Source organism: Peromyscus eremicus, chromosome 2, assembly GCF_949786415.1.
Source record: "Peromyscus eremicus chromosome 2, PerEre_H2_v1, whole genome shotgun sequence".
Lineage (NCBI taxonomy): Eukaryota > Metazoa > Chordata > Mammalia > Rodentia > Cricetidae > Peromyscus > Peromyscus eremicus.
The window spans coordinates 40,157,909-40,302,087 of record NC_081417.1 but is presented as its reverse complement, the minus strand read 5'-3'; the positions used below and the strand labels follow the sequence as shown (position 1 = coordinate 40,302,087).

Below are 144,179 nucleotides of genomic sequence, written 5' to 3'. Positions count from 1 at the left end.
GCACACACATGGTGGACAGACATACACCCAGACACACAAACATTCACGGGAAAAAAATATTTTTTAAAACTATGCTCAGCATAAGTGATATCTGCTAAAGCCATGGGTTAGGTGAGATTGGTAAAGAAGAAAGAAAGAGAATGCTAATCTCTAGAACACACAGTCATGCTGTGTGGCACATTCATAATTCTAGAAGGCTGAGCAATAGTGGCTGGAATTTCGGGTGACGAGAGCGACGAAGGCTGGAGTGAAGAGAGACAGCTCAGCTGAGGAAGTTCTTCTACTCTCAGAAAAGTTGACGCACTAATTAAAACCAATCAAATTCGGTAGCGAATGCACTGAGATAGGAAATAGCTGCTTTTGCTAAAATTACTGAAGGAAACAGGGATGGGCAAAGGTACAAACGTCCACTTCTCGTGCTAAGTCCCTAGACTTCCGGTGATACACGTCCCTGATCCTTAGGGTCAAAAGAGACAGCGTGTATTAAGTTTGAACTCTGAGTGAGTGAAGTTGTCCCTAAGGCCGTCCTCAGACTTTCCCAGGAGGACTGACGAGCAGTAGCCTGCCCAGGTTTAGGCTACTCTCTACACGGATTCCTAACTGGCTGCAGCTGCATCGCTACTCCACAGAAGCTTTTCCCTTCCCAGCTTTTGGGGTTGTAGGGCAGGGAAACACTTCTCTTGATTCATGTCCCTAGAACCTAGCCCATAGACTGGAAAAGAAGTTATTCTGCAGTCACATAACAAAAACTACGAAATATGTATCGATTCAGCATTTACTAAATTCTATAGGATTTCCTTAGAGTTCAAGTAAGTAAGAGTTTATCTCTCTTACATATTTTATATGAAAAGAATTGGAACAACATTTTCTTGAGAAATAACTTCTTTGCTTTGGGGGATGGGTTTTAAAACCATAATGAAGAAAAATGGGAGGGAAATATGCTGACTGGGCATTATATATCTTACCAGGTATTTCTTTACAGATTACCAGTGTGTTACAAAGGCCAGTCAGCTAACGCCACAAAGCTCCCAACTCCATCACCTGACTTCCAAAGCAAATGCACAGAAAAAGGTGGGTGCTGAATTCTGAGCCCCCATTGAAAAGCTGATGATTTCAACCGAGAAAGCCTTCTACTTCAAAGGAGTATTGCACAAATGCAATTATTCTCAAAGCGCCCCATCTGAAGTCATCACACTTCACAGAATGCCAGCCACCCACTGTGGCTGAGACTCTTCTGAAGACAATGGCTGGCTATCAAGCATAATAGGACCAGACGCAACAAACAAATTAAAATGTGTGTCTTTGTCCAGTGATACTGTTCCAAGGACGGTAACTGACGTGGCAATTAATGTCTGGGAGCAGCCACTTCAAAGATTAAAGAAAGTGATTATTTCACCCTGTCAATGGGCAGACCTACCTTAATGTGCTGAGATGTTCGCATTTTAAGTTACATTTCTATGAAATACTACAGATGAAAGCAGGCTGTTAAGAAAAATTTACCCAATCATAAAACACAGGACTACTTTGAAGTATTTAAGAGAATTTCAACCTGCCATTCAAAGCAGTTTATTGCTGCTTATGTGACTTGGAGCCAGACCACAGCCTTGTCAAAGCCTAATTTGACTCTTAAACCATTTGATTACAAAGAATGATACTGATACTTACTTGTCTGGAGAAAGAAAGAGGGAATACAAACTGTTTTCTTATATTTATGGATGTGTCATCAGTTTCAATGGGAATGAGTTTCTAAATGTCGCTATGTGAAAAGGAAGCCCATTGCCCAAAAGTCCACATCTATTTAAAACCAAGTGTCCCCACTAGACAAACCACATGATGAGCTCTGGTGACTAAACTGACAACATCCCAAAAGGATTCACCTGTGAAATTTCAAAATTTCAAATCTTTTTTCTTCTTTTACCATTTCTCACGTAAGTGGACACATATAGGCAGAGGCCCCCACCAAAACCTGCGTGCTTGTGGGGGCCAAAGGTTAATGTCAGGAACTATCCCAAATCAGTCTTCCACCTTATTCAATGAGGTAGGTTCTCTTGATCAAACAATCAAACCCAGGGCTGCTTGCTGTCATGGCTACCTTCGTGACCTAGACTGGGGATTCTGCCTTCAATCTGAGGCTATAATTACAGGTGGGCTGCCACACCCATCCGGCATGAACTACAGGTGGGCTGCCGCTCCCACCTGCATGGATTACAGGTGAACTGCCATTCCCATCGGGCACAAACTACAGGTGGGCTGCCACTCCCACCTGCATGGATTACAGGTGGGCTGCCGCTCACACCTGCATGGACTACAGGTGGACTGCCATTCCCATCGGGCACAAACTACAGGTGGGCTGCCACTCCCACCTGCATGGACTACAGGTGGGCTGCCACCCCCACCTGGCATTCATGTGGATTCTGAGAATCCCAGCTCCAGCCCTGATGCTTGCAAGTGCTTTAACCACTGAGATATCACCCTAGCCCAGATCTTAAGGACATTTTAGACCTTGTCTTGAAAGCTAATTCTCACAATGAAAGAATATCCTATTACCCCAAGAGATTTACTCCCTGAAACATGAAGCCAATTCCTTTGTACGTTATATGAGGCATATGACCCAGAACCACCTTTGCTTCACTTCTAAGATACTCATGTCCAAATTACAGTTTTATATCGACCTCAGCTTGACATTTCAGCAAGCCGGGAAATTAGCATGTTGCTTCCCACACAGTCAATTGCAAATGTTCAATCTCCTAGAGCCTTTATTATACTTTAATACATACAAACATTTACGGAATAATTTTTCAAGTGATGAGACAGAGATGGGTTTCTTAGGATCTCGGGAGGGAAGAGTGAGGATCACCGAGGTGCTGGAATCACTCCTGAGAGTCCACTGAAGGAGTAGCAGTATGTTTCCATAGGCACTGGCAATAAGGAGTATTGTCCATGGTCACAAAGAGAAATCTGAAGCCCCAGAACTCAGTACAAAGAAGGAGAACTATGCCAGCAGCTGCATGAGGAGGTCATCTCCCCACCATGAAGAGGTGATTGCACATTTGAAACGTTTGTGACATTTGTCCCTTATTTGGAAGAATATGACAGATGGGTTGCCCTATAATCAATCAAGACCTAGTTTCAGACAGCACACCTGTCACATAAATACATAATACAGAGTGGTCCATGCACGGTTAGGGTTTGTATTAGTTTGCCGTCTGTTATTATGATAAATATGACTGTGGTAATATTTTATTTGTGCTTTAATAAATGAAGTTTGCCTGGAGATCAGAGGAAATAGCAAACCATATTAAGTAAACAAAGAAGTCAGGCAGTGGTAGCACAAGCCTTTAATCCTATCACATAGCAGGCAGGATCTCTGTGTGTTCAAGGCCACACTAGGGAACAGAGCCAAATGTGGTGACACCCGCCTTTAATCCCAGTACCAACCATAGAGTTCTGGAGGCCTGTACAGACAAGAAGTGACAGAGCTGGCCAGGAAGGAAATGATGTAGCTAGACAGAGAGCAAATCAGATGGCAGAACAGCAAGGCATATAAACCTGGGTAGACAGGAAGTCGCTCTCTTTGGAAGCTGCGGAGTTGGTGAGGTGAGGTTAGCTTGTGGTTTGTCCTATTCCTCTGATCTTTCTCTCAGGCTTTAACCCAAATTTCCTGGCTCCGTGTTTTTTATTTAAGACCATTTAGAAATTTGTCTACATATGACCAAAGCACCTTGGGGAGGAACGAATTTATTACATTTTAGAACTCTCAGGTACAGTCTATCATTGAGGGAAGTTGAGGCAGGAACTCAAGCAAGCAGCTAGAGGCAGGAACTGAAACAGAAGCCAGGGAGGGGTGCTGTTCACGGCTTGCTCCTCATGGCTTGCTCAGCTTGCTTTCTTTTACTGCCCAGGACCACCAGCCAAGAGGTGGTGCCATCCACAATGAGCTAGGCCCTCCAAGTCAAACATTAGTCAATAAAATGTCTCCATGGACTTGCGACAGGCCAATCTAATGGAGGCATTTGTCAGTTAAGGTTCCTCAATGACAAGGCAATTTCAGAAATTGTTGGAAATTCTGTCTTAATCCCAAGCCAAAATTCAATGAATGTTTTTATGGAGTTAGTGACTCAAAAAACAATTATTAAAATGAAACTTTCTAACACAAAACAATCCGAAGACATCCTAATTTTATACATGGCACTAAGAAAGGATAATAGGGTAACATTACAAGTGTATGTTTTCCATAATTAAGCCCTTATGTTCACATAAGCACAGAAAACTTCATATGTACAGTGAAAACACTGGAACTCACCACATTCAATAGGGTTGGATCTGAGCTGAGGTGTTTCAGGCAGCATTGCTGGCTCTGGCTGCCAAGGTGGCATGCTCAGTGAAAACAAACACATCACATGTTCACATGTTCCAGTATGATACAAGGAAGCACCACCACAAACACCTGTGATTCACTACATTTTTGATCTTGAACTAGTCGTTGGTTGTTGTATGTTTAGAAAATATTTTGCTGTTGCCAATTATTTTCAACTCCCACATTCAGTTATGTGACTTCATATGAAATCAAAACCTACAATCTGAGAAACGGGCCTTTGGACAAAGGCTTTATTGTGTGGCTTGCTTAGAATGGACAGGCTATGGGTGAGCAATGACAATATACAGTGGGTTATGCCCCGTGTTTTAAGCAAAGAAACTCAAATTGATGCGGGAAATAAACTCCAGTGTGGGAGTAAGGGGTCGGGGGTGACTCGAGGAGGTCAATTCTTAAGCTGAGAAATAACAAACTATAAAATATAAGAGAGCACTAACCCTCCTAACAAGAACTGCAGGAAAGAACCAAGGAGATGGTTCAGTGGATAAAGGCACTGGCTGCCGTCTCCTCACCTAAGTTCAATTCCCAGATCCCACATGGTGAAAAAGGTGTGTCGCTGTAGGCTTTTCCACTTCCCGCCCAGTCCCATGGCACTTATAAAATAATCATTCACAGGCTTAATGTTAATTATAATTGTTTGGCCGATGGCTGAGGCTTATTACTATCTAGCTCTTACTTTTAAATTAACCCATTTCTATTAATCTGTGTATCACCATGTGGCCCGTGGCTTACCGGTAATGCTCTGGCATCTAGCTCCTCCGGCAGCTGCTGGTGTCTCTCTCAACTCTGCTCTTCTTTCTCCCTGTATTCAGTTTGGCTTTCCTGCCTAGCTACATTCTGCCCCACCATAGGCCAAAGCAGCTTTATTCATCAACCAATAAAAGCAACACATATTTATAGCAAACAGAAGGGTATCCCACATCAAAAGAGAACCCATTCCTATAATTTGTCCATGTACACACCACACATACACAGGCAAAAATGAAATAAAATGTAAAAACATGATTTTTAAGCTACACTATTGTCCAATAATTTGAACCCTGAGTGAGGAAGAATGGAATGAGATATACAGTTGTAGAAACAATGAGGATGAACCCAATTCAGAAGATACTGCCACCTGTTAGTGGTAGGACTGATCAGAGAGACACTGAAATAAGCACTATCATCAAAACAACCCCAAACTTTAAAGGAAGAAACATGCTGGAGCATTAAACACAAAAGGTGACTGAATCAGATAATCTCTAAGGGTCATCTTAATAGTGATGTGATTCCAAAAGATCCATGAATATCTCTCCTAAGGAGTGTGTGTGTGTGGGTGTGTGTGTGTGTGAGAGAGAGAGGGGGGGGGCATGGGAAATAGAAGGGCAAATGGATAGACAGACAGACAGACAGATGCATACATACATACATACATGGATGACAGATACATACATAGACTGATGGTTGATAGATACATAGATAGATGGGAATAGAGAGGTAGAGAACTGGATAGATGGATGGAGAGAGAGAGCTTCAAACTTTCTTAATTCTATAAAAGTATCTACTGAACAATAACTGTGTACCAGGCGCTGTTCAAAGCCCTGAAAGTACAACAATGAACGAGGCAGATGCTCAGTTTATGGGACCTGTGTTCTAAAAGGTAATGTACACACACACTCACATATCACTGAAGTGCTCAACCCAAAATGAAACCAGTCTAATTTTATGTTTAAGAAGGTTGTGTTTGAGGCCCTGGAGAAATGACTCACAAGCGAGAATGCTTGCTGCTTATTCAGAAGACCAGAGTTCAGTTCCCAGAATCCCTGTCAGGAAGCTCCTCACTTCCTGTAATTCTAGCTCCAGAGGATCCAACTTCCTCTTCTGACGGGCAACCTCCATGTGTAAATACACAGACAGAGACACACACACAGAGAAGCACATAAAGAAAATAATAAAAAAAAAAATCTGTTTTTAAAGGTTGTGGTTTTTGTCCCATGTAGAATAGTTTCAAGGAACCAAAGGCTAAGACAGTTAGTGGGGGTGTAGGTGTTTATATTAGAGAATTAAGCAAAGAGTAAATTCATAGGTAAGATTTTTATTGCATTGGATGTAGTCAGGGAAGATGGTAAATAATTGCTAGGCTTCTATCTTGAGTAATAAGAAGCATGCAATGCTTTTTGTTATGATATGTGAATTTAAAGGCCAGGGAGAAAGAAACATGAAAGTTTATGGAGAGAATAAATATACCAAGGAAACCTTCCTGTTAAAGAGGCATTATTAAGTAGTAATATGAATGAAAATACATGTATCACTATGATGTCAGCATTCAGAAGGCTGAAACAAGAGGATTGTGAGTTGAAACCAGCCTGAGTTAAATATTTAGATAATGTCTTATAAAAAAAAAAAAAAAAAAGGAGGCTGGAAAGGTGGCCCACTGGTCAAGCACACTGACTATTCTTCCAGAGGACCCACATGGCAGCTCACAACTGTAACTCCAGTTCCAGGGGATTCAACACCCTCACACAGATATATATGCAGGGGAAAAAAATACCAATGCACAGAAAATAAAAATAAATAAATTAGAAAGAAAGATAAGCAAAAAGAAGACATGTCAAATTATTTCTCAATGGGCATGTATCCATTTCCATATATTGACTATTGTGGCCGTGTTCTGATTTCAATTATTTAGGGTAAAAACCTAGAAGTAATGATGGTGGATCATACTTGAATTTCATTGCTAACTTTGGTGTATACATAGAGTGGAATATTATTCAGCCAAATGAAGGAGGGAACCTGCCTCATATATCATGGGTAAATGTAGATGATATACTAATGAAACATGCTACTTAATGGACAGATACCATGTAGTTCTGTTTATATGGGGTATCTAAAGTGGTCACAATAGGGCCTGGAGAGATGGCTCAGGGTTTAGGACCACTTGCTGCTCTTCCAGGGGACCCAGATTTGGTTCCCAGCACTACATGGTCGCTAGCAACTGTCTATAACTCCGATTCCAGGAAATCAACACTCTGTTCTGGCTTCCCCGACCACTTTACATACGTAGTGCACAAGCAAAAAACTAAAAAATACTTTTTAAGTAGTCAAAGTGATAGAGGCCAGAATCAGGTATTTGGGGAAGTGGAAAATGAGAAGCTGGTGTTCATTCATGCTATTTGGGAAGAGAAAGGGGACCAGAGGAAGAGGGAAGTGGGAACAAGAGAGAGAATTTGGGGCAAGTATGATAACAGTATATTATTCACATGTGTGAGACCACCGTACTGAATCCTTTCAATTCAGATGACTAATATATGCTAATAAACATGGGAAAATGTTACAGCTCTAAAGGTCTGCTATTCAGTATTGTACTTACAATGAACAATATTGTATTGTGTGATGGAAAACTTGAGGAAAGCTGAGGCATGAGTTCAAGGCCAGCCTAGAGTGCATAACAGAACCCATCTCAAAACGAAAGCTGAAAAAGAAAAACAAATGGTATGCTACTAGAGTAGAAATCTTGGTCTGTGAAAAAGACAGGACATGGCAGGTGACAGAGGATCAGCAGGGACTGCGGAGACGTTTCACCCAGGGGCTGCAGAAAGCAGCTCAGCGTGGTAGAGTTGCCAGCATACCTGGAGTCCTGAGTTTGATTCCTAGCTCTTCCTCAAACAAGGCATAGTGTGCATGCCTAGAACCCTAGAACTTAGGAAGTAGAGGCTGGAGGATCAGGAGTTTGAGGCCAGCTCCAACAATTAGCAAGTCTAAGGCCTGCCTATCAAAAAAAGAAAAAAGGTTGAGAGGGTCTTCCTCCCTGGGAGTTTCTTCTCACCATTCCTTAACAAATCAGAGTTCATTCCGAAAAGAAGGGAATGTTTTAACTGATCAGCTGAATTTACATTTTACTGAAAAAAGTAAATAAAAGTTCCAAATGCTTACATCTATGTAAACATTTAAAACAGAATAGGAAATGTATATCAAGGGTCAGTAGCTGCTGTACCCCAGTTATATGGGTGTCATCCCCCTAGGAGGGTTGTGACATTTGGGGCTTGATCTACTTAGTGCCTTTGGGTGTATTCAAATGCAAAACGTGGGATTTCCTCGAGGGGATGGAAAGAGAGTATTCAGATAAAAGCTGAGTAGAAAATAAGCTACAAAACGTTTACCCATCATGAAGCAGCTCATTATCACTGAGAATGAAGCGTCTAGACAGAGATGCTCTTTCCCCACCTCAGTGCTGTGGGCAGGACTCAGGCAAACAGAAATGATTAGAGGCCAATGAAATGACTTCATCGCGAGAGGTAAGGCTAACTGGCAAAGTCAACATCTTCTCCCATAAGTTTGTGTGATAGAAAATCTTTATTTACGATATTGGTTTCAGTGATCATTGCATTAATTAGAACCTAAAAGTCACATTTGACATTAATCTTTACTTAAAAACACGGCATCCTGAAGCACAGCCATGGTAGGCGGAAGCAGCCAATCAATACTGTAGGGATTCTTCTAACATAGAAAATAAGAACTTGGCAAATAAATGGATTTTCTGTCTTGTCCTCTAAATCAATAGGTCAATTGGTTCTGACTCCAAGTATTCAATATATATTAGACTTAAAAATAATAGACTGTTCTGGCCTAGTTGTAAGATACTTTCTAAATAAGTAAGCTATATGTGTTACTGAAGACCAAAAAAAAAAAAAAAAAAAAAATCTAAAAATAATTGACAGGGCAATTCAATAATGAAAAGACAGAATCATTTCCACACAATATCATACAGATGTTTCTGGTCTGTTTGTTTCTAATTCTCCCAGATGCTGCTGTAGCTCTTGAATCTTTTCTCTATTCTTTGTCCAGTATGCCTTTCATTAGCTCACATGTCAATATAATCTCCAAATTCCCCAATACTATTCAAATAATTAATTAAACATATATTAATTGAGCAGCAATTTGTGCAGCAGACGCCACTGTAAGTATTCAGGAACCAGACTGGAAACATCCTGCCCTCAAGAGTTTACATCCTACTAAGGGAGACTCACCAGCAAGAAACAGTAGCAAATGCATTCAACAGTAGGTTAGGTGGTAAATGCTGTGTGGGGATAAAAGTAAATAGATCAGGAAGGTCAATACTGTGGTGTGAGAAGGTTACTGTGTCGCAATGCTAAACCATCTGCCCTGACTGAAGAGGTTTTAGTGGTTTAAACCCCCTACTGCTCTTGCATAGGACCAGAGGTCAGTTCCCAGCCTCTTCTGCCCTCTTCTGGCCTCTTTAGGTATCTGCATTCATGTGCACACACACACACACACACATACACACACACACACACACACACACACACACACACACACACTTTGAAAAAAATCTTTTTAAAAAAATAATTATTAACTCAAAAACTAAAAGAATTATTTTTAAAGATGATTCGACTGGGAAATCTTCAGAGAGATCAAACCTGAGCAAATGTAGAAAAGAGAAAGAAGTTGACCAAGTAGATGCCCTTGGGGAAAACATTCAAGGAAGAAGAAATAACCAGAGGGGGAAAAAGCCCACAGCCGGGAGTGTGTTTGGGCTTTCAGCTGTTTGTGGTTATTGCTGTTGTTACTATAACAATCTTCCCTTGGCTGATTTATCGAGAACTGAAGTTTGTTTGGGGTTTAGATTCTAAGAGTGGGGAAGGACAAGAGCATGATGCCATGCTTCTAGCAGCTGCTTTGGGTTATGTCACCGGTGGAGGAGACAAAACACAGAGATGGCCTTGTGAACAGCAAAAACACCTGTGAGAAGTTTACTCATCCCTCTCAATGGACTAAATAGCTCTCCAGGCTTCTCTTCTCAACAGTGTTACTCTGGAGACCAACTTAGAGTGACTTTCCGAGTAGATGAGACAAATTACATGCAGACACAGCCCTTCTACATCCCAGTACAAGAAGAGTTTGCCCACGACGTGAGCCATCAAGTCCAGCTCCTCTGTTTGCCACAGTGGGACTCAAGTCAGAAATGCAAGCAGGTCAGACCTTCCCTGCCTCCACCATCGTCTGTCCATGGGTACATCGGTCAGTTTTACCTCACTCGTTCTCTCTAACACTTTCGGACTTGCTTTCTACCCTTAATTCTGGTAGAATTCAAGAACTACTAGCATTGTAGGGTTGGGGAAAAACACTGGTCACCCTGGTGTGAAAGATGTATCAGAGACTGTTTCCCAAATTGATGGGTATTATTTCTAGGTGATAAGACTTCAGGTGGAGTTTTTTTTTTCCATTTTCTTAAATGCCTTTTTAAACTATTTGTTTAAAAAAACATATTATATTTGTAACAAATAAAATCAGTGTCTATAGTGTAACTGTTAATAATAATCTCCTTTATGGGGACCTTGACCACCTGTTTGCTGATATGAGAACTGTGGTGATTGGAATGAGAATGGCCCCCACAGGCTCATAAGTTTGAATGCTTTGAGGTTTCAAAAGCCCACATCAGCCCCCTACTCCTTCTGCCTGAAGATCAGTATGTAAAGCTCTCAGCTCCTTCTCCAGCACCATGCCTGCCTATCACCATGATGATAATGGACTAACCCTCGGAAGCTGCAAGCCAGCCCCAATTAAATGTTTTCTTATATAAGTTGCATTGGTCATGGTTTATCTTCATAGCAATAGACCAGTGACTAAGACTGGGACATACATTACATTAGAGAGAGAGAGAGAGAGAGAGAGAGAGAGAGAGAGAGAGAGAGAAAGGATGATCTATAAAATGATACTTTTTTAGAGAGTATCTAAAGTGTATCTAAAGAGTACCTAAGACACACATCAGCATTTTGATGATGCCTTTCTCTGGGCAGTATGATGATGATGATGATGATGATGATGATGATGATGATGTTGATGATGATGATGTGTGTGTGTGTTTTGTGTTATTTTCATGTATGCACATGTATACATGGATGCACACTTCTATGAATGTATGTGTAGAGGTCAGAAGCATCAGGATATCAGGCATCTTCCTCGATCAATCTCCACCTTAGTCTCTGAAGTGAGTTGCTCACTGCACCTGGTGCTCATTGATTGCTAAGCTAGCTGGCCCACAAGCTCCCTGGGTCACAGGTGCACACTGTCATGCCTAGATATTTACATGAGTGCTGGAGCTCAGAACTCGGGTCCTCACACTTGCGAAGCCAGCATGTTACCTGCTAAGCCATCTCCCTCACCACCTGTGATCTTCTATATTGTTACATATTTTATACATTCAATGCTTACTACTTCTCTAATTTGTTTAAAAATGAGCAATGCTTTTCATATCTCACATATTTGTTAAAAATTAGTCTAAACAGGCTGAGTAATATCAGCTATTTGGATTGAAGCTAGATTTCCTCACCTGATGAAATCTACCCACCCTTACCTCTTCTTATTGAATTTATTTATTTATTTATTTATTTATTTATTTATTTATTTATTTGGGGAAGCACAGATGCAAAGGTCACCAAGCTTGGCAGCAGGTGCCTTTACCTGTTGAGCCCTATCTCCAGCCCGGACTCGTACCTGTTGACGTACACTACTGCCCTGCGTCCTGCTGCATCTCTAGAGCCAGGGAAAGAAGAAAGCACCCACCATGCAACTGCTCTTCATGTGTCCCCAGCATAAGGGGAAATTTGGGGGTGGAGAATGACATTAGAAAAGGCTATCTAACAACTCCGTCACTCTTCCAAACAGCACAGTAGGTGAGGACCAGAGCCATGAACACCAACTTGAGAATGCCCCCATTTTTTATTAAGTTCCTCACCTACCGTGACATTGTTTATTTGTGTCAGCTATTGGATACCTATACTTTAAATATCTCCATCCTCAAAGCTCACCTTTTCCTCTATTAACGGCATGTTCCATCATTTCAACCTCTTCTCTGGGATAGGGTTCACTTGCTCCTATCTTCTTCATAAAGGGTTAACTTATGGACCTTATCTTATGCTTGTTCTTAGAAATTCTGGCCAGAAAAGCGCTCCTCAATGAGCCCTTGGTGTCTTTATTTTATATGTAAGCCATCTTCCTAGTCAATGAGCCTCCCTAAAAGATTAATGTAGTTTGAACTTTTATAGAGGAATATCATTTGTGCGCTGTCATATTGAGCACAAATGGTGCTTCAGTCACAGCTCAGTAATACTCCAGCATATTACTTCCAAGGCATTTGAGAGTTTAAAGAATTATTGAAGGGCATTCTATAATCATTTGATAATAAGGCAGAGAGCGCTGCTGTCTACATATGATTTCAGCAAATGGAATCTCTGATAATTTCATTGCACAGAGCAAAATAGTTGTGATACTAACCCTGATGAGCCACCCTCCTGGAGGAAAAAGGTGAGATACATTTTGATATGACTTCCGAAAAGTATTGAATAGGAAGCCCAAAGAACTGATAAGGAAGTGTTGAAAAACTGTCTTCTCACATTGATCCTGTGGTATGAGGTCACAGTCCTTTCTTGCCCACTATGTGCTTGTAGAAGTTGTCAAGCTGCATAGGATCCCTGTAGCCTAATGAGGACATTGGTCATGGTGAAAAAGAATGAAAGAGTTAATGCTATTTATGGGAAAACATAACCACAGCAAAGTCCATATATTTGGTGAGAATATACCCTGGCTTCTGAAGCTTTCTAAAGAGTGTAGATGAAACTGCTTTGATTTTTTTTTTTTTAACATTTGAATTGACAGACATGTTTTAAAGGATAAAGCGGCCTTTTTGGTCCCAACAGCAGTTAAAGGTTTCTGGATGTGCGCTAATCAGAGATGGAGGAGACAGAGAGAAGAGGGAGGGAAGGAGAGAGGGAGGGAGGGAGGGAGGGAGGGAGGGAGGGAGACGAGAGACCGAGACAGAGTCCTGCTGTCACAAATGCTCCCACTCCATCTCAAGCTCTGGCCAAACTTCTTTATGGAATTCCCCACTCCAAGTAGCTGTAGCATTTCTGTCTCTGGGTTATGAGAACCCTGGGAGAAGAGATGGATCTTATCTTCTATTTCTAGAGCATGGAAGGTATATGCTGCCATTTTGGGAACTAGCTTATTCACAGCACAGTGCTGTTTCTTCTGCCTATTAGACGAGATGCTCTGGAATTACAATTACATTATGGAGACATTCTGAGAATACTCCGTTATCTATCGTAGTGGCTGCTCTCCCACACTCTGACACTGTTTGCTAGTGACTACTGTTCTGCCTTAGAGCATTCTGGTGTGTGCTCTTTATCTCCAGTGACTAAAGCAATGGCAGCCTGGCAGCAGACGCCCCCGGGCTATTTTGTGGGCGCCATCTCTTAGTTTATTTTCCGTTGCTATGACAAAACAGACTGACAAAAACAAAATGGCGACTTAAGGAAGGGAAGGTTTATTTCAGCTCACAGATCAAGGTGTAGTCCAGCACAGCAGGAAGTCCACATGGCAGGGTCCTAAAGCATGTGGTCACACCACACCCACTATCAGGAAGCAGAGAGGAAGAAAAGCACTTTGACTCCTAGTTCTCCGTCTTTACAAGATCCCAGCCAAGGGACAGGTATCACTCACCGTGGACGGGTCTTCCACACCAATTGATGTAATCATCCATTACAGACATTCCCAGAGCCCATCTCTCAGGTGAGTCTAGATTCCGTCAAACTGACAACTAACAAAACCATCACAATCTTTATGTTATTTATTAGGGAAATGAGAAATGATTCCAGCAAAAATGTTGGTATCTCCCAGCATTTGGGAAAGCAGTAAAAAGTACATGCTGATCACAAAGCTTTTTAAACTTTAGTCTAGGTACAAACCAGGTGTAACTAAAAGGCACACAAATGCCCAGGTAGTTCATATGGCAACTGCTGATACGATGACATGCCAAAGCCCCTTTTTAGATTTCCAAAAGGGGCCAGGAAACAGCTCAGCAAGTCGAGTGCTGGCCACCAAATCTGAAGACCTGAGTTCAATCTTCAGAACTCAAGTGCTGGAAAGAGAAAACTAACTCCCAAAAGTAGTTGTTTGGCTTCCACCTGCATGCACACAAATAAATAAATTTTAAAATTATTAAATGATGCATCTTACAGATGCTCCAAAAGCAAAGAAATTGCATTGTATTTAGTATCTTGTATATAATACCCTGTTTTTTCTCAGGTATCTTACTCCTCTCCAGGTTAACTTTCTATGTTGATTTCAAACAAGCCACACATTCTGTTTCCCTGCCTGTGTCACTGTTCAGATAGACCAGTGGCCTGGGTTCAATTCCTAGCACCAGCGTGGTGGTTCACAGCCACTTGTAACTCCAGTTCCAGGGTATCTGAAATTCTCTTCTGATCTCCATCATCATTCATACATGTGGTACACAGAAATATAAGTAAGCAAACACCAATACAAGTAAGAAATAGAAATGAATAAGTCTTCTTAAAAAGAAGTAGAAAAAAGGAAAAAGAAACCTAGTCCTGATAATACCCACATCTTCGCCAACATCATCATCATCATCAACCATCACCAACATTATTATTCTGGGTTTATTTAAGACAGGGTCTCACTCTATAGCTGTCCTGAAACTCATGATATAGCCCAGGCTGGGCCTAGAACCAACTGTGATTCTTCTGCCTCTGCCTCTCCAGTGCTGGGATTAAAAGTATAAACTATCGTACATACCCAGCTTTTGACATCATTAAACCTCTAAACAAAGCCCTAAGCCTGACTCAGACTCACTTCTTAGCAACATAAAATGATCAATCTGTGTCATTAGATGGGATAAGGCAGGTTTTCAACTATCTGTAACAATGAAATGTACTATCAGCTCCACAGATGCAGAAAAGAAAACACTAATTCTGTCTATGAAAATACAAAGCAAGAAATACACTGTCAGGAATATGGCGACCAAAACTAGGGATGAATGAAGAAGCTCCACAGAACCTCACTCGTTTGTAAGCTAGAAGAGCGGGCACAGAGACTGTAAGGATGGGAGAATGAGAGGAATGCTGTGAAATCCTGTGCGCTTGTCAGAACATGACTGTTTCACTCATCAACTCCCAGCAGCTGTGCTTACCCTCACAAGACCTACTCAACCCAACAAGATCAGCCAGCAGGAAGCACTGACTGGTCTCAGTGGGTTAAAGTTGGGAGAAACATGAAGTGTGAAGAGGACTTGGAGGGAGCTTGAAAAGAGTGTCAGTGGGGAGTTGGAGGTAGATATGATCAAAATACATTGTATATGTGTATGAAATTGTCGAAGAATAGGTAAAAATATATTCTAAAAAAGTAAAATAAATAATTAAGTACACTGTCAGAGATCAAATAAAAGCATTTGTGGGTGTGGCTATAATTATATAGTATTTTTCACCAGGACACACAGGTTCTAGTACAAATGAGCAAGCAGATAATTTAGAGCAAAATACAGTGCCATCCCTCAGGCTCTGCCTGCAAGACCCCTTGATTATTTAATATTTTCTGTCCCTGAACAAAACTGGAACTGAGAACTAGGTATGATTTTCTCTCTCATTCAGGGCCCAAACAACAGACTGCGAGAAGTGAATTTCTAGTCTCTTGACAAATAGTTGAGGGCGTCAGTGCTCAAGATTCTAAGCATTTCAGTCAAGTGATGGCAGGCGCCATGGACTTGGGAATTGTGCTGTCTTTGGGTTTGTTGTTGTTTTGTGTTAATAACTGTAAGATGTCTTAACGTTCATAGGCTGTCCTCAGAGAAAGTCTACAGGTGCTCCCTAGCTGTGACAGCCAGGTGTGGCTGCAGGCCAAGAATCTCCAAGGGCCTCCCTTGGAGCGGCTGTAATTCCTGGGGACTGGTATGAAGAGCTCAGTGAGGACCAAGGAGCACTTGGGAACTGTGCCATGAGATGCTGCCTTGAGGGAGATGTGACAAGAGAAAAGGGTTGGCATGTGACAAAGGCAGCTTGGGACAAAAAGGCATCAAGGCTGTCCATGGTGCTCCGGGGAGGACTTTGCAATTCATCACAGGGCTTGAAGGAAGGGGAGGAGTGCGGTGGTGGCGAGCGACATTCTAAGATGGCTCCCTCCTCCCTCCACCTCTACGCACACCTAGTATAACCCTGAGGGTTATCAGTTGAGTGGATTTTTCTGCCCTAATTCAATTGTGTTAGAGGGCTCAAATGACTCTCTACAAAAGGAAGGAAATATCCCATGACCAGAGAACTTTCAAGCTGGAAGCTCCACTGTCTGGTAACACAAGAGGAAATTTAAAATGTGGAACATGGAAAGACTTAGTTCACCCCTGCAACCCTGAGGATGATGGGAACCACAGGCCAGGGAGTTTGTATAGATTCTCGGTGCTGAGAACAGGCCCTACTTGACAAGTAAGGACATGAAGTCTTAGGCTTGTAACTGTGAACATTCAAATCCACTAGGTACCACAATGAGCTTAGAGGCTGATTTTCCCACAAGTCTCCAGACAAAAGCTTGGGTAGCTACACCTTGATTTCTACTGTGGGTCCGTCTGAGCAGAGAACCCAGTTATGACTCACTAGACTTCTGGCCTACTTCTGACCTGACGGACTAGGGACATCTAAAGAACTGTGACTAATTAAGTGCAACTCTTGCAAGCCTCTAACCTTATAGTAATAAGCTACCCAGAAATCCACAATGCATATGTCTGTCAAATCTGTTAGGATAATGGGCATGCACCACCACACCTGGCAATAGGTTATTTTTATAGCAATTTTATATTCCTATCAAAACTGAGTGAAAAATACACAAGTGTGGCCTAAAACCCTGCCCCACATGCATAGTCACATCCAAGTCACCGGCATGGTATATTGGCACATTGTTATTACCTGAAGTCTACAGTTTAGACTAAGGGTCAGGTTGACATTGTGCATGATATGGGTTTAAACAAATATTGTATATCTGCCATTATAGATTCAACCTGAATAACTGCCCTAAACATGTGCTGTGTTCTGCCTACTCCTCTGTCCCTGGAAACTACTGAGTGTTACTGTTGTTGTTATTTACTTACTTACTTACTTACTTACTTACTTACTTACTTACTTCTTTCTCCTTCCCTCTCTCTCTCTCTCTCTTTCTCTTTGTTTCTTTCTTTCTTTTTATATGTCTCCATAGTTTTGTCTTTTCTGAAATATCATCTTCTTGGAATCACATAGTATCTGGCCTTTTCAAATTGATCTTCCACTTACTAATAAGCAGTAAATGCTCCTCACATCTTCTGGGGTTGATAACATATTTATTTTAAAAGATGAATAAAGCTTTATTGTCTAGTTGTACTTATGGAAAGACGTCTCAATTGCTTTCAAGTCTGGACACTTAAGAATGAGGTTGTTCCTGTCAGGCGGTTGGTTGGTGGCGCACACCTTTAATTCCAGAACTTGGGAGGCAGAGGCAGGTAGATTTCTGAGTTTGAAGCCAGCCTGGTCTACAGAGTGAGTTCCAGGACAGTTGGGACTACATAGAGAAACCATGTATTGAAATAAAATAATAAAATTTTTAAAAAAAGATTTCAACTCCAGCAGCCCAACTGCTCAAGGGAAAGCGTGAATGGAGCAGCTAGCTTCCACTAAGCCTGTCAATGGCAAGGCTGGCACCACCCTGAGATCACCCAGAACTTATGTCAGTTCTCCCCAGCATTAAAAAATAAAAGTAAACAACACCATGAAAAAAAAAGAATGAGGCTGTTATGAAAATCTATGTACAGATTTGTATGTGGATGTTCTTAGTTCCTTTGGGTCTAGGGCAAAGGGCACTGTCTGTGACCTTGTGCTGATCTGTAGGAGAAGTTGCCCAACTGTCTCCAAAATAGTTGTGGCAAGTGTAGTGGGGTACATCTTTCACCCCAGCACTCGGGAGGCAGAAGCAGGTTGGATCTCTGTGAGTTCAAGGCCAGCCTGGTCTACAGAGTGAGTTCCAGAACAGCCAGGGCTATATAGTGAGACCTTGTCTCGAATAAACAAAAACAAGTACAGAGAAAAATGGTTGTAACGGTGTTCACTCCCAGCAGCAGGAATTCCCGATACACTGCACCTTCGCCAGCCTTTGGTGCTGTCCGCTGGGTCATTCTAGTAGGAGTCTAGTAGCCTCCCATGGCTACCGTCACTTCCGACATGATGTTGAATGTGAGGCATGGCTCATATACTTCTGGACCATCGATGGGAACTATTGAGCTTCTTGTGTTCAACCATTTGCCTGCTTATTGCTTGGGTTCTTAATGGGCTACCAAGTCTTGTTAGATCTTCATGTGTTTTGGATAACTGTCCTTGGCTACATCTGTGTGTCTGTTGCAAATATATTCTCCTCGTCTGTAGCTTGTCTTCTCGTTTTCCAGACCCCACCTTTCGTGGGAACAGAAGCTTTGCATTTTAATGAAGCCTGGCTCCTCGACGTCCTGTTCCACGTGCTGTAGGTCAGTTGTCCAGAAAGTCATCACCAAACGAAGGTTAGCAAGGATTCTCTCATCTCTTATTTTCCAGGAGTTTGGTAGTTTTGTGTTTTATATCTAGGCCTATGAGCCATTTTGAGTTCATTTTCATGGTGATATAAATTCTGTGTCTAGATTTATTTTTGTATGTGGTGTCCAGTGATGCTGGCACCATCGTTGAAACACAATTTTTTTTTCATTCCCGTACCAACTTTTATTGGAAGCTGACTGCCAATATGTTAATGTACAATTGTTTCTAACAATAATAATAAATCTCCCTAGGACCTATGATGTGGTCGTTTCATATAAAGACTAAGCGATAGTGTTGTTTTTATTCATTCCTCTCAGAACTGCTCTGTGAGCTGAATTGGCCTCATTTACAAATAAAAGGCTGAAATGATACAGAGGAAGGAAGCTGCCTTGCTCACCCACAGCAGAGTGGGGATCCACATCTGCTGACTTGAACCACATCTGCTGAGTGCCTACTGTGTGAATGTCACCTGTTCTCACTGGTATTCGGAAAGCAATAAACAGACTGCACACTGAGTCATTTGGTCTTGCATTAAGGAAATAGCCAAGGAGTCTAATTTTCAAAAGCAATCTTCCTTAGGACTGCAGAGATGGCTCAGTAGTTAAGAGTGCTTACTGTCTTATGAGAAGAGCAGAGTTCAGACCCCGGCAACCATTTCAGGAAGCTCGTAACCATCAGTAACTGCAACTCTAAGAGATCTAACACTCTCTTCTGACCTCCATAAACACCTACACAAAAAGAATATAATAAATATAATACTTAATAATGGTTAATAATAATATGGAGCTGGACAGATAGTTCAACTGTTAAAAGAGCTTGCCATCCTTCCAGAGGACTCAAGTTCAGATCCCAGCACCCACAACCGGCAGGTCAGAATCACCACCTATAATTCCAGCTCCAGGGGATCCAATGCCCTCTTCTGGCTCTGCCCACGCACAGGGCATACACTCATACAAATAAATACACACATACACATAAATAAAAACTTTGAAATAAAATAAAAAGTCTTTTAAATTAATAATGATGGTGATCTTCCATAAAACAAACTGAGAAGGAATCTTAAGTTAATCACAGGAGTGTAAAAACAATAATAATTTTTTAAAAAGAAAGCAATCACTCCTTATCAGAAATGGAGACCTCTCATAGCATCAAGTTTTGTACCACAAAAAAATAATAATGAATATTTACTTTCTGGCCTCTCATATTCTAAGTCGTGAGCCTGGGTTACAGGTGAAAGGAATGCATTTCGCCAGGCGGTGGTGGCACACACCTTTAATCCCAGCACTCGGGAGGCAGAGGCAGGCGGATCTCTGTGAGTTCGAGGCCAGCCTGTTCTCCAAAGCAAGTTCTAGGAAAGGCGCAAAGCTACACAGAGAAACCCTGTCTCGAGAAAAAAAAAAAAAAAAAAAAAAAAGAAAGGAATGCATTTCTTCATATACTATTCTCATTCCCCTGCAAAAAAAATCTTCAAAAAAAAGTTTAAAAAACAATTTAAAAAAAATAATTCTGAGTTGTGGAGAATTTGTCAGGTATTTGGACTAAAACAAATACATGGGAATTCCAGAATCAAAGACGACTCATAGCCACTTCAGTGCCACAAATTTAAGTACCAGTTAAGCATCTTAAATGCAGGTAGAGGGTCTCTTCCCAAAATGCTTGAGAATCAGAATGGTTTGGAATTTTAGACTTTTTAAGGCTTACATGTGCAGAATGAGATCTCTTGAGTCTCAAGTCCAAACATGAAATGCAGCTTTGTTTCATATGTGCCTTCTGTGCTTAGCCTGAAGGTAATCTTTGTCTTAATGTGTATAAATGTCTTGCCTGTACACATGTATACACACCTCAAATGTGTAGTGCCTGTAAAAGCCAGAAGAGGGCAGTGAATCCCCTGGAACTGGAGCTATCAAAGGTTGTGAGCCACTGTATGGGTGCTGAAAATTGAACCTGAAGTCTTCTAGCTCCTAATTGCTGAGCCATCGTGTCTAGCCCCCTGAAGGCAAGCTTACACAATAATCCAAGTGTCAATTACAAAGTTTTAAGGGTGTATATAAGCAGTGGGCATTCAGTCCATGCCTGCTTCCTCACCTGCAGTCAATACAGAGACCAGCATCAAAAATAAAGTCTATAGATCTGTCGTTCTTAGAAGTTCGCCTTTATGATGAGCTTCTTAGGTTGGAAAACACTGTGACCTTTGCTATTCCTGTAAACTGTTACATCACAAATGAGGGTACAGCTGCAAGGCTCCTCACATTCTGGTACCTTCTAAATTAAGGCAAATGTCATAGATACCTTTGGATGTTTGGGGGGATAGAAAACAGAGAGAGGTTTTCTATATATCCCAAGTTCATCTTGAACTCACTATTATCCCAAACTGGCCTTAGTCTCACAGAAATCCTCCTGCCTCAGCCTTGCAAGGATTAACCATGTACCACCATGCCTGGCTGCTACCTCCGTTTGTTTTATATAAGTATTTTCTTCAGTGTGCCCTAGAGAAAGCTACTAGACACCTGTGTAGCACATCTGCCATCTAGTAGTGAGATGTATGGGAGGCTATGGATAAGCAGCATTCAACAGATGCTTCTGATTTAGGACGTTGTACAACTTTTAATGTTGAAATGTCCATCACAAACTGCTCCAAAGACAATGTACCATGAGCTATTAACAAAGCTCATGAAGTTTTGGTGTGCTACTCTGGGTGGCACATATCCTTAAGAACAATTCCAAAGGTATGTTAAACGTAGATGGGTACCTCAGGGTCAGTTGCTCTCTGTGTTTGGGCCAGTTGTGGATTCCTGGAATGGTCACTGTCTGCTACAAAAAGAAGCTTCTTGGATAAGGGGTGAAAGCTACACCAATCTGTTGTAATGAGCATAGCAATAATAATAATAATAATATAATGCCTTTTAGACATGTAAAAACAGCTTAGTCAGGATTCCCACTGTGCCCAACGTTGCCCCTGATAACCAGAACTCAGTGACATCACTCACTCAAGATAGCCAGACAGTTCTAGACCCCATGACAGCCACTAGACAGTATATTAGCAGAGATCAAGAGCAATGCTCTGCTCTGCACATCAAGAGAGATGCCACTTTGCCCTACGGCTGGAGAGTCTCCCCTAGGATCTTAACCCTCGACTCAGAGACTTCTGTTAGAGACTGGACCTGACTGACCTTCAGCTAAGATATGTTGCACAGGTGAGCAGCCTTGGGGAGATAAGGTTAGGACAGTAGTTAGGAATTTGGAGTGTGAACCTTGTGTGATGACCATCCGCATAATAAAATAAAACTTTTGTTATACTAACTACATGCATCTACCCTCTTGTTCATGACGTCAGTGGATGTAGGCATTTAGAATGCAGTTGGATATTATATTGGTTTAGGAAAGGCTCGAGGAATGTCACAGAAGAGGGAATGGGAAATCTGTAAGAGTCAGAGGACAACGGCACAAGCTGTGCGCTAGTGTCCTCTATATGTGAAAGACAGATGCACCCATGAGATCTCAACAATATGGCTGCCTAAACAAGACCTGCACAATGACCACCGTTTGGCATGTAAACGTGAATGGGGAAAAAAATCTCACAAGGCCTCACCCCTAGAGGTAAAGACAATTAATGACTACTGAGAAAGAATTGATCTTCTCCAGGATCCACCTTGATAGGTTGTCCAGTCCCAAGTGGTCATCTCTAAACACATATACATATGAGCAACACTAAAGGATTTCATAAACTCATAAACTCCATAAATGTGTGTGTGTGTGTGTGTGTGTGTGTGTGTATGGGTGTGTGATATAATAATAAAATAAGGCATGAATTTGAGAGTGAGATGAGAGGGCATGGGAAGAGTTGTAGGGAAGAGGTTGCAGTGGAAATTATGTAAATACAGTCCACAGATATGAATTCTAAACCAAATAAATAATAAAACCGGAGAAAGGTAGAGAGATGGCTAGCAGTTCAGAGCACTCACCTGCTGCTTGCTCTTCCAGAGGACCAGGGTTCAATTCCAGCATCCACATAGCCACTCACAACCGTATATAATTCCAGTTCCAGAAGATCTGAGGCAATCTTCTGGCCTCTGTGGGCACTGCACACATGTGGTACACAGACATGCATGCAGGTAAAACACCCATACACATAAAATAAAGATAAATTTTTAAAAGAACAATACCCGAAAGATGTTGTCCCAGTACGACCTTAGAAGGCTACACTTCATAAGCCATAGTTTCTGGGTACACTGCAGACACGAGACTCTTTAAACATCCATTCCCAAAGACAGAGTCAAAATGGCCAGGAGTAGGGCACTAGTGTCTTTATGGGGTTAGACTGTGTCCTCTTTATGGGGTTACACCAAAAGTCTGATATCCAGTCAGTGTGGAGAAGAACAGTTGTGTCCTGAAGATGTCATCCATTCTAGGTTTGACATAAAAATTTTCACTTCACAGTAAACGGAGTCACACCCACTCCTCTTTCAGGCCCTTACACACTCAGGAACCAATCCCTTGGCCTGGACCAGCAGGTGGTTCTTCAGTGACAGGGTCCTGAGAGAGAGGACCAAGAGATCAGAAGATTAAGAGGCTAGAAGACAGAGAAGGTAAGAAAGTTTGGGATTGAGAGATCTTACACAAGCTACATCTTATGCCAAGCCAACTTATTAAGTACAGCACTTGATATACTATTTCCCGGGGAGAAATGGAACAGAGTCAGCAGAATCCATCACACAATGGGACAAAGTCAGCAGGAGGCTGATCAAGCACAACGTTGCAAGAAAGGGAGCAAAGGGCATCTTAAGGACGTTACAGACAAGCACGTGGTGGCCTTGGGACTGATAACCACACCCCATTTTGGAGGGAAGAGTCTCAGGATCTGAAGCCCGAGCTCCCCTGAGGCCCTGGTCCCAGGCTGTTACCTGCTCTACCTATCATATTCCTGGTTTTTGAGAAAGTGGTGAGTTCCTTCTCCCTTCATCAGGGCCTCCAGGAAAAGCTTTTTATTTTAAGGCCAGATGAGTTTACTCATGTTGGAATGTCCAGGAGACTTCTATGTCCCCTTCTAGCATCATCAAAACAATCATCAACCTAAGTATGTCAGTCACAGTACCGAGTGGATGTTGAAGGACGTGAAACAGGTTAAATCTCCACAACGTGTACAACAAATCTCTGGCCAGTTTGGAGGGGAAATCTATACAACTAGAGAGGGGGAAACTGATTGTTGCTAAAGTTTTCCTGGTCCTGCCTGGCCCACAGTCAGGACAAATCTCTCTCACCTGCCACTCCTGCAGCCGCTCAGACCCAACCAAGTAAACACATAGAGATTTATATTACTTATAAACTGTATGGCCATGGCAGGCTTCTTGCTATCTGTTCTTATATCTTAAATTAACCCATTTCTATTAATCTATAAGTTGCCACATGGATCGTAGCTTACCGGTATCTTAACATCTGCTTCTCATTGTGGGGGCTGTCAGCATCTCTCTGACTCAGCCTTCTTCCTCCCAGAATTCTCCTCTCTCCTTGTCCCGCCTACACTATCCTTCCTGCCTAGCTACTGGCCAATCAGCGTTTTATTTATCAATCAATCATAGCAACATATATTCACAGCATACAGGACATCCCACAGCAATTGACATGTTCCTCAGTTTCTGGATTAGAGGGACCCCCAGTCAGTAACATTTATGGAGGGTTAACACAGGCAGTGAGTTCAAACATAAAAGAATGCCCATGTTACAATTGCTTACCTTCTCTAAACATCCCATAAATTATCACATTGTCCAGGACTGTGGATAACAGTCAAAGGTCCAGCTCAAAAAGTTTTCCTCTGGAGACATTATAACAGCCAGCAGCCAGTGAGGGGATTCTAGGGAGCTGTCTTCATCCAGGTGAGCAACTCCACAACAAGTTGACCAGCACCTCAGGTCATCCACTCAGAGGCACAGAGTTCTTTAGACAGGAAGCATGCCTCCCAAGGGAAAATTCCAGTCTGAAGCCAGGCACCAAATTCTCACTACATACTGGGAACCATCCATCCAAAGGGGGCAACCTGTAGGTGGTTAGAGACTGGAAAAGACACGTGATGAAGGAATGATGATGCTTGATAAACCGTATCATTGATCCTTCCTGGACCCCAAGGCCATATAAGCCTCATGGCTTACACAGATGAGAGGGGCCCATTCATACTGACCCATCAGTGACAAGCAAATAGGAATGCTGGATGATGTCCCAGTAGAGTTAAAGAGAGCAGTGCAGGGCACCACATGACAAACACCTAGATGACCAGTTACACCAGTCTATTACTTTTAACCATTATGTAATGTTTTAGTAGCCAAATAGTTTTAAATAAACTTTGATTTTATATATACATATATATATTTGCCAATTTTGTAACTGTTAGTCTTAGACCTTAGAAACTTTAATATTATATATCTTTAAGTTCTACCCTTTATATACCTTATATGCTTATACCATCCTCTATATGTGTTAAAAAACTTATTCAAATCTTTATAATTTATAAAAGCCTTTAGATTTTTATCCTGTAAACATAAAAGATTTTCATCTTAATGTGTAATTCTTTATTTATTAAAATATTTTTATAACATTTCTACTTTTTAATAGCTTATCTCTTTATAGTCAAATAGGTAGATTTCCCCTTTATTTTTTTTTTATAAAAATGGGCTGGGATGGTCTGTTTTGAGCAATTATCTCTTAAGACCCAGCAGACCCTACCTTAGTAGCTCTTTAGAGGCCAGAATATCTAAGACTTCTGTTACCACATCAAGACTCTGGTAGGGTCTGACCTGAGGGCTGAACAGGCCCAGGACCTAACACAATGACTACCACCCATTTGACACTCAAGTAAGTTGTTTTCTTAGGTAAATTTCATTTTCAATTTAGTGAATTAGTTACAGAGAACTATACTGACCTAATACTAACACAGACTAAATTATAACCAGAACTAAATTGTAACCTCTACACTTCCTACTGCATTCTGTTTGTGCTATAAGTACAGTGTGTGGGGTTTAGTCAAAGCCATATGTATGCTTCAGAGCTCTACCCAACTGTATTAGTGTCTGACTGCTGTTATAATAAATTTCGTAGACTCAGTGGCCTTAAACAATACAAATTTATTCTTACTCTAGCAATCAGAGTATCAGAAGGTCTACATTCCTTCTAGAGGTTTCAAGGGACAATTTATCTCTTTGACTTTTTGAGCTTCTTCAAGTACCTGCATCCTGACCCCTTTTTACATCATCCCGGCCTCTCACTTTCCTCATCACATCTCCACGGCTGACTCTTCCTCCTGCCCCTCTCTTGTGAAATTCCCAATTACCACGCTTGCCCACCTACATGATCCAAGGTAATCTTCACAAGCAAAAATTCTCAGCCATATCTGCAACATCTATGCAGGACAAAATGTGCATGGGTTTTGAAGGCTGGGATGTGATCATTTGGGGGGCTCTTTTGTTCGGCATACTAAAACCAATGGTTTCTTTATTCATCTCAAACAGATACTTATATTCTTACTCTCTGAAGTATAACAGGTACAATTTAGATGCCATCAGTAACAATAATACCGGGACCTCAACATTAATAAATGTATTTTCCAACAGGTAATAAGATAATTTCAGAAGAGTTTCAGATTCATAGGCAAGCAAAAAGGAGTGAACAATATGGTTCTCAGAGCCAAGCACAGGAAATTAAGTAGGACACTAAATTCACTAAAGTGCCAAAAGTTAAGGTTGTCATGGCAACATGAACTCAGCAACACAGCTAAACCTGTTCATCAAAAGTATACACTCAACATGGCTTTGCAAAATCGTGGTTTGCTGAAAGAGCAGCTTTCACTCAATGATACAAAACCCTTCACAAACTCCCAGTGAGCCAAAGATAGGCTGACTGACAAAATCCAATTTTTTTAATATTGGGCTAGCCTCTACTTGTGTGAAATAGGTAAGACACCGATCTAAGTTCTGGGGGAAGGGGGATGAGAAGAAAGATAAGGTGTCATTCTTGCTGCCTAGGGGGTTTCATCCAAACTAAAAGCATTCAAGCAAACAATAGCAGGGAAAATCTGCTGAGCAGAAAGATATTAATAGAGGCTTCAGGGGAGACTGTTTAGACTTTCAGGGAAGACAAAGTTTTCCTGGATCAAACAGCATTTGAGATGGACTTCTGGGTGGAATATTCGCAAGAACACAGTAAGTTGGGAGCCGCCTAGTAGAAGCTCAGAGTCTGATGAGAGCAAGGTATGTAGGGGAATCATGGTTGTTTGGTCCAAATGAAGGTTCTGGGGGAAGTCAGCTGTTTGAAACAATGCATTCCCACCCTTAATAAAGCAGGGGCCTGGGGCCGCAGGTGGTGCTGCACTCAGCACATAGGAGTGATTTCCAGTGTGGCTATTAAATAAATGTACAGAGTCCATCTTACCTCACTCTGCTGTAGTGAGTCCTCAGGGGGCTTTTCCAAGCCTCTTACTGCTCATGTCCTTTCGTGGCCACTCTCCTCATGTGCTGTTCCTCCTGAAAGGCAAGGCAGACTTCCAGAAGTTCTCAGAAAACATAACTAAGAACCAGAGGTAAACTTCCCAAAGCTACACAAGAAAGTAGTGACCCAAGGAAGTAAATGTCTCTGCAACCAAAAAGTCTAAGCTATTTCCTTTGATTTTGAACTCACCGCTGTGTATCTCAGTTGCTTCTTTGAATGTCTCCCTCATTACACTGTCTCATGCCTATAGCTCCTGTCTTGCTCAATTTCACGTCCTTAGAATGTGACCAGCAGCTCACACAAAGTGAATTCTGTTGAACACAAACAGAGTAGGGCAGCAGCTTCGGGAGGCAAGAAGGTTTTCTTTGTGTACAGTAGCATCTATTATCTGACCTGTTCGGAGAATGGTTGCTAAGTTTATTTATCACCTCGATGCATTTGCAATAATGAAAACAGACATGAACTTCATGATGTCCTTTCTTCATCTAAATGCCTGCTTTATATCTTTCCCTTTTTTTCTGTTCTGCCCAAAATTTGTTCCCAGCAAGGTTAATTTTAAAAAATTACCTCTGATCTTGCTAGGATACTCAGAGGAGAAGGTAATATTCTAGAAATCCTTGCCAACCAAATTGTGGTCACCCTTGGCCCAGAGATCTCACATAAAATGTCTACTGCATTTTATAATATCCATGACACTGCAGGACCCTGCCGGCTTTGAGTCTGGAGGTGTGGGGGCTTCTTTCAGGAGCTTACTTAATCTGTTTACCAAGATTAGAGCTGTTCTTTCTCTTTTCTTCATCAAAGGAGACTTCAACCACCCTTGGTGCTACATGAGCTAAAAACAGGCCACTTGCTGTTTCCCTTTTCTCTTCCCTTTTACTCTCTGACTTCCGAAAGCTTTGCCCAGTACTTTTTCTCCAAGCTCTGTTACATTGTCTTCCTCGTGAGACTAGCTACCTACTATTTCTGCCTGTCCTCCCCTGGTTTTCGTTTCAAAGTGTTGGAAAGATCACCAACATCTCTTCAAAACCACCAACCCCAAAGCCTTCTGATCACATGGAATTCACCCTCCGTCCACAGACAGAACACTGAATTGTTGGCCAAATTTTGCCAATGTTTGCCGTAACTATTTTTCATAACCACCTCTCCCTTCTCTCACTGGCTAGGCCTTCCTTGCGTTTTTCTGGCTCTTTAGACTGGCCCTTTTCGCTGACAAAGGCAATGTTCTGATTTAAACAGTTTCGCTCTTTAAATCATAGTGGGATCCTACAAGCCTTCAGGTCAGGTCAGGAGTCTTCAGTATGTGTTCCATCAAGAACCCAGATGGACCTGCTCATGAGATGGCTAGATGGCATGTGAACACGGAGGTCAGGCTGAAGAGAACACACAAACCACACAGAGAAGGAGAAGGGCTGGCCATAGGGCGCTGCAAGCCGGAGGTGACTCTGCTGTTACTCATTTTGCTGACAGCATGGGTGACATGGGGAGCCGCTTCTGGTTTCCAGGGGGGCAGTAGAGAGGTTTGGCCTTTCCAGAGGCTCCATGAAGGGAGAGGGTGGACAGGCAGAAGTACCATCAGCAATGGCTTCAGTACTAGAATGCATGGTGTGTAGGAACCCGGAGGGCAGAGGCAGAAATTCTGTATACATATCATCTGCCAGGTATTTTTCCTTAATGTTCTTCCTGTACTCTATCTTTTACATTCCTTCTGTTTCTCGAGTCATTTTGGGAAAGTCCCTAAGAGCTGGATGCAGTGGCGACACCTGTAGCCTCAGCCACTCTGGATGCCAGGAGCTAAAGGCTGGCCTGGGCAAATAGCAAGGTCTCATCTCTACAACAAAATGTCTTCATTCCTTGGAGCCATACAATGTACTATCAGGAAACACAGCCAAGGTAACTTTCAGTATGTATGCAGAATCTCTGCCTGTGTGTGTTCTCTCCATCTGCTCCAGCCTGACCGTGTTCAAACGCCATCCCGCCATCCCAGAAGCAGGCCCTACTTAGACTCACTAGAACACAAAACTCCTCCTGGTTCCTACTTTCCATTCATCGTTGGTGCCCAGGTTCATTTCTTTGCTGACTAGCCATCTCTCTACACGCTGAAAACTCATTGTCCTGGTGGGAGTCATAGTCCTTTTTTGCTCAGTCACAAAACCAGTTCACTCACCCGCCAGTTGGCTCACTTTGGTCGGTGTTACTGCCTTCATCCCTACTAAACCTCACCAAGACACAGAACCTCTAAAACACGGCTAGTGCAGACAGAAAGTGTAGATGTCCTTTATGTGGGTGCTCCTCACAAGCCCAGAACACCGCTGTCTGTAAAGTCACAGTGCATTCGGAACCTAAAAGGTGCCTGAGACGCCAAACACACAAGTGGGATTACAGTCTATGCTCCCACGCTTCCAGCAATTAAAGCTGGAAGCAAAGGAGATGCTTTTGTGTTAAGGAGGAGGAGGAGGAGGAGGAGGAGGAGGAGGAGGAGGAGGAGGAGGAGGAGGAGAAGGAAAAAAAAAACAAGAACCTTGGAGTAAAAGCTATTCCTTGTGGCCTCGCACTTTCATACCCCAGCATCTTATAAAGGGAGCGCTTCCTACAGTTGATGTGATAAATAACAATAAAAGACCACGCAGCTTGCAGAAGCACAGGGCCGCAGCACTCAATACAGGAATCCAGGGAGTTGAAAATGAGCTCGTAAGTTCGGAGCCTTGAGATTTTGGATCTGAATTTTCCGCCGTTTGTCGGAAGCGGTTTTTGACCCATCTTATCGAATAAATTAGAGTGTGGACCCTGCTGGAGGGCCGGGTTCTGAAGGGTTTGTCATCCGCCCCGCGTCGGGCCTCCCAAAGCGGCTGGGGTGAGCAGAGCGGCCAGGAGCACTCTGCACGGCGCCCGCCCGAGTAAACAGATGGGGCTCACAGTGCCCCAAGGCAAACAGACCGGCTCTGCTGGACCGGCGCGGGCCAGCATTCCAGAGGCCCGCTTCCCCCTGCACGAAGCGCTGCTTCCCCGACTTCAAACCTTCCGCTCCTTGATCTCCAGCACCGTGAAGGAATCAATCGGAGGGAAGAAGCGGGGTCCCTCGGGGAGCCCACATTTTCTGGCCTGCTCCGCTGTGCAGATAAAAGCCAGCACCTGAACCGGCTAGCCTGCTCAGGTTCCCACAGCCTTCCCCGTGGGGCTGTGCAAGGGGAAAGATGGAGAGCGCCTTCAAGGAGGGAGGGAGTCCTCAAATTATCCCCGCTGTGGAGAACCCTGAACCCCTGAACAGTTCTAGCACCAACTTCGCCTGATACCGTCAAAGAGAAAGTGCCATTAGGCTGTTCTTCTGTTTGATATTCGAGCGAGCATAATCTCAGGTCTGACAAAAAGTTTCGAATTTAAGTACTCGACTAAACATACAGAATTGCTTCCTTCGGCGTTTTCATCACAGCAACAAATAAATAGAAAGCAACATCCGTCGGAAGCGCCCCTTGAGAACCTTGTGTCGCCAGCAGGGCATTCTGTGCGCACGTGGAAGACGCCCCTGGCAGAGTGAAACTCCAGTGGGAGCTACAGAGCAGTATCGGGGAGATCTCTTTTTGTTTAAAGAGATGTGTGTTTGTCTTATTTTTAGAGAAATCTCTGAAAGGTTCTCTACAAGCTACCCTGCGGGCACTGTAGGAGAGTTTATTTCCTTCTTTATACACTCTTGTGTAAAATATAATCTTGCAACAAACATCTCATATTTACACAAACAAAAACCCATGCTCAGGGGTGTGTGTGTGTGTGTGTGTGTGTGTGTGTGTGTGTGTGTGTGTGTTCCCTAAGCTTGGGGCACAAAGAACTCCAATGTGACAAGTAATGGATAACAATAATTAATTTTTTATTAATTATATCTATAAAACAGATTATAGTGGGTCTTTTGTCACTTCGTAAGAGGTTCATGATCCTGAATTAGAAAATCAAAGTCATTTACAGGAAATCGGCCTCTATACTTCTGAGTAAAAAAAAAAAAAAAAACAACCACCATCTATTGTTCAAGCCAGATAGATGGCCCTGCTAGAGAAAGTGAGAGAAAGCCAACAGCATGGGATGTAAAGTGAGTCTAGGTGAGAACTGTGGAAGGGAGGAGAGCCCCTCTCCACAGCCCGGCCTCTCCACAGCCCGGCCTCTCCACAGCCCGGCCTCTCCACAGCCCCAGCCTCTCCACAGCCCAGCCCGGCCTCTCCACAGCCCCAGCCCGGCCTCTCCACAGCCCCAGCCCGGCCTCTCCACAGCCCGGCCTCTCCACAGCCCGGCCTCTCCACAGCCCGGCCTCTCCACAGCCCGGCCTCTCCACAGCCCGGCCTCTCCACAGCCCAGCCCGGCCTCTCCACAGCCCCAGCCCGGCCTCTCCACAGCCCGGCCTCTCCACAGCCCGGCCTCTCCACAGCCCGGCCTCTCCACAGCCCGGCCTCTCCACAGCCCGGCCTCTCCACAGCCCAGCCCGGCCTCTCCACAGCCCGGCCTCTCCACAGCCCGGCCTCTCCACAGCCCGGCCTCTCCACAGCCCGGCCTCTCCACAGCCCCAGCCCGGCCTCTCCACAGCCCCAGCCCGGCCTCTCCACAGCCCAGCCCGGCCTCTCCACAGCCCAGCCCGGCCTCTGCACAGCCCAGCCCGGCCTCTCCACAGCCCGGCCTCTCCACAGCCCCAGCCTCTCCACAGCCCGGCCTCTCCACAGCCCGGCCTCTCCACAGCCCGGCCTCTCCACAGCCCGGCCTCTCCACAGCCCGGCCTCTCCACAGCCCCAGCCCGGCCTCTCCACAGCCCCAGCCCGGCCTCTCCACAGCCCAGCCCGGCCTCTCCACAGCCCAGCCCGGCCTCTGCACAGCCCAGCCCGGCCTCTCCACAGCCCAGCCTCTCCACAGCCCGGCCTCTGCACAGCCCAGCCCGGCCTCTCCACAGCCCGGCCTCTCCACAGCCCCAGCCTCTCCACAGCCCAGCCTCTCCACAGCCCCAGCCTCTCCACAGCCCGGCCTCTCCACAGCCCAGCCCGGCCTCTCCACAGCCCGGCCTCTCCACAGCCCGGCCTCTCCACAGCCCGGCCTCTCCACAGCCCGGCCTCTCCACAGCCCAGCCCGGCCTCTCCACAGCCTGGCCTCTCCACAGCCCGGCCTCTCCACAGCCCGGCCTCTCCACAGCCCAGCCCGGCCTCTCCACAGCCCGGCCTCTCCACAGCCCGGCCTCTCCACAGCCCGGCCTCTCCACAGCCCAGCCCGGCCTCTCCACAGCCCGGCCTCTCCACAGCCTGGCCTCTCCACAGCCCGGCCTCTCCACAGCCCGGCCTCTCCACAGCCCAGCCCGGCCTCTCCACAGCCCGGCCTCACCACAGCCTGGCCTCTCCACAGCCCGGCCTCTCCACAGCCCAGCCTGGCCTCTCCACAGCCTGGCCTCTCCACAGCCCAGCCTCTCCACAGCCCTCTACCCTCTCTCGCCTCAATTCTGGCCTTGATACCTAACCTCTATCTTATTTGATCTTTGTGATGGAGCAGCCAGAAGTAAGGGAGGGAGGGAGGGAGGGAGAGAGGGAGGGAGGGAGGGAGGGAGAGAGGGAGGGAGGGAGGGAGGGAGGGAGGGAGATGTACAATTCCAGGGTGTATTGACCCTCTGAGATCACCTGTGAAAGTCACTGCGACACCATGTGCACACTGCTACAGCGCCACACCTGACTTTTCAAACACAGCCTTCAAGGAAAGCAACTTTAATAAAGAAAATAAAACATTCTTTTGTCCTAACAGAAGTCACTTGAGAGCTCTGACTGGCCACTCTGCTGAGGAAGGCCCAAAGCTCTGCGGTTAGCCTGTTTTTTGTTCTGGTGCACTTGCAACGCTCTCAGGAGAGGATAAATTTAAATGAACATTTCTCTGCTGCCATCTTGTGGATTGTGCAGGAAATGCAGTCAAAGCCCGGGAGAAGTCAAATGTCAAGATCTTGCCTGTAAAACAGCACCAGAAAAAGTCTTCTTAGTTATTTAAAGTCGTTTATTTGACAGAACAAAGCATAAATTAATGTATGTAGCATACTATCTATAACATATAAACCTCCTCCCCAAAACAAGGTCTAGGCCTGCCGATGAGACAAGCCTGATGGCCTGAAATGGCAGGAGATGGACACCCATGAGTTGTCCTCCGACCTCCCATGCAAGCTGTGGCATTCACACACACACACACACACACACACACACACACGCACGCACGCACGCACGCACGCATACACACACGTGCACACCCGTACACACACACACACACACACGCACACATGCATACACACACGTGCACACCCATACACACACGCACACATACACACACGTGCACACCCGTACACACACACACACACACACACACACACACACACACACACACACACACACACACGAAGTAAAGAATACATGTCCTGGAGAATTAAAGAAGGTGTCCTACTTATCTCTTTGCTTCCCTTTCACAGTAAATCTGGACACCACAGAGTTTTCCCACTCGAGAAAAATTTAGCAGACTCTTCATGGGAAGCTTCCAGTTTGTTCTTCAGAATCCCATGAGTGAGAGCTAAGGTTCATGGTCCACACAGTGCCACATGTCCATACCTCCCATTCCTCAGGCACACGGTCAAGAAAGCTGGAAGAGTGGGACCCTGCTGTGTGCTCCACATGGAGACGTCTTTGCCTCTGTTTGTAATTCAGACGGTTCAATGGAGGAAGGAGGGTCTGCTGAGGTCGTCCTGCTCCCTGAGACTACTTCTCTGTTAGGCTCCAAATGATAGATACGTAAAATATTAGCTAGACCGAGAGATCTGGGTCATCACACATGAGAAGGGGAAAGAAGACACCAAGTTAAGTTAAAAGTTCAGATAAACAACAACTGAACACATTTATATGAAAAATGTCCTTATTATTTACCTGAGATTTGAATTTCTAATGAACGTCTTATACTTTATCTGAAACCCTAGTCTTTCCTTCTCAATTGTGCTACAACTGAAGAAAATCGCTATCTCATCTAGAGGAAATAAACAAATTGCTTATTCCTTTTAACATAAACCTATTATGCTTTAATAACTGAGATAAAATAGAACAAGAATACTTGAGTAATAGACTTTCCATGTATTATGAAAAGAAGTAAGGGAAGCCATAGTAAGGCTATAATTGAAGGTCAGATGGAAGCATTCAGTATAGCATGCAGATTCCGGCTGAGCATCTCCACAGACAACACCACACTAGACTCGAGCAGAAAGAACAAGATGGAACCCTGGGCCACAGGAGGCCACTGTTTAACAGAACAAAGAAGCAGAGAGAAGATCACGCATACGGTATAAACAAACATAGGGAAGAGGGTGTCGAGCCTCTTCTCTGTTTCCCACCCTTCATGCAGTCTGCAAGCACTAGCTATAGGATGAAAAGAATTAAACAACGTATTATTCAGCTTTCTCTCTACAGTAAAGACCCGAGACAATTCCCTTATAAAGAAAAAGGGTTTGCTTTAGCTCTGGTTCTAGAAGTTCTCAACCAAGATCAAATTGCCCAAAGCAATGGCAGTACATCACGTTGGGAGCACTTGGTAAAGCAAACTGTTTATCCCACCAGCTTGGAAGCAAGGGAAGAAAGGGTTAGAAGAGAACACTTTCCCATAGCACCTCCCCAGGGCCACCTACCCGTCCCCACTCCATCCTTGGGGATCACACCTTTAACATGTAACCTTTGAGAGATCTTTTTGTATTAGTAGTGGTACTGCTGGGAATTGAACCCAGGATGTTACACATGCTAAGTACACGATTTACTGCTGATATCCACCCCAGCCTGTGTATTGGTTCTTGGTAAACATCAAAACCTATATCTGTTGCCTGCAACATAGTAAGTTGTCAAAACTGAGAGCAACCAGAGAGCGCTTGTCCAAGCATTCTTGCTTTATGAAATAGAGGTCACAGCCCCAGAGCCAGTGGCCAGCTCCTGGTCTACACTCCATCTAGAGTTTCTCCTGCATCTTGCCTTCTTAGGTGAGGGCTGGCTATGAAAACGGACTGATCGATAGCCTGGTTTACAAATGATGAATAAATTCCTGCCCCTGTGGACTCACACTATTAAAGCAGCGAGAATGTTTAAAACGAGAGACCACGGCCTCGGTTGTAACACGGATCAAAGTACACATGAGCTTAGATAAACACACTGAAAATTATTAACTTAGCAAGTGATGCTTCCAGTTTGTCAGCAAGTAAAACCTACTCATTCCACCCTTTGTCCTCATACAGCTGGTTCAAAGGCTAGTTAGTTTCTGGACTTAGTAACAAATTGATTGGGAAAGGTCACATGGGCTTGAGCAGTGGTTCACAGAAGCAAAGAGCAAGGAAACCGAAACTCCCAGGCTACTCACTCATGCCGAAGCCCTTCCTTTCGCTGCTTGTCACTGTTAGGAACTAAGCAGGGGTGGGAAAGAGGGGAGAGCAGAGATGGAGGCCAGCCTGTCAGAAGAAAAGGCCAATGACATCGAAGCAGCAGAATGAACCCAAGTCGTCATTTTCTTCTGGCCTCTCCCTTCCCTAGACTCTCAGGAGCCCTTAGTGTCGTGGTGGGAAAGTCTTGGCTCCCAGTCCCTAGTAACAGCTCATGCTCCTGTGTGTGCAGGAATAAGCTGGCCTCTTCAAACGGGAAAGCCACAGGACACTTCCTGTGAAATGTGGACCAGTAGGAGTCTCTGGCTTCCTCAGCCCTCCCAGGATCATGTAGGAATTTCTATCATTGCTTCTCTCTATTGCATTCATCTCCCTGCCCCACCCCATCTACAAGAGGATATAAGGGATTTGTAAAAAGACCACTCATATTGTACCTACTGGCTAGGCCCCAGCATACTACCTTCCATTTCAGTAAAATGTCCAACAAACGAGCACCAAAACACAAGTATGCAGAAAGCTAAGTGCTCACATTCTTCACACAGTGAGTGACTATAGTTCATTGTTTATTTTATCCAGAACTACAGGAGTTGCTGGCTGCCATGGCACATCTCTGTAATCCCAACACTAAGAAAGCTGAGACAAGAGGATTGTGACAATACATTCTTCTGAAAATTTGTCTCACCTTCAGAGAGAAACTTTTGCTAGACTGTGAAGCCAAGTTAATAACACACCTTGAGATCATTTAAGACTATGTGCTCAATCTGCTGTCCTACTGTGCACTCCAGCCTGCTTAATTTTAACCTACTGTAGCTAGAGAGTTTTCTCCCCAGGTCCCGCCAAGCCCTGGCAGTCCAACACCCCACTTATAAAATAAACACACAGACGCTTATATTATTTAAACTGTTTGGCCTAATGGCTCAGGCTTCTTGCTAACTATTCTTATATCTTAAATCAACCCATTTCTATTAATCTATAAGTTGTCACATGGCTTATGGCTTATGGCTTACAGGTATCTTTACATGTTTCTTGTCATGGCGGCGGCTGGCGGCCATGACATCTCTCTGCCTCAGCCTTCCACTTCCCAGAATTCTCCTCTCTCCTTGTCCCACCTATGCTTCCTGCCTGGATACTGGTCAATCAGTTTTATTTATTAACCAATCAGAGCAACACATTTAACATACAGAACATCCCACAGCAACCTACCTTTGAGAAAACAACATAGCTAACCTTACTATGCCTTGAATTTCCCTTACAGTCACCTGCTGTGGGATGTTCTGTATGGCAAATGTGTTGCTAATTAGTCAATAAATAAAACACTGATTGGCCATTGGCTAGGCAGGAAGTGTAGGCGGGACAAGGAGGAGAATAAAGCTGGGAAGTGGAAGGCTGAGTCAGAGAGACACTGCCAGCCGCCACAATGAGAAACAGCTTGTGAAGATGCCGGTAAGCCACGAGCCATGTGGCAAAGTATAGATTTATAGAAATGGATTAATTTAAGATATAAGAACAGTTAGCAAGAAGCCTGCCACGGCCATACAGTTTGAAAGCAATATAAGTCTCTGTGTTTACTTGGTTGGGTCTGAGTGGCTGTGGGACTGGCAGGTGAGAGAGATTTGTCCTGACTGTGGGCCAGGCAGGAAAACTCTAGCTACAGTCACCCTTTACAACCTATCCTAATTGCATAGCTTTAATGTTAACTTATATCCCTGCCCTGACTCAGAATAGTGTGTGTGTATGTGTGTGTGTGTGTGTGTGTGTGTGTGTGTGTGTGTGTGTGTGTACAAACACTGTGGTAAAGATTTGCTGAATGCTGCCACCAGGTTGAAAACAACCTTAAAGAAAGCAAATATACCATAAATATTGGAAGCAACATGTGTCCACATGTTGACACATGCTGATGATATAGTTGATACCATTTTTGCTGTTTTGAGTGCTATTCTGGGTCAGTTGGTGTCAGGGAAGTAACTTCTTCCCTCATGAAACTTTGTTAAAGAGTTTGTAAAAAGTATCCTCCATTCCTTTACCTTGTCATGTTTTCTGAGCTGTTCAATAAATACAGAACAAAACCCTTTGTTAGGGACAGGCACAGATCAGACAAGCACGCAGAGGCAGAGACGATGTCACAATACACAGATCAGACAAGTACAACTAACATTAGATACACACTGTAGACTACAAACAGGCCAGTGACCACAAACCACAGGCAGACAGAAGACACAGGAAGAGAAGTGAAGAACTGAAACTTGGGCTTGCTTTTGGCCAAACTATGCTAAGAGGAAGTTTCTGTTTTCATTCCTTAATTTGACATTGATGCATTTTTGTGTACCCTCTGAGGTTTCTTTAATGTATTAACCAATGCAGAGGATGGTTCAAAGTCACTCACAGTGACACACCGCACACACACACACACACACATACACACACACACACACACACCAGCTAAAAGGGAAGGAAGAGTTCAAATGAACCCAATACAAAGAAATAGCAAATGTGAAAACACCAATAATCTTGACTTAATCATAGTTTTGACCTAAACATTACATAGTATATACACAATCTGAATGGTCGTACTACACCCCATAAATATGTACAATTATGTGTCAATAAAAATGTCCTCTTCCTGTTCCCCCATCAGATCACTTGTACCCTGCTATTTTCTTTAGAGAGGAAGAGGGATTAATAGAGAAGGTGAGCGGAGGGTGAAGGGGAATAGAATGAAATAAGTGATCTGATAGGGAAAATGGGAGGGTGGGGGCTCCTTAGGTAGGAGAGAGAGGTAAATACAGAAGAAGGAGGGAGATGGGAAAATAACAATAAGGATGTCTGAAAAGGCCACAAGGGATCATGCTATTAACTGTTTATCTAACAAATAACTTTTAATCTATGTAATTCCATATAAAAATACACATCTATAGTTTTAATGAACTTATCTCCTCTGGGCTGAGATGAGAAAATGCCCGCTCCAAGAGTCAAATACCACCTAAAAATAAGAAAAGTACCAGATAGGAGAGGCCCTCTTTTGAGCTGTTGGGCAGGGCTGTCCAAGAGACTCCCAGAACATACAGCCTATACCCAAAACCCCACTATAGCCAAACATCACCTCCCTCTCATCATTCAACTATAAAATTCCACGAAATATGTACCCAGGCTCAATACCTGCAGTCTACCCAAAGCCTCGGGGGATTTAGGCCTCTCATCTCTGATTCTAACAAAGGAATGTGCTGTTGTCGCCCTTGGTTGCCCCCTAGAGGTGGGAGGTAAGTCCGTATTGCTGAAGACATTATGTACTTCAGAAACAGGTCCAGAGGCCCCTGAGCCAGAAGTGACCTGAATGTCTCCTCCCTGAGAACTAGCTTTCATGGTACCAGAAGGTGCTGTGGAAGCTTCCAAAGATGGAAGTAACCAACAGTCCTACCCAGCTATGGAGTCTATGAACCACAACAATGGCCAGTATGGCATGATAACCCTAAAAATGCAGTAGTGGCATGCATTCCTTGGCAGTAACCAACAGCTCTCTACTTGGATTTAAGATCTACTCAAGAGGGAAACCATGCCTGGTACTAGAAACCTAGTTAACTACCTATGCTAGTGAAGTCATGGTTAGTGGAGGAAAATCTACAACCACCAATTTACACTAAACCAGCATAATCCCTAACAACAACCTATCCACATTTGTCCTTATACCCGCAGAGAAGTGTGGTCTTCCCCTTTCATCAATAAAACTTCACCTTTCACCAAAACCACAACCAATCAAAATGCAGAATTCCCAATGCCAGTAGATACACCTACAAAACACTCCTTCACCTAAGGCTCAGGGAACATTTTGGAAAAGGGATAAAAAGGTTGTAAGAGCCAGAGTCAAGATCAGGAAATTTGCTGAGAGATTGTGTCTCCTAGTAATCTCAGAAGCTACACCCATAAATTCTCACCAACCTGACTGCTCACACACGAGCTGAACAAGGATAACACCAGTGGATATGCCAAAGTGGGAGAGGGAAATCCCACAAGGTCTCAAGCCCACACAAAGATCTACAGGTGAATGAGGAAAGCTGGGAACAGAAGAGGTGGCCTTCCCCAGGAACAGCACACCGATTGGCTGTCCAGTACCAGTCAGTCCTGAATACATACATACAAATAACATTATATGGACTGAACACGTTGTATTTAGGAATATATTTGCATATACATATTGTAATGATTTGAAAGAAAATGGTCCCCAAAGGGAGTGGCACTGTTAAGAGGTGTGGCCTTGTTGGGGGACATGTGTCACTGTGGGAGCAGGCTTTGAGGTCTTTTTCTCAAGCTTCACTCAGTGTGACAGTTAGTCGACTTCCTGTTGCCTGCAAGATGTAGCACTCTGAGCTCCAGCCCCACGTCTGCCTGCGTGCTGCCATGCTTCATGAACATGATGGACTGAACCTCTGAAACTGCAAGTGAGCCACCCTCAAATGTTTTCTTTGTAAGAGTTGCCGTGGTCATGGTGTCTCTTTGCAGCAATAGTAAACCCCAACTAAGACAGAAGCTGGCACCAGGGACTGAGTATTGCTCTGACAGGCCTGACTATGGTTTTGGGTGGAGGAATTTGGGCTTTGGTACTTTGAGTTATGAAAGCAGTGGAATGCTTTAAGCACTGCTTAAAGGGACATACTTGTAGTAGCATAGAAGACAGGGGTGGTAAGAGTTATTTGAACTGTCTGTGGCTCACTTAAGAGGTTTCAGAGAAGAATTTTAGTATGTCGCCTAGAGATCGTTCTTGTGACATTTTGGTGAAGGAAGTGGCTGCATTTTGTCCTTGTCCGAAGAGTCTGCCTGAGACTAAAGAATGGATTAATTCCATTAGCAGAGGAAATCTCAGAACAACCTAGCATAGACTCTGTCATGTGGATATTAGTGGTAATTCTAATAAAGACATATAATGAGAAGGAGCAAGCTGAGCAAGGAAAAGCATTTGAGAAAAAGAGCACCAGAAATCAGAAGGGAGCTAAGTTCTTTGTTCAAGGAGAGAAACAGATTTAAAAATGGAATAAAGGAAGTGGTGACCTCAGGGCAAGATCCCACCCAACTAAGTTTCCAACTTGTGGAAAGGAATTAAAGAAAAGTTTAGAGCCCAGTGTGGTAGTGCATGCCTTAATCCCAGCACTGGGAAGGCAGAGGTTGGCAGATCTCTGAGTTTGAGGCCAGCCTGGTCTAAAGATCAAGTTCAAGAACAGCCAAGCTTAGGCGGTAAAGGAAAACAGAAAGCCGGTAAAGATATAATTAAACAAGGAATCCATGTTCCAGCCCCAGTAAGCTGCAGACATGGCAGCTTCGGCCACATGGTTCTGGCTTTAGAGTTAAGGATAGAAAAAACAGTTTATCAGCCTCTGAGACCAGGCATTTGTCAGGCGTGTCTCTGAATGGAGACCTAGTAGAGAGGCCATTGCATGAAGCTGTGAAGGTGAAACCTGGATTACCTTGAAGAATTTAGGATTTTAGAGATGCCAGAGTCATGGCTAACAGGGAGTGGAACCAGCCCAAGAGAAAGAAGTGTGTTGCAGTCAACAAAGCGGAACAAAGTTGGAGATGTGGAGAGTGTTTTGACACCACACATGGAGATGCAGAGTTTGGAGTTTGCTCAGCTGGTGTTCGGTCTAGTATTTCCTTGCTGTATTCACTTCCCCATGTTTTGGAATGATAATATATATCCTGTGCCATTATATGTTGGAAGTATGTGATCTGCTTTTTTATTTTTATTTTTATACGTAATAACAGTTAAGAGATTGCCATGCATCTCAGGAGAGACTTTGGACTTTGAAACAAATTTGAGACTGTTACAGACTATGGGGACTTTTGAAGTTAGACTGAATGCATTTTTGCATTATGATATGGTTATAAGCCTTTGGGGGCTTGAGAGTGGACTGTAATGGTTTAAAAGAAAATGGCCCCAAAGGGAGTGGCACTATTAAGAGCTGTGGTCTTGTTGGAGGAAGGGCTTTAAAGTCTCTTTCTCAAGCTTCATGCAGTGTGCAGTCAGTCAACCTCCTGTTGCCTCTGAATCAAGATGTAGTGCTCTCAGCTCCAGCACCACATCTAGCTGCATACAACCATGCTCCTTCATGATAATAATGGACTGAACCTCTAAAACTGTAAATGAACCACCCTCAATTAAATGTTTTCTTTCCAAGAGTTGCCATGGTCATGGTGTCTCTTTGCAGCAATAGTAAACCCTAACTAAGACACACATATGCCTGCAATAACAATTGGTGAAATAAGAGGCAATGAGTTTGAAGGAGAGTAGGAGGGGTACATGAGAGGGTTTGGAGGGAGAAAAGGGAAAGGAGAAATGTAATTGTAATATCAAAAAGTAAAAATAAATAAAATATTCCTATTTTAATCTTTTTAAGTAATTTTTTAGAATTATTTATTTTTTGCGTATGAGTGTTTTGCTTGCATGTATGTAGTGTACCACAAGTGTGCCTGATGCCCACAGAGGTCAGAAGAGGGTAACAGGTAACCAGGAAGTAGAGTTACAGACAGTTGTGAGCTGCCATGTAGGTTCTAGGAACTGAACCTGGGTTCTCTGTGAGAAAAGGTGCTCTTTTCTCACCGTAGCTGAGCCACATCTCCAGCCCCAAATAAAATGTTCTAAAATCAAAAATGCTTTTATTTTTTAAATGACCCATATTTGCCTATCTTTTGCCCCCTACATGTTTGAAATTTCCCAAATTCTATTCATACAAGAAATATTTATGGTTTACACCGGGGACTCCTGCCTTGTCACTATTTGTACCCTGCTACCCTCAACCCTCCTTACTCAGCTGCAGCTGAATCCACTAACAACACGAGCCTGAATCTCTGGTCAGGCAGCCTTTTTCCTATGAAGAAACCATAGCTGTAGCCAAACTGGACCATGACCATAGGAATTCCCTTAGGAATGGGGCCATCAGAGTCAGAAAGGTGCTGAAACTCTTGATGGAGTCCAGAGAGAGGCCTCACACATGCAAGAACTTCAGCTTGTTCAGGCTGAGGCTACTGCTTGCTGTCTTTTAATGGAGCTGAGGTAAGATAAAGAAACCAGATCCTAGTGACAGTATTGAGGCTCGAAGTAGGGTGTGTCTGAAGGAAGTCCTCTGACAACACTTTTTATCTTATGAGCAAAAAGGGCCTTCTTTCCTTATTCAGTATAAATTCAATTTTCCATCACTTGTAATCAAACGAACTCGACATAATTAGTATAGACATGCCTGAGACAATTGATGAGGCAGATTGCTCTAAAAGGGAAAGAGTGTAGGATATCCCTAAAGATCAAAAGTATGCTTTTCACAGATGACATGATAGGAAAATTGAGAGCTGGAGAGAAAGCTCAATGCGAGAGCACTGGCTGATCTTACAAAGGATCCAGGTTCAATTCCCAGCACTCTCATAGCAACTCACAACTGTCTGTAACTCCAGTTCCAGAGGATTTGACTCCCTCAGGCCTTGGGGGGCACCAAACATACACACGGTACACAGACATACATGTAGGCAAAGCAATCCTACACACAAAAATAAAAATAAAATACTTTTTAAGGGAGGGGGAATGTCTCAAGAAATACATCATAAAGATGAAGTCACGGAAAATGAGGGGGACATCTGGACAAGGATCAGCCACAGAAGAGCAGTATTAGTTAAGTACAAGTTCTGGGGGTAAAAAGAGATGGTTACAGGGAAAAAATGGGAGGTTCTTAGAGCTGAAAAAGATGTGTTCAGGATAAAAGGCCATGGAAGATGAATGTCTCAGAGATTGTATACCAAATGTGTACCTGTGAAACTGCAGAACTCCAAGGAAGAAATGAAGATCCTGAAACCCATTCTGGATAAGAAATGGGTTTCCTATAAAAGAACAGAAGCCAGAGAGAAGGGTTCTCAAAAGGCCTCTGAAGACTAGCAGGCAATGTCATGAAATTTTGCAGGATAAAATGGTGCACCATACAGAATGGAAGAGTACTGGACATCCGCCAGTGCAGTGAGCTGCGAATAACAAGACCAAGAAGCTGGAAGAACCTGATGCATAAGAAACATGCTGTAAGCTTTTCTCCAGTGACTGATGGAACAGATGCAGGGATCCACAGCCAAACACCAGGCAGAGCTCCAGGAGTCCAGTCAAAGAGAGAGAAGAGGGATTCTATGAGCAAGTGCACCAAGATCATGATGGGGAAACCTACAGAGACAACCAAACCAAACTTGTTTGATGAGTGGGAACTCATGAAAGTTGGATCAATAGCTGTGGAGCCTGCATGGAACTGGGTTAGACCTCTGCATGGTGAGACAGTTGTGTAGCCTGATCTGCTTGGGGGCCCCCTGGCGGTAGGATCAGAATCCATCCCTGGTGCATGAGTGGGCTTTTTGGAGCCCACTACCTATGATGGGACACCTTACACTACCTTGGGACACCTCACACAGCCTCGAGGCAGGGGAAGGGCTTGGACTTGCCTCTGCTGGATGTGCCTTCCCATGGGAAGCCTTGTCTTCTTGTGGTAAGGAGTGGGGGGGGGGGGGGGAAAGCTGGGAGGTGGGAGGAGGGAAGAGGGGAACCTTTGGTTGGTGTGTAAAATGAATGGAAAATTTTTATTAATAAAGAAAAAGAAACATGCTGTATGTCTTTTGGTTTTTTGTTTTTGTTTTTCTCATTAGGAGAAAACGGAGAAAAGCTTTAGAAACTTAACAGAAATGTCACAGGCTGAAGAGAAAGCATTCAAGGAACATAGGATAGGTAAGGCAGGAATGCAATTCCTTCTCTGGTGCTCTATTTCTATTGGCTTTGTGTTCAATAATGTTAGATGTTTATTTATATAAACCGAGTATGGTGAAGGACACCTGCAACATCAGCACTTGGTAAGCTAAGGCAAGATGATGATGAATTTGAGGCTAGACTGAGCCCCACAGCAAGTTCCAGGCCAGTCTGAGCTACATAATTAAGTCCCTTACTCAAGTTGAAGGGGCAGTCACAGAGCCTGTACGGGTCTGAGCCTGGTCCTCTGCATATAGGTTATGGATGTGTAGCTTGGTGTTCTGAGGGACTCCTAACAGTGGAAGCAGGGGCTGTCTCTGACTCTTTTGTCTACTTGTGGGGTTCTTTTCCTCCCAGTGGGTTGCCTCACGCAGCTTTGATATGAGTGAGGGTCTGTGGCTAGTCTTATTGTATCTGGTGCCGTGTTTGTTTTATGTCCCTGGAGGCTGCCCTTTTCTGAGGGGGAAAGAAGGAGCAGCTGGTCTGGGGCAGAGTGGGGGGGGGGGGGGCGGGGGGGGGGGACTGGAAGGAGTGGAGGGAAGGGAGGTTGTGGTTGGGATGCATTTATGAGAGAGAAAAATTTTTAAAAAAAGGAACTTGACTCAAAAAACAAAAAATAAAAATAAGATAGATCGATAGATGGACAGATGGATGGATAGATAGCTGGATAGACAAAGAGACACATTTCCTAATTTAAATGATTAAATTCTAATTTAGAATCAACTTTTTAAAAAGCATATATGGTTACATTTTGCAATTATAGTTAGCAAACGGAACAAAATACAGATCACAAAGCATATGATAAAATATTGACAAAAAGGGATGCCCGTGACAGGAATCAGAAGAGACATAAAAGAATAAAAGAAACAGAAGTTAATTTTAAGAAAAAAATGATGTTACCACACCTAGCGGATACATTATCTACTGCTGTATGAAAATACCCTATAACCCTATAACACACACACACACACACACACACACACACACACACACACACACACAAATAAGCATTTTCTTTTCCTTTTTCTTTTTAAGGAGGCAGGTGTTTTGAGACAAAGTCTCATGTATCCCCAAGCTGGCTTCAAGTTTGTCTCCTACTTTCTGAGTGCTGAGATTATGCATGCCAGTTTGCACACACATGCACATGCATACGCGCATGCACACACACACACACACACACACACACACACACACACACACACATCCTCTAAACATTTCTTTTTTCATTGACTTTTTCAATTTTTTTTCATACAATATAGTTTGATCATAGTCTTTTCTCTCCCCAACTCTTCTTGGCTGTTCCCCAGCTCCCTACCCAGCCAACATCATCCTCCCTTCCTCCCTCCCTCCTTCTCACCCTCTTTCTCTCTCTCAAAAAAAAAGAAAGAGAAAATCAAACAAAAAAGACAAAAGGTACCAAAATACAAAAATCACATGCAAAAGAAGAAGAAGAAGAAGAAGAAGAAGAAGAAGAAGAAGAAGAAGAAGAAGAAGAAGGAGAAGAAGAAGAAAAACATGCAGTCCTTTTTGTGTTGGCCAACTACTCCTGGGGCATGGGGCTTGTCCTAGAGTGTGATTGATATGCCCAGTGTTAGTCTGTCTTAGGGTTTCTATTGCTGTGAAGACACACCATGACCATGGCAACTCTTACAAAGAAAAACATTTAATTAGGCCTGGCTTACAGTTCAGAGGTTTAGTCCATTATCATCATGGCGGGAAGCATGGCAGCATACAGGCAGACATGGTGCTGGAGAAGGAGCTGAGAGTCCTACATCTTGAGCCGAAGGCAGCAGAAGGAGACTATATACTGAGGGAAGCTTGAGCATATATAAGACCTCAAAGTCTGCCCCCACAGTGACATACTTTCTCCAACAAGGCCACCCCTCCATAATGCCACCCCCTATGGGCCAAACATTCAAACACGAGTCTATGGGAGCCATACCTATTCAAACCACTACACACTCCATTAAAGAAAACTGATTTTCTCTCCCCATCATTTGCAAATAGCTTCTTGGTAAAAGATGGGACTTTGTACCCACTTCCCCTTCTCTGAACTGGGAGCTTGTCTGGTTTGAACTTGTACAGGTCTTGTGTATACTATCAGTCTCTGTGAATTGATATGTGAAACAGTTTCATACCATCTAAACATTTCTTATCTCAAAGAATTTCTGTCAGTCAAAAATTCAGAAGCAAATTAGCTGAGTGTCTCTGACTCCAACTTTTGGGGTTTCTCATGAGTTTGCTGTCAAGAAATCAGCTTCGAGCCTTGCTATGGCTGAGGGAGTTCCTGCAAGTTGGCTCACTCACATGGCTGACAAATTTGTTGCTGGCTACTAGAAAGAAGCCTTAGTTGTCTGCCACACAGACCTCCCCTCAAGCTTGTTCAAGTGTACTTAAAACAAGCAGCTGTCTTCCTCCAAGAGAAAGCTAGACAGAAACACACAACATCATCTCTGACCTAACTTTAGTAATCAGAGACAATTTTGCAACCTCTTGCTGGTTTTTCAGGGCAGCTCTAGGCAATGGGTAACACTCAGGGTGAGTAGCGGGGCCGGGAGGTGGGGTGTAGGAGGAGGCTGTTCCCAGGGGGTTAATGGGAAAGAATAGATGTTTAAGTACACTATTCAACTTCCAATAGAATGAGATATTGCTGTATCCTTGCATGGCTTTGGTCCTGGAACCCTGTCTAGGGATAGTGAGAGGAAGAAAGGGCTGACACTGAATAAAAAAAATAAAAACAGAAGACAGAGAAGAAACGACAGATATTCACACAGAAAAGCTGGGGTTGGGTGACCTGAGCTCTCTGATGAAGCCCAGCCCTTTTGGAAGCTCAGTATGTTTATTAAATGCAGATGAACAAGGAGGTGAGTTCTGTGCTATACAGCTGAATCGAGGAGGCAGGGTTAGCTAATGGGTAGGAGCAGTCTCTGAGGGAACCGTCTTGAGGCCATAAATATCTGGGGGAGAAAGCTACAGTGGATGTTTTGTTCACACACTATCAGTATTGGAACTTGGATCAGAGGAAGGCTTTGCTATCTCCCTAAGCCTCACCTGACCAGAAGGCTTTGTCAAAATTTCCCATGAGTCTAGGCTTTGGCCCTTAACATAGGTGGCTCATGTCAATCACACATGTCCAATGAGGAATTCATATACTCAGGGCTTCCTCCACTCCCCACAGGACATAACAGTGTGAGGAGTGAGATCTAGGAAAGAGGCATGAAGAAGGAGGAAGCCATCTTTCATAAAGGATACTGACCAGAATAATCTAAAACAGATTCCTCCAGAAGCAGGGAAGCAAAAATACTCTTTAGTGGGTGGTGGCCACATTGAGAACTAAAAATAGACCAGTCAAGTAGTGATGTAATTTTGGAGAGTGGTACTAAGGATAGAGAAGAATGCCTTTATTTCCTGTCAAAACTATATGACATCACTTATCTTTAAGCACATGTATGATTTTGATAATAATATCTGTATGTAGAGTTTTGTCTTCAGAATGCAAGTATGCCTCTACATATTGAATATGCTGATTGTAACTCCAGAACAAAATTCTGAACTTCAAAACACTGTTAATATGGAGCTGGGGTTCAGTGGAGAAAGTGATTATTGCATAAGCAAGAGGATTTGAGTTTGAGTCCCTAACACTCACATAAAAAGCCAAGTATCTGTAACCTTTGTACTGGAAAAGCAGAGAGAAGTGAATCCCTGGAGCTCCCTGGCCATCCAGCCTACTCAATCAGTGAGTTCTACATTCAGTGAGAGACCCTGACTCAAAAGTAAGGTAGAGATGGGGACTGGAGAAATGACTAAGTAGTTAAGAGGACCATCTGCTCTTCCAGAGGACCTGTGTTCAATGCCCAGGACACACATGGCAGGTCACAACCATCCATATCTCTGGTTCCAGTGATCCAACCCCCTCTTCTGGCCTCTATGGGCACCAGACATACACATGATGCAGATAGATATGCAAATAAAACATTCACAAACACAAAATAAATTTTTTAGCCAGGTGGTAGTGGTGCATGCCTTTAATCCCGGCACTTAGAAGGCAGAGACAGGAGGATCTCTGAGTTCCGGGCCAGCCTGATCTATAGAGAGAGCTCCTGGACAGCCAGAGCTACACAGAGAAACCCTGTCTTGAAAAATATATATGGTGGAGAGTAATAGAGGAAGACACCTGTGCTGGCTACTTTTATGTCAACATGACACAAGCTAGAATTCTTGGAAAGGGGGGAACCTCAATTGAGAAGATCCCTCCATAAGATTCAGCTATAAGGCATTTTCTTATTTAGTGATTGGTGGGGGAGGGACCAGCCCATTGTGGGTGGCACCATTTCTAGGCTGGTGGTCCTGGGTTCTAAAAGAAAACAAGCTGAGCAAGCAATGGGAAACAAGCCAGAAAGCAGCACCCCTCCATGGCCTCTGCATCAGCTCCAGCCTCCAGGTCACCACCCTGCATGAGTTCCCATCCTGACTTCCTTTGGTGATGAGCATTAATGTGGAAGTATAAGCCAAATAAACTCTTGCCTCCTCAACTTGCTTTTTGGTCATGATGTTTCACTGCAGCAACAGAAACCCTAACTAAGACAACTCGTTACCAGGAATAGGGTATTGTTGTGATAGACCTGACCATGTCTTTGGTGGGAGTATTGTGGAATGACTTTGGAACTTTGGGATAGAAAAGCCATCAAGTGTGGAGAGCTCAGTGGGGTGTTTTTGAGGAGCTTGGAAGATAACAGTGTTGAGGGCAGTACAGAAGATGGAAGCCTGGCTTGTGAAGTTTCAGAGGGATATTTAAAGACTCTATCAGGGCCATTTTCTATTTTGAATTAAGGTTCTGTCATTCTGGCTAGCTGGAGCTGAAGAGTCAGTCACAATTAACAAGAGACCAGCATCATTAAAGTAAAACCTTTGTGTTACTGGGATAATTGATGCTGGTTAGCTGGAGCTAAGAAATTAGCAGTGATTAAGATGAGACCAGCGTTGTTGAGCTGAAATCTTCTGGGAAGTGTTTCCTGAGAGCACAGAGAAGCTGTGCCCCAGAAGAGGCCAAGGTTGTACCTGTATTGACAGCCAGACTTGGTAATGTGTAAGAGACACCCAGGTTTTACAGGTTTTGAAGGTATGAAGAGGACATGGAGAGCAGCTGAGGCTTGGCAATGTAAGAAGCTGGGAGAGATCATTGGTGAAGGTGCAGCCTCAGCAGCAGTGAAGATCCAGGACTTATGGGGTCATCCAGAGAAGTTGAGGCTTGGCACCATGAAGAGAGTCTGTGAGAAGCTATTGGTGAAAGTGCAGCCCAGTTGAAGCAGAAGACCCCAGCATTTTGGAGATGCCAGTACCATACATGGGATGACCACCAAGAACAGCAGCAACAGTGGAGAGGAGCCAGCCAGAGCCTAGAAGACAAGCTGATTGTGCTGAAGGGCAGAGCTGGAGAAGTAACCCAAGCCCTTTGGAGGATCCCATATCATGAGTGAATCCCAGCTAACTGGACATTGAGTTATTTATACTGTTGGAGTTTGGTTTTGCTTAGTTCAAATTGTGACTGTGCCCTGATTCTTCCATCTTCAACAAGGTACGTAATTTAATTTTTATTTTTATAGGAGCCCATCTCTGAAAGTTTTTGAACTTTTAAAAGAGATTTTGGATTTTTAGAGAGATTAGATTTTTTGTTTTGTTTTGTTTTGTTTCAAGACAGGGTTTCTCTGTGTAGCTTTGGAGCCTTTCCTGAAACTCACTCTGTAGACCAGGCTGGCCTCGAACTCAGAGAGATCCACCTGCCTCTGCCTCCCATGTGCCACCACTGTCTGGCTCAAGATTGGATATTTTAAAGAGACTGGAATTTAAATGTATTTGAATTTGTAAAGACTGTGAGGTTTTTAAAGTTATTTATGATTTTAATGAAGATCTTGGGGATAAATAAGAAAGGAAGAGTTGTGACTTAATAGTGATGTGTTTGTGTGTACCAAGTTGTACCGGTCAATCTTATCTCAACTTGACACACAAAGAGCTATCTGGAGGGAATCTCAATTGAGAAAATGCTGCCATAAGACCCAGCTGTAAGGCATTTTCTCAGTTAGTGATTAATGGGGGAGGGCCATCCCTGGGCTGCTGGTCCTGGGTTCTATAAGAAAGCAAGCTGAGCAAGCTATGAGGAGCAAGCCAGTAAGCAGTACCTTCCATGGCCTCTGCATCAGCTCTTGCCTCCAAATTCCTGCCCTGCTTGAGTTCCTGTCCTGACTTCCTTTGGTGATGAACAGTAATATGAAAATGTAAGCCAAATAAACCCTTTTTTCTCCAAAAAAAAAAAGGAAGGAAGGAAGGAAAGAAGGAAAGAAGGAAGGAAGGAAAGAAGAAAAGAAGAAAAGAAGAAGAAAGAAGAAGAAAAAAGAAGAAGAAAAAAGAAGAAGAAAGAAGAAGAAAAAAGAAGAAGAAAAAAGAAGAAGAAAAAAGAAGAAGAAAAAAGAAGAAGAAAAAAGAAGAAGAAAAAAGAAGAAGAAAAAAGAAGAAGAAAAAAGAAGAAGAAAAAAGAAGAAAAAAGATGATGGAAAAAGATGGAAAAAGATGGAAAAAGATGGAAAGATGGAAAGATGGAAAGATGGAAAGAAGGAAAGAAGGAAAGATGGAAAGATGGAAAGATGGAAAGAAGGAAAGAAGGAAGCAAGCAGGCAAGTAGTCTAAGCAAGCCATGGGAAGCAAGCCAGTAAGCAGCACCCCTTCATGGGCTCTGCATCAGCTCTGGCCTCCAGGTCATACTGCCCTGCATGAATGAGTTCCCGTCCTGACTTCCTTTGATGATGAACAGCAATGTGGAAGTGTAAGTTGAATAAACCCTTTCCTCCCTAGCTTGCTTTTTGGTTATGGTGTTTCATTACAGCAACAGGAACTGAAACTAAGACAACACCCAAACCTGAACTCTGGCCTCAATATGTGTGTTCACCCTCTCTCTCTTGCCTACATGGTCTTAAAAACCAACCACAATAAAAACTTACTAATACAGGGGCTAGAGAGATGATGGCTCAGCATTTTAAATCATGTAATGCTCTTGTCGTGGACCTGAATTCAGTTCCTGGGTGTTTCAAAAGTGTTGTGACTTCAGCTTGGGGGCAAGGGTATCTGACATGTCTGATGTCTTTGGGAACTGGCATTCACACACACATATTTAAAAATAATAAAATTATTTTTAATTTAATTTTAAAAAACAAAAACTTACTAATATGATTTCACTGTTCCATAACTAAATGGTTGTCTGGCATCGCTCACATGCTGAACACAGCTGTAGTAGTTTAAACAGATCTTTTAAACAGTAAATTTGTCTGGAGTTTTCTGTGTTCTGGCACAGTGCAGCCCTTCCAAGGATTCATTTCAGAAGTTAAGAATTTGCTTACTAAACACAAATTCATAGCCATGTCATTTAAGACGTTCTTTTTCAAAATTCATGTTATTGTAAGGGGGTACTTTAAAAATCTATGCTTCGCCGGGTGGTGGTGGTGGTGGTGGCGGCGGCGGCGGCGGCGGCGGCGGCGGCGGCGGCGGCGGCGGCGGCGGCGGCGCACGCCTTTAATCCCAGCACTCGGGAGGCAGAGGCAGGTGGATCTCTGTGAGTTCGAGACCAGCCTGGTCTACAAAGCGAGTTCCAGGAAAAGGCGCAAAGCTACACAGAGAAACCCTGTCTCAAAAAACAAAAACAAAACAAACAAAACAAAACAAAAACAAAAATCTATGCTTCATTAAGCTGGAAAATCTAAAAGAAATGGATGGATTTCTAGATTCACCCAACCCACTAAAGTTAAACAGACCCTTAACAAATGAGATTGAAACAGTAATAAAAGGCCTTCCAACTATAAAAAGCCCAGGCCCAGGTGGATCAAAAGACTTTCAAAGATTTACAAGGAACACTTCCTAAACTGAGAAAGAAAGAAAGAAAGAAAGAAAGAAAGAAAGAAAGAAAGAAAGAAAGAAAGAAAGAAAGAAAGAAAGAAAGAAAGAAAGAAAGAAAGAGAGAGAGAGAGGGAGGGAGGGAGGGAGGGAGGGAGGGAGGGAGGGAGGGAGGGAGGGAGGAAGGAAGGAAGGAAGGAAGGAAGAGAGAAGAAACTCCTTCAAACTCCTTCTATGAAACCAGTATTATTCTAATACCAAAACCACGGTAAAACACAACCAATTAAGAAAGCTATAGACCAACATTCCTGGTGAACATAGATTCAAAAATCCTCAATAAAATGCCTGCAAACCAAATACAGACCTACACATACACATACACACACACACAAAAAAAAAAGATCGTTCACCCTGATCAAGTTAACTTTATTCCAGAGATACAGGGAAGGTTCAACATATGCAAGCCAATAAGTGTAATAAACCACACAAACGGACTTAAAGACAAAAATCACATGATAATTTTAGTAGATGAAGAAAGAAACCTTTGACAAAATCCAACATGCCTTTATGAGAAACGTCCTAGAGAGTAGGACTGGCAGGAACATACCTCAACATAATAAGGGCCATATATGACACACTTGAAAAAATCACATTAAAATCAGAACTGAAACAAGGCTGTCCACCATCTCCACTCCTTTTCAATAGTAAACTCCTTTTCTATGTAGAGCTTAAATGAAATTAAGATACTTGGGATGACACTGCTCCAAGGGACATAGACCATCTAACAATAGTCCCAGAACCATACATGAGAAACCTCTTTTTTTAATGATGGTCAGGGAAGTCCAAGGGACTCCCAAAACAATACAAGCTATTTCTGTTGCACATGGTTGCCTCCCAGAGGTCAAAGTTAAGTCCCTACTGCTGAAGTTGCCATGTACTTTGGACATAGGACTCAGAAAATTCAAGCTGGATCTGCCTGAAAGCCTCCTCTGAGGACTAGCTCTCAGAACACCAGGTGCTGTGCAAGCTACCAAGGTGGGAGTCAGTCAACAGTCCTACCTAGCTGTAAAGCTGTATGAGCCACAACAAAGACCATCATGGCAAAATATTCCTAAAGGTATCTTGGCCTATCTTGGTATCAGTCAACATCTCTCTAATTGGACTTCTGCTCAACAGAAAGAAATCATGCCAGGTACTAGAAACACAGCCAATTACCTGGGGCTAGTAGGTCATGGATCTTTGAGGAGAATCTACTGGTGCCACTTTATGAAATGAATATCATTCCTAGCTGCATTCTAACTATGTTTCCTTGTACCCGTGAGTAGACGTAACTTTAACCTCTCATCGAAGAAGCTATTCTTTGTAATCACACACACACACACAAACCACAGCTGGTGACAAACACAGGGAGAAATGACTGAGGTGGTGCCCATCCCCAGTGGCCCAGTGGATATATCTACAGCACAGCTCCTGCACCTAAGACTCAAGGAGCATTGCGGAAGGTGGAGGTGGAGAGATTGTAAGAGCCAGAGTACTGGAGATGTGCTATAAGATTGTATTTCCTGAAATAGATAAGGAAGCTACACTCATGATACCTCAACAATAGGGCTCCCTAAACAAGACCTGAACAGTGACAACGCCAACAGACATGCTAATACAGAGGAGGAAATCTCGAGGGGTCCCACCCCTAAACAAAGAACTACAGCTTACTAAGGACTATTGAGAGAGGGAGAATTAGTCTTCCCCAGAGATGAGCCCACACACACACACAGTTGGTTATACCAAGCAGTCAGCCCTGAAATCATGTACACACAAATAACACTAAATAAACTCAGTAGATTGTGTTTATATATTTATGCGTTTATATGTGTGGGGGACAATAATAGAAAAAGGGCCAAGAATTTGAGAGAGTAAGAGGAGGCACATGAAGGGTTGGAGAGACAAAAGGGAAAGGGGATCTGATTTAATTCTATTTCAATAAAAAATTAAATATTATTAAAAGAAAAATAATTGCTCTCATTAATATCTCACAAAATACTCTTAAAAATGAAAGCTTTTAGAGACAGATTAAGTTCTTTAATTTGTGATGTTCAAAGACACTGGCCATTTCAGAACTCTAAAGAAACAAAAAAGCAACTAATTTATTGCAGAAAATCAGTAAAAATACAGCCTCCAACCGGCATGTCCTTCCCAAGTGTGCTTTTTGAAGTGTAACTAAAGTTTCAGGTGACTTTGAATGGGAGTCAAATGGCAGTGTAAGAGAACACCTGTTCTTCTTGTCCCAGAGAGAAGTGCCCACAATGATACGGGAAGCAGATAGCAGCTCAACAAGAAAGCCTGATCATTAGGGATACCTGACAATCAAAGACCTGCCTGCAAAGAGTGAGTCCTGCTCTTCCCTGAAGGGAGACAGAGAAGTGGGGTCTGGGAGAGAGAAGGTGGGGGCGGGGAGCAGAAGAAGGGAAAACTGCAGTTGGGATAGAATGTATGAGAGAAAAGCAAATTTTAAAAAAATTTAATTGTCAAAGTAGAATTCAATGACTACCAATCCTTTCAGCTCTGAATTTTTTACAAATAGGATATTTCACACTGAGTATGTGTTGGGCCTAAAGTGTATGCAGAGAAACTAGACACTTGGGAAACATATCTGACATAGTATTTGACCCATCATGGATGGCTGCCATGCACTGTTAGACAAAGCAGAAAAACAAACAAACAAAATGAGTTAACTTCGCAAATCTTTTAGGGCTCTAGGCTCAATCTGGCCGTAGGTCCCAAACACAGTTACCTATGTAGGGACTGGCTGCTTTCAGTGACGTGTGAATCTGTCACATTTCCCTTGTTCCATGAGCATCATCCACAAGCTACACAAAAATTAATTAGCAAAGCAGATCATCACTGCAATTGCAAGACACAGAGTCTGGAATCTGGAAGGTAGTGTCCTCCATAACACTGGCTAGGTCAGCAACACAGACGGATGAGTGTCTGATCAGAAGAGAATGTTTGATCAAAGCTACAGCTCTCCTGAGCCCAGCCAAGAGAAATGCCTTGCAAGACCTAACAACGCAGAGCACCCCACAAGTAATGTTCCAACCACAAATGTGAGGAGAGGGACTGAGACAGCCATGGGAACAAGAGCAACTGATTCTGGATTTTGGAAAATTATATGGACAACTCTCATGGTAGACACTGAAAGGGGCTTTAAAAATCCCACGTTACTCCCAACTAAAGACATTTGTGGCAGACACAAAGCATGCAGCAGCCAGTGGTTTCCAGGGTCCTTGATTGCCTCATTGTTCTCTGGACAAATTTTTTTTTTTTTTTTTTAAGAAAGAAAACTTGGCTGGAGATAGCTCAGAGCAATGGTTAAGAGCACTGGCTGCTCTCGCACAGGATCAAGGTTTGGTTCTCAGCACCCATATGGCAGCTCACAACTGTTAGTAACTCTCGTTCCGAGGGATCTGATACCCTCTTCTGGGCTTCCATAGGCACCGAGCATACATAAAAACATGCAGATGAAACATAAAATAAATATAAAGAAGAAGCAGGAGGAGGAAGAAGAAGAGGAGAAGGAAGAGGAGGAGGAAGCCATTTGTGGTCAATTCTCTCTACCCATTTCTATGTGAGCTCTGGGGATCAAATTCAGATCTAATGAAGCGTGTGCAGTCAGTACCTTTACCTACTGGGCCATCTCACCAGCCTGGTCTTCATATTTTGACGGCACCCTTACACCTGTAGTGTTCAGAGGCAGAAAAGAAGGCAGAATGTCCACAAGTTCCAATGGCACTAAGCTCTCAGGCCCAGCCTACCTGGGCAGGTTCCATGTCTACCCTTTCTGCTGGATCTACATGAACCATCACATTCCTCATGGCTAGAAAGCTGAGTGGAAGAGACCTAATGTCATAGAACAATGTTAGTAAACATACACACCTCTTTAGAGAAATATGTGCAAATAAACCTTCTTCTAGTTCCTTAAATTCTGTCTTGGCCTGGATTAGAGCTACAGACACCTTTCCCTTCCCATTTTAAAAGAAGATAACCAAATTAAATGCTTTTTAGTTATTACAGAGATCAGAGAACTTTTTCTGTAAGGTCCTACACAGTAAGTATTTCAATCTTTGTGGGTTACAAATTCCCTTATTTGATTTACAATCCTTAACAGTGTCAACACCTTGAGCTGGCCCTGGATCTGGCCAATGAGTTATAACAGTTGTTTGGGGTTTTGATCTCCTGCTGGGTGCTTCATGAAGACGGCCAGGTTGCCATGTCTTCTGATATTGAGCAGTTCTGCAGCTAGTTACAGAGTCAGCTATGGAGTCAAGGAGACCATCAGATGCTCGCCCCCAGGCACCAAAGCTGTATTTTTGCAAACCTAAGCTTGGGTACTTCTCTGTTCTGTATTCTGCACCACAGCCCTGGCCCCCGCCTCATCTTCACCCCCACCCTCTACACCAGTCTCTAACGGCTGTTCCTTCAGGAAGGAAGGAACTGGCCTGCTCGCTGTTTGCCACAGTGTTTGCTGCTTGCTCAGAAAGCGCTGGGCTCTTGGCCCTGGCTTCTTCTCCTGGAAAAGAACCCGCTGCATGTGTTTGTGTTATCTCAGCCCATGAAATCAACCCCCCCCCCCCCCGTGGGATGTGGGATAAGAGAACCAGCACAAATGTGCCAAGGCTCACGGTTTTATGGCCCCATGAGTAATCAAAGCCACTTGTCCCTAACCCTAGAGTCTGACATCTTCTGTCAGCAGATATGAAGTGATCACAGAGTGCAAGCAGGGTAAAATCAGACTCTTCGCTCTCCTTGATCCACTCATCTATGGGAACACCCACCACAACGATCCAGGCACCACTCCAGACCTATAGCAGGGATGTGCTGTTTGGAACATGGTATTTGGGGCCATTTGAATCTGTTCCCAGGCTATAGTCACTCATAGCTGGCTCAAGAACACAGTGTCTCTTATTCCCTTTGAGTGAGTTCCCAGGAGATGAAGTAAATCAATAAGAATTAAAACCAGGTGATGCGGACAGTTAAAAAGAATCGTCAGAAGCTGAGGATGTGGCTCAGTGAGGAAGGTGTCTGCTGTGCAAATGCAAGGGCCTGAGTTCAGATCACTAGGACCCACATCAAAGCCAAACGTGGTGGCACGTGTGTGTAACCCTCATGTTGGGGAGGAAGGGTGGGCAGAGACAAGCAGATCTGTAGAGCTTGCTGGTCAGCCAGAACAGCCAATGGCTGTGTGACTGTCAAGTGATTGAGGAAGGCATCCAACATGCATGCCTACACACATGTGTACACACACACAGACACAGAGAGACAGACAGACAGACAGACAGACACACACACACACACACACACACACACACACACACACACCCTTTGGCCTGGATGGAAAAGTCTATAAGACTTCCCTCCTGCCTATTCAACTGCATCTGGTAAAGAATGAGTCTCCTGGGCACAGAATGTGCTCCTTGACCAGAAGGAACAAGTGTGGACTGAATATCCAAGGAGAAAAGCCACACCTGTTCTACAAGGCTGACTGACTGCTTCTGACACCCTGGTTGTTGTGTTAGAATGTTGCAGGCCCAAACACAAATTGTGTTTAGGCCACCTTTAACTCCTCAATAGCCAGTTATTGCCCACCTCTGTCTGTTGTATGATACTTTGTCTGTGTTCTAGCAAATAAAGCTTGCCTGGAGATCAGAGGGCTGAGCTAGCCACTAGTTAGCCATAGTGGCCAGGCAGTGGTGGCACACACCTTTAATCCCAGCACTTGGGAGGAGGAAGCAGGAAGATCAGGAGTTCAAGGCCACCCTAGGCTACACAAAATTGATCCAATCTAAAAGAGAAACAGAGCTGGGTGGTGGTGGTGCATGTCTTTAATTCCAGCACATGGGAGGCTCAAGCCTTTAATCCCAGTACTTGGGAAGATCATGCCTTTGATCTTAAGCACATGGGAGGCTCACTCCTGTAGCTGGAAGTTTTCCTGTGTCCCACCCAGTCCACAGCTGCTCAGACCCAAGTAAATACACAGAGGCTTATATTAATTAAAACTGCTTGGCCATTAGCTCAGGCTTACCACTGACTAGGTCTTGCACTTGAACTCAGCCCATTTCTGTTCATCTATATGTCACCACGTGTTCTGTGGCTTTACCTGTGTGTCATTACATGCTGATCCCTGGATGGCGGGCTGGCATCTCCTGACTCAGCCTTTCTCTTCCCAGAATTCTCTTTATCTGTTTACCCTACCTATACTTCCTGCCTGGCTACTAGCCAATCATTGTTTTATTAAACCAGTGTACAAAAGCATTATCCCACAGCACACTCCTTTAATCCCAGCACTAGGGAGGTGGAGACAGGAATATAAGGTGAGTGGAGACAGGATCTTGGACCCCATTCAGTCTGAGGATTCATAGAGACAGAATGCCCATTCAATCTGAGATTTCATAGAGGTTAAAAAGTCTCTGGTGGCTGACTGCTCTGCTTCTCTGATCTTTCAGCTTACACCCTAATATCTGACTCCAGGTTTTTATTGGTTAAGACTAATTAGGATCATGCTTCAGCTGTCTAAACTTACAACCTTGTGACTGTTAGGTCAGAGCTGTGTTTTAAGTAGACAAAAACATTTAGCACCCAGTTCTGCTGACACTCCCACTCACTCAGCTAGAGGCAGGGGCTAGATCACGTGACTCACCAGTGAGCTTGCCCAAAGCTCTGCCAGCTGTGGACGTTCAATACTCATGTTATAGGAGTTTCTGTTTGGACCTTGTCACCACCACCAGAAATGAGTATGTCTTACTACAGCTCTGTGTGGTCTACACTGGAGGAACGCACTGAATATATGACTAAGAAGGAGGAAAATGAGACATGTTAAACATGGTCATTGAAGAACAGTAGTTGGCTGCATGAGACTAAATCAGGAATTCTTTCTTCCAGAAAAACCTATGGCGTTGAGGCTGAGTGTTGCTTCTCCACACGGTCTTTTTTGTTCAACCACTAAGGATCTCTGGCTCCTCTGTCCACATACTTCAACCAAGGCAATGCACAGCAACACATTGATGCAAAAAGAGCCGGGAGAGTCCAAACATCAAATCAAGTGCTGTAACAGGCCCCAAGACCATAGCACACCTGACACCATGATGGAATTCAGGCCTTGGAAGCCAGCATGTATGCAGCAATACCTACCAAAACCAGAATAAACACCTAACCCATCCAAGTCCATAGTTCTGGGAAAGTCCCTGAAGGCATTAACCTTGCTTGCTTTTTGACTTCTGTAGTGCTGCTTCCGGCTAATTGGTTTTGGTAACTGAGGTGTGTCAACCCAGGAGGTGGTTTTGTGCTTAAAAGCCCGCTAGCTAATGAACACTTTCCATTGGCTTGAACCCATGTCCAATTGGTCTTCTCTGGTGAATACCTCACAACAGTGCAAAGGGGTCCTAAAGTCAATAGTGTTGAAAACTGCCAAGCAAAATATCTGAGTTCCTGGTCCAGGGTCCCCTCACTAACAAGTACTGAGTTCAGTCCATCGATTTGGAATAAAACAGGAGACCAGGCTAGATAGTGTGGACAATACAGGCTGAAACAGGCACCAAGACACTGCTTTTGCCAACAAGCATTGACACTACTCTTGAGTACTCAAAAAGACACACAGATAACTCATTGTTCTAAACTTGAGGCTGCCTTGGGTCCCAGAAACAACAGAGCATCACAGACAGATCACCATCAATAAGAGCAGTATCCATGAGGGTGAGGCTATATCCTCAAACAGAAGTCATTGCCTCCTGAGAACCAGGTTGCCCATCCTCCCACACCTCTAACCTGAGCAATGACTTCTTAAGACCACATGCCAAACCTAAACTGAGAGACACGACCATACCATGAGCAGGATTTTTTGTATGTCTCTTGTCCCCCTGATACAGTTCTATTTAAATCTAAAATTCATGTCAGGACCTCAAAGATAGACCTGTGGGTCACTGGACCCTTTTATATGCTCCTCTTTCTAATATGGCCACACTAAATAAATCTCCTCTAGGGGAAAGACAAGCATGACCATTTGTCTTTTTTTGACACTTTCTCTTCTTCCACATGGTTGGCACTGAGGGCAAGGAATATTAGGAAGATCAAAACAACATGTGGTGGTGGTGGTGGCGGCGGCGGCGGCGGCGGCGGCGGCGGCGGCGGCGATGGTGTGGCAACTGAAGGGTCATCTATTTCTGCTGATTTGATTGAGTTTGTTGATGGTCTCCTGTGGTGATATTTTATCTGTGTCCCCCAATAAAATTTATTTGAGGATCAGAGGAAAAAGCCAGCCACTATATTAGACATAGAAGTTGGGCAATGGTAGCACATGCCTTTAATCCTATCCTTTGGGAGGCAGGGATCCGTCTGGATCTCTGTGATTTCAAGGCCACACTGGGAACAGAGCCAGGCATGGTGGCACATGCCTTAAATTTCAACACTAGTTAACCATGGAGGTCTGGAGGTCTGTGCAGACAGACAGGAAGTGACAGAGCTGGGCAGGAAGAGGAAGTGATGTAGCTGGACAGGAGAGCAAATGAGATAGCAGAACAGAAAGGCATATAGGTGTGGGTCTCTTTGGAAGCTGAGGTGTCAGTGAGGTGAGGTTGGCTTATGGATTTCCTATTCCTCTGATCTCTCAGGTTTTAACCCTGATATCTGACTCCAGGTTTGTTTTATTTAATAAGACCATTTAGAAATTCGTCTACAGTCTCTGGCAGCTATGTCTGTTCCTGGGTTACTGTGACTTGAGCCCAGCTCCTTTGTTCACTGAGAGTGCCTCAGGGAGGAGCAATCAGGATCTGTTTGGCCATAAACAGGAATAAATGTTCTCAACTCCATCTTGACCTGATTGTAGAGTTCCTGGTCTTTCAACCTTGAAGTTCCTTCACAAGGAGCCCAAAAGGTGCTATATCCCACCCACCCACTTCTCAGGTCTATGAGGACAGTGGAAACTTTGAATGGGATGCAAGGTACCACATTCTCCTTTCTAGACATAACACAGTCCCTTCAAGCTCTGTGGATCCAGGATTCACTTCGTCGTCTCTCATTTTGAGATCCCTAAACAGTAACAGCTGCTAGTGTCTATGTACACACTCTTCCCAGTCCCGTGGGAGCTATTTTATGCCCTTTCTAGGTCCTGTAGTTCTTTCTACTTTATACACACAACCACAGTCATTAATTCACAGTGTCCATGGCTGCTTTCACAATGCCATAGCAAAACTGAGTACTTTATAGCCTACAAAATCTTTTGGAGTCATTTACAGAAGCATCTGTTGATTCCTACCATAGAGCACCTCTGTACCTTAGCCAACCGGGTAACATAACATTGACTGAAGAAGATGGTTAAAGAGTGTAGCACTATAGAGCTACAGATACGACTATGGTTTATTTTATTGATTTTTTTTTTTACAATAACCTTGGCTCTTTAATCATTTCCAGCTTCATGTAAACCGAAAATATTTGCATAAAATATCAGTTTTTATTCATGTTGCTTTTGATTTCCTTAATGGAAAGATTCATTTAAAAAATCTGCTCTGGAGGACAAACACAGCTCCACCCCAAGTCTCTAGACCCAGGGCAGGAAGAATTCACCCACAAACCTCAGCAGCAGTCAGGCACCATTATGGTGAGTGAGTACAGGGTGGCAAAACAGGAGAGAGAGAGGCAGATCTGAACAGGCAAGGGTGGTGAAGAGTGGGCTAAGGTAGATAGATGTTCTGCTTGCCACCCAGGGTCATAGGCAATGTCTGGGCCTGGGCTGCAGCCAAGGGCCGACTTGGTCCCTGGCCCTGATACAGCCATGGGAGTCTGTGTCAATGTCTGTAGCTCCTGCTACCTCCGAGGGCCCTGTGGACACCTGGAGTGTGGGCCACTACCTGAGACCATGTTTATGTCCAAGGGATATTCCCTGACAGGGGCCATGTCGATTCAGTATCCCTGCACTGCCACCCAGTAACATGGTGGCATCCAGCCCTGAGTGCTAACAGGCCATGTCTGGGTCCACAGCCCTGCTGTGGCCGGGCTCTGAGTTGACATCTGTGTGGCTCTGGTTGCCATCGAGGGCCATACAGAGGTCCATAGTCTAGGCCAACACCTGAGGCCATGTTGGACTTTGAGGGTCAAGCCACCACTGGGGCCATGTCGCCACCTGGGACTGTGTTGTTGTCCAGTCCCAAACTGTGACCATGGACCATGTCTGGGTCCTTGGCCCTACCACCGCCAGGGGGTGTGTCAATGTCTGTGGCTCCTGCTACCATCTAAGACTGAGTGGATGCCTGGGGTCTGGGCTCCCACCTGGGGACATGTTGGCATTTGAGGGCCATGCTGCCACTGGGGACTGCTTATCTGGGCGATCTGCAATGTCAACTAGGGACACAATGACATCCAGGCCCATGGCCAAGGACCATGTCTGGGTCCATGGTCATACTACAGCCTGAGTCTGTGCTGATCTCCATGGCCCATGTTGCCACCAAAGGCACACTGATGCCCAGGATCTGGGCCTCCACCTGCAGGCTTCTTGATGCCCAAGAACCATGCTGCTGCTGGGCCCATAGACCTGAGTGGCATGCACTGGGCCAGGGCATCATATAGGCCTGAGCTACCCGGGGCCATGTCTGGGTCCATGGCCCTGCCACAGTCAGGGTCTGCCCTGATGTCTGAGGCTCCTGTTCCCATTGAAGGTTGTGTAGATGCCCAGGATCTGGGCCCACACCTGGGGCCCTGTGGGGGTTTGAGGGTCACACTGCCATTGGGTCCATGATGACCTAAGTGACCTGCACTGCCAACTAGGGCCGTGGTAACATCTGGGTATAGGCTGCTGCCAAGGACCATGTCTAGGTCCATGGTCCAACCACAGGTGGAGTCTTAATGCCCATGGCTCCTGTTATCCCCCAAAGCAGTGAGGACAGGGCTAAACAGAGTTGACCCTCCCCTCACTGACTACAGCACTAGGGAGAACTGGCCCAGCACCCAGGACAGTGGGTCCTGCACCTCACCTGGGCAGCACAGTGGAGCTGTCCCTTTTGGCAGGGGGATGGGTGAGCTGGCCCTGAAGACAGAAGAGTGGGTGAGCTAGCTCCACTGTCTGTCATGTGGTGGTGAGGGTGAAGGAGAGATACCCCCTTGCCCCTTGGCCCCCTCACCTCTCACCCCTTGCCTCTAGCCCCTCACCACCTACTGCAGGCAGGAAAAGCTGGTCCCAGGGTCACAAGAGCAGAAGAGCTGACCCTGCCCCTCACTGGCTGCAGCACTCTGGAGAGTGGGCCCTGAACCCAGCCTGGGCAGCACAGTAGAGCTGACAGAGCGGGTGATCCAGTGCCACTTCATCTGCCATATGGTGGAGTGGGAGAGGGAGAGATGACCTCCTCCCTCTCCCGATGCCTGTGGCAGGTGGGAGAGCTGGCCCTGAGGTCATGAGAGTAGGAGAACTGGCCCTGGCCCCCACGGGCAGCAGCACTCGGGCGAGCAGGCCCTGCATCTCACCCAGGCAGCATAGTAGAGCTAACCCCACCCCGCCTCACTTGCCATGAGGTGGCATGGGAGAAGGGGAAAAAAGCCCTCCCTCCCCAAGTCCCCTTGCCACCCGCCATTGATGAGAGAGCCAGCCTCAGGGGCATGAGAACGGAAGAGCCAGCCCTGCCCCTCACTAAGTTCAGCAATCCGGGGAGTGATCCCTGCACCTTGCCTGGGCTAAACAGTATAACTGGCCCTGGTGGTGTGAATGCAGATGGGCCAGACCCAAGAGCAGGAGAACTGGCCTTGTTCCTTGCTGTCTGTTACATTGGGTGAGCTAGCTGGGGCAGTGCTGAAAAGCTTGTCGGGGGTGGAGTGACTATGAGGCAAGGCTGGCAGGCTGACCAACTCAGCTACCGCCCAGGCCCAGGCCCAGGCCTACAAGGTAGCCCATTGGAGCATCCACCTAATCTATGAACTGTTGGAGCATGGGAAGGGGCCGGACCTGCAGATCCAAAGCTACAGATCTCAGTGGCACAGGTCAACAACAGGATATCGAAGAGGAGTTCCAGTGAGGACCCAGAATCCACAGTGTAGCAAAAGCCAGAGGCCTGGAACCAGACTAATACTCATTGCAATGAACTCTTACAAGCTAAGATGTGTGGACTGAAGTATAAACTGTGTGACTCACCGAGCCACACTACAGCTTTCACACTGAGATTTGTTTTTCAATTTGATTGTTTTGGTTTGGTTTGGTTTGAGGTTTTACTCTTCAATTTTGATTTGTGGGGGAGGTCGCAAGGGCAAAGGGCAGAAGCAAGAAGATGGGGAGAGGAGTGGGATCAGGATACATAATGTGAAATCCACAAAGGATCAATAAAAGGTTAAAAATTTTTTCAAAAAAATCTGGAAAGGTTAATAAAAAAGCATCTAGTGATACCTTGGAAGATAAAAGATTGCTGCAATTATCTATGCTTTCTAGTAACAAAGGAAATGATAAGTCTAGAGTACTTCTGATAATGGAGTTGCATTTCATAGTTATATTCTTAAAGAAAAAACTTCACGGAATCCAAATTATGCATGGAAATGTAAGTCACCTTTAAAATACAGTCTATAACGTTTGCAGACTACGTTATCTGCAGAGCCTCAATATGTCCAACACAGCCAGTTTTTCTTTCACTGTTCAAACAGATGGCCATTCTTTGGTTGAGCACCAGATGAAGTTGTTGGCTTGCATTTAAGGCCATCTTGCACCAAAAAAAAAAAAAAAAGACTTCTCTTTAAACACTAGAGTGCAGCAAGCAGCTCCCACTGCACAGCACAAGGAGATTATAACCAACGGGGAGGGCAGATCAATGCCGCCTTTTACTTAGCAACTACTCTGGGGAATAACTGGGCAGGCAGAAGGGACTTAAGTTCTCAGCTTCTTTCCCTCTGGCCCAGCATATAGAGTCAGAATACAAAAACTTAAGCTGCCTCTGATGGGACTCTGCACCTATCATGAAAGTGTCAATAATCAATAAAGTTCCTCAAATAGAGCTGGACATATTGGCACATGTCTTTAATCCCAGCACTCAGGTGACAGAGGCAGGACGATCTCTAAGTTCCAGGCCAGCCTGGTCTACAGAGTGAGTTCCAGGACAGCCAGGGCTACACAGACCAAACCTGTCTTGGAAAAAAAAAATTCAAACAACTCAAATCCTGCTCCGGGTACCTGTTTCTATTATTGCAATACTCAGATTACAAGAGAAAATCCTGGGTAAATTTATAAGCATACGGGTATTTTTAAAGCAATATCAGCATCATTTCCAATACTAATAGTCTCAATAGTTTAACATTATGTATCTACACTGGAGATATTTAGATCTAGACAATCCATGCTGAAGTTGCTAACAGGTTGCAAGCACCAGCAACCATCTCTGAAGGATTGTGGTTGTCAATTTAATCAGCAACATAAACAAAAACAAAAACAAAAACAAAAACAAAAACAGACAAAGCTGCCTTTGGCTGCTTTCCTATGACAACAACAACTTAGCAAACACGCTATCACTTCATCTTCACTTTTATAAATAATAAATAGCCAGCCCTTCCAAATGATAACAAGCATTGTTTTGAATCATATTTATTCTTCCCAGGAATTTTACAATGAAATTATGTTTGGAAGGTCATATATGGCTAAATTACTAAGCATACTTTTAAGTAGGAATGGTAATATGGCTTAGTTGGTAGAGTTCCTGTCTAGCATGAGTGAAGCCCTGGACCTAATCCCCAGCACCATATAATCCAAGCATGGTAGTGAATGCCTGTAACCCCAGAACTCAGGAGATAAGGCAGGAGAATCAGCAGTGCAAGCTCATTTCTCAGCTACATCAAGTACTTAGTGTGTGACAAGCTTGAGGCCAGCCTAGGCTACCTAAAACTGTTTCAAAACAAACAAACAAACAAACAAACTAAAAAAATGTTTAAGTCAAAGTTTACCTTCATTATAAATAAAAATTTTAAATGTTGTCTAAGAAATGATATACAAATCATTCACTTAAGGAGATGGCTATTAATTGTATTTTACATATGAGGACTTGATGAGTACAAAGCCAAGTATCCTGATTCTAAAAAGCCAAAATAATACATTTTGCTTATTTAAAAAAAAGCCACGTATGATGTCACATGCCTTTAATCCTAGCACTGGAGAGGCAGAGGCAGGTGAATCTCCATGAGTTCAAGGCCAGCCCTGTTTACATAGCAAGTTCCAGACCAACCAGGGCTACATAGTGAAAGTGTCTAAAAAAAAAATGACTTATTTATATCTTTAATTATGGGTATGCAAGTGTGCTTGTGTGTATGGGTGTGTACTTGTGAGTGCAGGTGTCCAAAGGGGACAGAAGAAGGCATGTGTCTTAGTTAGGGTGTCTATTACTGTCAAGAGACACCATAACCACAGCAACTCTTATGAAGGAAAACATTTATTTGGGGCTGGCTAACAGTTCAGAGGTTTAGTCCATTATCATCATGGCAGGTGGCAGCAGGCAGACATGGTGCTGAAGAAGGAGATGAGAGTTCTCCATCTTGATCCTCAGGCAGCAGGAAGTAATCTGTCTTCCACACGGGGCATAGCTTGAGCATATGAGAACTCAAAGCCCACCCCCACAGTGACACACTTCCTCCAACAAGGCCACACATCCTAATAGTGCCACTCCCTATGGACCAAGCATTCAAACATAAGAGTCTATGGGGGCCGTTCCTATTCAAACCACCACATTGGACCTCCAGGAGCTGGAGTTACAGGAGGTTGTAACTGTCCCACATGGACACTGGGAACCAAACTCTGAGCCTTTGCAAGAGTAGCAAGTATGCTTAACAACCAAGTCACCTCTCTAACCTCTTCTTTTCTTAGTAACTAAATCAAGAGCTAACTTTGGTGTTAACATCACAGGAACACGAAAAATACATAAAATAGTTACCAGGCAATTACTTTGCTAAATTTATTAAATCCCAAGCTCCTTTCTCCTGGAAGTCAAACAATCTGTGAAAGAAAGCTGCATATTGGGAAATATAAACTTGGTGACTATGGTAGTTTGAATGTAATTGGCCCCCATAAGCTCATAGGGAGTGGCACTATTAGGAGGTGTGGCTTTGTTGGAGTAGGTGTGTCCTTGTTGGAGGAAGTGTGTTACTGTGGGGGTGGGCTTTGAGGTCTCCTATGCTCAAGATACTGCCCAGTGACACAGTCCACTGCCTGCTGCCTTCTGATCAAGACGTAGCCAGCACCACATCTGCCTGCACGCTGCCATGCTCCCTGCATGATGATAATGGACTGAACCTCTGAAACTGTAAGTGAGCCACCGCAACTAAATGCTTTCCTTAGAAGAGTTGCCGTGGTCTTTGTTGACTCCCCATGGAGTCAACAATGGCAGGTGGGTTGGTGGGGGCATTGGGGGAGCTGGAGGAGGGATGGGAAGGGAAACTATGCTTGGTATGCAAAATGAAAAAATTTAAATAAAGAAAAAAGAAAAAATGCATTTATATAAAGTATCAGATTTCTAAGATGAAAATAACTGAGAGGATTCACAGAGTAACACAGAGGACACAGGTGGCCCTGTAACAATCTATTTGGATTATTAAACAGTTAGTGGGATAGCATATCTTGGAGTTTTGCTTTTTTATTTATCATTTTTGGGGGGTTGGTCCATTTACTGTTTAGGGGTTTTTATATTAAAAAAAATACATACCAGAGAGTTTTGTGTTTTGCATGATAAAAGAAAAAAAGAGTTGCTGTGGTCCTGGTGTCTCTTGATAGCAATAGAAATCCTAAGACAGTGGCTGTAGAACATAATGAAAAATAAGACTGTCATTCACTCTTAGTTCACAAAAGTAGGACAATGAAAGTATGAAAATTACTTCCCTAGTAAGACTGCCTTTCCCCTAGGTTATTTCTCTACAGCCACTGAATCAGGTAAACTATCTCAATTTTACTTTTTTTTTTCATTATAAAAAGAGTAATAGTTTTTCTGGACATGGGGATGGGATATACACACCTGTAATTCTAGCACCCAGAAGGCTAGGACAAGAAGGTCTAGTTTAAAGCTAGTCTGGACCATGTTATAAGACCTTGCCACAAACACAAATAATAACAACAAAACCCAGAAATAAGAGTTTTAAGGAAACCAAGAGTCACTAAAAAAACTAGGTGCTTGAATTTTTCAAAATTAATGTATTAAAGTCAACATACTTATTCAGAAATCAGTTATCTGACTAATAATGAATGTAACTGTTTCTTGCATTCAGCACTTCAATGAGGTTTTAGACTGACCACACCTTGCATTTTAGATCATCTAACAAATGACTAAATAAACTTTGCTTACATATTTTATTATGGATTAATGTTTTGTTTTTCTTTACTTGCTGATGTCTACTGTGTTAACAGTGTTACCTGCTCACTAATCTTCAGCATTTGGGACTATCCTGAGCACTGGCAGACATGGAGCATCTTTTGTTCAGCACACTAAGCACACATGGCTCCTTCCAGTTACTCCAGCTCTAGAGTGTCTAGGCACAATCATGACTCTGAGTCCAGATAGTTCCAAACTTCTTCCTGCCCTTATCCCCTTCGTGTATCCCTGTGATTGACATTATAGCAGAACTGTGACATTTTGGCAAGGATAGCTAGTTTCTTGGATATTTTTTTCAATTATTTTGTTACATTTATTTGTTTGTTTTGTGAATATGGGAGGTGAGGGCATACATGCCACAGTGTACAAGTGGAGGTCAGAGGATAACTTGAGGGAGTTGTTTCTCTCCTCCCACAATGTGGGTCCCAGACATGGAACTCCAATCATCAGGCTTGATTATAAGTGCCATTACCCACTGAGCTCTCTTGCTGAGCCCTTGGACCATTGTTTAGGAGAATAGACAGACTCAGTGTTTTACCTTCCCATAATAATCCACAACATACCTGCTGATTTCATTATTGAGTTAGTTTTTAATTTTTGAGCAATATATCTGTGTGATACTAACTGAGAATATTCAACATTAGACAAATAATTGTGTTCATTTAAGTTAAAGATGGGCTTAAGTAAAAATTCTATAAACTCAAAAGTTATACTTGTGTCCACCCTGTCCCTCACCTCTAACTCTAGCTACTACACAAAAACCTGGCTTCCTTTTAGCTTGAAAGAGTACAACATAGCTGAAAATAAACGCATTTCTACTTCTAAATTATTCTGTATCATGAAAGATTTCTATAAAGAACTTCAGGTTCATCTATATTGTATATTTTACAGAGTAAATTTCTATGCCATTTCTATATTAGTTGAATTTACTATAGAAAGTTTTACAATACACACACACACACACACACACACACACACACACACACACACACATCTCAAGCAATATTACAGTGGTAAGCCCTTACACAAATGCATGTAGGGGCTGGAGAGATAGCTCAGGAGTTGGAAACACTGTTTGCTCTTCCAGAGAACCCATGTTCATTCTCAGCACCCACACTGTGGCTCACTGCTGTAGGTAAGTGCCCCGGCCAGCGGGGTGTCAACGGGGGCGACCCACCTGTGGGAGAGAATGAGAGGGACGGGGGAGACACGAAAGGACGACAGCAAGACAGTGTGTTCTGATCAAGCTGCAAATTTTATTCTCCTCACAAGGCTTATATAGCATGGGAGGGGGAGGGAAGGAGGGAAGGGGTGCATGACGTGCCATACGTGCAGGTGAAGGGGGACGTGCAGGTGAAGGGTTACGTGCAAGTCGTGCAAGTCGTGAGGCTGCTAGGTGGTAAGGTCACTGGTCAGGGCCCATTGTTCTGTTGCTATGCTACCTGACCTGCCTGACCTGTTCTTTATCTTTGGGGGCATCCGGTTTAGGGTAGGGGCTTGTTCTCTGGCTTAGCTAGTACTTTTCCATGGTCCTTGTTTGGTCTCTGACATCTCCCCCTTTTATACGTATAGCAAAACAAAGAAAGGAGGCCCAAATGTTTTTTCCATGACGGGAGAGGGGTGACAGAGGCTCTATCCCTGATAAGTTCCATTATTGGCTGTCGGTCCATGCAGGCATCCCCACATGCCCCGAAGGAGGCTGGAACGATGCAGTTTTTACAGGGGGCGGGTTTGAATTCGGGAGGAAAGGGTATAGGGTCTGCATAACCGCCATGCAATAGAGCATGTCATCCAAGGCACCCAGGATGGTGGAGCACTTTAGTCTCCCTGCCTTCTGCAGTCCCGGCTGCACCCTCAATCCCCTAAGCAGTGGGCTCCAGCTCCCAGGCACAGGTGCATCCTCCCCTGGGCAGAGGGGCCTGTGCTGATATGGAGTCTGTATCTGGTTCATCGAGACCACGATCATGGAGATCGAGGCGATGGTAATGAACCTGAATTTGTTTTGCCTGAAGTTCGGCCAGCTGACCGCGCACAAATCGAGTTAGTCGAGACAAGGCCCAAGGGCCGAATGTCAAGACAACAATGAGGCCAACCAAGGGTCCCAGAAGGGACGGTAGGAGGGTGGTTAGCCAGGGAGATGCAGAGAACCAATTTTGGAACCAGCCTAGCTCTTGATCTCTTTCTTTTTTGCGCTTCTCTAAGCCTTCGAGGACCTTGGCCATGCTATCCCTTGCTACTCCTGTGTGATCAGTATAAAAGCAGCACTCTTCCTTAAGAGCTGCACAGAGACCTCCTTGCTGTAAAAAGAGGAGGTCAAGCCCTCGGCGGTTTGGGAGGACCACCTCTGAAAGGGAGGTGAGGGAGGATTCAAGGGCGGAAATGCCTCGCTCAAGCTGCGCTATATCTTTATCTATGGAAATTCTAAGCTCTGAATAATGTTGATTAGATAAAACCAGGGAAGCTATACCAGTGCCGGCTCCTGCAGCCCCGACCCCCAGGAGGACAGCCAGGGTAACCGCAGTCACAGGTTCCCTTTTCGAGCGATGGGGGGGGCGCGAGGGCAGCTGTCTCTGTCAGAGTCTTCTCTTCCCATCTTCCCGAGAATTGATCTGGGGAATAATAGGTTAGCCTAGGGATGAGTTGAACCAATATACAGAATAAGGGGGCAGAGGGATTATTTAAATGAAGAGAAATGCATGGTGTTAGGCCATCAGTACAGGCCCACCAAGTATCATTGGCAGGGAGAAGATATCTAGACTTAAGGGAGGTATTTAGGTTATCTGTGATATTACAAAGGGGCTGATAAGCAGGGGGGATGGTAGTGCCTTGGGTGACAAGGCAGCGGCCTGAGCCCATAACTTGGGAGAGTGTAAGGCGAGATGTGGGTGGCTGTTGCCAGCGACAATCATGTGGGTCAGTAGTTAGGGAGAAATCTAAATCAACAGCCACTCCTTCATAAAATGGGGACGCAGAATGATAGCAAAGCCAGCAGGAGTCAACCAAATCAGGCTTGGAGGTATTAAGTACCTGGTAGGTTTTTGTGATAAGGGTGGTAATTATATCTTTGGTAGTTGGTGGGGGAGGTGGGAACGTAGGAGAAAAACCCGTGGATGTCTGAGATATATTGGTTGTAGGGAAATCATTGTTGCTAAGAAGAGAGTTGGGACCGATGGCAACAGGGTTAGGGGAATTGACAGGCTGTTTGAAAAGTTTAATGATAAAGGTGACGCCTGTATCTCTACCCTCCTGAAATAGGCGAAGGCCCCAAGTGAGGCCCGCCTCCCAGGCTGAATGAGCTCTTCCGGCCTCGGTGAAGGTAACTTTTAGTGGGTGGCACCAGGAAGAACAATCAGGGGTGCCATGATAAGTATTAATATGCCCAATGGAATAATTATTGGTAACAGTAATAAAATCCCAAGAAGAAGAGGGGTGCCAATAGGCATTGCCCGTAGTCTCACATCCCCAAGACTTGCAAAAAAGATCTCCAGCTCCCCCACATTTGTGGAGAAGATTGCGAGGTCGATGATGACCAGGGCAGACATAAAAACTGAGGGTGTCAAGTTTTTTTCTCTGGGCCTGATTTGCACACCCAGGGGGTCGAGGCCTGGGGTCATGATAAGAATCAAAAAGCTCAGGAGCCCTTTCAGTAGGGGGTTGATCATCAACATGCCAATCAGGGGATGTTAAAGCGGCCATTTTACGAAGGTCAGGATAAAGGTCAGGCCACCAGGGGGCATGGGTGACTAGGGAAGTTTGCCAGATAACATCTTGTCGCCCTGTCAGCACCTGCCAGGTATGGTTTAAGAGCTGGTGGCGATTGGTGTTTCGGGGTAGGCTAGAGAGGCTGAGGCTCGGAAGGAGGAGTATGAGACCCCAGACAGTCAGCTGACTCACGATGGGCAGCTTTATGGGTGGTCTCCATCCCTTTGGGGTCTTAGTCTTTGATGGTAGCTTTAGCATCTGGAAGAGAAGAAAAAGGGTCCTCAGAGGGGCTAGTCAACCCCCTGGGTATGTTAGGTAAATTTACAGATCGGACCAGGCGCTCAGGGAGCCAGCGTGGGGCGTCATGTGTCTGGTCAAGGATGCAAGCAGAGCCATGGCCCCAGATAAGTACAGGATCTGGACCATTCCAAACACCTGTAAGGGGGTCTCGCCACATGGCCAAAGGGCGGCTGGCGTCCGCTGAGGGGTGCCAGTGGCGGTCAGCTGCTGATCGACCCTCACCATCCAGGGTGAGGAAGTTAAGAACAAAGAGGGTATGGCTCAGACGGTCTGGGGGGCGGGGGACGAAGGAAAACTCCGACATCTTTAATCGAGAGAGCCATGTTTTTAAGGTCTGGTGGGCCCGTTCTACAATGCCCTGACCTTGAGGATTGTAAGGGATACCAGTAGTGTGAGAGATTTCAAATTGTTGGAGGAACCATTTAAGTCCTCCACTGGTGTATGCTGGGCCATTGTCTGTTTTTATTTGTTTTGGGATACCCAAGGTAGAGAAGCAGACCAGGAGGTGAGCGATAACGTCCTTGACGGCCTCACCAGTATGAGGGGAGGCAAAAATAAATCCACTGAATGTGTCAACAGAAACATGAAGATATTTTTGTCTGCTGAAGTCAGGAACATGTGTGACATCCATTTGCCAAATCATATTAGGCAGGAGTCCACGGGGGTTAACTCCAACATGGGGGACGGGATGGGAGACTATACAAGAAGGGCATTGTTTAACTATCTCCCTAGCTTATTGTTTTGTGATTTTGAACCTTAACCGAAGGGTTTTGGCATTAAGGTGGTGGAGGCGGTGGGCATGAGAAGCCGACAGGATGGGCTCTTGTAGGACTGGAAAAAACTGGCGAGTGGCTGTATCAGCCAGAGCGTTTCCCTCTGTGAGGGGGCCAGGAAGCTCCCCATGAGCACGAATATGGCCAATGAAAACAGGATGGGAGCGTTCTCTAAGTTTTTGTTGAATTTGAGCGAAAAGGGGAGTGGCATTGGAAGTGGGCTTAATGAAGGGGGCCGTATCAAGAAGGGGAATCGAATGAGCGATGTACACACTATCAGTGTAAATGTTAAGGGAGGAATCATGGAAATCCTGAAAAACCTGCAGAACAGCAAAGAGTTCAACCAGCTGAACTGAACGAAAGGGCGAAGGAAAGGGAAACGAGTGACTTGAAAAGCATAAGCTGCAGTGCCATTGGCTGACCCATCGGTAAAGACGGTCGGGGCCTCAGGCAAGGGACTGGGGGAAATGACTTTTGGGAAGACAAAGGGATGAGTGCATGCAAAATGAAGGACTGGGTCATCAGGGAGGTGATTGTCAAGAAGGCCCAGGAACCCCGTGTCTGGAACAAAAATTGAGTTTGTTCGCGGGTGTAGGGGGCTAGGATGGAATCGGGGTCCTTACCAAAAATCTGGCGCGAGGTCTGGTGACCGCGCATGATTAGGGAAGAAACAAGCTGGGGATAGGTGGGAATAACCTTAGTATGACTGGCAGGCATATGAATCCATAAGAGGGAATGACCCTTAAGTTTACCCTGATCCCTTAATGTGGAAGGGGAGCTCTGCCAAAGGACCCCGGTGGGTACATGGGGAGTAGATAAAACAACAAAAACCAGCGGGAGGGAATAATCAATCTGAAAAGAGGCTTGGGAGGAAATGGCCTTGGTGATTAGTGACAGGGCCTTATGGGCAGCCAGGGTCAATTGACGGGGGGAGGTGGGTTCACTGGGGCCCCGAAGAATGTCATAGAGGGGTAGAAGATCAGCAGTAGGGAGTTTTAAGTATGGTCGAAGCCATTGAATGTCCCCAAGAAGTTTTTGAAAATCATTAAAGGTGGTAAGGTTATCTGTGCGCAGCTGGATGCGCGGGACCAAGACTCGATTGGAATGCAATTCAAGGCCCAGATAACTAAAGGGCGCGGAGCGCTGGATCTTATCAGGGGTGAGCTGTAAGCCAGCAGCACAAAGGGCCTGTGACAGATCTTGGAAGGTTGCTTCTAGAATGGAGGAGCTAGGGGCAGCCAAAAGAAGACCGTCCATGTAATGTATAAGTAGAGGGCCATTTTTGGCGTATGGGATCCACTGCCTGAGACACGAACTTTTGGCAGAGAGTCGGGCTATTTGCCATTCCCTGGGGTAACACGCACCAATGAAAACGGAGCATGGGGCCCTGAAAATTAACCCGAGGGAGGCTAAAGGCAAAATAAGCTCGATCATCGGGGTGTAGGGGGATGGTAAAGAAGCAGTCTTTTAAATCGATAACCATTTTGTGATAGGCCTCAGGGATGGCAATGGGTGAGGGCATGCCTGGTTGGAGGGCGCCCATGGGCTGCATAACCTTATTAATGGCTCGTAGGTCTTGGAGGAGTCTCCATTTTCCAGATTTTTTTTTATGACAAAGATGGGCGTATTCCAGGGGGAATTGGATGGTTCAATATGACCGGCGGCGAGCTGTTCCTGTACCAACATCTCCGCCGCCTGGTAGTTTTTCTTGTGGCAGAGGCCACTGGTCTACCCACACAGGTTCATGGGTAAGCCAAGTGATTTTGTCTGCATGGTGTACAGGGGGAGCAGTGGCCTCAATTAAAAACCCTCAAAGCCGAGACTGAGTCTGTCTGTCTTATTAGTTGGAACAATGGGTTGGGTTTGGCCCTGTTGAAATTTACCGAGACCCTTGCCTGGGATGAAGCCCATTCGTAACATTTGTTGGGTAACCACCTCATTTGGGCTACAGAGGATGACTTTCATTTGGGACAGAATATCTCAGCCCCAAAGGTTGACAGGGAGCCCAGGGACCACAAAGGGGGTGACAGTACCCTGGTTGCCCTCCTCATCTGACCAGGTCAGAACTTTAGAGGATTGGAGGGTGTTGTTGGATTGACCTATGCCCTTGAGGTCAGTGAGGGAAATGTGGGGGAAGGCCAAGTTTTCGGGGCACCCAGGGCGAGATCGGAGAGCTCCTGATCAAGGGAGCGTAGTTCCTTTAGAAGGGCCAGGTGTTGTCTGCGGCCCAAAGTGTGCCCTGTAGGCGCTGTAATTCTGTTACGAGATTAGGGGGAATTTCTGAATCATCGGGGGTCAGCATTGGGAGTGCCAGCGGTGAACCCGCAGGGGCCTCAATGACGGGGGCACAAAAGGGGGCAATGGGAGGGGTATCATAAGGAGGGGGCTGAGTAAGATTGTATGGTGTCTTTGTTGGAAGTGGCTTTTGTGAGAGGGGGGTTAAGGGGGCCAAGGACACATGAGGTGGCCAATCAAAATTATATTTGGCAGCCTCTTTTTTTTGACCGGCCTCATCGCCAGGGTTAAGGGGGGCCGGGTCAAGATCCTGAAGGGAAGGGTAGATAGACTGGGGTGGGGGTGATTGGGCTCCTTCTTCCATATTTTTAATCTCCTGTACAGAGGGTGCTCGTGAAGGGGGTTGGGGGAAGTGGGGAGGATGTGAATCAGCGCGAGAGGGGGGACGAGACTGTTCTTTCATGACTTTTTGTCCCTGAGAAATAACCGACTCGATGTCAGGGGAGGGGGAGGTTCTTTGGATTTTGAGGATATCGTTAACAAGGTTCCAATAGGAAAAGGTTACGACAGGGACTTTATCTGGACCAAAGACGCGGTAGTAGTCAATAAGGCAGTCACCCACCCTTTTCCAACGTTTTTCATCAATCGTTCCTTCTTGGGGAAACCAGGGACAACAGTCTTCTAAGTGACTAAAGAATTTGTTGAGATCTTTTTTACGAACCCTTATCCCTCGTGTCTTGAGGGCCTCTTTAAAGCCCTTAAGGAAAAGGTCATGAGAAGAACTTCCCTGTCCCATGGTTAAGCCTAAGTTTAGACTAACCTCGTCCTTCCCGCTCTCCTCCGGATCGTCAAGAAGGGGCATCGAGTCGGGCAGTCTCAACAGACGATCACCAAAAATCTCCACCAGACGTCTGGGCTTTCCCGGAGAAGGACATTCAACTCCCTACGAGGCAAGGGTCGAGCCACCACGTTGGGCGCCAGTTGCCCCGGCCAGCGGGGTGTCAACGGGGGCGACCCACCTGTGGGAGAGAATGAGAGGGACGGGGGAGACACGAAAGGACGACAGCAAGACAGTGTGTTCTGATCAAGCTGCAAATTTCATTCTCCTCAGCAAGGCTTATATAGCATGGGAGGGGGAGGGAAGGAGGGAAGGGGTGCACGACGTGCCGTACGTGCAGGTGAAGGGCTACATGCAAGTCGTGCAAGTCGTGAGGCTGCTAGGTGGTAAGGTCACTGGTCAGGGCCCATTGTTCTGTTGCTATGCTACCTGACCTGCCTGACCTGTTCTTTATCTTTGGGGGCATCCGGTTTAGGGTAGAAGCTTGTTCTCTGGCTTAGCTAGTACTTTTCCATGGTCCTTGTTTGGTCTCTGACAGGTAAGCCCAGTTCCAGGAGATCTGATGCCCCTTCTGGCTTCTGTGGGCCTGGCAGGCATAGGATGTACAGACATGTCTGCAGGCAAAAACACACATACACATAAAATAAAAAACAAAGAAAGAAAACATTTTTCTAAAATTCATGTAAATCTGATTTCTAAAAAGTAAGTGTAGCCAGGTGTGGTGGCACATCCCTTACAGTTATTCCCAGTATCAGGAGGCAGAAGCAGGTGGATCTCTGTGCATACCAGGGCAGTTAGGGCTACATAATGAGACCCTGCTTAAAAAATTTAAAATGTAGGTGTAAAATCAATGTTTACTTATTTTTCTTCAAATAGTTTGTATGTTGTATTTTTTTAAAGGTAGAACTTCATAAATAACTTTAAAGTCTCCATTTGAAATTGAAAATATTTCTTGGAGAATTCATTAGAACAAAATCTTTTATATATATGATAAATACATAGAGGGAAAATAACATTCTTCTTTTGAATATAAATAAGTGCAACCACTATTGAAATCATGTAGTTGGTTTTTTTTGTTGTTGTTATTGTTTTTCCTTTGGGGGCTCGCCACCCAGCTCCCAAATAAATACATAGTGACTTATTTTTACTTGTGAATGCCTGGCCTTAGCTTGGCTTGTTTCTAGACAGCTTTTCTAACAAATTATCCCATTTCTCTTTAACTATGTTTTGCCTCTGGGCTTTTTACCTTTCTTTAATCCTTGCTTCTTTCTTTCCTTCTTACTCCTTAGCTAGCTGTGTGACTGGGTAGTTGGCCCCTGGCATCCTCCTCTCCTTCTCCTTTTCTTGCCCTTAGAGTTTAGATTTCTCCTCCTATTTATTCCCTATGCCTGGCAGCCCTACCTATCCCTCTCTCCTGCCTAGCTATTGGCTGTTCAGATCTTTATTAGACCAATCAGGTGTTTTAGGCAGGCAAAGTAATACAGCTTTACAGAATTAAACAAATGCAACATAAAAGAATGCAACACATCTTTGCATCATTAAACAATATATTCCACAGCATAAACAAATCTTAAACTAATATTCCCCAACAAATCAGAATGGATGTTCCTCAAACCCTAACAATATTACTACCGTGTGACCCAGCTATACCACTCATATATATATATATATATATATATATCCCATGAAAACCAAGTCAGCACTCAACAGATATCTGCTGTCTTAGTTTCTCTTCTGTTGCTGTGAGAAAAGAATCTGGCAAAAGCAGCTTGAGGGAGGAAGGGTTTGTTGTGTATCACAGTTCAAGGGTCCAGTCCATCACAACGAGTCAGGGCAGAGGAACCTGAAGCAGCTGGTCACATCACAGTCTCAAACTGGAAGCAGGACTGAGGAATTTCGTTACTCCTTAGCTATCTTTCTCCACAGACCAGGAGAATGATGTCACTACAAAGGGTGAGCCTTCTACTTCAGTTACTACAATCAGGACAACCCCCACAGGCATGCCCAGAAGCCCGTCTCCCAGGTGACTCTAGATTTTGTCAAGTTAACAATTAACAGTAGCCATCACACCTGTGTACACTTTCTTTTTATACTCTTCACCATTGCCATTATATGCAAGCAATCTGAGTGCCCATGATGAAATGATAAAGGCAGTGCAGTCTCTCTGTCTCTATCTGTCTCTTTCTGTCTCTCTCTCTCTCTCTCTCTCTCTCTCTCTCTCTCTCTCTCTCTCGCACACACACACATACACGCACACACACACTCACATGCACACACACACACTGGAGTACTAGTCACCCACATCCATAAAGAATGAAATTATGGGCCTGAAGAGATGGCTCAGCAGTTACGAGTGCTCACTACTCTTGCAGACGACCCATGTTTGTTTCCCAGCACCCACATTACTCATCATCATCTCCAACTCCAGTTCCAGGGGATCCAATGCTTTCTTGTGGCCTCCATGGGCTCCCGCATGCATATAGTACACTTAAACTCATGAAAGCTCACACACATACACATAAAAAATAAAAAGATATCACCTGCAAGGATATTGGATGGAATAAGAAGTCATATGAAACACACTAAGTCAGACTTAGAAAGACAAATGCATTTTCCTCTTATGCAAATTTTAGATAAAAAGACATCAAAGTAGAGAGTGTAGAGTAACTTATAAGATTCAATTTGAGTGAAAGGGTAAGATAAAGGACATGATACAGCCATTTATGGGTGGGGGGATTAGGAAAAAGTTGGTCAGTATATGTTTCTGATGGACATTCAAAATATTAATGGCTCTCACTGGTGAGAAGAACCAATGACCAAGGTTGCAAAGGAGAGCACAGAGACTGTATTCTGGGTAAAACATATTTTGAACATGTTAGAATTGTAGTGTATGCTTCTTACCCAAACACACACACACACACACACACACACACACACACACACACACACACACGCAAATGAGAATGGACCAAAAGATAGGAACCTTTACTTACATAGCCTATATTGCAGGATGAAGGTGGCCCATGCTTTTTCTTTTGTTTTTTGTTTTTTGTTTTTCGAGACAGGGTTTCTCTGTGTGATTTTGGTGCCTGTCTTGGATCTCGCTCTGTAGACCAGGCTGGCCTTGAACTCACAGAGATCCACCTGGCTCTGCCTCCTGAGTGCTGGGATTAAAGGATTGTGTCACCACTGCCCAGTCCGTGCTTTTTCTTAAGCATTCTGTAGTAATAGTTTATTTCCATATTATTTTAAAGAAGAAAGAGGAGATTACACATAAGAAAGACTACCAATAAAGGATAGAGATGAAGCATTAACCGTATGATAGATAGACCTAAATAGACTATTTCTATAACAGTGAGATATTACAACCAAGCCTTGCAAAAGTATACACCAATGTTACAGACTCTGTGAATAACTAGGTTGGAGGCTAAACCCAGGGCCAATTTAAAGCTAGACGAGCATCCAGCAATCCTAGCACCTTTCTTGGTAAAGCAGAAAATGATTTTTAAAACTTAACACTAAGATTAGTCTGGTGGACCTGGCATGCTGGCACGTACCTTTAATCCCTCCACTTAAGAAGCAAAAGCCAGTGGATCTCTGTGAGTTGAAAGCCAGTTAGTCTACACAGAGTTTTAGAACAGCCAGGGCTACATACAGAAACCTTGTCTCAAAGATAAAACAAGCCAGACAGTAGTGTCGCCCACCTTTAATCCCAGAACTCTTTGGGAGGCAGAAGCAGGTGGATCTCTGTGAGTTTGAGGCCAGCCTGATCTACAGAGCAAATTCCAGGACAGGCTCCAAAGCTACACAGAAAAACCTTGTCTTGAAAAAGTGAAAAATAATAAAAATAAATAAAAGGAAAAAAACTAGTCTGACTGGATAGGATGTGAGCAGTTATGAAAATAAGAGGAGTTGACTCTAGCTGAGAAGGCTTGTGAAACATTTAAAGGGCCTGCAGCTCGAAGACTTAAAATCCAGTTATGCATAGGGAGCATGTGGTCTCTTTCCACATTGACAACCCTGTTTACTCACTTTCCCCCCAAAACTCATGTTTCTGGCCTCCAGGCATTGAGTCTCATTGCTAACAGATGCCTAAATTAAAGCCCCAGACACATGCCTGTGGTGTGGTGATAGCTTCACTGGAGAGGCGCAGCAGGACCTAAGGTGCCGGCTGCTTCTGACTGCCTAGGTTCGAGTCCTGGCTTCACTACACAGTCACCTGGCACTGAAACACTACATCTGTCTCATAGTTTCCTGCCTACCAAATACTAACTTAGTAATGCATACTTACCTTGGTTTTTAAGGACTAGATGAGAAACTGTGTAATTTTACCACAGTGCCTGGCACACAGTTTGTTCCATGCCTCTCCTGAGCATGATTCTACTGTACATAAAAACTCAGACTGCTGGGAAGTAGAATCCCAGCACTCAGGAGGCAGAGGCAGGCAGATCTCTGTGAGTTCAAGGTCAGCCTGGTCTACAGAGCAAGATCCAGGACAGCCATGGCTAACATAGAAACCATGTTCAAACACACCCTGGGACTTTACACTTGGTGGCTACCGTAGAGGAAAAAGAGAACTGTAGATGACAACAGAGGACGTTTAGAAGTTATCTACACAGAGGTACCTGAGATCCTGAATAGGCAGGCACTCTAACACATAAGTCCCCATCAGACCTATGGTTATAATTAAAGTCAGATCATATATTTTTGGCAAGAGTCTCACAGAAGTGCTGAGTATAGGAGATGCATGCTTGTCACCTCAGCTTTCAGGAGGACCAGGAACTCAAGGTCATCTTTGGCTACATAGCAAATTTGAGGCCAGCTTGTGCTACATGAAACCTCACCTTCAAAAAAAAGAGACAAAGAAAAGACATCACAAAAGTGATTGTAGGACTGTTTTCTGACCTTCTTTCACTGTAATCACTTAGTGTCTGGTGAGTTACTTGTTCATCAAACTTGCCCTTTTCCTGTGTGTATTATGACTTCTTTAATCAGTAGATGTAATTTGTCAGTTCCTATAAATGTGCTTTAGAAGTACAGTTTTGGGCCATATCTGGGTCTGTAGATGTAACCAACCGTCTTATTAAATAAGAAACACAGAACCAATGCAAAGAAAAAAGCCAAGAGATCAGAGCTAAGAGCCTTACCTGCCTGCTGCAGCTGGCCTCTTAAGCTGAGACCTCTCCGAAAGAGACCTACTTCCTGTCTGTTTGTCTTTATATAGACTTTCTGTTCTGTCTTCTCATTGGTTGTAAAACCAACCACATGACTGCCTCGTCACTGTCTGTTGTACAGCCCTCCAGGTCTTCTATGGTATTGAGATTAAAGGTGTGTGACTCCAATGCTGGCTGTATCCTTGACCACATAGAGATCTACCTAGCTCTGCCTACCAAGTGCTGGGATTAAAGGCATGCGCCACCACTGCCCAGCTTTTGCTATGGCTCTAATAGCTCTGATCCCTGGGCAACTTTATTAACATACAATTAAAATCACATTTCAGTACAAATAAAATACCACCATATGGGTCCATGGCCATACTATAGCCAGGGTCTATGTTGATGTGCTTGGTTCTTGATGTCATCGAAGGCCAAGCTGATGCCAGGGGTCATGTTGGTGTCTGAGGGCCTGCTGCCGTGGGGGCCGTGCCCATCTGGGTGGCCTGCACTGCACCTGGGGCCATGGTGACATTTGAGCCTGGGCTGCTGCCAAAAACCATGTCTGAGTCCGTGGTCCTACCACAGCGGGGGTCTGTATTGATTTCCATGGCCCTATTGCCACCGAGGGACATGCAGATGCTCAGAATCTGATCAGCCACCTGAGAGCATTTTGGTGTCCAAGGGAATGCTGCCACCAGGGCCATCTATACTGACTGGGTAGCCTGTGCTGCCACTGGGGCCATGGTGACATCTGTGCCTGAGCTATTGCCAAGAGCCATGTATGGGTCCATGGTCTTGCTGCAGCTGGGGTCTGTGATGATGGTCCATATTACCACAGGAAGTCATAGGAACCATGTGTTGAAATCCGAGGGATGTGTTGAGCCAGCCCTGCCTTTCACTGGCCCTGGGATAGCTGGCCCTTCTCGCTGAACACTGCAGCAGGAGAGCTGGCTTTTACACCCAGGAGAAATGGCCACACCTCTCACCACAACTGTAGCAGAGCTGGCCCGATGGCATGGACCTAGAAGAGCTGGCTCCACACCTCACCTGAGGGGGGCAGTCCCAGCAGCCCAGCCTGACCAGTTCAGCTACCACCCAGACCCACATCCTGGGCCTTGGGTTGGCCCACCCTAACATCTACCCCATCTATGACATGCTGGAGCATGTGAAGGGACTGGTCCCGCTGATGGACAACTGCAGGATCTCCATGACTCAGGGCAACAGCAGGATATCTGAGAGAAGTTTCAGTGAGGGTCCAGTGATGATGGTGTGCCAGAGGCCTTGAACCAATGACTCACTGCAATGAACATTTGTAGGTGGGGCTGGTCAGACAAAAGAATATAATACGTTAACACACCACAGCTCTCAATGCCACTAGGATGAATGAAAAGGTATTGGAGAGACGAGCAAGATGGAGGAGCAAGTGGCTGTTTTGTTTTTAATTAATTGGGGGGGGGGTGTTATTTGGGGGAGATGCTGCAGTTGTGAGAGACAGATATGGAGGCACAGGGAGGTGAGCGGGATTGAGGTGCATGATATGAAATTCCCAAAGAATCAATAAAGAATTGTTATAAAGTTTTTTTAAAAAATAGTTTTGCCAGTTTGAGATTTACAGAAACCTTATGTGAATAGTACAAAAGCTCTTGCATGCTAGTCTTTAAATGTTAATATTTTCTAACATTTGCTTTATCACTTCATTCCCTTTCCACAATTTTCAGCATCTAAAAAAGGAAGAAAAAAAAAACAAACAAAAACCAAGAAATCCTGACAACAGATAAATGAATTCAAGGGGAAATTTTAGGTTAAAAACCATAGATGACCAAGCCTCAGAAACCAAACAAAAAACTCTTAGTAGATGTAGATACATAAGTCAAAGCTAGTATGATGTTCTCTCTCAGATTCAGGAGGCTGATGAGCTGGCTCATCGGGGAAAGGTCACTGCCTGCCAAGCCACGCCTGACCACCTCAGTTCAATACTGGAATGTACACGATGGGAGAAGAGAGACAGCTCCCAGAAGCTGTCCTGAGTTTACACGTGTGCCTTGGCCTATGTGCACATGGGCGTGCATAAGTATCAAGGAGACATTGTGTTACATGGCCAGTAGCAACTAATCCACGGGATACCAGTAAATATTTTTTATAAAACACCATGATCTCATTGAATCCTACTAATGATCCTGTAAACGATCCTGTGAAGGAATTTACCTTCATTTTGCTATACAGTTCAGGGATTAAATTACTGTCTAGTCTTACATAGCTAACAAGTTACAAAATAAGAAGCAATTTTTATTCTCCTGTAACAATTCTTTAAAATAAGGGTAGATCTGAGCTAGAACACAAGCCTCTACAAGAAGCTCTGGGAAATCAAATCCCAAAGTATGACAGGAGAGCAAGTGAACTGATTGTAGTTTCTCCAGCTCAGGGGTCCATCTATAGATACAGAGCAACTGGCCAGGTGATGCACCTGTAGATCTGAGACTATGTGTTACATAGTATGTGTGCAAATTGCTAAAGAGCCAGGCATGATGGTGCACTCCTATAACCCTGGCATTCAGGATGTAAGCAAGAGAATTTAGAGTTCAAGGTGAATGTAGGCCAAACACAAGGTTCAGGTCAGCTGGACTAGATAGCAAGAACATGTCTCAAAATAAATAAATAAAATACAAACAGGCTTAAATAGAATCTTGAGTCCCTGGTTGAATGCCCAGCACCACAATAAAAAAGAAATTAAGAATCAATAATCTTTATACTACAATATCCGAGGGCTGGACAAATAGCTCAGTGGTTAAGAACATGTATTGTTCTTGCAGAGGACTGAACTCAACTCCCAGCACCCATATCAGACAGCTCACAACTGGCTCTAACTCCAGCTCCAGGGACCAGATACCCTTCTGACCTCCTCAGGCATGTGCACATAGAGACACAGACATATGTACAAATAAATAAATAAATATTTTAAAAATACAATATCCACTCAATTTTCATTGTTATTTTATTATTTTACAATATATTCCAAAAACTGCCATTATAGTAGCCTTGACTCCTCTGAGAGTCCTGGAATAAAGGAACACCTAGATACACACAAATATCAGTTCGAAATATCAACTGTCCTGAACCATCACTACAAAGGGCTATAGTTTTTAAATAAATGTGTGACAATGCAAAATAAAATAAAAATGTGTTAAAATAGAAAGTAAACTTTGCTTTAATGGCTATAGAAAGGAGGTGGTTTTGTTGTTTTGTTTTCAACACATCTGATTCTGGCAGCAAGTAGTATTAAGTGTTAGCAATGTGCCCTGAAAAATCTCAGCTTTCTGTTTGTGCGTATCACTTGAATCAGAGACCAGACATGTGGGAAAATGCTCTAAATACCTTCAACACCCTCACTCCAGAAAGCCACAATGTGAATGAACTCAAAAGCTCTCATGGGTCATAGTATTTTACGATTATTTTCCCCCAGTAACACTGGATGATTTCAATCTTCTCTAGAAGAGAAACAATAAGAATGCCAGGAAACCCTCCAGGGTCCAATTTCACGTCACATTCTCCAAGTAGCGCAACAGCAGCTCTACATGGTGATGAAGACACATTTCAGTATCCTCCTGTTAGTTTTCAATGACACTTACACAAAAATAAATCTAGCTGGATTTCTAAAAAGAAAATATTAGTTGCCAAATATTTTAGAATCTTAAGAAAGCATCACATACATATTATTCAATCTTTAAATAAAGTGTGTCCGTATTCATGTATCTTATCTTCACTGAAGTCTTTTTTTTTTTTTTTTTCCTGGCTAGACATGAAAAATAAGACTAAGATCAGTGCTGGCTTTCTTTCTCTATAAGCAACAATTTGGGTCCTGCTTTATTCAATTTGACTGCAGTATTTGCTTAAAAACCACAAAGGGGCAATAAAAAGCAGCATCTCTGGAATGGGCATGTGCCGGACAGTTTATGTCTGAGGTCTGACTGACCAAGCGGGCGGCACTGCTGACATTCGAGGAGGCGTCCAGCTTTGTTTCCAAGTCTGTCAGCTCTTAAAACTATTAACTATGTATCACTCTTCTTGCTGGGTGGTGGTGGTGCACGTCTTTAATCCCAGCACTCAGGAGGCGGAAGCAAGTGAATCTCTGAGTTCAAGGCCAGTCCGGTTATTCTACAGAATGAGTTCCAAGACAGCCAGGGCTACACAGAGAAACCCTGTCCTGAAAAGCCAAACAAAACAAAACAAATCGATTACTTTTCTCTAGCAAGACACAGTGTCATCACAGGGTAAGGCTGCTCACAGACATAGTGGACTTCATTCTCATGAGCCACTACAATCTAAGTGAGCAGGAGTCAACAGAGCCATGCTTGGTCACATCCAAATTCTCCCAAATGCACTTTGCTGCTGTTCATGTCCCCGTTGTCTTAACTGGCTTACAGTAATCTTATTAAAATTATAGCAAGTAAGATTGTACAGTTTTTTGTAGTTTTTTTTTTAAGGTACTGCTATGTTCAAATGAATATAATTCCATTTGCAAAATGCCATTAATAATGTCCTTTCTATAAACATGGTTGGCAAAATAAACAAGGCACAGAAGGGGGCTAACTAGGTATGTTTTCAACTTTCAGAGAAGGGTACCAAAGCACATGTCATGTATCGTTCATGAAGAAAAGCTGATAAAAATACTCGATAATTCATGCACAACTTGAGCTATGCAAAACTTCTCTTCAGAAAGCTCCTGAGGCTTGAGGAGAAAACGAGTTTTTCCTAGTCACATGCTTCATGTAAAACAGAATGTAAAACTGCACATACATTTGGTTTTAACAGTGGACCCATGTTTTTCAAAAAATAGTGAGGCAATTAAGCAAAGGAAAACAATACCAAAATACCTTCATAAACAAATTCCACCTACAGCCTCTGTCCTCTTTACCATTCGGTGGGGAAAATGTCCAATAAAATGTAAAATGCAGCATACGTAGTCATGTAATCTAGAAACTTTCCATGATAATCTATTGCAAATTGCACTTGACAGTTCACCACAACAATGGAAAGCTGGCCCCCTGTTGGTTTGCACAGTCCTTGAGCCCCAAACTGAAGTTGAAGTCACCAGTAAAATGATCTGGATAAAAAGTTTGCAGCTGTGCTCAACCAGCTGGCTCCACCCTCGGGATGTGAGCCAACGCGGGACACTGCCTTGTCCTGTTCCTTTGTGGGACTCTCGTCCTCAGGCAGGTAGTCAGGCAGCTCTGTGTTCTCTTCCACTTCCACAGGGGCATCTTGGAATGGGACCAGCATCTGACACAGAGAAGCATGAAGAGCCATTACAAACCCAACTGAACATGGCACCATACATGCCCTAAGTCACAACCTCATCCTAAGCATCATCTTCATTCCTGAGACTCTGGAGGGCTCGTGTCTCCTAACGCGTCCTTCTTGGATGACAGTCTTCTAAGAAGTGAGCCCTCTGCAAGCACACAAAGGAGAGTACCTGTCTCTAGAAGTGGGTTAAACATGGGCAGGGCCACTCTGAACCCCTGGAGTGCCACACAGCTGCTCATCTGTGGGAAGCCGAAGGAGCTCCCAGCTTACAGATCCATCCCTCCTCACCACAGACCTACAGCTCACCATATTTACTTGTTCAAAGAGTATACGTCATTGTCTTGGATTCACAAAACTAGTTCAAGTTAGAAAGAAAGTACTGAAAATCAATGTAAAGAAACTGTCCTTTACTTACATATACAATCTGCATCACACCTCCACCAAGTTCAGAGCTTTCTTTAGAACATTCTGAACATCACAAAAGATCTCACTATGCTACTAAGACGGTAATTAACCAGTAGTCAAGATATACCACACATCCTTATATTTTATAACTGTTCCTCTAGGAATGTTATAATCCACTAACCATAAAAAACAATCAGGAGCCCCAGTTTGGTAGGAGTAGAATAAAATACAGGTTTTACCTCTTCCCCACTTTCACTTTTCACGACTTGTTGAGCTTTCATGACCTTGGTTGATGCTATTGCTGACGCCAAAGCCTGGATAAAAGGACAAAAGGAACACCCTGATAAGTGATTTGCTTATTGATTACTTCAAGCATATTCAGTCACTGAAAGTACTAACCTCTGCTTTCAAATCTGAACGGATTCGCACCACGCATCTTTGAACAGCCATTTGAAAAGTAAAGCTTATAACACCTTTAATTTTTAACAAAGCCTCTTCACACAGATTTCTTCGAGACTGAAAAAGTAAAAGCAAACTTATTAAACAACAGAGGAAATAAATCAACTTAAGCCATACTGAACCACTCATTCGTGCTGATTCTGTCACTGTGAAAACACCACAAAACAAGTTACACAAACCTACATGGCAAAGTCTACTACACACAGGCGGGAAGGCAGAGCCCTCACACTACGCCTCCACAGCAGCTTGTTCCTGTACTGGACATTGCAGGGAACTGAATACTGCAGGTACTTGCTTGTCTACCTAAGCACGTCCAACCCAGTACCAGCAGCATCACAATCTTACGGAGCCACAGTGACATGTGTGGTCTACCGCTGACAGAGCACGAAACACTGTGTTATCTGGTACAGGACTAGGTTTGGATAGGAAGGGGGCAAAGTTACAACAACAGTAATCCTGGTATATTTCCAACTTCAATATTAGTATGTAGTTTTAAAACTGTCACCCAACGCTAACTCACATCATAAAAAGAACAAGTGAACAGAACAAAGTACTCAACAACAAAAAGCAGAGGTTCCTCGAGGTGAAGGGTGAGCATACTGCAGTCTGTCAGCCATTTTTGTGACGTTCTACTGAGACAGCCACGTTCATTTACTTACACAGCGTCTGATTTCAGTTTCCTGCTAAGACCGAGTTGGCAGCTGTAACAGAGAACTTATGGTGTGCCTAAAACATTCACTCCCTAGCCCTCTCTTCTAATTTAAACATCTCTAGGCTTACATTAGAATTAAAAGTATTCAGTGCTGGAGTCACTGTCCCTTATACATATTATTTCATCCTTATTTCATTCATATTATTTCATTCCCAATGGCTTCCACTGCAATATCAAGCATTATCAATTCTCTTTTTGGCTTTCATTTTCCTCTGCTGGTATTCACATGATCTGATACTTTAAAGCAGGGTCCTAATCATCCCGTTTCTCACTTTAGCACATCTTACTCTGTTTGTGTCCTCTTATCCCCACTGTCCAGCGCCTGTAATTAAGAGACTGCTTTCTGCTTTGACCCTCAGGAGACTATCCGTATCACTTCAGCTATATTTCAGCCCGTTTCAGATTTTGACAAGCACAATTTTAATCTTCCTGTATACTGAGCTCCACTTTTGTAAGTAGTGAGGTTTGAGTGTGTGGTGTATATGGGAGGGCAGGGTGTACAGGCATATATGTGTTTGTGTGGTGCACCCAGGCATGCATGGAGGATACAGGGGACAGAGGTGTCCTGCTTTATCACTCTCTCCCTCATTCCTTTGAGACAGGGTGACAAGCAGAAAGCCGCAGCAATCCTCTTGTCTCTGGCCCCCAGGGCTGGCGTTCAGACATACCTGCACCCATGCCTGGCTTTGGACATGGGTTCTGGGGATTTCAATGCAGGTCCTCATGACTACACACCAAGTATTCTTATTTACTGAGCATCTCCCTAGCCCCTTTTGGATTTTTGTGTTAGCTTTTAAAAAGTAACTGTTATTCATATTCAACAAAATTAACAAGATATGCTAGAGATATTTTATTTATATTAAGGTATTCCATTTAATCATTTTATGTATCAGAAATTTTCTAGAAATTTTTTTGGCTTTTGTGGCTCAGTTTCAGCTAGTTAACTTATTTGATCCTGTCACAGGTAAGAAGAATGTGGAAGTGCCCTCCCCCAACACACACACACTCCTACTGAACCTTAAAACCTTAGCTTTAAGCCCCTAAATAAATCATTAGAAAAGGTTGTGGTTATCCTTAGAAAATCTACCTGGCATAGGTAAAGAAATAAGTGGTGAATTACCAGTTTAAGTGTCTATCCCTAAATATGTAATATATAATTTATCCTTGGTCAAGATAATTTTAAGAGAACTTTCAACTCTAGTCAAGCTGAAGTCACATATACTAGATTAGGATTAAATAATTAAAAATATAGACAAATTATTATTTTAAAAAAAGTGATGCTTAGATATTGGAAAAGTAACATCTCTGAAGGAAGAAAAAATGAGGTGAGCTTCCTATCACTTAGAAGGTTTTTAAGGCCTAGCACAGCACACTGAAACTGATATTAATCTTGGCTGTCAACCAGACTGGACTGAGAAGTGCCCCAGAGATTAGGAAAGTACACCTTGGGACTAGAGAAATAGCTCAAAGGTTAAGTAGGAGCATTGGCTGCTCTTCCAGAGGACCTGGGTTCAAGTCCCAGAATCCACATGGCAGCTTACAACCATCTGTATGTAAATCCAATTTCAGAAGATCCAGCACTCTTACAGCTTCTGTGGGCGCTGCACAGACATACATATAGGTAAAACACTCACAGTAAGGTACATCTCTAGTATTCTATCTGTGAGAGCATTTGCAGAGAATTCTCCAAAGGGAGTACAACCCTCTCTGAATACAGATGCACCATCCCATATGCTGCAGTCCCAGACAGAGTAAGCATGGAAAAGAAGAAAGCCCCATCAGATATCTCCTGCTTCTGGGGTGACCAGCCTCCTCTACCACTCCATCTGCACGCAATGGCACAGTGTGTGTTTCAGGCCCAAAGTCTCAGGGGTCAGTAACCATGAACTAAAAGCTGTAAACCAAAATAAGCAACTCCTTCCTTGAGTTATTTCTGTTAAGTATTTTGACACAGCAACAAAAGGTCTAACAGAAAGCAGCCGGAACTCAGCAGCCTCCCTGAGCTGAAGACACAGTTAAGAACCCAGAGAGGTTAAAGGCACTCTAGTTCTCAGGGCAAAGCAAATGAAGAGTGAAGGAGGACACAGAGGAGGGCCACACAGAGACAGTGTAAAGGGTCCTCCTTTTGAGCTGATTGATAAGCAATGTGTGTCTGTTAGGAAGCAACCTGAAGCTAAGCAAAGATCCACCAGAGAAGAACAGAAAGAACAATTCTGTGGGCTCACACTGGATTAACGTTTCCATGAGCTATTCTAGAGATAATGGGAAATACACAGGGTAGGTAGAGATCATACTGTCGCAAGGGTACTACCTCAATAGTGTAGTAAAGTTATCCAGGTTGAAAGGTATGGTCCTATATAACAAAACTATAAAGCAAGGCTCAAGATCCAACTACTAACAAGTAACTGTGATCCAGAATAAAGCTGAGCAGGGCATAGTGGCACACAGCTTAATTCTAGTTCTTAGGAGTCAGACTGGTCTACAGAGAGTTCCAGGAACAGCCAGGGCTACTCAGAGGAAACCCTGTTTTGGAAGACAAAACAAAACGGAATAAGGTGAAGAATATGTAAAGGCTTTGCATACAAATGCATGCTGTGCTCCACAATACACAAAATATGTGGCATCTAATAAAAAATTACCAGACATTCAAAAGAAGCACAAAAACACTAAATTAGAAAAACAAATCAAAAGCAACCTATTCAGAAATAATACAGGTGGTAGAGTTAGTATACAGGGACATTAAACAATTTTCTTGATCACTTTTCTATGTTCAAAAAGATACAGCATATGCCAGGTGGTGGTGGCACACGCCTTTAATCCCAGCGCATCTCTGTGAGTTTGAGGTCAGCCTGGTCTACAGAGAGTTCCAGGATAGGCTCCAAAGCTACACAGAGAAATCCTGTCTCGAAAAAAAAAAAAACAAACAAACAAACATACAAAAGAAAAAAGATACGGCACAAACATGCTATGGAAACATCATAAAAGATCTAAGTCAAACTTCAAAATATGCCATAAAGCAATGTTCATAATGACAACCACACTGGAAGAGATTATCAGCAAACTGAACACTCACGAAAGAAAATTAGTGAATACAGAAACTGTCCTAAAAGAAAAACAAATGAACAGGACACCAGTGAACTGTGTAGAAATCTAAAGTGGCAAACAACACATAATTAAGAGTCCCTGAAAGACCCATGGAAAGGGGGGAAATTCAGTTTTAAAAAGTCAATCCAGGGGCTGGAGAGATGGCTCAGAGGTTAAGAACACTGGCTGTTCTTCCAGAGGTCCTGAGTTCAATTCCCAGCACCCACATGGTGGCCCACAACCATTTGTAATGAGATCTGGCTCCCTCTTCTGGCCTGCAGGGATACATGCAAACAGAACACTGTATACATAATTAATAAATAAATAAATCTTTAAAAAAATAAATAAAAAGTCAATCCAAATTTGCCACAAATTTAAATCCACAAAGCCAAATTGAATAAAATTGAAACAAAATCGAAAGCTTGAGCTCCTGCTAGATTGTGAGCTTCAAACTGGAACCCCTGGGAACAGCCCTGCCCCTCAGGAAGCTGTGTACCCTAGAGCTAGCCTGGGGAAGACCCTTAGCTTCACTCTCCTCAGCTTCTGAATATGAAAGGGGAAGCCCACATCAATCAAACAGTGACAAAGGAAAACATCCTCTGGGAGGAAGCAGGCAGTGGGGAGGAAGACTGGAGAACAGCAGAAATGAGAACAGAGTTCTCAATACAAGGAAATCCAAACACAAGACAGTGTGCTGCTACCTTCAAGTGCAGTGGAGGAAAGTCACCGTGGAGTCCACGTCCATCAAAGACAAAAGCATTTCTGACACACATAAAACGAGGCCTTCTGGACATGTGAAATGAGAGCTGGAAATGAAGTTGCACTAATGAGGAATTAGTTTTGGCGAGCTGAGATCCTGTTGTGTGTGTGTGGGGGGGGGGTTAGAGAAAGGAGAGAGAAAATGAAAAGGAGAAAAGGAACAGTTTCTCTGAAGCAACTACAGAATAACAGATTAAAAGCATGAAACAAATTCATAGATGAGAGAAGCCCTTATCAAAAAGTGGTTCTTAGCGATCAAAGATCAAAAACACTGAAGACAGCTTATGCTGGAGAGAATGTAGAGCAAGGGGAACTCTCCTCCACTGCTGGTGGGAATGCAAGTTTGTATAACCACTTTGGAAATCAATATGGCACTTTCTTAGAAAATTGGGAATCAATCTACCCTAAGACCCAGCTATACCACTCTTGGGTATATACCCAAGGAATGCTCAATCATACCACAAGGGCACTTGCTCAGCTATGTTTATAGCAGCATTGTTTGTAATAGCCAGAACTTGGAAACAACCTAGATGCCCTTCAACTGAAGAATGGATAAATAAAATGTGGTTCATATACACAATGGAGTACTACTCAGCAGAGAAAAACAATGACATCATGAGGTTTGCAGGCAAATGGATGGATCTAGAAAAAATCATCCTGAGTGAGGTAACCCAGACTCAGAAAGACAAACATGGTATGTACTCACTCATAGGAGGATACTAGATGTGGAACAAGGATGACTGGACTGCTATTCACAACTCCAGGGAGGCTACCTAGTAAAGAGGACCCTAAGAAAGACACAGGGATCACCCAACGACAGAGAAATGGATGAGATCTACATGAACAACCTGGACGTGAGTGGGGGTAATGAAGGGCAAGGTTCGAGGGAAAGAGCTTAGGGGAGCGGGAGATCCCAGCTGGATCAAGAACAGAGAGGGAGAATAAGGAATAAGAGACCATGATAAATGACCACATGGGAATAGGAAGAAGCAAAGTGCCAGAGAGGTCCCCAGAAATCCACAAAGATACTTCCACAATAGACTACTGGCAATGGTCGAGAGAAAGCCCGAACTGACCTACTCTGGTGATCGGAGGGCCTAACACCCTAACTGAGGGAACCGGATGCAGAGATCCATGGCCAGGCCCCAGGTGGAGCTCCAGGAGTCCAGTTGGCGAGAAAGAGGAGGAATTGTATGAGCGAGAATTGTTGAGACCAAGATTAGAAAAAACACAGGGACAAATAGCTAAACTAGTGGAAACACATGAACTATGAACCAATGGCTGAGGAGCTCCCAAACTGGATCAGGCCCTCTGGATAAGTGAGACAGTTGATTAGCTTGATCTGTTTGGGAGGCATCCAGGCAGTGGGACCGGGTCCTGTGCTCAGTGCATGAGCTGACTGTTTGGAACCTGGGGCTTATGTAGGGACACTTGGCTCAGCCTGAGAGGAGGGGACTGGACCTGCCTGGACTGAATCTACCTGGCTGGACTGAATCCCCAGGGGAGTCTTTGCCCTGGAAGAGATGGGAATGGGGGAAGGACAGGGGAATCCATGGATGATACATAAAATTAAATTATAAAATTTAAAAAAAAAATTAAAAAGGGGGGGTTCTTAGCAACCCATTTTGGGACTACTCCCTGCTGCCGAGAACTGTTCCTCTACTTCTCAATAAAAACTCGGTGCCCTTAAAAAAGTTGGTTCTTAGTCCCAGCATAGCAGCACTCCTGAGGCTGAGGTGAAAGTCCTGAGTTCAAGGTCAGCCTAGGCTACAAAGTGAGACCAGATTTCAAAACAAACAAAATCCAAGCCCACAGAACTGGTGAGATGTCACAGGGTAAGAGTGCCTGTTATCAAGTCTAACAACCTGAGTTTGCTCCTGGGGACCCCCATGGTGCAAGGAGAGAATTGACTCTGTAACTAGTCCTCTGGCCTTAACATGTGCACTTCACCCCCCAAATTAAAATGTAATAAAAAGGTAAGAAAGAAAAAAAAAAAAAAAACATCTGATTCTTTGAACAGATCAATGAAGTTGACAAACCTTTAACTTCCAAGAAAAAGCCAGGAATAAGGAAGGAAATATTACTCAGGAATAAGGAAGGAAATATTACTGCCAACCTTACAGAAATAAAGTTATTAAAGGCTAAGTATCCTTTACCTGGTCTTGGGATCAAAAGTGTTTCAGATCTGGGAGTTTTCCCCAGATTTTACAATTTTTGTGTAAACTTCACTAGCTGAACAAATTAAAAAATTAATTCTTAGGGCTGGAGAGATGACTCTGCAGATTAGAGCAACCACTGCTCTTGCAGAAGACCGAGGCTCTATTCCCCCAGCACCTACATGGTAGTTTACTACCTTTCAAACTCCAGTTCCAGGGGATCCAGTGCCAGCCTTTGGTACACATACACACACGCAGGCAAAACATTATACACATGAAATAAAATCTAAAAATCTAAAGTAAAATTTTAATTAAAAAAATTTCTCCAAACTCCAAACCTTTCTGAGTATCATACTGATATTTAAAAAAAGTTTTAGATTTTAAAGCATTTCAAAATTTGCATTTTTGGATCAAGGACATAGTTTGTACAAACAAATATTATGAATAACTATATCATGCCCTCAACAAAATGTACACAATACTACAAAGACATAAACAACTAAAGCTTACTTTAAAAAGGGAGGGGGGGGAGAAAAAGATGAATAGACCTAAAACAAGTAAAGAGATTCAATTAATGGTCAAAAAACTGCCCACAAAGCAAAGCCCAGGGCCAAATGACTTCATTGATGGTTTTAACAAAATGTATAAAAAGGGGGCTGGAGAGATGGCTCAGTGGTTAAAAGTAGATCTGCTCTTATAGCAGACTCACATTCAATTCCAAGCACCGACGGCATTCAGAGAACTCAGCAATAAAAGACCATTTAAAACAAAGAAGAAATGAACATTTTCCTCAAATATAAATCTGAAATAACTTAAAATACATACACAATAAACCCCACTTCAACCACTTAAAAAAAAAATGACTAATACATTTCTAAAATGTTGCTCACCATCATTAGTTATCAGGAAACAGTAAATCAAAACCATGTAAGCAACACTTCAAATCCACCAGGAGAGCTGGAAAATGGCAAGTGCTCGTGAGACATGGAGAAACTAGGCCCCTCATACAATGCTGGCTGAAATGCAGAACTGTGCAGCCACAGTGCATAATCTGAGAGTTCATTAAAAATTAAACTAATAATTACCATATGTCTGAGCAATGTCACTAGGTATATACCCGAGAGGCTATTAACATGTGCTTAAAAACAACAACAAATGTATAAACACATGGTCCTAGCAGGTTTCTAAGAGCCAAGATATAGAAACAACTCACCTGTCCATCAGTTGATAAATGGATAAGCAAAGTACCACATATCCACTCGATAGGATATATACAAAGTGATGCACAGATACATGCTGCAATACAGATGAGCCCTCAAAAGTTAATGCTAACCAGAGATCCTTTTAATGCCTACAGGGCCTAACGGTGTCTGTCCTATCTCATTGCCGACATTAGTAAGTTATACCTCATCTATATAAATCATGCACAGCTCTAATTAGACCCCTCTGCTTCTTGTATGTCTGTCAGTTCATCTGTTATACTGCATATTCTTTAAGCCCTAGTATTAAGAGCATGTACATTTAAAACTGCTGTGTAGGCTGATTAGCCAATATTTTTAACGTAAGATGTCCCTTTTGTCAAGAGTATAAAATATTAATACTGCAACTTTTTCTTAGAGAACACTAGCAAGTGACGGTAAAGAAAGTGGTGATACAACTTCCCTTGCCATCTTATGAAGCATATCTACAAGTCGTACCGTATCATCGAGACCGTCTATCTGCAAAACTACTGTTTTGGCACGTTTGTTTGTAGTTCCCAGAAAAAACTGAGCTTTCCTTCGACGTGAATTCATTTCATTAAAACTATCACCGTCAGCCATATTGGAGGACTGAAGGATGTCATAGATTTCAGAAGCCAGAAGTTTTGTTTCTCCTGGAGTTGTAGTCCTGGAAAAGAAACGCATAAAGTCACTTTCGCTGATTCTGTAATTTTACTTCTCCACTTTGGTGAGTTTTGTTTCATCTTGAAACCTTGTTCAATAAGAAAGCAACACCAGTGAGTCTAAGAATAATCAATAGTGGGAACTGGGGATGTAGTTCAGATGGCAGAGTGCTTGCCTAACATGCACGGAGCCCTACGTTCCCAGCATCACATAAACAAGCTGCAGTGACATTGCACTGTAATAACAGTACTCAAGGAGTAGAGGCAAGAGGATCAGAAGTTCAAGGTCCTCCTTGGCCACATAAACAATCTATAATCCAAGACTCTAAAGAATGAAAAGGAAAGAATAAGCATCATCAATAATACAGGGAAAGCATCTAGTCTGTATGATCTCCCCTCAACTTTTTACACAGTCCAGGCTAACTTTCTCTACCTCACTGTGATGGTTTGAATGAAAATGGCCCCCACTGGCTCCCAGGGAGTGGCACAACCAAGTGTGTTAAAAAAGTATGTCACTGGGGGTGGGCTTTGAGGTTTCCAGTGCTCAAGCTAGCCCCAGTGTTCCTCTCCCTTCCTACTGCCTGCAGATCAAGATGCTCCTTCTCTAGCACTATGTCTGCCTGCACACCACCATGCTTCTCACCATGATAATAATGGACTAAACCTCTGAACTATAAGCCAGGCCCAGTTTTTCTTTAAGAGTTGTCCTGGTCAGCTGATCTGAGCAAGTGGGAGCTCACAGACTCTGGATTGACAGCTGCGGAACCTGCATGGGCCTGAACTAGGCCCTCTGAATGTGGTTGACAGTTGTGTGGCTTGATCTGTTTGTGGGGTCCCTGGCAGTGTGACTAGGATTTATCCCTGGTGCATGAACTGGCTTTTTGGATCCCATTCCCTGTGGTGGGACACCTCGTTCAGCCTTGACGCAGGGTATCAAGGTCCTGCTTCAATTTGGTATGTTAGACTTTGTTGACTCCCCAAGGGAGGCCTTACCCTGTCTAAGGAGTGGTAGAAGAAGTGGGGAGGAGGGGGGGATCGAGAGAAGGAACTGCGGTTGGTATGTAAAATTTAAAAAAAAAAAAAAGGGTTGTCCTGGTCATGGTGTCTCTTCACATCAATAGAAACCCTAACTAAGACACTCATAATGAGCCATCATGCATGGCTATGCTGTAACAATCTCCTAATTTCATTTAAAACATGATTCATTGAGATTCAGAATCTATCCTAGCATGGTACAAAAGTACATTTAATTAAAATCATTAAACAGGAAATCAACTTAACAAGATCGGGTTACCAAATTTCTCTGTTCCACAATTTTTGCTCAAACCATTTCTTTTCTATCGATTCAGGTAACTTAAGTTATTTTTAAAGGTGAACTGTAGAGGCAGAGAGCTGCAATGCAGAAATTTTTCAATGTTTGAAAAAAAAAATCCAATGAGATAGAAACTACTGGCAAGCACATTAACAATGCCATTTAAAGAACTATTAACAGAGCCAGGAAGACAGCTCAACAGGGAGAGCACGTGCACACCAGAGTGAGACACGGAGTTTAGATCTCGGCACCCACGGAAATGCCAGGTAACATGACAGTCTGCCTGTAATTCTAACGCTCTGCAGGCAGCGGTAACCAGGATGACTAGGCTGACTAGACCAGCTATGTTAACACAGCATTCAAATACAGATGCTTCTAATGCTTGTTCTGGTGAACAGAAATGACTTTCCACAAGCTTGAAAGAGGAGCTAAGAAAAAAAAAAAATCAACACATAAGAAGCTTGAAAGGGAACCTTCAAATATTGAGATCTACAGAAGCCAAATGAAGTGCAATGTCTGTCTTATCTATTTATCAATCATTGTATCTCCACTACTAAAAAGGCTGTGGGACCAAATTAGAATGGGTATGATGTAATAAATGTTTTATTATTAGTGGAGCAAGCAATCACCATGCTGTCCTACAAATGTATACTTTATTTAAAGAAAAAATAAGTCATTTTCAGAAGTTGCTTGGATCCCCCTCAAAAAAAAAAAAAAAAAAAGGCTTTAATGACAAAGAAGGCAGGAAGATCTGACCCACCAACACAGATTGATCACAGATCGATCTAGTGGATGTCTTTGGGTCCAATTCACCTTCAAAGCTCTGAATATGATGGTCTGAACAGACAGATGCGTGTGCTTGTGCAAGCACATGAACACACACACACACACACACACACACACACACACACACACACACACACACAGAGTCTTACAGCCAATGAGATAGCTCAGCAGTTAAAGGTGCTTACTCAAGCTGTCCTCTGACCTCTACTGTCAGGCACACACCCATGCAAAATAAATCTCAAAAGTAAACTGAGATAAATTAAATAGAGGACTGTTCTTCTGCTGTAGTCATAGCAGTGAGCACAGCAGCTTTGGAAGCATCACAAATCCAAGGGTAGGTGATGTTCTTCCCAAGCAGCCCCTAGTAGGTGTAGGACTGATCTAGAAGGCACTCTTTGCTTGCATGCAGCTGCCCACTGGGATGGCTGTCAGGTCTATACTGTAATCTCACTGCCCATCTGTTCCTTTCTTATCCAAAGTGTCCTAGCATCTGGAGACTTTCTCTGCCCAATGCTGTTCCAGTCTTCTTTCTGTCTAAGACATTAATCCGCATTTCTAACTTTATCTTAGATCTCCTTCCCTGGTGACCTGCCAAGATAATGTCTTCAATTTCTCTTAGTAACTTCATAGTAGTCTCTCTACTTTGTCCATGTATCTTTTCCACAGACACACACTTTACCACATCCTTGAGCCAACAAGATTGAGAAATTACTTTATCAGTTAAGTGTATGTTACCTGAGCTCACTCTAAATTTTTAAAGTTCAAATGTAAAATGTATTTTAATTTTCAACATTATTTTGGGTTATTTTTTAACATTTTACTATTTTTATGTGTATGGATGTTTTGTCTGTATGTATGTCTATGCACTACATGCATGCGGTACCCACACAGGCCAAAAGAGGGGCTCAGATCCCCTAAAACTGGCATTTCAGATAGTTGTGAGTGACCATGGGGTGGTCCTCGGGAAGAGCAGCACTCTGAACCACTGAGCCATCTCTTGTTGCTTTTAGAAGCAGTCTCCAGAGTCCAAGTTGACTCTAGCTCCTGGAAACCCTTCTGCCTCAGACTTTTGGGTGCTAGAGTCTTAGGTATGAGTAATAACACCTGGCTCTAAACATTTTTTTGTTTTGTTTTGTTTTTTTCTTGAGACAGGGTTTCTCTGTGTAACCCTGGCTGTCCTGGAACTCATTCTGTAGACCAGGCTGCTCTCAAACTCAGGGACCCACCTAGCTCTCTGCCTCTGGAGTAATGAGATTAAAGGCATGTGCCACCACCTCCCAGCTTTAATACTATGTTTAAATCTAATTTTCCATATCTCTCTTGTACCACTTACTTTCAACTTCAATAACTATGCCTATTTAAGGAATACACATGCCACTGATTTGCTGAGATACACACACACACACACACACACACACACACGTTATGTTTCCATAAGCTTTCAATCAGATTCACAACAACTCACCAAAAGAAACTCTGAATTTACATGACCATGATGAAGGGTCCTCTGAGTAAAGCCAGATGAAGTAATAGGAACAGTGCACCATGATATCCCACTACAGATCATTTACTATGATTAGCAATCTGGCTGCTCTGCTAGCAAAGCAATTCATGTACTTTATAAAGCTGTAAGATTTTTTCCTTAAAAATTATAATCAATCTCTCTCTCTCTCTCTCTCTCTCTCTCTCTCTCTCTCTCTCTCTCTCTCTCTCTCTCTCACACACACACACACACACACACACACACACACACACACACACACACAGCTGAGAATGTGGCTCGGTTGATAAAGGGCTTGACTGGCATGGATGAAGCCCTGAGTTCTATCTGCTGCACCACAAAATCTAGGTATGGTGGCACACACCTGCAATACCAGCACTCTGGGAAGGCACGAAGATCTGTAGTTCAAGGTCATCCTTGACTACAGAGTAAGTTTGAGGCCAGCCTGAACTATGTGAAGACTGTCTCAAAAATAAAATAAACACACATATATACTATTCTTTCATTTTGAGGCAATGGCCTATGAGTAAGTGACTGCTTGATATCCTTTTTTAGCCAACAGGAAATATCTGGATTTTGAATCTTCACAGCATAAATGCACAAGCAGTTAATGGATTAGAAAACACAGTGGGAGGGAAATGTTTGACAGACACCAAGAGCCATGGATATTCAGCTCTTGTGAAATTTGCACAAAAACCTCTGTTGCCCTGTTTCTGCCACATCAGTTGCAAATGTCCTAGGATTATCACTATAATACAGGAGAAAGAAGCTAATTATCAAATACTTATTAATATCTCCAAAATGACAGGACAGATGTCAACATTTTAAATAAAATACAAACATATTTATAAGGAAATAGCCATGTTTATCATTATTAACAGCCAGGCATGGTGGCACACACTTTTAATCCCAGTACTCAGGAGGCAGAAGCAGGTGGATCTCAGAGTTCAACACCAGCCTGGTCTACAGAGCTAGTTCCAGGGCAGCCTACACAGAAAACTAATATTCACTAGCAAAATATTTTTGGACATAAAACTTACAGAAGTCTATGTTTTGTTAGAGTTAAAATTTCTAAATAATATTTGAAACTTAAAAAAGAAAATAAAATTTCAGTAAATTTGGGTCAATCAGCTTACACAGACCCATTTTCCTTCTGCCTCCGAGGACACTGCCTGTCGTACTTACTTCTGGATGACATTCTGTAAGCTTAGCATCATCCCCAGCTCTCCCTTCATCTTCTCTCTGTTCGCACGACACTCAGCCAAGTACCGGAGAGCCTGCAGCAGAAACAAGAGTCAATTTATACATCCAGACTGTGCGAAACTAAGGTCACTTATAACTTACTGGAAGAGGACAAAGAAAATAAGTGTTTTTATTTTCAGCATCAACTGATTTTAAATTCTCATTCAAATGTAACATTCAAAATAATCTACTGGGGGCTGTGGTAACTGAATGTGAAATGAACATTCCAATCTATCAGCAAGGTCAAAATTAGGTTGTTCTACATTTATCTTTACAAGGCTACAAGGAACTATATTCCATTTATTAATCTCAAAAAGTTGTTCAAATGGCCATCATTTCCCTGGACACTTTCTACACATTCATTAAAATAAACAGCTGGGGGACAAAGTATACAGTGAACTTTATAAAATTAACTGACTCCAGTTTTACTACACTACGCCTTTCAAGTGTATTTTAAACTGGAGCCGGGCAGTGGTGGCGCACTAGCTCCAGGACAGGCACCAAAACTACACAGAGAAACCTGTCTCAAAATACATACATACAAACATAAAAAATAAATTAAAAAAAAAAAGTGTTTTAAACTGGAAAAACAAACAAACAAAAAACAGGCATAGTTGCTTAGGCTACAATTTCACCAGGAAGGAGACTGGGCAGGAGGATTTGCTGTGAGTCAGAGGCTGGCCTTGACTGCATAGGAAGTTTCAGGATAATCTGGGCTACAGAAGGAGACCCTATCTCAAAACATCAAAATAAATAAAATGAAAATTAAAGATGAACTAATGGTCCCAGTTCTGTACTTATGAGGTAAGCTAAGTTTTCCAGGCACTTTCTCTCTTACCATAAGCACATTTTGGCCACTATTTCCCTCACATGCTGCTGCTTTGGGCTGTTCGGCTGTCTGCCTTTACCCTAAACATTGGTATGTATCATCTACAGACTTCATCATCGTAACTCAAAGCCATCTCAGTCTACTTATCTTTCAACTTCTATCGGGCCTTTTGCCTTTCAAGTAAAATTGCCAGGTCTTTATTAAAAACGTGTCAGCTATAAAGGCCACAAACTCAACCACCTGTTTTTCTTCCTGGAATTGCTACAGCTGTGACTTCTGTTTCACCTAATAAAGACTTACCTGATTGCAAACTGCCCTTGCCTGCAGAAACTTATCTCAATGCCTGCTTCAGACACTGGTCAAGAGGCAGCATATAGCTGTGTTCGTAGGAGAAAAGGGGTGAGGTAAGTCCTAGAATGGGCTCTTTCCTTCACTGCAAACATGGCCGCAGTCTAGACGGTATCATTTCAAGATGGTAGCACTAGAGGGGAACTCAAATGGGGTTGGTGGTTTGTGAGTTTGTGAGGCAGACATCAGACTGAAGAAGTCACAGCAGTCATATTTGCAGGGAAGTGGCACACAGTAGGGTCCCAAACAGCAAGAATTCCAAAGATCTACAGAGAGGGCCAGAGAGTCTGTGTCTGAGTATCAATCTGCACATGCGAAGCATAAAAGGCCACATGGTGAGAGAATACCACCACCAGAAAGTAAATCAAACAAACCCCGGAGCTCAGGATGAGGTGGGACTAGTTTGGGATGACATCTGCCAGAGGAACAAAGACCTGAGCACACATGAGGCATCAGGGTGAATGCATAGATGTGTTTCACCTTAGCAATGGAGGTATCAGACTGCACATGCCCCGACAAAGCCAAGGCATCTTGAAAATCAAACTGGCCCCAAGTTACCTAAAAGCAACACTGGAAAAACTTCAACAGTATTTATAGGAATATTTTAAACTACTCTTTTTTTTTTTTTTTTTTTAAGTTTTTGAGACAGGGTTTCTCTGTGTAACCCTGGTGTCCTGGAACTCACTCTGTAAACCAGGCTGTCCTTGAACTTAGAATCACCTGCCTCAGCCTCCTGAGTGCAGGAATTAAAGGTGTTTGCCACCACACTCAGCTTAAAACAATTTTCAAAAACCAACACATTAAACGATTTTTATATCTGGCATAAGGAGAAAATCGCCATATTAGAAAAGAAGCAGGTAAATGTAACCTATACCCAGAATAGTGAGGCAAAAAGTAACCAAAAGACACAAATCAAGGCAAAATGGAGATTATGAATTAGAAAAACATGAAAAAAGGCTATTAATCTATGCTCTCTATTTAAAGGATGGGATGGAAACTGAAGTTGGGAGGAGAGACGTGGAAGCCATTAAGAAGGCAAACAGCTTCTACAGGACAAAACAGATCTGAAACAAACGCAGTTTAGGTATTACAGAATAAAGAGCAGTGGACTCTAAAAGGTAGCAACAGAAACCAGCCAAAATAAAGTGCAGACAGGAAGAAACAGATTGAACACCGGGGCATAAAGGCTCGGTGCAGCGGTGTCCACAGGACAACACATGCTAATGTTATGTGGACCTGAAAAGTGGGCGGGGGAGACTTCCAGTAAAAACTAAAAATAAAAACCTATGAAAAAATAATGGGTGAAAATTTCCTAAATCTCAGAAGAGATAAACCCACAGACCCAAGAAATTCAACAAATTCCAAGTAAAATAACAATAAAAAAAAAAAAAAACCACAAAATCCTTAATACACCTATCAACCATTTCCTGAAAAGCAGTAATATAGTTCACAGATGAAGTCATAAAAGCCATTATCAGGGTAGTAAGATGGCTCAGGAAAAAAAAAAAGGGCACAAGCCATGGAAGCCGGATGACCGGAGTTCAATTCCTAGCCTGAGGTCAGTCCCAGAGTACACAGTAGAAGGAGAAAACCCACTCTTGAAAACTGGTCTCTGACCTCCACAAGTGAGCCATGACACACATGTACGTACACACACACACACACACACACACACACACACACAAATGTACAGACATACAAAAAGTATTCAAAGAAAGTATAGCACTTGTCTTATTAGAAATCATGTAAGCTGGCAGCCTGATGTAGTGGCTCACTCCTGAACCTCCAGCACTCCAGAGGCTGTGGCAGGCAGACCAACATGACTCCAGGAAAGCCTGATTTACATAGCAAGTTCCAAGCCAGCCTGGACTACAAGAGTGAGACCTTATGGGGGGGAAAAAAAAAAAGAAGAAGAGAGAACATATAAGCCAGGAGACAAATAGCAGCAATAATTTTTAAGTATAGGAAAACAATAGCAAACCTGTACTGCAAATGTTTAAAAAAAAAAAAAAAAAAAAAAGATCCTCAGGCAGGAAAGAAAAGGACGGTAGTACAAACCCAGTCTATGTTTAGGAATGAAGAACACCAGAAACGGTAAAGATGAGAATAAATAGAAAAGACATTTGAAACTGAATGTGTCGGCACATACCTTCAATTCCAGCTCTGAGAAAGGTAAACAAGGGGGGTTAATAGTCGAAAGCAATACCAGCCATGGGAGCACATGCCTTTAATCCCAGCACTTTGAAAGTAGAGGAAGGTAGATCTCTGTGAGTTCAAGGCCAGCCTGGTCTACAAAGTAAAGTCCAGGCCAGCCAGGGCTACATGAAACCCTGACTCAAAACAAAACCAGAGTTGGAGACAAGCCTGAACTACAGGGCAACAGCACTCCAAAAAAATCCTCCAAACTTTCAAGTGACTTAATATTTGAAACTAGGTGTGGTAGCACATGCCTACGATCTCAAGATTTGAGAGGCAGAGGCAGGCAGGACTCTTGGGAGCTCAAAACCAGCCTGATCTTATACAGTGAGTCTCAAAAGCCAAGGCTATCTAGTGAGATCCTGTCACAGACAAAATCAAATTGAATTTTAAAAAATTTAATATACTTTAAAGCTAACTACGTGCTAGGGAGTTAGCTAGGTGCTTGGTTAGCTTGGTTAGTGAGGTTCTAGTCCAATCCTGAGTATCCCCCGCACAAAGACTGAAAGGACACTCACTGTTTAAAGCAAATGTATGTATGTACACATATAGTAGAAACGTGTAGAAGTATATAATGAAAATAAAACAAAGATGGGAGAAGAGAAGGGGACATACTGTTGTATGATCTCACATCATACATAAAGCATCTGATAAAAGTGGACAAATAAATTCAAACTGCAGCTTATCAGAGTGACCACTGAACTAAAGTTCTGAAGTTGTATTATGAAAGAGGAACTATTAAAATGCAGGCCTGCTTGTCATCCTTATTAGAACCTCAACCCACGGGCCTCTAGGTTTTCATTAGTTCTATCTTCTATTTCAGCTCCCTCACCGTTTTAACCACTCTTGCCATGACCCTAGCCTAACTTCCTTGCAGTCATCCTATCCCACTTACCTGCCCAAGTATCAACCCTGGACAAATCCAGCTATTAGGCTCTCAGAGCCTATAGCAGGCCTGAAGTGGGAAGAAAAGTAGTTTAATAATCCAGTCACAGGATCATATCAAACCAATACTACTGCACTAAGCAGTTCTCAGCACTGCTGAGCAATTTCACCCTCCCCCGCAGTAAACAGCCTTTCCTAGTTTCTATACTTAGGAAATACTCCTCAAAAAATTAGCTACTCACAGCCAGATGTGATGGTGCCATACCTGTAACCCCAAACTAAGGGAGATGAGACAGGACAGGCTACATATAGTAGAGATTCTGTTTCCAAAACAAAACAAACCAAACAAAAATTACTGATGTGGTTTGAATCTGGAATGTCCCCCAGCAAAGGGCCATGTTTTGAAGAGCTGATCCAGTTTGTAGCACTATTGAAGGCTGTGGATCCTTTAAGAAGGTCTGGCTAGATCACTGCAGGGGCAGGGAGCTTTTGAAGGTTATATCCAATCCTGGCTGCCATTCAACTTGACAGTCACTAGGACGTAAGGAGACACACACACACACACACACACACACACACACACACACGCACACGCACACGCACGCACACACGCGGTCACCACCATGAGCGCATGAACTGAGCCGCTCTGCCATGCCTTCCCCATCATGAAGTAAATCCCTCTGAAAACCTGAGACAAAAGAAACTTCCCCTTCTGCTGTTTCTACCAGTTATTTGATTAAAGCGACATCTCATGTGACACAGGCTGACCTTTAACTCCTCGTCCTCCTGCTTTTTAAACTGTTACAGAAATATTGGGGCACACACATAAAGAAACTGTGTGGTGACCCCATCATTCAGCTTCAATAAGCACCAGTCACTCGACAGTCTGGTTCTACCCCTCTCTCTGGTCTACATCTCTAAGAATTAGTTTGGTGTTTCTGTCTGTTGTTGCTCTGGGTTTTCAGACAGGGTCTCACTGTCTATACCTGGACAGCTTGGAACTCATTCCGTAGACTATGCTGGCCTTAATTCACGTTGATTCACTCAGAGATTCACCTGCTTCTGCCTCCTAAGTGCTGGGATCAAAGGTGTGACACCATACCCAGGAAGAAATTAGTTTTAAATTTCCTTTAAATTTCTGTAAATTAAATCCTACACAAATGACCTTTTTAAAAAAGGTAACAACTTTCTCTTCAAGTCTTAACACATTTTCACTGTCTAGCTAATAACCCTTCAACAGCAGTGCTAACCGGCCTGGAATTCACTATGTAGACCACGCTGGTCTCAAACTCAGATATGCCTGCCTCTGCCTTTCAGGTGCCAGGGTTAGTGTGTGCCACCACACCTGACAGCATTAGGCACCACACACAAAAGCATTACATTTTTCATTTAATTTTTACATTACTTATTTTGTGTACATGCCCCTGCACCACAACACAATCCTGGAAGTCACCAGACAACTTGCAGAAGTTGGTTCTCTCCTCCCAAGATGTGGGTTCCAGGCATGGATTCAGGTCATCCGGCTTGGTGGCAAGCACTTTCACCTGCCACCAAGCCATCTTACTGGCAATCATGACTCTGCAATTTTTTATGTTTTACTTTACTACGTATCTAGGTATTTTGCTTATATGCATGTCTGCGTACCACACACTACATACTGTGCAGGAGCAGCCTGAGCTCCCAACTGCCGAGTCATCTGACAGCCTTCATAATGACTTTTTAGTGTCATCACTGTATACTGTACACTCACTTCCAGCCACCTGAAAATTGCTTATGATGAATTTGTTTAAATCAGGATATAAGTCCGGTCTACAAATAACACTCAACTGACACATCCCTTAAAATGAATAAGGGTTACTTCCATCACACCTCTCTCCTCCATGCCAGCTGCCTTTCTTTTCTGTATTAAGGACTACTGAAGGGACCAGATTTTACCTGTCCCTCAATTCCTCTATTCTGGATCTTTCTGATAGTCTTGCTTCCCATGTCTCTAGGCTCCGCATTTCTCATAACTCCTTTCTAATTGTTAGCTTTGAGCCTGTATATTTTCTGTGTCCTTATCTGTCCTCCTTACTGTAGATTAAAATGAGTGGCATGTCCGTCATAGTGAATGAATAAACAAAATGGTGAGTGTCCATACCATAGAATGTTATCCAGACATAGAAAGAAATGAAGCACCGAAACTTGTTGAGGTATATCTGTCCCAACATAATACAAATGAAAGAAAAGCCACAAAAGTCACAGCATATCATTGTATCTATATGAAAACTCTACAGGCATTTTTGCAGAGTAGCAAATGTGTAGTCTGGTGCTGCTTAAGCAATGGGGATGGCACTAGGGAGCAGGAGGTGACCAGTACAGTACTCTCTCTGGGTTGACAGAAAGGTTCTAAGTAAGATGTGGTAACACTCTTCAACATCCCAACACTTGAGAGGCTGAATCAACAGAACCTCAAGTTCCAGGTAGTCCTGAATACATACTATGCCTCAAAACAATAGAACAAAACTAAATGTTCTAAAATTGACTACAAGGATAGCTATACCACTCTGTAAATAAAGCCACTCAAGTGTACACCTTGAACACATGAACTTTATGATGGCACATGAGTTACATCTTTAAAATCTATTTTGAACCAAATGGGGTTGTAAACAACTGTAATCCCAGTACTTGGAGGCTGGGCCAGGATAAGTGAGTTCTAAGTTAGCCTGGGATCCTATCTCCATCTACTTCCCCAACAACAACAAAAAAAGCTGTTATGAAATTTAAAAAAAAAAAGTATCTTTTGCTGTAGTTCTGTACAGGAAGTACTTAATGCCAATTTCAATCCCCTGTACTAAAAAGTACCTTTCTTAACTCAAGAGTTCTCTTAATTGATGGGCTAAGGAACACAGATCAGTAATAGGAGGCTTGCCTAATATGCATAAAGCCCTGGGTTTAACCCCAGCTATACACACAAATGGGGGTGGGGGGGTTGAGGGAGGAGAGAGGGGAAAGACAGTAATGATCTGGGTGTGGTGGTATATGTCTGCACTCAACAGACGACCTGAGCCCAAGAACTGGAAGAACAGCCTGGTCAACACAGCAATATCCCATGTCAAAAAGAAAACAAAAATAATAGATCATCATGTTAACTGAAAATACCAAGTACCAGGGCATTTTATTATATGTGTTACATGGTTACCATTTATATTAAAGAACCAAATCAACATGTGGCCATTTGTGTTAAAGAACTACACATATGTCATAGTTTCCATATTTTTATATGCCAAAATACAGACTGCATGATCTAACAATATCCTTTAGTCTTTTACCATGTTATCAAAGGACTTTGAAAATTCTTACTGGCAAAATTAAAACATCAAGACTGAAAATATTAAAAGCAACTCACAAGCAAAGCTGAGTGAACAACAGGGGGGTTGGGATGGTCCATAAATAAAATAAGGCCAGGCAGACATCCCTGATCCTGGACGATGGCTCTTCTATTTAATGGATCTGCTGCTAAATCCCGTAGCTGGTTAACTACCGACAGAGCATCAGGCTCTTCATTCACAGTAGAAGAGGACGAATTCATCTTCTAGGACATGCACATGAATACAATCTTCCTAAATTCTGTAAAAAGAAAAAGTAAGGTTGACAAAATTAGTGATAGTCTGCCAAGGTAGACTAGGATCCCATCTGTCTATTTATTTACTTACTGAGACAGGGTCTCACATAGTCCAGACTGGCCTCAGACGACCTATGTTGCTGAGACTGTCCTTCTACTCCTGATCCTCCTGCCTCTACTTCTCAAAAGCCAGGGTTATAAGCATGCGCCAACTATGCCCAGCTATGGTGCTTTTAAAGTAACTGCATTATAATATCTTTAGAAGGAAGCAGATGAATCTAAATCACACACACAAAAATAAGAACTGGCAATTCCAGAGCTTATGAGAAATAAAATGAACATAAGCTGAAGGAAGAAATCAAGTTATTTATATATGCAAAAGAGCATATGTCATCTTCAATATTCCAATAAATCCCACTTTAGCAACACATATTTTAACACAACGGTTCCAATAAACAAGGTCTTTATGTACAAGCTTGTAACCTTTGCTCTCCTCTTCAGACTGTACCACTGCCAGAACGGTTCCTCTCCTAAAACATTTCTAGGCCTACAGCAAGTGCCTCAAGGAAAAGTAGTGAGCTGACAGCTTGGGTTTTCATTGCTCATCTGTGGGGAGGGACTGGGGAGAGACACATGGAACGATCTACAAAAGACACAGTCTCCTAGGGAAAAGGAGAGCACCAAAGGAGGCCTTGTCAGAGACTGTGGCACACCTGTGATCCACGCTACTGAGACTGAGGCAGAAAGAACTCTAGTTCAGGACCACCTGGGCGACTTACTAAGACCCTGTGTCAAAAAAAATTTTCTTCAAGGAACTGGGGGTATAGCTAAATGGCAGAACACTGCCTAATATACCTTACTTAGTTCCTGAGTTCAATCCCAAGGGCAGGGAAGAAAAAGAAAAAAGAAAAAGGACTTCTCTGCAAGAAGTCAAGAGCCCATTTTGTATGTCTCGTCTATGCCTCAACTGAGCAGCCTGGCTGACGGCGATGAAACTGGACTCATCTCTGTCATCTCCTAATGCCTAAGAGAAAAACAATGAGAAGAGGGGACAGGAGATGAGGTAACTCATTTCACAGACAGTGAAACATCACAGGGAAGTTCAATATTTGCCCCAGGTCGTCAGGTCGCTAAGTATGAAACTGGGGGAGCTCTTATTTACTAGTATGTTCTGTTTCTCAGCAGTCTTTCAACTTTCTAATCCCTCCTTGTAAATTTAGCATATCTTCTCTCCATGTAAGTAACTGGCGTATCTGGGTTTGGTAGGTCACATCTATAATCTCAACACACAGGCTTCAGTAAGGCAAGAGGATCATGAGTTCCTGAGTTCAAGGCATAGGTTACAAGTAAGTCTCTGCCTTAAAAAACAGAGCATTATAGGACATGTAAAAGCCAAAGAAACAAACATTAAGAAATAATTTTTGTAAATGCAGAAATTTAAAATCAATAACTTCAACTAATCAGACTTTGTATTAAATTCCTTATTCTGAAGAACATACAGCTGTTAATAGGCATAAACAGATAAAGTCTTAAAATTCCAGCAAAGACTATTCAAGTATTTGGTGGGAAAAGGTAACAAAGTAGAACAGGACTTAGCACACACAGAGGTGTACAGAGATAAAGAGTAAAGCAGAGGTATTAGTGGAGGAAGGGAGAGAATGAGTATTTCCTAGCCAGGAGTACATACATGCCTGGGAGCCCAGGCCTCTAGGGGCTGAGGCAAGAGCTCAGTCAGCCTGACTACAGCATGACCCTGACTCACCAAAAGTACGTCCTAACACTAGCACTAGGTGTGTGGGCCAGCATCAGAACACTGACCTGGGTTCTATCCTCTGCACTGCAAAAGATACACCCCTACCCCCAGGTTCTTTATGCATTCAAGAAGTCTTCCAGCCACACCAGACTGACGTTTGGTCACTTAGAAACTGTGCTTTAAGAGACTGGAGAGATGGCCCAGCAGCTAGGAGTGCTTCCTGCTCTTCAAGAGGACATGAGTTCCCAGCACCCACACCAGGAGGTTCACAACAGCAAGGGACCTCAGCTCCAGGACAGCCAACTCCTCCTCTGGCCTCTGAAGGCACCTACACGCAGCTGCATACACTCACACAGACACACACATACATGCACATCAATAATATCTTTTTTGAAAAGCTATAAGTTCTGGGAAACCCCTTACACTCTGTATTAATGTCCACATCTGTAAAATGAGGTTGACAACACAAGCTACAAAAAACATCGCACCTTATCAATGAAATGGCAATACATACAAAGAGCTTTGTCTATGCCTTCCATATAGTACATGTTCAATAAAAGGTAGTTTTTTTCAGTTACATGACAAAAAAAGAAATTCAAAATAGTGTTAGAGTAACTACTTAGCAATGTTAAAACCAGTATTGGTCTTTAACTCATACCACACCAAGAAGAAAAAATACATGTAAAATACATTAATAATTTTAATCTCCAAGCAAATACAAAGAACTCAAGGAAAAGAAGGTAACAACATAATCTTTATCAAGTTATTATCTTAGAATCAAAATATTAGTTATTTTTGCCATTCTAAAAGTCAGGATAAAAGAAGACACTGCACTGAACACATGGATGAGACTACCAGGTTTAGGATTTGTGGTTCCTTAGGTCCTCCCATCAGCATCTGAATACCCTTGCTTAGAAATTCAGCTTACCCACAGGTTTTGTACTGTCCATGGCACATGTCTCAACCAACCTGTAGGAAGACCTAATACTCAGCCATGCATGGTGGTGCATGCCTCCAACCCCTGCACTTGAGAGTTGAGAGGCAGGAGGGAGCAGACACACAGCAGACACACAGCAAGTTTGAGGTCAGCCTTTGCTACATGAGATACTGTGTCAAAAGACACAGGAAGATGGCTCAGTAGGTAAAGGCATTTGCTGCCAAACCTGATAACTAAGTTCCATCTCTGGAACCCAAACAGTGGAACAAAAGAACCCACTCCCACATCTTGTCCACCCTTGGCACACTGTGACTTGTGTGCTAATACACACACACACCAACAACAACACAACCAAACACTACAGTGGCTTTTTCACAGAACCCAGGCCTTCCTTGAGACTATACAGTTGTTTTTAATCTGCCATCCTTGGATATCTACTAATGGAAATTATCCCTTACAGGTTATACATAATCTTCCTGATCCTTTGGAACGACCTGAAGTCAAAATATCTTAAAACTTCCAATCTTGAAACCCTACTGAGAAGGGCTGAAACTAGGGTCTATCTAGGGAGAGTCAGGACAGGCAGGCAGTGACAGAAACCAACTGCAGCAAACAGAGCTGTGGTCAAGGGCATGGACTACAGCTTTCAAATGAGGCAAGCCAAGCAGGCTGAGCTCGGGTCTGCCCTCCAAATTACAGGCTTGATGTAAAACTCCAGGGCAGAGCTACTCAATGTCAAAAGTTCATTTTATTTTAATATCTGATGGTATCAGGTTACACACACCCCTTTCTAACTATGTGGCCTGAATCTTTTTAAATAATCAATGTTTCTGTAGACTGCTGAGTTCACATAAGCAATTTTTATTTTATCTTAATTTTATTTCTAAGAGAAGGTCTCACTGAACAGCCGGAGCTAGGCTCTAACTTGTAGGAATCCTCTTCTAAAGCCCCAGGTGCTGACACGACGTGAGTACATAACTGTGCCTGTCAAATTCAATGATTTGTAAGAGTTATGCTGGGGTTAGGAAGACGGAAACAAGCCTGGGGTAAAAGAGCACTTGTCTAGTAGTGCCACATACACACACAAAGAAAGGAAGCAGGAAGAGGAGAAGAGGAAAAGGAAGAGGAGGAGGAGGAAGAGAAGGAGGAAAGAGACATTCTCCTCTCTCTGCTTCTAGAGTAATAGGATTACACTTGTCTGCCACGGCCTGGCTCTAAAGTTAGAACTTGTGGGGGAAGAGATGGCTGAGTGGTTTAAGAACGCATACTGCCCTTGCAAAGGACCCATGTTCAGCTCCAAATATCCACGTTTGGTAGCTCACAACCACCTGTAACTCCAGTTTCAGGGCATCTAATACCCTCTTCTGTCCTCTGTGGGCACTTGCACGCATGTGCACATACCCACACATATAATCAAAAATAAATCTTTTGTTAAATTAGAACTTTAAGCCTGACTTATTTACTGAATATACTTTGTAAGTTTTTTGGTAACTATCAAGTTAAATTGTTTGATGGAGATATTTGCCTTCATAAGCTGGAAGAATGGTTATACGTGATTAGTGCAGGATTCACTCCAAACTTCTATTCCAAATTTAGCAGACCTCAAAACAAACAAGGGAAGGGAATGAATGAGAGCAACATATAATGAGATATGAAGATGCCATCATGAAATTCATTACTTTGGATGCTAACGTAAAAAAATTCAATTCATTGTGGCACACTAAAAATAATTTTAGGGCTGGAGAGATGGTTCAGTTGATAAAGTGTCTGCTGTGCAAGCATGAAAACTGAGTTTGCATTTCCAACCCCAATGTAGAAGCAGGGTGAAATGGTGCATGTATGGAATCCTAGCTGTAGAGGTGGAGACAGGTGGATCCCTGGAGGTTCAGTGACAGACCCTGTCACAAAGAGTAAAGTGGAGGGAGACAGACAAAGGCACCTGATAGCGATCTCTGGCATCCACATATGTGCACAGACACGTACATGCACCCACTTGAGAACACACACACACACATTGTTGGGGAGACGGCTCAGTGGGTAAAGGATGAGCTGAACGAGCAAGCACAGGGACCTGCATTTGGACCCCGAGAACCAGTGTAAAACAAAACAAAACAAACAAAAAAAAAAAACCAAGCACAGTGGCATACATCTAGTAATTCCAGTGCTGGGGCTGCTGAGAGCCCTGGAACTCACGAGTCAGCCAATTAGCCAAATCAGTGAGCCTCCAGGTTCAGCAAAAGACCCTGCTTCAAAACTAAGGTGTTGCCGGGCGGTAGTGACACACGCCCTTAATCCCAGCACTCAGGAGGCAGAGCCAGGTGGATCTCTGTAAATTCAAGAGGCCAGCCTGGGCTACCAAGTGAGTTCCAGGAAAGGCGCAAAGCTACACAGAGAAAACCTATCTCGAAAAACCAAAAAAAAAAAAAAAAAAATTAAGGTGTTAAGAGATGAAGGAAGATGCTCAAGGTTAACCTCCAACCTCCACAGGCATATACATACATACACACATACACACACACACACACACACACACACACACAAAGTACACAGCACCAACAAAGAGGGATAATTTAAAATAACCTGAAATGCTGATCTGAGCAAATGTACAGGAGATAATGAACCACAATGAAGATTAAAACAAAATCCTTCCCTTACTTTCTATAATGAATACCACATTAGGCTCAAACATAAATACATTTGTTCATTTGTTTGCTAGTTGTGTTTTCACCCAAAGCACTAATAATGTCAAGAAGCCTGGACCTGGACAGCCTCAATCAACACAACTTCCTTGGGCCTATCCAAAACATCAGTAGGTATTTTTGAAGGCAAGACCCAAGATCAAGCACATCAAATTACTTCTGGTGCAAACAGGAGCCTGAAACTTTATTCAGGTATATAAATGAACGCCTTTGAACAAAGCACTGAAGTGGGGTTTGAGAGATGGCTCAGCAGTTAGGAACACTGGCTGATCTTCCGGTCCGGGTTCAATTCCCAGCACCCAGATAGCAGCTTACTATCCAGAACTAGAAAATCCAGTTCTAGAGTATCCAATGCCCTCTTCTGGCACCAGGCATGCACATGGTGCACAGACATATATGCAGGCAAATCACAGAAAAAAAAAATATATATATATATTAATTTTTAAGAAAACACTGAAAACTAAAACTCTCCGAGACACTATCTTTAACTATTGAGCAATAGGATATTGTGAATCTGGCAGCTTGTTTCAGTTTAATTATCAAATTACCAAATGAATAAACTGGAAAATCCCCTTCCTTCTAAAGAAACTAACTGGAAGATCTTCATGGCAAATGAAGAAAACTGGGGTGTGGGCCTTACACAGGACGAGTAGACTGCTGCAAACCACGTGTGGATAAACGAAGGGTTCTTTTAACCGTCAGCAGTAAATTAACATTCTTTTGTCTTAGTTTGCTCTTTCACCGTTAACCAGCACCTGCTGTCTTACAAGACGATCTGAAACACCTTACATACTGAGGTCTATTCTAAGATTTGGAGCTGCTAAGTTAAAACTGTCGAGAGGCACATTTCATTTTTTAAAAATGAAAAATCAGTCTTACAAATGACAGAACTGAAAACTTGTCTTTCTGTATCTCAGTCTTAGAAGGCGTATAATGTATGTCTTTAGCTTTCCTTCTCCTTACTTAGCTCTGGTTGACCTATGTAGATGAGACTGGACTGGAACTAACAGGGATCTGCTTGCCACTACCTCCTCAATGCCGGGATTAAAGGCATACACTACCACGACCCAGCCTTATTTTCTCTTCCTTGGTTTTATTTGGACAAACACAATCCTCCTCAGACTTTAATGTGCACTCTGATCACCTAAGGAATCATGTTAGAAAAGCAAGTTCAAGCTCAGTGGGTGCAATGGGGTCTGGGAATCTGAGATGTCCGACCAGCTTCCCGATGAGGACTACGCCGCTCTCAGGCAAGCAGTCTTAGGAGCACGCAGCATGTGATACATCTGTATTTGGGCAGATGTCGGAAAGGTTCTCTTCTTTCAGCCAAGGATCACCACTTAATTCATAGAAGTACTTAGCTCTCACATGCTAACAGCTGCAGCGGGTACACATTCAGCCTAAGTCCTTATGAGTTAAGTAGGGCTGAAAAGCAACCACCACCATCAAACACTGAGATTCGATCTGGCTTCTCCTTGCGATTAACTAACTGTAACTCTGGGAATTGAGTTACCTCCTCCAAGCCTCAGTTTCTTCACATAACAGTCTTGAGCGGGCTCCAGGGTGAAAGAAAATAAGAACGCAAGACAGAAAATTTTCAGGCAATCAAGCAAGCACAGAACAACTGGCCCGAGTGGGGCCTTCTACTGCAAGCGCTGGGGAGATAGTACCACGAAAAGAGCCGCTAAGTGCGCAAATGCCCACCACCTGTGGCCACGGGTTTCTCTTGAATGAAGGCCTGCGCGCTGAGACTCGCAAGTGTGCGGGATTTACAGAAAGAACGCCGAGAGCTGAAGCAAAAGCAAAAAAGGCAGACGACACCCACTACCCGTAAGGCAGGCTGGCTGGTCAAAGTCGGAGGCGGGGAGAAGAGCAAGAGTCTGGAGGCTGCAGAAACGTCCCGCGGGATTGCTGGCAGGAGGCGAGCGCAGCGGCGGGCCCGCGGTACGGCGGCCGCCTCCCCGCCCCAGCTTGCCCCCGGCTCACGTACCCTCCAGAGCTCCGGGCGTCCGGAGCCAGCCGCAGCATCAGAGCCGCACCCACGACGGCACACGACCGGCGGCGCGGTGAGCCCGAGCCGCGGCCTGACTCAAAGCACCACAGGGTTGAGTCGCCGGCGGAGGAGGTTCTGCAGGATCCGCGGTGACCCTGTCACCTCTGCTGGCTTTATCGTCCCATTGGCTGAGAATGAGTCCAACGTGAGGGAGGCCACCCAATCAGCGAAGGGATATTTTCAAACTAACTCTCTCATTGGTGAACTAGCCCGGACCAATGAGAACTCAGAACACTGAATTGGACCCAAGGGCTCGCCGTCCAGCGAGTACTACATAAATTTGAGTCCATTACTGCTTCGCGACTACAATTCCCAGAGTTCCCGCGGCAGGGTTTCTGCTTCTGTGTTCAGAAATTCAAACCGAATATTCCATCTACTGCAAGTCTTCCAGGTCTAATAAAACAATCTCGTAATCCTTCATCCGCGTCTGTAAGTCTTTACTCAGAATCTTCAGACGTTTCCTTGTAGTTTTTAACTATAAACGTCGCACTCTGGCGTCCCTGGATTTCGTTCATTTCTTGTTAGTGCCGCTTTCTAGCAAAGCAAAGGGCGCCAAGAGCAAGGGTTGGCTGAGGTGACTTGACGTCGGAACGAGTTTGTCTTCTTTCTTGTAAATGATTTCTGTCAGTTTTTCAAGTTTGTCGTGAAGTTTTGAATACTGCTTTCTATTTATCAAAGTAAAGACATACTTGTTTTATCGATAGTAGTCCATAGAGGTTGATTTAGATATGTGTTTTAGACTCCAAAGTATTTCCCGAATTGTAATCCAAATCCCGCAGGCCAATCTGAAAATAATGCATCCATCACACTCATTGTGGATTTTCTTTTGTACTGTCTGATTCTGACGTGTAGTTAATATATTAAAGTTACAGGGGTTGGTTGTTGTTTTTTTGTTACAAGGAATTTGAAGGGGCTTTAATTTGGAAAGAGTGTGGAAGAGTACCAGACTGTACTCTAAGCTCTTATCTCCAATAGTTTGTTAGTGAATTTATAAACCAGACGGCCAAGGTGGCGCAGGCCTGTGATCTGAGCACTAAGTAGGCTAAGGCTGAAGAGGGATCATTCCAAAAGTTCAAGGCCAGTTTAGGCTAACTAGAGCTTCACAGAGACCTTGACTTTAAAAACAAAACAACAAGGCCGGGCGGTGGTGGCGCACGCCTTTAATCCCAGCACTCGGGAGGCAGAGCCAGGCGGATCTCTGTGAGTTCGAGGCCAGCCTGGGCTACCAAGTGAGTTCCAGGAAAGGCGCAAAGCTACACAGAGAAACCCTGTCTCGAAAAACCAAAAAAAAAAAAATAAATAAATAAATAAATAAATAATAAAAACAAAACAACAAAAGAACCCGTGTAGTCGAGTTTCTTTGTGTTCCCTTGTTCCTGGCGATATATCGTACTATAATAAACGTAAAATGAGAACAGGAGCAAAGTAATGCTCAGTAGAAAACGATGACAGGTCTCTAATACTATACTATCTGGCCTAGGGCAAAAACAAGTCTGCCGTGCCACCAGGGGGAATGGTAGTAAGAGAACATTGCGCCTGAACTAAAACTGTGGGTGTAGAAAACGGAGAAGAAAAGAAGGAAAGGAAAAAAAAGTAAATATACTAAGTCCAAAGGGCATAGCCAGTTAAACATAACCTGTCTGGTTAAGTAAATTAAAAAAAATGTCTAATATTCTAATAAAAGATTCAGTTATCCAGAAATATAAATTTACTATTTTTGCTAAGGTTAATTTGCCTATTAGGAAAAGATATATCTTATTCTCTGACTAGTAATTAATGACAGGGTTTTCACACTGTTGGGAAAATATGTTTCACAAAGTCTTTATCTATTGGAAGTTCACCATCTGAAATTGAATGTATTCATATTTCTGCCATTAAAGCTCTGGGGAGGCTAGACTTTCTGCAAACTGCCATTACTAAGGAAAGATGGCCAGAACTAAAAAGCAAAGGATGCCTTAAAAAATAATTGGCGCTTCCTAAACTCCAGTGGACTGATTACAAGCCTCAGGAAAGTCTTTAAGTTTTTATGAATTCTCATTCCTGATTTAAAAGTGTCTGAACTTGACACCTATGAAGTTGTGCTACCTACCATTATGAGTCATTGCTTGAGTCTTAGATATCTTGCCACAGGACAGACTGGAATGTAGAGTTTCTCAATCGCTGTGTTGCTTAAGAGACTATTCAGACCCTGTCAGTTTTATTTAACAATCGTCTTTTGAATACACACATTGTGCCAGAGACAGTCTTAGCTATGGGTCAAAGAGAAGGAAAATCAGCCCTTCAAAGAGCTAAGAGTGGCTTCTAGTGTTTTCAGATCAGACGATGCTTTTTCATTTTTGAAATTTCTGATCTTACTTGTTTTTCATTTTCTACAGGTATATTTTATATGTTGGGAATAATGCCCTCCCGCCCATTTCTACCTTCATTTTAATTACCCTTCCCACTGTCCCCCTTTGTCCCCAAGACAGCTGCACCTCCACTTTCATGACGTGTATCATTCATGATTTTATGAGATTATGTAAGACCTAGGAACCACAAACAAGAGAAAATATATTCATCTTTCTGAGACTGGCTTAATTCATTTAATATGATTGTTTCCAGTTATGTGTATTTTCCTACAAAGAAAAATATAACTTCAATCTTTGTGGCTGAAAAGACTCCATTGTGTTTACATGCCACATTTCTTTTATCCAGCTGGCTTGGTTCCATTATTTAGCAATTATGGATAGTGCTGTAGTAAATATTAATGTGCAAATGTCTCATATGTTGTCTTGGTGTCCTTCAGATAAATACACAGGAGTGGCGTAGATTGATTTATAGTTTATTGGGAAACTTCCATACAGAGTTCCACAGATGCCAGACTAGTTTATATTGCCAACGGCAGCAGAGAAGGTTCGCTTTCATCCAGATGCTTACCAAGGTTAGTTTTCTAACATCCTGTCTGGAGTACAGTGGAATCTCAAATGTGTTTTGATTTGCATTTCTCACATGTTGTTGCTCAGGTTACCTGTATTTTATTTTGTAGACTGCTCATTTCCATTAGCCCATTTGGTAATTGTGGGTTATTCTTTTTCAGTTTTGGTTCTTTTTATAGTCTGGATATTATTCCTCTGTCAGATGTATAGCTGGCAAAGATGTTCTCCCATTTCGTAGGCTGTCTTTTTACTCTATTAAGCATTTCCTTTTCATTATAGGAGGCTTTCAGTTTCATGAGGTCCCATTTGTCTATGATTGGACTTATTTCCTGAGCAACTGTGATCCTATTCAGAAAGTTCTTGCCTGTGCTTATGTCTTGAAGTCTTTTCCTTTTCTTCTAACAGTCTCAAAGTCACAGATCTCACATTAAAGTCTTTGATCTGTTTGGAGTTGATTTCTTAGCAGTGTGAGAGACAAGTATCTAGCTTCATGCTTCTATATGTGGATATTCAATTTTTCTAGCGCTACTGGTTAAGCAGGCTGAATTTCCTCCAATGTATATTTTTGGTATCAAAATCAGGTGGCTATAGCTGTGTGTGTTTATATCTGGATCAGCTATTCTCAATTAATCTGGATGTCTATTTTGTTTTTGTTTTTGCCAGTTCTAAGCTGTTTCTGTTATGTGGTTCTGTACTATAACACAGAATCAGGTCTGATGTTACCTCTGATATTCGTTTTGCTCAGGATTGCTTTGGTTCTATGGAATCTTTTGTGCTTCCAAATAAATTATAAATTATTTTTCTATTTCTGTGACAAATAGCTTTGTGTGTGTGTGTGTGTGTGTGTGTGTGTGTGTGTGTGTGTGTGGTATGTGGCATGGGCATGTCATGGTATACATGTGGAGGTCAGAGGACAATTTTGTAGAGTCAGTTCCAGCCTTCCACCTTGATATAAGTTGCAGGCATCAAGTCAAGTATATAGTCTTCACGGCAAGCACGTTTTCCCCACTGAGCCTTCTCTACTGGCCTGCTTTGCAATTTTGATGGGGGTTATTACATTGAATTTGTAGGTTGCTTTTTGTAAAATAGCCATTTCACAATGTTAATTTTTCCAATCCATAAGCATGGTGATGGATGGGTCTTTCTGTCTTCTAGTGTCTTCTTCAATTTCTTTTTTGAGTATTTTAAAGTTAATTTTTTTCAATCTATAGGTTTGGTTTTTTGCTTCCTTAGATTTATTTCAAAGTGATTTTTTGTTTATTTGCTTGCCTTTTGAAGCAGTTATGCCTTGGGTAGCTTCCCTGATTTATTTCTCAACATGTCAAACAACTTTTGAGTTTCCTAGCACTTGATAAGTTGAGTCAAGAGGATCAGAAGTTCAAGGCTATCCTTGGCTATGTGGTAGGTTAGAGGTCAACATGGGGTACAGTAGACCCTGTCTCCACAAAAGGGAAAAAATGAGCACATAGCTCTGAAATATATATTTATTCATAAATTTCTAATCATACATTCTACATATTATCAAATACATATATTTAAAAGCATATAAATTATAGATTGTTAAATTATGAAAAAAAGGCTAAATAGAAGCTCCAAACTGGCCATCTAGATGAAAATAAATTTGAATATATACATCCTTTTCCAAAAAAAATTCCAGGTGAATTAAAACTCAGATCATAAAGATGAAAATCTTTATTTTTATCAAATAACATTGAGGTGGCTCGGGCTGGCTTCAAACTTGCGATCCTCCTGCCACAGCCTCCCAAGTGCTGAGATTATAGGCATGTTCCACCACACCTGGCCCTTAAGGACTACAACATACAACCTAGATATGCAGTGCAAGGATAGGGTAACAAAATGGGAAGCAAAACAGAACAAAAAAACCTTTTGCATTTGGGAGGGAGAGGCAAGTGGATTTCTAAGTTTTTGGCAGCCTGGTCTACAGAGCAACTTTCAGGACAGCCAGGGCTACACAGAGAAACCTTGTCTCGAAAAAATAACTACAAAGACAAATATTTTTGCTGGGCCAGAGACAAAAATATTGGGAGACATCCTTGACTATTAGTGAGTTTTAGGCCAGCCTGGGCTAAATAAGACTATGTCTCAAAAGAACCAACAAGTGGACCAGCAAGATGGCTCAGCAGACAAAGGCACTTGCCCACTGATAATGCAAGCCTGTGCTGAACTTGATCCCTGGAATGTGTATTAGTTACTTTTCTGTTGCTGTGATAAAATTCCATGACAAGAAGAAACCTGGAGGAGAATAGGGTGTATTTTAGTTAAGTCACAGAGGGGCACAGTCAATCAAGTTAGGTTAGACATGGCAGCAAGAGCCACCAACCCACCTGGCAGTCAGGAGGCAGAGAGAGCAGATTCTGTCTACTCAGTGTTTTAGTTAGGGTTTCTGTTGCTGCGATAAAACACCAGGACAAAAAGTGATTTGGGGAGGAAAATGTTTATTTCAGCTTACAATTCTTCACCACAGTTCACCACCAAAGGAACTAAAGGCAAGAACCTCAAGACAGGAACTGAATCAGAGGCCATGGAGGAACACTGCTTACTGGCTTGCTCATCATGGCTTACTGGCTTGCTTCACCTACTTTCTGACACACCCCAGGACCACCTCCCCCGATGAAGCACCACCCATGGTGGGGTAGGCCCTCCTACATCAATCATTAATGAAGAAAATGCCTAACAGACTTGCTACTGGTCAATTTTATGGAGGCATTTTTCTCAATTGAGAGCCCTTCTTCCCAAGTGACTCTAGCTTATGTCAAGTTGACAAAAACAAAAACAAAAAAAACACCCAACCAGGACAATAAACCCCTTTTAAAAGTTGTAGTGTTTTACATTGTGATATTGATACATAATAGTCTTTAAATTTTCACTTTAAAAATCACAGACTCTCTTTGAAATGTTCAAAATCTCTCTAAAAATCCAAAGTCTCTAAAACTCCAAATGGTTTCTCTGAAAAATCCAAGTTTCACAACTATGGGTTTCTGTAAAATCAAAATAAGTTAAATACTTCCATATTTCAAGAGAGAGAACAGACCCAAACATTCTGCCCGAGGCCGACCCAGGGCCCAGCTGCAATCCTGCGAGGCCCAGCTGCAATCCTGCGAAGCCCAACAACTTGGAGGCACTGGTGAGATTGCCCTACCTGTTAGCTGAGATCCATTCAGGAGAGGTTTCAGAAGCCTGCAGCCTGCAGTCTGAGGGAACAAGATCAGCTGAGGAGTTGGCGAGCGAGCAAAACGCGACCCAAGAACGCAAGGGGAGCCATCCAGCCTCCGAACCAGATCACCTGAGTTATAAGCCTACACCGACTGGGAACAAGTAAGGCCCCATCTCCGGACCAGCAGACCAGGTCTCTAGCCCCTAGGCCCCAGCCATCCGAGCCCCAGGGACCAGGCAGCTACCTTTCCCTGTTCCCTTACCATATTCCAAGAGAGAATGACAAGGGGACAGTCAAATCAAAACTAAGCAGAACCAAAGTTCAACAATGTAAACTCAGTCAGGCTTCTGGAACCCGCTGAGAATCCCTCTGGGCTCCACAGGGCTGAGGCAGTTCCACTTCTCCAGGTCTGCTACACACACACAGTCCACACAGATTATCTCATAGGTCCAGGCCAGCTCTACGCTACAGCTGCTGCTCTCCTAGGTAGTCATCTCATTATGCTGACTTCTGGATCTCTATTGCAACTGGGATGCACATTTTCCAGTAGCTTCTCCTGGGCTCTCTTCAGGGACTCTGACCCTGCCTCATAGTGCCACAGTTCAACTCTTCTCCATTACCCTTTCAACAGAGGCTTTTACTGCAACTGAGGCTGCACCTTCACTAATGGCCTCTCCTAAACTCTCTCCAGGGATGCCAGGCCTGTTACACAGTGACAAGCCTCATCCTCTCTCCATGACAACTTCAAGTGTTGTGAAATATAATTTTAAGGTGTGTTACTTTTGTTTATGTTGCATTTGTTTAATTCTGTGAAGCTGTGTTACTGTGCCTGTCTAAAACACCTGATGGTCTAATAAAAAGCTGACCAGCCAATAGCAAGGCAGGAGAAAGGTTAGGCAGGGATGGCAGGAGAGAGAATATATAGAAGGAGAAACCTGGGAGGAAGAAAGAAGAAAGAGCAAAAGAACAAGGAGAGGAGGACTTCGGGGCCAGCCACACAGCCAGACACAGAGTCAGAAGGAAAGAAAAGGTATACAGAAATAGAGAAATGTAAAAGCCCAGAGGCAAAACGTAGACGGGGTAATAAACGTTAAGAAAAGCTGGACAGCAACAAGCCAAGCTAAAGCCGAGCATTTATAATTAAGAATAAGCCACCATGTGTGATTTATTTGGGAGCTGGGTGGTGGGCCCCCGAAGAGTCAAAAAAGTAAAAAAGCTAAGAGCAAAAACACACAACAGACAAGAGTCACTTGGGTGACTCTTACATATTACCAAGTTTCCTGCCAGCATGAGATTCAACTTTGATCCCCTCTGTACCACAACTTCTGTGTGCTTGCCCTCAGGAAGTTTTTGCCACAATGATGCTGTCTATCTCCCTGTCTCTGTTCTCTCTCTCTCTCTCTCTCTCTCTCTCTCTCTCTCTCTCTCTCTCACACACACACACACACACACACACACACACACAGAAGGACCATCGGAGTGTGGATGGATGATGGTCTGGGTGCAGAGCTGCTGAATATACTCCTTGGTGTGGTCAACTGCTGTCTTGGGTACTTGCTTTGGGGGTGGGGGTCTTTCTACCAGCTTCACAAAATAGTGACAATAGACCTTCTCCATGATGCTAAGGCAACCTCAACCATGGTAACAGAGGTGCTTCAGGCCCTGGCTGAGGGAGACTCAGCTACATGTAAGTTGAATCTGAATTCCACATTATTATATCTCACTGTCATGTCTTATGCTTCTAAAGAACCTCTTTAATTATTTGATCCTCCTTCTTATCAGTGAGCTCCAATTGAGCCAAAGCCTGATAGATGGACATGCATCATATCAATTTTGCCAGATACCACACCTTGTCCTTGATGTGTTTTACTTGTCTCTGACAATGGTAAATTTCTGCTGGTCTCTGAGGTTCTCCAGACAGGTGTGGTGGGTAAACAATATTCTTCTGCTATCGACAAGAAATGTTAAGAGAAGAACTTGTGTGGATACATGATTGGGGTAAAACTACCAGTGTCTGTGTTGTCCGGATCCTCAGGTTAGGTACCCACAATGCACCCAGCTCTCACAGCCATGTCTGGTGCTGATCTCTTTTTAATTCACAGCTGATTCTTCAGCCCCACCTGACCAGTATCACCACCTGACCAGTATCAATTGTCCTATGAAAGCAAAGTTTCACTTTTGTGGTTTTGGTCTCTTGTTAATCACAGTGATTTTTTTATTTCCCAGTGACCAGAACCACAAAATCTTAATTCAAAACATCACATAAATGGTCCTCTTAGTGGTACTGCTTCTCTCTTAAGCTTTACAAACCAAGTCTCCATCATCTAGATTCCTTTCAACATTATCTTGAAAATTTACACAACAGCAGCTCTTTAAGCTCTGAGCACTCAATGGCTTTTCTAGTCCAAAGTTCCACAGTCCTTCCACATTCCTCCCAAAATCACGTGCTCAGGCTTGTCTTAGTAATACTCCATGCCCGGTACCAAATTCTGTCTTAGATATTCTTTTGCTGTGCTTAAAAAAAAAAATGACACTGGGCAGTATGGTAGCACACAACTCAATCCAAGCACTCAGGAAGCAGAAGCAGGAGGATCTCTGAGTTCAAAGCCAGCCTGGTCTACAGAGCTAGCTAGTTTCAGGATAGCGAGAGCTACACAGAGAAACTCTGTCTTGAAAAACCAAAACCAAACAAACAAACAAAATGAGCAAAAGCAGCTTGAGGAGGAAAAGGTTTATTTCAGCTTACAGTTCCATACCACAGTCCATCATCACAGGAAACAGGAACTGAAGCAGAGGCCATGGTGGACTGCTTTACTTATACAACCTTCTTTCTTATATGACCCAGGATCAACTGTGAAGAGAAGGCACCGCCCATACTGGGCTGGGCCCTCCCACATCAATCATTAATCAAGAAAATGCCAAAGAGACTTGCCTATAGGCCAATCTGATGGAAGCATTTTCTTCATTGAGAATCCTTCTTCCCAAATGACTGGAGCTTGTGTCAAGTTGACAAAAAACACCAAACAAACCAGGACACATAGAAGATGGCTAGGGAGTGGGGGTGGGGAGGTGGAAGGGTAGCTATAGAACATCAAAAGCCTTTCTCCAGTGATATATTTCCTCCAATAAATCTCTGTGCCCTAAAAGTTCCACAACATTCCCCAGTAGTGCCACCGACCCAGGACCAAATGTTCAATTATATGAAGCTATGGTGGAGATTTCTCATTCAAAACCATTGCAATTCCTGGCACTCCCCCAGCTACATGACTGCACAAGTGCTGTCCAGTAGCCAAGCAAGAGGCTTAGTCATCCCCGGGCCTCATGTCCTATGTAATCTGTGCCCTGCATGGTCATGTAATTTGTGCGCAGCATGATCAGGTAATCTATGCGCATGTGTGGCATAGCTACTTAAGCCCATATGCACATATTGGGGCGGGGGGGGGGGGGGGAGTCTATAAAAAGCGGGTCACAGACTCCTCCCCCACTACTTCCTCTCTCTCCCTGCACAATCTTCCATAGGCTTAAGCACATTCCCCTCTGTCCCTTCTCTTAATAAAAAGTCTTATGGTGGTTTTTGTCATGCCTTATGGTAAAAGCACTGCTTAATGAATAACACAGTATTGCATAATAATAACTAACCAAAACACCTCACCACATAAAGGAGGAGGGAGAGAGCCGATGCCATAATCGTTCTCTGACACAACACACACCGCAGCAGGTGTGTCTCCCCTCAGCATCACATACAGACAGTGATAAAGAAAAAAATGTTTAAGAACAATTTTGCTATGTGTGGCAGTACACACCTGTAGTCCCAGAAGTCAGGAGATGGAATCAGGAAGATCAGGAGTTCAACCAGCCTGTGTCACAAAAAAGGTGAGGGCACTTCCATCCAAGACATCAGTGACCTGAGTTCAGTTCCTGGAAACCACATGGTGGAAGGATAGTACGGACTCCAGCAAACTGTCTTCTGATCTCCACACACATGCCTTAGCATATGCACGCCTCTTTTACAGAATACATATATAAAGCAAATTCAGGTGCTAGGGTGCAGCCCAGTGCTCAAGCACTTCCCTAGCATATGTGAGTCCCATCTCAGCAGTACAACAAAAAACCCATATTTTAATCCCATTTGTTCATTCATGCACACATGCGCTCAATGTAGCATGTCACAGAATGTGTATGGAAGTCAGAGGACAACTTGCAGAAGTTGGTTTTCTCATGTGGGTCCCAGGGATCAAATCCGCATCATTAGGTGTTTTCCCCGAAATATTGTGCATGCCAATAAACTTATCTGGGGTCAGAGAACAGAACAGCCACAATATTAAACATAGAGGATAGGCAGTGGTAGCACACACCTTTAATCCTAGCATTCCAGAGGCAGAGATCTACCTGGATCTCTGTGAGTTCAAGGATATAGCCAAGCATGATGACTCATGCCTTTAATCCCAGAAAGTGAGCCTTTAATTCCAGGGAGTGATTGCAGAAAGCATACAGGTATATAAGGCGTGAAGACCAGGAACTAGAAGCTTTTAGCTGGTTAAGCTTTCAGGCTTTAGAGCAGCAGTTCAGCTGAGATTCATTCTGGATGAGGACTCAGAAGCTTCCAGTCTGAGGAAACAGGATCAGCTGAGGAACTGGCAAGGTGAGGAAGCTGTGGCTTGCTCTGCTTCTCTGATCTTCCAGCATTCACCCCAATAACTGGCCTCAGGTTTGATTTTATTAATAAGACCTGTTAAGATTCCTGCTACAATTAGGCTTCACAGCAAGCACCTTACCTATTGAACTAACTCACCGTCCTCCAAAATCAAAATGTTTGAAAAGTGTCTAAGTGGGGAGAGACTCATGGGCCCCACTCCTTCCTAAGGATCCACAGGCAGTTAATCATTGCTGGGGGAGGGAAAGATGTTTTTCACAGCCACTGCAAGTTGCATGTGCTCATAGAAGTAACCCAGTTAAACTCAGTGGTTCACAGGGAGGAGGAGTGAGAGAGAGGGAGGAGGGAGGGAGGGGAGTGAGAGAGAGGGAAGGGGAGGGAGGAAAAGAAAAAGGAAGAGAAAGGAGATCAGCAGAAGTAGGAGGAGAACAAGAGGGGGTGATGAAGGATGAATATGTCAAATACTGTATATACATGATGAAAATTTAGTGCAATCCATTACTGTGTATAATTAATATATGCTAATAAAATGTTTTAAAATGTATAAACCTTCTGGTGGCAGCGCACATAAAAGGATATGGAAGAAAGACACTTTTCTTTTTGTCCATGTTTCCTCACTCCCACTAGCAAGTGCATCTATCCTACTGGTGAAGCAGTGTTAAAGCCAACTGCCTCAGGATCCCAACTCAGAATGAAGAGAGCAGCTGTCCAGGAATCCTTCAGGACTCCAGGGCCAGAGTGGGACTCAGTCGGGCTGAACAACGTAGATTCTCAGCCTTTCCATCAGGAGATAGCCTTTGTTAGACTACTCAGACCACATCCAGGAAGTCAGTCTATAAATCTCCTTTTAATGTATAGACTCATTCTATAAGTTCTGTCCCTTTAGAAAATCCCACCTAATACAAAAGGCTAGACAGAAGGACTGTGAGTTCCAAGCCATCCTGGGCTATGTAGAAAGCTCAAGAGAGAGTAAGAACTCTCAGCAAGAACTGCTGAGCAGAGGGCATGGCTCAGTGGTAGAATGCTTTCCTTGCAAGCATGAAGGGGAGGGGGGGGTTCCCATCTGAGAACCACAAAAATTAATAAAAATTACAATAATAAAGTAATAAAGAACCAGTGGAATGTTTGAGTGAACCATGATAATTCTACAGGCTTTGGGCCATTGCATAACCACTGATAAATACAGATCAGAACCGGGATAGTAGTGCAAATTTATAATCCCAGGATGTGGGAAACAGGCAGAAGAGTGATTTTGAGGGTGGTCTCAGCTATAGAGCAAGATCCTGCCTCAAAAACAAGTAAAGTGTCAGGCAGTGGTGGCACACACCTTTAATCCCAGGCAGAGGCAGGCAGATCTCTGAGTATGAAGCCAGCCTGGTCTACAAAGTGAGCTCCAGAACAGCCAAGGTGACACAGAGAAACCCTGTCTCAAAAAAGAGAAACAAACAAACATAAAAAAAAAAAAAGGAGTCAGGGAGATGGCTCGGTGATTGAGAAGCACTATTCCAGGGGACCCAGGTTCAATTCCCACCACCTATACCACAGCTTCACTAGATACACCCGTGGAGAAAATGCCTCCCTCTTCCCCAGCACCCATTACCCACCAATAACTCCTTTTGAGTCATTCCTTGTCCAAGATGGATCTCAGCTTCAGATGATCCATTGCCATCTTCTGAACTCTGCAAGCAACAGTCATGAACAGGATACACAGACATGCATGCAGGCAAAACATCCATACACATTAAATAAATAAGTAAGTAAGTAAATCTAAAAATTAAAATAAAATCAATGAATATAGTTAAAAATAAAACAATAAAAATTTTAATTTCAAGTTGCTGTTGGAGGCTTTTTCTCTTTTTGGGGGGGTTGCCACCCAGCTCCCAAATAAATCACACATGGAGGCTTATTCTTTTTGTTTGTTTGTTTGTTTTTGTTTTTGTTTTGTTTTGTTTTTCGAGACAGGGTTTCTCTGTGTAGCTTTGCGCCTTTCCTGGAACTCACTTGGTAGCCCAGGCTGGCCTCGAACTCACAGAGATCCTCCTGGCTTATTCTTAATTACCTTAATTACCAATGCCTGGCCTTAGCTTGGCTTAGTTTCTAGCCAGCTTTCCTTAACTTAACTTATCCCATCTACCTTTTGCCTCTGGGCTTTTCCTGTTCTCTTACTTCTGTATCTTACAATTACTCCGTGGCTTGCTGTGTAGCTGGGTGGCTGGCCCCTGGAGTCCTCTTCCTTCTCTGGCTACTAGATCTTATCCAGTGCCCCCTTTCCAGATTTCTCCCTCTATATATTCTCTCTCCTGCCAGCCCCACCTATCCTTTCTCCTGCTTTGCTATTGGCTAGTTCTTTATTAGACCATTGGTGTTTTACACAGGCACAGTAACACAGCTTCACAAAGTTCAACAAAAGCAACATAAACAAAACTAACATACTTTAAAATATTCTACTACCACCAAGTTGCAGAAACAGCCTTGGAATAATTTCTAAAATCTTAATACCAGAAAAGCATATACTAGTCATTTAAAAAATGACAGCAAAATGATTTTTTTTATTTTGTGTGTATGAAAATTTTGCCTGCATATATGTACATGCACTATGTGCATACCTGGTGCCTGCAGGGGTCAGAAGAAGGCACTGAATCCCCCAGAACTAGAGTTATATACAGTTACGAGCTGCCATGTAAGGGCTGGGAATAGAACCTAGGTCCTCTGCAAGAATAAAAAGTTCTTTCTTAACTGCTGAACCATCACCCCCATCCAATCTTATACATTCAAAGTATGTAAATTATGAATGATATGAACATTGAAAATACACAGAAAAGTGTATCTAGTTTTTTCAGTTTAAATGAGTGGGACAAGATCTGAGAAGGAAGAGCTGTCTCAGGTTTCTATTGCAGTGATAAACACCATGACTAAATGCAACTTGGGGAGGAAAGGGTTCAAGTCAGCTCACAGTCCATCACCGAGAGCAGGGCAGGAACCTGGAGGCAGGAACTTAAGCAGAGACCATGGAGGAGTGCTGCTTGCTCTCCAGACTACACTCAACTACTATTCTTATACATCCCAGGACTACCTGCCCAGGGATGGCACTGCCAATACTGGCTAGGCCCTCCCTCATCAATCATTCATTAAGAAAATTCCCCCACAAGCCAGGCTTTAATCCCTTTAATCCTAGCACTAGGGAGGCAGAGGCAGACGCAGGCGGATCTCTGTGAGTTCGAGGCCAGCCTGGTCTACGGAGCAGCCAGAGCTACACGGAGAAACACTGTCTTGAAAAACAAAACAAAACAAAACAAAAAACCAACTCCCTCCCCTAAAAGAAAGGAAGGAAGGAAGGAAGGAAGGAAGGAAGGAAGGAAGGAAGGAAGGAAGGAAGGAAGGAACAAGGAAAAGGCCCCCTAGACTTGCCTATAGGCCAATCTGATTAAAGCATTTTCTCAGTTGTTTCCTTTCCCCTGATATCACGGAGCCACCGAGTAACCTTAATCAGGACAGGAATCTACCACACAAAGAAAAGTAAGTAAAAGCAAGAGTAACTTTATTGAGAGATGGGATATATAGTTTTCTGTATCTGATTAGTTTGCATTAAGTGAAATCATTTATGTAGTTCTTCCTCCCTCTCCTGTCTATCTCCCTGAAAAGAGCCAGAGGCAAGAGTTTTACAAGTCAAGCTGAAGTTCCTGTGACATTTTAACAATATTGTTTAAAGAGTGGTTAGTTCGTTCTACCTTTCCTGAGGACTGAGGGTGATACAGGATATGAAAATGCCAAGGGATGTTAAGAGCTTTATATAAGGTTTGGGAAATCTGGGAGGTGAATTCAGGAGAGAAGTGGGAATCCTAAATCAAGGAATAATCTCCTGGAGAAGGTCAGAGATTGTCTGAACCTGTTTGTTAGTCGTTGGAAAGGCCTCAACTCAGCCTGAGAATATATCTACTAGAACCAGGAGATACTTAACTTGTCTGACGGTGGGCATGTGAATAAAATCAAATTGCCAGTCAGTCCCCAGGAGGGAGCCCCTAGCCTGGTGGGTAGAAAAGGGTGACTCTGATATTTAGAATTAGGGTCTGACTTTTGACAAATTTTACAAGAGGCAGTAATAGTTTTTAAGAACTGTAAGTCCTCAGGGGTGGGCTGTAGGTGAGCTTTGACAAAATGAGACAGAGCCTGACTATTAGGATTAAAGAGCTGGTGTAGATAGTACAGAATTTGCCAAGTGTCAGGGGTGACTATGAGGATGTGGGTTGTAGTATATGGACTGATTCCCTGCAGTGGGTGGGATGAGTCTTGGCCCTGGAGTGCTGCTGTCCTAGCTGCCTAGTCAGCTTGGTTATTTCCCTTGGAGATGATGGAGTTGTTTGCTGTGGGATGGTCTGTATGTCAAGTGTGTTGCTGATTGGTCAGTAAATAAATCACTGATTGGCCATTGGCTAGGCAGGAAGTATAGGCGGGACAAGGAGAAGAATTCTGGAAAGTGGAAGGCTGAGAGAGGGAGACACTGCCAGCCGCCACCATGACAAGCCACATGGAAAGATCCCGGTAAGCCATGAGCCATGTGGCAAGGTATAGATTAATGGAAATGGATTAATTTAAGATATAAGAACAGTTAGCAAGAAGCCTGCCATGGCCATACAGTTTGTAACCAATATAAGTCTCTGTGTTTACTTGGTTGGGTCTGAGCAGCTGTGGGACTGGTGGGTGAGAGAGATTTGCCCTGACCGTGGGCCAGGCAGGAAAACTCTAGCAACAAATGGCGCCCAACGTGTTGGCAAGACTTTCCACCTAAAACCTGAGAAAAAAGATTCTAAAATGGAGCTTAAAACAGCTCCTAGTTGTCTCTTTCAAGCTAGCGGCAGCCTGCGTGTTTGAGCTACTATGGCGGGTTCCTGGCGTGCATGCTCGACCTGCGGTATGGCGGGAATGAGGCCTCTGCAAGTAGCACATTAAGCTATGTGATGGATTTAGTCTTTGCTAGTACAAAACAAAACAAAAAAAAAAAAAAAAAAAAGAGAGAGAGGTTTCTGGGCTACATGCTGCTTTGATAGAAGCATAGACCCACTATTTCTGAGAGTTGATGGCTCCCAGAGCTGGCGGAAAACGTACTACCGCCATGTTGGGAAGCTGAAGTGGGCGGAGCCAGGAGCCACAGCGCCAGCGCCATTTCAGGCTTAGAAGGCTGCAGTTTAAAGCAATAGGCTCAAGCTAATATAAAAAAAATAAGCCACGTAAAGATGGCTACCACACAGAGAATCTGGATTATGTTCTCTTTGATATTCGTAACTAAAAAAAACCATTTGATTACAAAAGCTATTGAATTATGCCAAAATATGTATTTTAAAGGTACCTTGACTTCAAAATTTGGATGTAAGGATATGTTGCTTTGGAAAGGAGGCTCTGATTTTGTTTCCACAGAAAGCCAGAGGCTATGGATTTGTTCAAGATTAAGATACATCAGGTTTGACCAGCCAAGACCCCCTGAAAGGTCTCCGATGACACCATGGCCCTGATGATCCAACATCCAAAATGGTTTCAAGGCAACTGGCTCAGACGACATACCCTCATGGACTATTCCATAATTCTAAAATTTTCTTTGTATCCCCATAAGATACAGCGCCCCCCCTCCAGCAGGAAGTAGTAAGAGAAACTACGCCCAAATTCCCAAATATACCAAGCTGACTTTGGAGATATGTAAAGGTTAAAACCTTCCTTTTTAAGAAAAGAAAAGGGGAAGTGCTGTGGGATGGTCTGTATGTCAAGTGTGTTGCTGATTGGTCAGTAAATAAATCACTGATTGGCCATTGGCTAGGCAGGAAGTATAGGCAGGACAAGGAGAAGAATTCTGGAAAGTGGAAGGCTGAGAAAGGGAGACACTGCCAGCTGCTACCATGACAAGCCACATGGAAAGATCCCGGTAAGCCACGAGCCATGTGGCAAGGTATAGATTAATGGAAATGGATTAATTTAAGATATAAGAATAGTTAGCAAGAAGCCTGCCACGGCCATACAGTTTGTAACTAATATAAGTCTCTGTGTTTACTTGATCGGGTCTGAGTGGCTGTGGGACTGGCGGGTGAGAGAGATTTGGCCTGACCGTGGGCCAGGCAGGAAAACTCTAGCAACAGTTGTTGGTCTAATGAGACCAGCAGTGAATAATTCCTATAGCTTTGGAGAGATGAGGGGCTTTTAGCATGGCCATAATTTGGCCTGAGTTAGTTATGGATCCTCCTTTTGTTGTAAGACGCCTGCACTCTTTCCAGATGGCAATATGGGACAGGAGGCTATGAAAAGCATATTTAGAATCTGTGTAAACATTTAGGGATTATCCTTGTGTTAATTGGAAGGCATAGGTAAGGGCTATTAGTTCACCCTGCTGGTTAGTAGTGTGAGCAGGGAGTGCCTGTGCTTTAACCACCCTAGTATCTGACTCTATGACATAGGCTGCTTTATGGGTCCCCTCATGTAAAAAGGAGCTGCCATCTGTGTAGCAGGTATAGGTGGCCTGAGGCAATGTGCCCTCCTGTATGTGAAGGATGGGACAGTAGTTCCTCTAGGGTTTCAGTGCAGGAATGAGATGGGGAATAGTCAGTATTAGGTTGAGGGAGAAGACTTGAGATAATGAGGGTGGGCAAGATTGGAAAGTAAATGTGGCATCTTCCAGTAACGCCACCTGGAGAGAAAGAACTTGGGAAGGAGGTAGAGTTTGTTAGCTTTATAAGTAAAGAGATGGGACAGGTTGTGGGGGGAGAAGATAGTGGTGGGTGACCCAAAGGTTAGTTTCTTTGATTCACAAATAATGAGCTCAGCAGCTGCTAGAGCATGTGTGCAGGGTACCCATCCTTGAGTGGTAAGATCTAGTTTTTTTGACAGGTATGCTACAGGTGCAAAGGAAGGTCCCAGCTGCTGGCCTAGGACTCCAAGGGCATATCCCTCTTTTTCTATTGCCTGGAGGGAGAAGGAACAAGTTAGGTCTGGGAGATGGAGGGTTAGAGCCTGGAGAAGAGCCTGTTAGAAATTCTGAAAGGGCTTATTAATGGGATGGAGGAGGGGCTTTGTATGGAGAGCCAAGAGCTGTCTCATATAAGGGGTGAGCAAGGAGAGAAAAAAGGGGATCCAGGAGCGTAAGAAGTCAACCATTCCTAGAAATGATAAAATCTCTTTTGTAGAGGGGACTGCAAGAGACTGGATTAAGTGCTTTCTATCTAAAGTAATAGCCTTGTGGGTTGGGGTAATGGTTAGACCCAAGTAGGTATCCTGAGGGGTGGACAGTTGGACCTTGGAAGGTGAGACTCTATAGCCCTGGCTGGACAAGAAATTTAGGAAAGCAGAGGTGTTAGTTTGGCTAATTTGTAATGACAGGCTGCAAAGTAGAATGTAATCTACATACTGTATGAGTTTAGAGTTGGGGAGAGACAAAGACAGTAAGTCATAAGCCAGGGCCTGGCCAAATAGTTATGGACTGTCCCAGAATCCCTGGGGTAGGACAGTCCAAGTGAGCTGTGTGGAAAGGTGAGTGTCAGGGTCAGTCCAGCTGAAAGCAAAGGTATTTTGAGACTCAGTGCTGAGAGGGATAGAGAGGAAAGTGTTCTTGAGATCCAGAACTGAGAAATAGGAGGTTCCTGAATGGATAGTGGAAAGACGTATGTAAGGGTTAGGCACTACAGGAGAGAGGGGGACCACTGTACTGTGGGATGTCTTTCAGTATGCTGTGAATATATGTTGCTCTGATTGGTTGATAAATAAAGCCGCATTGGCCTATAGCAGGGCAGGATGGAGTCAGGCGGGAAAATCCAAGAGAGATAGTGAGAGGAGAAAGGAGAGTAAGGGGAAATGCCAAACTGCCGTCCAAGGAGCAACATGAAATGGGATGCAGTTAAAGCCATGGAACACATGGCAATACATAGATTAATAGAAATGGATTAATTTAAGATGAAAGAGCTAGCTAGCAAGAAGCCTGCCATAGACCATACAGTTGATAATTAATATAAGCCTCTGAGTGATTACTTGGCTATGGGACCTCAGGGCTGGGTGGGTGGGACACAGGAAAACTTCCAGCTACATTATGGCTGTGGGATCTCAGGGAAAGGCAGAACACAGGAAAACTTCCAGCTACATTTTGGCCCCCAACATGGTAGCAAGAATTTCCACTCAAAAACCTGAGAAAGCTTTTAAAAAGGGTTCTAAAATGGATCCAAGAACAGCTTCTAATTCATGTCACTCATGGCGGGCCGCAGTACAGAGACGTGTCCCCTGGCCTCAGCAGGCTTCAGTGGCAACATGGCAGACTCCCATGGTCTCTGATGGTCTGGGCCTCGATACAAAGAGGCTTCTCCCAGCCACTGCCTGCTGGCTTGGGAGCACAGCTGTGGTCTTAAAAACATAGGCATACTACTTAATACTGCTTCCCAGAATTGGAGAGATAAGCATGACTTGTTGGTACCTGCACCATGTTAAAAAAAAACCTAGTGGGGTGGGGCCAGCAGCCAGTGCTGCTACTGCTTCAGTCCTAGCCACACTGCAATTTAAATCGATGGTCAAAAATGATTACAGATTCACGATAAGACAGATTCAGATGGAATAAAACTCTAAACGGTTTACAGTGTGTGTAAAAAGGTACATAGGCTTGAGAGAGAGATATAGCTAGTCATAAAAACAAAATAAAGTCTTAAAAAATAAAATAATATATAAAAATATAATAAGCCATGCAAAGATGGAAATTACACATAGAGTCTGGATTATGTTGTCTTTGGGATTTTTAACTAGAGAGAGACATTTGATTGTAAGGGCATAAGGGCTGCTGAGTTAAATCTCTCTCCCTCTCTCTCTCTCTCTCTCTCTCTCTCTCTCTCTCTCTCTCTATCTATCTATATCTATATCTATATCTATATATATATATATATATATATTTAAAGGTATCTGATTTCAAAATTTATGTCTAAGGATATGTTGCTTTTCTTTCCACAGATGAGAAGCTATAGATTCCTTCTAGGTTAATATGGTTCCATCAAGGAAGACCCCCCTGAGAGGTCTCCAGATGATCCAACATCCAGAACAGCTTCAAAGCAACTGATCCAGAGAATACAATCTCACAGACTACTCCAGGCAGGACTTGACCATAATCCTAAAATTTTTGTTGTGTCCCCCTAAGACTATCCCAATCAGGAGGAAGTAGCCAAGAAAACTACACCCACATTCCCAAAAAATGGATTATGGATGTTTGTCTTTGTTTAGGGGTTAATTAAAAACTGTTATTGGTCACAGTCAATCTCTTTCTAAAAGGAAAAAAAGGGATATAGATATGATAGGATGAAAGGGTAGATTATTGAATCTACTTTTAAAGAGCAACAACTTGTTTGAAATGTTTTACATTGCCATGGATTTTAGTGTATTGATAAAAATTTAAAGTTAATTTTGTTATATTTTATATATATATATATATATATATATATATATTCTTGTTTAAGGTATTATGTTCATGCAACTCATTTAAAATTATAAAATATAATTAAAAATACAGAATAATTATTTATGATAACCAAATTTATAGTCATGTTAGTTTTTTAGATATACGAAGATATATTTCAATTAGGTAATTTTCACACACTTCAAATACCTACAGAATATGGCATTTAAAATGTTTTAAAAACTTTGACTTTCTGGACAGTGAGACATGTCTGCCCCTGGCAGCACCGATTTATTTCAAAGAGGAAGATAGGCATCAAAGCCACTCCATATGGAGTTTATCTTCTTGGCAAAACTGGCCATTTGGGCAAGAAACTGCTCATGCCTGGACTGATAAATATGTTGTATAAACTGGACTTATAGAACCCATAGAAAAATGACCACTGATTTTTGCCAAAACAAGGCAAAATGGTCCTTCAGGTCCCTGCTTCACAGAAGAGACTGCCAGACATTCTACAGGACACAGGGAAAAGTGACTCCAGGCTTATAGGCTTCAGATGGATGCCCCAACATTGCAGGGGAACTTTGGGTGACTGTCCAGGCAGCCAGCTGTCTCTGTCATTTCTAGAATTATTGAAGTTGCTTGCAATGCACTTCCTGTTTACTTAGGTAATATTATATCCTTCTGAGGACTTTGATGGAGTTGAAGACTAGATAGTTATAATTATAGCTTTCCTTGGTCATGATAAAAGATAAATTAGATATAAAACTTTAGACTCACAAAAACAGGATAGATGGTAGAATATTTTCTAATTTTGTCAATGATAATAGACTATATTGTAACAGTAATTCTTGCTTTATAACTGTTTTGTTATATGTAATTTTACTATATAAAAGTTAAAACCTTCTTTTTTTTTTTTTTTTTTGGTTTTTCGAGACAGGGTTTCTCTGTGTAGCTTTGCGCCTTTCCTGGAACTCACTTGGTAGCCCAGGCTGGCCTCAAACTCATAGAGATCCGCCTGGCTCTGCCTCCCGAGTGCTGGGATTAAAGGCGTGCGCCCACCACCGCCCGGCAAAACCTTCCTTTTTGATTAGACAGAAAAGAGAAAGTGCTGTGGGATATCTTTCTGTATGCTGTGAATATGTGTTGCTATGATTGGTTGATAAATAAAGCTGCATTGGCCTATGGCAAGGCAGGATGGAGCCAGGCAGAAAAATCCAAGAGAGATAGGGGAAGAGAAAGAAGAGGCAGAGAGATGCCATACCACTGTCCAGGTAGCAGCATGTAATGGCATACAGGTAAAGCCAGGGAACACGTGGCAACATACAGATTAATAGAAATGGGCTAAGTTTAGTTATAAGAGCTAGCTAGCAAGAAAATTGAGCCATAGGCCATGGCCATGCAATTCGTAACTGATGTAAGCCTCTGTGTGTTTATTTGGGTCTGAGTGGCTGCAGGACCAGGTAGGACACAGGAAAACTTCCAACTACAGCATTAAGCTTAGAGGTTTGAGGGTTTCTAAAAGAATCATCCCAGAGGAGATGTTGGGCTTTTATTGTTGGAAGGCTTATTCCCCATGGTTGAGGCAGAGAAAAATAAACAAATGAGATCCAATGGCTTTTAATCTGTGGTTGTAGATGGACCTGGTCCAGGTTCCCAGCATGGGGAGGTGCCAGGAGAACCTGTTCAGCATGAGAATGAACCATAAGATATACAACAAAACTCACTTTAAGAGTTCTTTTGGTAGAAAGTGGGGAAAGGGAAAAGGGGAGAGTGCACAGGTCTGTCTGCAAGAACGTGGTGGAGAGAGGGTGTGGGTCCGGTGAGTCCACTTTTAAAGGTATCTCAGTGCATGCATATAGATTACGTGGGATGTAAGGCCCTGTGATGACTAAGCATTTTGTCTGAATGCTGATGGTGCATGTGTGGCGATGGGCCCCTAGAAGTAGTTAGGAGGATGTGGAAATGATATCAAGTCCCACAAGGTGGAAGGAAAGAAATGACTCCCAAGAGTTGTCCCCTGATCTCTTCCACACGGGCTCCATGATATTTTTATGCCTGTAAACACACACCCATACATACAGAGAGACACACAAACACACAGACACAGACACACTGACACACACACGCTATTTTAAAAAATTAAATGAACCAGAGGAAGGAAAAGCTTATAGAGGAAACAGTTGCTGTAGACTGCTGATTGCTGAAGCTGGCTTTTATGAAAACAGGATAGAAATGAAAATTGTGAGGACATGAAAAAAAAGGGGGGGGGCGGGATCCCCTTCACCTTGTAATCTGCTTGAAGCTTCTCACCAGCAGCAGAGCAGGAATTCCAGAACAATTAACAACTGCTTGGGGCCTTTCTTCCTTCCAGATACAAACCTGCAAGTGTTTAGAAGTCTCAGTAGAAACCTTGCTTGCCGGGAAAAAAACATGTACTAAACTCCTTGTGCAACTCTAGTGGCTGATAGTTTTACCTTATCAGATTATAATTCTATCCAAAGCATCTCAGGAACCACCCTATTGTTGTGTGATATTTTGTTTGTGTTCTGACAAATAAAGCTTGCTTGGAGTCAGAGGGTGCAGCTAGCCACTAGTTAACCATAGAGGTCTGGAGGTCTATATAGAGAGGAACAGGAAGTGATAAGGCGAGGCAGAGACAGGATCTCGGCGCCTTTTTGATCAGAGGATCCAGAGAGGTAGAAGTGACTGTGGCTACTCCCTTGCTTCTCTGATCTTTCAGATTTTTACCCCAATATCTGACTCCTGGTTTTTATTGATAAGATTAATTACGTTTATGCTTCACCCTATAATCTCAAAGGGAGGATGAGATGTGATCCATCACAATGGTATATATGGTGAATTCTAAGACAATTGCAAGTCTCCCTTGAAGAGCCCATGTGTCTTGCTTAGTTTCTGTGACTCTTCTTTGAGAAGCACACACCAATGTTCTTGAGTGTGCCTTTATTCTTTGGAGCGTCTATCAAAATGCCTTTTTTAAAAATTATGAGTGTCATATACTCACATAGATACATACATAAATAAAAGTCTTAAAAACAAATTGTATCTGTGTGCATGAGTGTGGGTGTTCAGGGGCCACAGCATGCATGTGGAGGTCAGAGGGCAACCTTAGGTGTTGGTTCTCTCTTTCCACCTTGTTTGACACAAGGTCTTTTATTATTTGTCACTGCATAAACCAGGCAAGCTGGTCAGGGGTATTCCCGTCTCTGCCTCCCATCTGGCAGATGTTAGGATTGTGGTAACAGATGTGTAGTAGCACATCTGGCTTTATGCAGGACCTGAGGATCCAAATTCAGGTCTCGAGCTTGCATAGTAAGTGTTGTGCCCACTGACTCATCTCCCCAGCCATAAAATATCTTTAATAAAACCTCCAACTTTGCTTCACATTGACTAGTCTTGCAATCTTTTCTGCATCAAAGTCATGAATCCTGGAACTCCTCGGGCTGCTGCAGGTACCAGCATGGAGCTGTCTCTCTGCTCCTCATTGACACCTACTCTAGAATTCCTATTTTGCTTTTTGCTTTCGTGTATGTGACATTTTGTCATTTTTAGATTGAAACTGACCCTGAAAAGTTTTCCTTGATTCTAACTAAGAACCTTGGAGACTCATTTCAGTGTATCCTATTTCCTACAGCGAGGCAGTTAGAGCTAAGGGCAAAAGCTGAACAAGAAGAAACGAACCTTGATTGCTAGAAGAGAACACATGTAAATAAATTAATCCATATTACCAAATGGGGCTGTCATTCAGCCTGACATGGGAGACAGTTCCCCTTCTTTATTGGATCACAAGCACAGGAGTTTGTTTTTGTCCTTCATGGTGACGTTTTTGGGTCTTTGAGATAAGCCTGATATTGGCCTTAGAGTTCGGCAGATTTTAAGCACTCAGTCCTCAAGGATTCTTTGAGCTGGCCTTCTGGGCTAGGAGTCACACAGAGTCAAAAGGAAAGTTATATTTCGTGCATGCAAGTGGGGTGTGTGTGTGTGGGGGGGTGGAGATCTCCCTCTGTTATATGGGTTCCAGGATCAAATACAGGCTATTACACTTGGTGGCAACAGCCTTTATGTACTGAACCATCTCCCTGGCCTCCATAAGTCAAGGAGCTTTTCAAGGCAACTGCTGACTCATTTCCTTCTCTTCATCCAAACAGCAGATGAACTTTCAGTTATTCAGGATTCTTCCATTTGTTTAGAAAAACTAAACAAGCAAACAAAAAACCCTCCAGGATCAAATACACTAACAAAAAACAAAGTCCATTTTTTTCCCCTAATATTTCCAAATGACTTGCCCTGTAACATTTGGTCCAAATTCAGAACGATCACCTTAGAAGGAGTTTGTGCAGATGTTTTACCAGCTGCCAACTGAAATGTAAGAGCCTATGGTCTTGTGGAAGAGAAGCTATACTCGTGATCTCTTATTTCCCACCAGCTCACTACGGACTGCCTCAGCCTAACACAATAGCTATGTATTATCTCCTGCTCTGGGACAGGCAGCTGGCCTGAGCTTAGCTGAGTGTTGCCGGCTCGGCTGTTCACAAGGCTACCATAGAGGTGTTAGCTGTGGCTGGAGTCATTTCAGGGCTTCAGCAAGATCTTTCTCCCAGCTGAAGCTACACAGCTTTTAGCAGGATTTAGGTTCCCACAGACTGATGGACTACTGGCCAGAGAACTCCCTCATTTTCTTGCCATTCAATCAATGTAGCTCAGGGTGGAATTGCACTCCTGATCCTCCTGCTTCCTCCTCGAAAGGGCTGGGATTAAAGGTGTGTGCCACCACTGCCTGGCCTCTATGTTTAACTAGTGGCTGGCTCCACCATCTGATCTCCAGGCAAGCTTTATTAGAACACAAACAAAATATCTTACAACAAAAGAGTGCAACCGTACAGTGGAGAAACTAGCAAAAACTGCCATACTCAGAGGGCCAAAGCATCACTGCTAACATCACTGCTAACACGTTCCCTTTGGCATTATGTGAGTCAGGTATCTCTATGTGCAGCATTTTCCTCAAATCCTATAATCATAATCTATTTATATAAAAAATACCAGACAAATTCAAAGGAGTATTTTACAATACCTGATCATATGCCTCAAAACAGTCATGTCAAAGTCATGAAATGTAAGACTAAGAAAGTACCAGAGGAGATGAAGGTGACTGTATGATGAAGTGCCGCCTGCAGTCTTTGCATTAATAAAACCTGAATAGGGCTGGAGAGATGGCTCAGTGGTTAAGAGCACTGGCTGCGCTTCCAGAGGACCAAGGTTCAAGTCCCAGCATCCACATGGCAGCTCACAGCTGACTGTAATTCGCAATCCCAGAGGACCTAATACCCTCACACAAATGTGCATGGAGGCAAAATACCAATGCACATAAAATAAAAATAAACAATTAAAACAAAAATAAAATAAAACCTTAATAAAAGTCTGGAGTTTTTGTCAGTAATTATCTTAGTTAGGGTTTCTATTGCTCCAATGAAACACCATGACCAAAAAGCAAGTTGGAGAACAAAGGGTTTATTTGGCTCACACTTCCACATTGCTGTTCATCACCAAAGGAAGTCATGACATAATCTCAAGTAGGCAGGAACCTAGAGGCAGGAGCTGATGCAGAGGTCATGGGGGGCTACTGCTTACTGACTTGCTTCCCATGGTTCACTCACTCTGCTTTCTTAGAAAATCAAGGGCTACCAGCCCAGGGATGGCCTCACCCACAATGGGCTGGGCCCTCCCCCATCAATCACTAATTGAGAAAATGCCTTACAGCTGGATCTTATGGGGGGCATTTTCTCACCTGAGGCTCCTTCCTTTCTCATGACTCTAGCTTGTGTCAACCAGCCAGGTCAGTAATAATGTATGAGTGCTGGATTTCTAACTCTGTAAATGTAAGGTTAGGGGACACTGGGTGAAGAGAACACCAGAATTTTTTTTCTACCCTTTGCAACTTCTCTGTAAAACTAAAATTACTACAAAATATTTTTATTTCTTTCAAAAAGCAAAGCTTAATAGTTCAAAAGGGTAACGACTGCAGGACTTTCTCCTAGGTCAGTTCCTGGCTCGACTTATTTCAAACCCTCCTTTGCCTTCACTCAGTAGTGTGTGCCACACTACTGAATGAGATGGCACACAGCTGGGTCAGAATTCTTAGAAATAATTCCATTATTGGGAGAAACAACAATACCTTGTGATGAAATTGCTCAGGTTTAAGTCATCTCTCCTTCATCCAGACATTCAAACAGCCCAGGGCCCCTCCAGGGCACTTGAGGATAAAGCAAGGTGTGAAGGAAGGGGAGAAAGAAAAGAAATGAAAACACAGGTTCTAACCAATCTCCAGTTAAGGGGCGCTTTCAGACACCCCCCTTTTCAGACACAGAGGATAACACAGGCCACTGGTGTCACACAGCCAGGCGTTGCCCGTGGGTCACACAGCTGGTGGTCAGAGCTCCTAAACAACTGTTAGCTTAGCAGGAAATCCTGCAAGTATTTCAGAAGCAAGGAACCACTGCCAGGAATGCCACTTCTGTCTGTCTGTCTGTTGCCCCCACCAGTTCAACTCAGCAGCTTTCACCAAGCCTCAGACCAAGCACTCACTCCTCCCTGAACTGTTCTCTGAGGCCTCCCACCCCCAGGCTTGGTCATGGGTTTTTCAGGCTCTTTTGTACTGGCATTATAACATCTGATCACATATGGTAACCTTGTCTTTATCTCCCCGGTATACAGTAGGCTCACTCAGGGTGTGGTTCAAAACTTAAAAAAACAAAAACCCACCAAAAAACAAAAAACAACTTTGTACTGTCATAGTGGGCTCCCAACAAGCCATTATTGAGTAACTGAAAAGAAGCTCTTGCTGAAATACAAAGCCCTAGCCAGGAGGAACTAGGCCATCCAGGGCAAGAACACCAGTGCTCCAGTTAGGCTTCAGAATCATCTGCCAAAGAGAGGGTAAGAGAAAAGACTAAGTAGCAACAGCTGCCCGCCCCCCAGCCTTTTCCCCGTTTTTTTTTTTTTTTTTTTTTGGACTTAAGGTTTCTTTCCAGTGGCTTAGGCTGACCTTCAACTCCAGATCCCCCAGCCTCCACCTCCAAACTGCTGGGATTACAGGCACGAGCCACCACGCCCAACTAGCAACAGCCTTTTGAAATACTGATAGGTTTTCCCTCCATATTCATGTTTTATCACGCCCACACACATTACCATGCTGCTTATGGCTAATTAGACACAGAGAGGTCATATTTTCACAAAGGTTATTTGAAATCTTGGGGGTCTCAGAATAGCCATTCATTAAAAAGCATGTGCACAAGCTCTCTGGCAGTGGTGGCCCTCGCCTTTAATCCCTGAGGCAGAGACAGGAGGATCTCGGTGAGTGCCTGGTTCTACAGAGCGAGTTCTGGGACAGCCAAGACTACACAGAGAAACCCTGCCTCGAAAAAAACCGGGCGGTGGTGGCGCACGCCTTTAATCCCAGCACTTGGGATGCAGAGCCAGGCGGATCTCTGTGAGTTCGAGGCCAGCCTGGTCTA

At 43.4% G+C, this 144,179-nt stretch overlaps 1 protein-coding gene, 1 long non-coding RNA gene and 1 pseudogene across 2 annotated transcripts; 1 reads left to right on the top strand and 2 right to left on the bottom strand.

Moving 5' to 3' along the window:
• Positions 1-55,792: 55,792 nt before the first annotated feature.
• LOC131904604 (uncharacterized) lies at positions 55,793-60,287 on the top strand. Its single transcript, XR_009377773.1, has 2 exons — positions 55,793-55,863; positions 59,175-60,287. It is a non-coding gene; the product is annotated as an uncharacterized LOC131904604 (long non-coding RNA).
• A 24,287-nt stretch (positions 60,288-84,574) lies between these two features.
• Positions 84,575-116,595, bottom strand: Armc1 (armadillo repeat containing 1). The gene is made up of 7 exons (XM_059254044.1): positions 116,441-116,595; positions 108,846-109,066; positions 101,143-101,234; positions 96,174-96,363; positions 87,706-87,822; positions 87,546-87,620; positions 84,575-86,877 (listed from the first exon to the last, which is right to left on the bottom strand). Exons 2-7 carry the CDS (start codon positions 109,026-109,028, stop codon positions 86,686-86,688), a joined length of 849 nt encoding a protein of 282 aa, XP_059110027.1. The 5' UTR covers positions 109,029-109,066; positions 116,441-116,595; the 3' UTR covers positions 84,575-86,685.
• Positions 116,596-117,014: 419 nt separating this feature from the next.
• LOC131904725 (large ribosomal subunit protein uL22m-like) lies at positions 117,015-126,278 on the bottom strand (annotated as a pseudogene).
• Positions 126,279-144,179: the final 17,901 nt, after the last annotated feature.

Excerpts from the sequence above, each read along its gene's own strand:
- Armc1 (XM_059254044.1), bottom strand. The coding sequence starts at position 109,028 with ATGAATTCGTCCTCTTCTACTGTGAATGAAGAGCCTGATGCTCTGTCG. Across the intron at positions 87,823-96,173 it reads TAGACGGTCTCGATGATACG|TCTCGAAGAAATCTGTGTGA; the intron begins GTACGACTTGTA and ends TTACTTTTTCAG. Across the intron at positions 87,621-87,705 it reads GTTCAGATTTGAAAGCAGAG|GCTTTGGCGTCAGCAATAGC; the intron begins GTTAGTACTTTC and ends CCTTTTATCCAG.